The sequence below is a fragment of the Melospiza melodia genome, chromosome 2, assembly GCF_035770615.1.
Source record: "Melospiza melodia melodia isolate bMelMel2 chromosome 2, bMelMel2.pri, whole genome shotgun sequence".
In the NCBI taxonomy this organism is placed as follows: Eukaryota; Metazoa; Chordata; class Aves; order Passeriformes; family Passerellidae; genus Melospiza; species Melospiza melodia.
Genome location: NC_086195.1, coordinates 8,242,371 through 8,386,549, shown reverse-complemented (window position 1 = coordinate 8,386,549; position 144,179 = coordinate 8,242,371). Strand labels below are relative to the sequence as shown.

The window sequence follows — 144,179 nt, the reverse complement described above, 5'->3', positions numbered from 1 at the left end:
ACTAAAGGTGCACTGGTCAATAAGGGTAAAAGGTATTGGGGAAAATTGATAAATATTGTATACATAATTTTGATTATAAAGATAGGTGACCGTCCCCGGGGGCTCTCAGTGTGCTCATGGCTGGCTGCTGTGCAGACCTCTGTCGGGCTGAGAGAAAATCTTTTAGATAAATAACTAATAAACACTGAAGACTGAGAAAAACCTGAAGCCTCTTTTCGTCCTTTGGAGCGCGGGCTGCCCAAGGCCACCCCGGGCCTTTCCAGGTCATTAAAACAGCCGAGAAACCGACAACCATGTGCCAGCAGCCCTTCCCACTGCAGAGACATGGACCCAGAGAGCTTCCTGTCCTTCATCCAAATATTCATGGGGCTTTAAAAAATCCTTATTCTTTAAAATTCCACTTGGAGCTCTCTTATCACGGAGAGCACATTCTCTGGAGCCTTGATCACCACAAGGCCTGCAATTAATTCTGCAGGGCTGTGCTCCCGTCTCCACCATACCCTGAGTGCTTGCCTTGCTCTGCTCCAGTGCCACAACCCCAGCACAGGTGACCAGGTGGTGGGTCAGGTGAGCTGCACAGGTGAGCTGCACAGGTGAGCTGCAGCTTCATGGGAATTCTGCTCACGCAGAATACAAGACCTGTATTGTTGTACCTATACAGGAGCTGTAAAATGCGTGCCAATAATCCCTTTAATAAAATCAGATAGTGATTTGTAGCTGAAAGAACGGTTTCAAAACTCTTTAAGAGTACCTGTGTCAACAGTAATTCCTTTTTTTCTGAACATAAAAAATGAAATCAACTTTTGCCAAATAGAGAGCAATTTTTCCTGAGCCCTAATATCTGTGAAGTATTTCTCCTTGCACATTTTTCCCAACCTGTCAGAATCATAAGACTGAATATTATAAAGCCAGCAGCTTTGCTAGAAAATGTCAGGCAGCCACACATTTTTCAGAAGAACAGAGTCTACTTTATGCTGGGTAGCATTGTTTGAAATTGAGTTTTCAAAGTGCACAGTTTTTCATTTCCAACTCAAGGCTAATGGAAAAATTTCACTTCCAAAGGTGAGATATGGAGCAACTGAAACAAGATATTTAGAAAATAACTGCCGTCTCAGCAATCATTTTCAACATTAGGATCATTTGACATTTGAAAACTGGTGGCAGTGATTCACTTATCAGAGGGACTTAACTAGGATTTGTTTATATGTCTTTCAAAGGCTAAGTGTAAATCATCAGTCTTGTGTGTCTCTGTTTTCTCCTCTGCAGGGTTCCTCTAAGCTCCCAGAGTTTCTCTCATCCATTGAATCATCATGTGAAATGGACTTTAATATTTGCATTAAGCAAACCCCTTCCTTCCTTCCTTCCTTCCTTCCTTCCTTCCTTCCTTCCTTCCTTCCTTCCTTCCTTCCTTCCTTCCTTCCTTCCTTCCTTCCTTCCTTCCTTCCTTCCTTCCTTCCTTCCTTCCTTCCTTCCTTCCTTCCTTCCTTCCTTCCTTCCTTCCTTCCTTCCTTCCTTCCTTCCTTCCTTCCTTCCTTCCTTCCTTCCTTCCTTCCTTCCTTCCTTCCTTCCTTCCTTCCTTCCTTCCTTCCTTCCATCCATCATTGTCACACACTAATGCCCTCATTGCTGCTAAGCAAATATCATGGCCTTTATTTAAATACACATGCATAATAAATCTTTGCCAAACAACCCATGAAAATTACCAGCAGTTTCCTTGAAATTAAGAATACTCGAGTGTTTCTTCATTGCGAGAAATTTTTAGTGCAATGCCTCTGCTCTACCTGAAAAGCCTTTTCTGGTCCTGCCGCACAATTAATTCCCACCTTCCACTGGAATTCCTGCTAGAAAACACTGAATGTCAGCCTGCTGTCCTGGGCCAGGGTGCTGTCTGATTTAATTTCAAGGCAGGCAGAGGAAAAAAATGTGGGAGAGGAGCAGCATTTAAAGGGCACATGGGAATGAGCTACCATGGCAAAGCAGAAGAGTGGTGGAGTCAAGAAGCAAGGCCATTTCTCCACAGGACCATCATCTGCACCATTTAAATTCACATGTAGTCCTTGCAGAAATGTTTCCTGCTTGTTTTGACTAGAGGAAATAAGGTAGCAGGGAATATAAAAGTGTCAGGCAAAAGGATTTGTGTCAGATTACAGCTTGTACAGCTGTCCCTGGAGCAAGACTAGGCTGACCAAAGAAGACTACAGAAGAGGTCTAGCAGAAGAAATCCTTCTCTCTGCTCCTCACATCTCTTTTCCCTTCGCATACTTTTTGCCAGATTCTTCTGTCCTGCTTCTATTCCTTATAGTAACCTGAAAACAATTCTGGTAGCTTGACATTAATCTTGTCACCATTTCTTGTGCAATTGAGTAAAGAGTACAGCCTGAGCATCTTTATCTATGATCCAACAGGCTCAAAGATTTCATAAAACTTCCTTTAAAAAGCCTTTTACTTTGCATTAATAGCAGCCAAGATGTATTCTCTTGAAATGCATGCCTGAACTTGCACATCTATTGTATCTGCCACTTACAGAATCACAACAATCTTCTGGATTACTGGTCCCTAAACAAGGAGTTTATCACTCCAAACACTTGAAAATCCTTCTAGAGGGCAAAGGCTTTTATCCAGGGCAATTACTTACCTTATGCAAAATATTCTGAGGATCACTTTCATTTAGAGAAGAGGTCAAGGAAAGAAAACCTGCTGAAAAAAGTTCATTTTAAATTGCTTTGTGTGAAAGGAATGCAAGTGTTTGACGCAGTAGTCATATGAATGTGCTTGCTAACTCTGTCTGGAACAGGAAAGGAATATAAACAAATTATTTCATACAGTGTAGTTCTCTCTGTCTGAGAGGAAGTGAAACTGAAATGCCACCATTTAACCCTTGCAGGATCAAGTATTAGCAGCCTGGTTTAAATGACAGCATTGTTTTTTAAGTTTTCTCATCCCAAGCAGAAGCAGAGGCAAAGGGATATGCATTCTTCTTAAAGGGAAAGGATCTGTCAGTGTATGCCTGCCTCCTTTCAAAGATGTTACAGGAGGGCATGGTTTTTACAAAACCAAGTAAAAGTTGTTATTCAATGGCCAGTTGTGACCCCTCATTTAAATAAAGCAGCAAATGAAGCCAAAATTTAAGGAGGGAGAAGAACTTATTGTTAAACATCTATTTTAAACATCCATGAGCATCTCAGACATATTAAGAATAAATGTAATTTGAATAGATGCATATTATTTAGTAAGATAATGAAAGGGAAGTTTAGCAATCTGTGATGGAGTGTGACTGGCTGAGCAGTGTTTATTCCCATTAATATGCCAAAGAGCCCATCACCAGCAGCCCCAGCATGAGTGAGTCAAAATCAGCAGTGTGTGGTATATTCAGGGTCCCCTGTGGCAGGAAGGAAATGATGAACCTGACTCCATGTTCTTAGAAGGCTAATTTATTATTTTATGTTACTATATTATATAAAAAATGCTATACTAAAACTATACTAAAGAATAAAGAATACTTACAAAAGGCTTAACAAGATACTAATGAGAAACCCATGACTCTCTCCAGAGTCCTGACACAGCCTGACTGTGATTGGTCATTAAATAAAAACAATTCACGTGAAACCAATCAAACAACCACCTGTTGGATAAACAATCTCCAAGCACATTCCAAGGCAGCAAAACACAGGAGAAGCAAATGAGATAATATTGTTTTCCTTTTTCTCTGAGGCTTCTCTGCTTCCCAGGAGAAGAAATCCTGCTGAAGGGATTTTTCCAGAAAATATGACCGTGACATGCAGTGGAAACCTTTTGCTTAAAGAAATAAAATGCACAGACATCAAAGTCAAGCACACAGGTACCACTTCTGCTGCACAAAAGTCCAACCTGTGCACTCCAAGGACAAAATGTCCCTGCTGCAGGTGAAGGGACCAACCTTTGCTCCTCTCTGCCACAGAGCTGCAGCCCCTGGAGGGAAGGAGTGCTGCCAGCGTGACTGTGTCTGCACAAGGGGTTTCTTCTGGCAGCAGAGAGGCAGCTCTGCCTCTCTACACCCCCAGGAAATGGAGGTGGCAGTTCCTCACAGCCGGCAGAACTCTATACCTGGGTGTCCACACTGAACAGTACAGTTTATTTCTGAGGAATTATTGCTTTGAGGGTTCAAACACCCGTGAAGGTAGATGGATGTTCAGGGAAAAATTCTAGTAGCATCTACCTTTGGCTTTAGAGGGGGACAAATAACATTTTGTTGAACAAAACAATACATCTGAAGATGCTAATGGCAAGAGAAACCCAAAGAGAGTTCATTACAGGTGTCAAGGCTTAGCTGCAAAGGGGCAGCTGTGTGGTCAGCATCACACTGCATAGAAATATCTGCCCCAGTCCAGAATGAAGCTGAATTTGTGGCAATTTTCCTCTTCTTTTGAAAGCTTTTTTGGTTTTTGGAGAATGGAATGCTGCTCTTTCTTTCATCACTACCTTCCCCTTGGAGTCTGATGCAATTTTTAGTTATTGCTTTGTGAGGAGAATTGTTTATGATTCTGCAAACATGGAGAAATATGTTACTCACATTTCCTCATTCTTCAGCTCCTGGGAGAGAAATGATGGGATTCTTCTGGCCAAGTGTGCACTCCTGCAAGCCACCAAAGGATCTCTGCAGTGTCACATGGCAAAAAGCAGGGCACGACCTCATAGGGCACGACCCTCTCATTTAAAAATAGTTGCCTATGGAGAACTTAGCCTTTTTAAAATATCAGAGAAGTATTTATCACCTTTAACTGTGTGTATCTACACCAGGATGGGATGAACTGCATCCTAAAAGGGCTTGCTCCTCCTCAGTTGACTCCAAAGGGAGCCTTGCCAGCCATCCCATTACAGCTGTCTGTACTGCAGAGGTCTAAAGTTCATAGAGACCAGTTTTGTCCTAAAATGTCCCTCCACATCAGCCTTTTCAGTCACAGCACTGCACAGGCACTGTGCTCAGCATGTGCTTCATATTTCTGTAATTCTCATCTGACATCCCTGGCTGTGTTTGACAGGAGCCCAGGTGCTGTCTGTCCAGCACACAGAGGTCTCAGCTGTCCAGGGCCACCCCTGCAGCTGATGGGGCTCACCTGGGAATTGAACACTTCCTTTCAGGCTGCAGGGAATGCCAGCCTGGGCTGGGAAGGCCATTGCTCCCACAGTGTGATAGTAAAGTGGAGCAATGGCAGAAGGCCATGTCACCCGTCCCACGCGCTCACAGCTCCATGCTGCTGTAACTCCAGGTGTGGTTTGACACACAGCAAAAGCCTGTCTAACCACTCTGTGCAGCTGAAAACTCCCCCTCTGCTGTGCCCAGCGCCTGTTCCCACCCTCATCCTCCTCCTCCTCACTGGCACTGGGAGTTCTCTTGGGAGCCAGTTAAACTCACCCTTCAGAAAGGATTTTTTCTCTCTCCTTTTGTCTCCCTGGTCTGGCTCACATCAGTAGCCAAGGAGTGCTGGTGGGGAGGGCAGGAAGACAAAGATGAGGCCACAGGGTGGGAAAGGGCAGGGGCTGCCCTGGCTGAACCTTCAGGGAGAAGTTTTCTGTAAGGCTCAATACCTTCCAGTTGGAGGTTGCTCAGGACAAGTTACCTTACCTTGGGTGATGAGAAATAACACATTCAACTCCATAGCTTTATATTTACCTTGAACTTGTGCTTCCCAGCTCCTAAAACATGAGAGCATTTCATTTGAAATGCTGCTTGTTGATGTGCTAGGTGTGCTTCCATCAAGCATGGTGTGGTGGGTTCAGCGCTGGCCAAACACCAGTGCACTGACTAGAATGTACTCACTCATTTCCTGCTGTGAGATAGGATTGGGAGGAAGGTAAAGCAGGTTCCAAATTTTGAAAGGGTATAAAGAAAAGTTTATTATCAGTAATTAAAAGAAAGGGTAATAAGAAACAGAACAAAACCTTCAGAACGCTTCTCCTCCCCCTACAACCTTTTATTTCCCACTGACAATGTAAAGAGACAAAACCTAAAATTTTCAGTCAGTTTACCACCTCTATAATAGCCTTTCTTCAACTCACACAGGGAGAGAAGTCTCTCTTGTTAATGTTAGCTTATTTCTGGGCTAAACAGACAAATGGGGATGCAAGCATCATAAAGTCATCCCAGTAGCCTTCTTCTCTAAGGCGGAGACAACAGGCAGAGTTCAAAGCCCTGAGACTGTTACGTGCTCATCTCCTGCCTCTTCTGATTCAGACAGAAGACACTGCACTGACAGGATGCCTTCAAACCTTGCCTAGGCTGTCCCCTCAAAGTCCACCTGCCTCCAAAATGGCAACACAGTAGAGCCAGCCGGTGAGCAGTGAAGCAGCAGTGATCACCAGAGCTGTCTTCAACCAAAATGGATTTTGCTTTTCTTAGTGCCCTTAACAGTAATTTATGATGAATCCATAATATTTTCAAATAACTATCTCTTTTAGTTTAGTTTTTTGCATCTTTTGGTTCCTGGCATTATAAAAAGAGATTAGTTTGATTATTTTCTGTAATTTGAAGTGGTCACCAGTCTGTGGCATCTTTTCATCTCCTGTTTCTTGTTTCTCCAGCAATGAACCAGCACAGCAGCTCGTGAGAAAACAACCTTCAAGAGCCAGAGCTTAGTTAAGTCAAGCCTAAATCATACCCCAGGATTCTCAAATAAGGCTTCAACAAAAAGGCAAGTGTGGGAACAAAGACCATGCTGAGTTAGAGAAGCTTCTTCTGTCATGATCATTTTCATGACCACCACAACTTCTCTTCCCTGATCCAAAGAGTCCAACACAAGGCCAGGGCTGGGTCCTTTTTCTTGCTAAATGAGATGTCCCAATTTATCTCACAGCTATGTAAGTGATAAAAGCTTGAAAGAGCTTTAACCAAAGTCATTTGCCAGCGCTTGGCTGTCTGGGAGCCCTGAGGACCAGAGCACCTCTCCCTGCCCTGCTTCCCCGGGGCTGCTCTCTGCAGTGGTGGGAGGCCCTTGCAAGTCTCATCTCCCTGTGGAAGATGAGATGATCCAGATCCTGCCCTCATCCCAGGAGGTTCCTCTCAGGTCCCTCGTTGCCTGGCAGCAGCTTCTGATCACTCCTGAGCAGCACATCCACATCCTTCTCAGGAGCAGTTGCCATCCTCCAATCCTCCAGGCTGTCCTGATTTTCCTGTACCACTTATTAATGTTCATAATTGCAAAATAATTGGGCCTGCTGAGTTTGTAATGAAGGCACAATTTTAAATGCTGTAATCAAAGAACTTTCAATTGGATTAAGACTCGAGTGTCTTAGTGGTTTAATTACAGGCCCAGGTAAGCATAAACAAGCTTTGGGTTTACTCGTGTCTTTCAGATAGGCCACAGCAAAGTTTTTGTGCCCACTTGGCATATTTGAATATATTTGAACTGAATATTTGACACTACTTGAAGGTTGAGCCCCAGTAGCCAGGGTTTCTGTGTGGGACCCCAGGCAGTGAGGATCAGCCCCAGACAGGCACAGATCCCACGGTGAGGCACCCCCAGATTTACTGAGTCAAGGTGACAAATATCAGTGAAGATTCCATAGGAGGAGACATCACCCTGTGAAATAAAAGGCTGAACTGAAGGGTATGCAGCCTGACAAATGCACTGCCACTGAAAGGTGGTGTCCTCCTCTCCCCTTGCTCCCAGCCATCGTTCTCAGCCATCCTGCCTCCTCCTCTCTCTGGCAAAATTGCTTCAATACCCACATGGAAAAGTAAATATGGTTAAAGGCCACTTTTTATTTCTTTCCTTTTTTTTTTTTTAACCTGGAGAAACAGCACAAATATTTACAATAGCATGGTGAAGCAGGGAGCCCAGGGACAGGGACAAGGTGCTGGTGGTGAGAGGAACCCCTTAAGAGAGATGGAAATGTCAGAGCCCATATGCTGAAATGTTGGTCAAATTGAATCCTAAGGAGAAAGGTGGGAATGACTAAGCGTAAAGGGGGTTATTAAGCTTGAATCCTATAAGGACAAATAGTTATTTCTGCCCTGCACCTCTGGAAAGGGCAATGTATTTCAACAGCATTAGAAAATGGAGTCTATCAAACAGGCTTCAGACAATCCCTGGTGACAAACCTCCTAATCTGGGGCAGGGGAGACGTGGCACTGCAAAGGAGGTCTGAGCAATAGGCAAAACACTCTGGGACTGCAGTTTCACTTCTGCTTTGGCCATTTGCAGCCCAGTCCTTTTCGAGCTGCACTCTTTGAACTCCTCCCCAGCACACTCAGGGACTGGTTGGTAGGCAGGATTTGCTGCAACTGCCAGAGAGATTAATTGGAAGAGAAGTGTAGATCAACACCATCAGCTGCACACACACAAAAGTATCAATTTAACTACTTCAGTGTAGAAAAGATTGAGATAAATTGGTAAAATCTTCTTTCTGGACAAGGTCAGAATGTAGATGCTTTCAGCTTGCCAGGTGCAAAACCAGACAAGCTACAGCACCACCAGGAAAAGGAAAATATATCTGTGGGTCTATGCCAGTTATAGAAGTGTTATAACCAAATATATGAAAATAGGTAGGGGCTGCCCATGCTTTTGCAACAATTGCATCTACGTATGTCATACTAAGTTCAATTGTAGTTGATAGCATTTTTCTAGTAGCACAGTGGTAGTTTTATTTTACTGTGGGGTGGTTTTTCTTCATCTCACTGGGATTTGTCTGCTTTGATGCCCCATTGAAGCCCCTAAAAAGCTGAGAATTATTTTGAGATCACCAGGAATTCACATTAAATGATAAACCTCAATGCAAAAAGAAATTAACAAATGCAAATCTGTAGTCATAGAATTTTGACTGTTATGTAATCCCTGAGGTTTCATGGAGATCCATATTATATTTACTCAGTTTAGAGGTAAGAGGTACAAACAGAAATTTATTATTTCAAAGAGAAAAAACCAACAAATTGCCTTTACTAGGCTGAAGCATCCATGAAAGTATCTAAATGCAATTTATCTTCATTATAAAGACTCAGTATTGAGACATGGGTTCTCTGCTATCATACTAGAAATTATTCCAGCTCCATTTTCACATATTGATAATGATGATACTAAATTATATTTCATAATTATAACCAGTATTTTGATTTGTACAGATTTTATTTAACAAGTTAAAATTATAATCTAATCTTATTAGCAGATCATCATCTTTGGTCTATCTTTGAAGGGGGCAAATGGAGTAAAAGCTACAAGGTGGGAGATTCAGCTGTCCAAAGGTAAATGTGTTGCCTTTTCAGAGAGAGGCCCTTTAGGCAGCACAGAGGTGGATGCCATGGGAATGATTGCTCTTAGTCTAGAGCAGCCCAAACAAACCTATTTTGCCACTTTTTACACTCCTAAATGTACACAGGGACACCGCCTGATGTTTTATTTACTCAGTAAATTTGAGCAGACATCAGACATTAGTCTTTCAAGAACAGAGAAAAGCCACAGTTTTGTCAAATGTGACTGAAAATGGAAAATTATGAGGGAAAACAGCTGCTCTGCCTTAGCTCTGTGAGTGCTGCACAGGGTCCATGAGCACATTTAGGGGGAAAGGGGAAAGCAGTGTTTGCTAAATTGATTTATTTGTGATAGCTATGCAATATAAACATCCCAGCAGCTATTCTCAGATTATTTCTCTTAAGAGGGTGATGAGAACTGAACCTCCCCTGTGCTCCTGAACCAAACCCATCACCTTCATCCAGGAGCCCCTGAGGGGACATGGGGATGGTCCAAACCCCTCCACAGCTGCTGAAGGGGAAGTTTAAATAAACTGTGTGCTTCCTCAGCACTAAATCCTCCTGCTCCTGAAGTACTTGCTGACAAAGTGAAGTGGATTTTTCTTGAAGCTAAATGTCCCTTTAAGGATTCATGTAAATCCTTCATGGGTTTTGCTTTCATTTTCAGAATGACTGAATTTTATGGAAGAATCATATCAACTCTTCCATTTAAAATTCAGTCTTGCACCAAGGGATGGTTTCTATCATTATGTCTGTAGTTAGTAAAAGCAAGGCTTTACCATCTGAGCTGCACAAAAACCAGCTAAAACACTTTACAGACTCTGTTTTCCTTTTCACAGTAGTTAGTTCCTCAGACAATAAGCAAATATATCACTCTTCTAGAGCAGAGTTTCATTTTCTCCCTATGTACATTACCTCAGGAATGATTAAACTTTGGGCTTGGTTTGCAGCATCCAATTTCTGCTCCATCCAGCAGCTCTTGGCAGGATGTTTTTGGGATTATGTGGCACAGAGTCAGCGTTGGCAGCACTGTCCATCCACGAGGGTGCCCCTGACACATCCCAAGGGGTGTGAGGAAGAAATGCCCTCCTCTGGATTGCCCAGAAGGCTGGGGCAGGAAAGAGGGAGCTCAGAGCCACCCTCTTTGGGAGAGCAAACAAGACATCAGCTGCTTCCTGAGGTCTCCCTGGGAAGCACACAGCTCACAGGAGCTCTGGATCTGGTGGTTCCTCTCCATGAATGTTGCCTAAAAATAGAGCTGAAATGTGGCTGTGCAAGATACAGCCTTGTGGCAAACAAGGAAAGTGAGCACACAGCCATGAAAGTTTTGCTTATTTTTCTATTGTGGTCTGTAAACTGTTAAAATATATTGATTGTGCCATTTTATTTTAGGGTCAATTGCCAATAAGCTTAAGAAAATCTTCTGTTGTTCCACTAGTCCAGCTTGGTGCAGATCTCAGGGGCTTCTTGCCTGTTTCCAAGTTTTTTTCCAGCAGGCACTTGGATTCAGTTAGCTTACAATGTAAATGTTGTTTGTAGATACATGCCAAGTACTACAGACATTTACAGGATGATTGCCTGAAACTGTCCATTATAACTTAATTTTCAGTTGCCTATCACTTGGGTAGACATTTTCCAGAGTTTCCATCAGATTGAGAGTAGAAGCCATTTGCATGTGCGTGCTGGACTCGTTCAGAGCCACAGGGAACATCCCACACTGGCCCTGCCACAGAGAACTGAGCCCATCAGGGGAGGCATAGACAAAACTGATAAAGCTTTTCCAGGCTTGCTTTGTCAGGGACAGCCATTATTCTGAAATTGCCAAACTCATCCTGAAGAATCCTTGAGTGCAGATGGCATAACCTGGGGTGTTTCCATGCCCATAGCTTTGCTTCCATATCTCAATCCATCCCAAGACATTTTGGAGAAAGGCTGCTTGGGAGGGACTGCTGCTCAGGACAGATTGTGGAGGGTCTGACACTCAGGAATCCAGAAAGCCCAATGATGAACCTCCCTCCTTTCCCAGCTTCCTCTGGAGGAGCACAGCTCTGTCTTTCTCAGGGTGCAGGAGTGGGAGGAGGGGTGAGACAAGGATGTGTGAGACAGCTGAACTCAGCTACAAAAAAAGCTGCTGCCCTCCCTTGTTTAGAGATGTACACAAGCTGAACTTGCAAGCCTTGCTTTAATGATGACTCCATATCCACTGTGAGCTGCCTTCCCACTTAGCCATTATATGCTGTGGAAGCAGAATAGGCTCAAATGCAGCTGAAGCTTCTCCAGCACTCTTTAAATCTGCTGTACACTCCTCCATAGGCTCCACTTTTGGGAGCTGGGATGTTTTATTTTATTCTATGCGGTCTTTAAGCCCACAACTCACCTGGGCTCTGCCAAGCTCATGCAGGCAGGTCAGGAGGCCATGCAGAGATTCTTGAATGGAACAAAGGCTCCAGAAACCTCCTTTTTTTGTCACACCACTACAGTTGTTCACCATTATTGTGCCAGAAATGGCACCTCTGGCCATTGACAGGACAAGCTGCCAGCACTGGTGGAGGAGTAAAGATGTTGGGCAGCAATACTGCCAGGTGGAAGCCATAAACTGGGCTGCTTTCCTCCTCTGACACCAAAGCATCAAAGACAGCCCAGAAAAGACAGAAAGAGGACAAAACCAAGAGCACGGAGACTTGAGCAATGAGGACTCAGCAGTGTCTCTGTTAAAGGCTTCTCAAAGGTCATGTGAGCCTTTAGAGACCAGCTTACACAAGTCTTTTAGGGGGCCTACATCCCATGTCTTGCTGTCCTCCTCCCCTCAGCATGCCTGACATGTTTGGTATCTTTGGTTCCCTCACCCCCACTCCCCTTATGGATATCTATCACCAGCCTAGCTCCTTTCCTAAAGAAGGAATTAATTTCCTAAATCCTTCCATCATGCCCTTGGCTTCCTCTGGTTTCTCCCACATTCTTGCTGTATCTCCTTCCAGCCTGGGAAGATGATGCCTGCACATTTGTCATGCAGCAGGAATGTCACCCAGTCCATGCATGCAGCCAGGAGGACAAACTTTGTGGGTTTTTCAACCCCCTGCAACTGACTGACCCTTCCTGTCACCAATTCATCATGCTTTCATCTAGCTCTGAAAAATCCTGTTAGAGTGTTGCAGTAGGGCACCACACCAGTCTGAGATGCCTCTTCCTTTGAGAAGAGGAAGGAAATTTCAGAAATTTCATTTTTCTTTAGTGTCTCACCGGGAAAAGGATCAAGAAACATAACCTTGAAATAAAGCCCTGCTTTACTTCACCCAAAACTCAATACGGACAATCAGCTTTACTTTACATTTTATAAAAACCATGGTGCTGAGTGCTGTAATGTTTACAGATGTATTTTTATTAAATTTACACCTACAGTTTTTGTGCAGTCAATCTCACAAATGACAAACACAGGCCCACTAATAAGTCAGCTGAGAACTGCACGGAGGAACCAGGCTGGGATGGAAAGGATTTTGTTTTTGTTGTTGTTAAGGATGGCATGAACAAGGGGAAGCAGTGAATGCATCATCTTTCACTGGTGTGGCAGGATAAGAGCTCTGAAGGAGCCCAGGCATGCCCAGTCCATCAGAAGAGGAAAACAGAGAACTGCAGGTAGCATTCTCTCCAGAGAGCAAAAGAGGAACCGAGACCGTAAGAAGATGTCCCAGGGAAGGCAGAAGTGAACACAAAGGCAGCTGGAGAGCTCCTGGAGCAGGGGAGGAGTGGGAAGGCCTGTGAGGCTGGGGATTGACTGAATCCTCTGGACAGTCACTCTGGGCACAGCTTCTCCTCTCCTCAGGAAATTGGGTTGTGCTCCCTCAGTTTCTGGCTGCATGTGCACATGGCCAGGGAGAGGCTGCAGAGGACAAGCAGGGAACATGTGGGATGGCACAATGTGGATAAAGGGAAATTTTCCTCGGGTCAAACTGTCAGGACAGAAGACAAGGTAGGAGCATGCAATGGGGTTAGATGTACTCCTGGTTCTGCACAACACATGCTTTAAATGCCTCAGTCCTGAAAGCACAGCATTCTGAAAGGAATCTGCCCCTTGTCCTCTCCAGCAGGCACTGGTCCCTTGTCCACCTTTCCAGCACTGCCCCCCTCTTGGCATGGCTGGGACAGAAGAACATCAGAAACTAAAGGTCCAGGGCAGCTGGAGAGAAGAAAGGGAGCCCAGAGAGAGAAAAGGCATCTCCCAGTGAAACACACAGAGTAGAGGCAGAAGGGTGAAAGGCAAGGGGTGAGAGGTAGAATGGGAGATAAAATTATGATGAGTGGTATGGGAGAGGTAATTGTGTCACTGAAGGTCAGAGGAGAGGAGAGGAGAGGAGAGGAGAGGAGAGGAGAGGAGAGGAGAGGAGAGGAGAGGAGAGGAGAGGAGAGGAGAGGAGAGGAGAGGAGAGGAGAGGAGAGGAGAGGAGAGGAGAGGAGAGGAGAGGAGAGGAGAGGAGAGGAGAGGAGAGGAGAGGAGAGGAGAGGAGAGGAGAGGAGACCAAGTGCAAAGAGAAGCCAGCAGGACTGGAGGAAGAGGAGAATATGCAGAAAGATTTGGATGATGAGATCTCCTTGGAAAGATGAGTGTGATTTTTGGGTAATGGCTTTCACAGCACTCTGGGAGGGACTCCATGACCTGCACTCACATCCAGTGGCTGATGCTGCCTTGGAAGTACAAACTTACGTGTCCTGAGTGGTGACTCTTTCTTCTGGGCAGCAAAGAAGCTCAGAAGCTGCTGCTGCTCATGCTGAGGGCTTTGGCACCAACAGGAGCTGATGCCATGTGTGACACTGGAAGGAGCTGATGCCATGTGTGCCATTGGCAGGAGGTGATGCCATGTGTGGCAGTGGCAGAGCTGATGCCATGTGTGGCACTGTCAGGAGCTGATGCCATGTGTGCCATTGGCAGGAGCTGATGCCATGTGTGGCACTGTCAGAGCTGATGCCATGTGTGGCAGTGGCAGGAGGTGATGCCATGTGTGGCACTGTCAGAGCTGATGCCATGTGTGGCACCGACAGGAGCTGTTGCTATGTGCGGCACTGTCAGGAGCTGATGCCATGTGTGGCACTGTCAGGAGCTGATGCCATGTGTGGCACTGTCAGGAGCTGATGCCATGTGTGGCACTGGCACTGGAGGTGATGCCATGTGTGGCACTGTCAGAGCTGATGCCATGTGCATTTACCAAGGTGCCCATCTCCAGCAGCACCCAAGCACACCAGGAACTCTCCCAAGCCAAGGCAGCCAGGAGCCTACAGAGTGTGATGGTCGCTGCTAACAATTTTGTAGCTCATTGAGGCAGCCCCTGCCCCTTCTGCTGTGCACAGAGGGAAAAGCTCCCTGCACACCCTTGTAACTCGCATTCATAACAGATTATAATTTTCAAATATTTGTCAAGAATTATCAAGAGCTATGCCAGAAATTATCTATACATCAGAGCCACTTATAAAGTGCAGGAGAATGCCTGGAGAAGCTGAGGTTTAGATTGCAAATAACGTGGCATCATGACAGCTTTTCACTGGGAGTTGCAGCACGTGCGTTTGCACTTCTATTATAAAACCTTATTCAGCTGCTGAAGGGGCTAAAGCCTTTCTTAGGTTCTCTAAAAGATCTTTTTAATTTTCAGCTCTCCCTGTGGGAGGCTGGAGGCCAGCTATTCTTTCCACTTGAGGGGTAGGTACCTACAATTCTTGACAAGCAAAGTTCTTTGTAGGCAGACAAAAGTAGGCTAAAAGCAAAGATGCCTGTTAGGAGTTTTTCACCACATGAGAAACTGAGAATTGTTGGTTCTTATCCTAACTTGTCACCCCATTTCTAACATATGCTAAAGATGGTTATTTTTGAAGAAAAGACCTTCATTATAAGGAAAAAAAATCATATTTGTATTGCTCATAACAGAGAGTATAAAATGTCACTAACAAAACTATTCAGCAAAGGCCAATAAAGTGTTTAAGTGCTCGCCTATGACAATTTAAAATATTCACTCATTTATGTGTCAGTGGATGAAAAGTGAAAAGTAACCTCTCTAGAACAAGTTTATAACTCGTTTATAACAATCTTCTCCTGGGTTTGTGTCAGTGGTGCTCTCAGGTGTGTCCTGGACATGGCTGGTGGGTTTGAAATGCACATAGTCCTGATGCAGAACCCAAGCCTTTGTCCTCCAGGCTGTACCCAGGAAATCACATCTGACAGATCACAGCAGCTGGACTCCTCAAGAGCCAGGGACTGACCTCACCATCATTGCAGTGCTGAGCTTCCTACGAAAACCTCTGAAATGTCCAGCCTCCAAACAGAATAAAAATATTCAATAAAGCATCAGAAAACCATCTTTAACACAAACACAGTTATATTTTTAAATAAATCTGATTTTGTTTTTGTAGGCAGAGTTTGTTCCTCGGTGCCTAATTTTATCTCAGGAGACTTAGTTGCCTAAATCAATATTTACTGCAATGATTCAGTAAAACCACCAAACACAACATGTTATAGAATCACAGCATCTTAATATTGTATTTTAAAATACATCAATTTTATGAACTGAGATGTATGAAATGTAAGCCTCAAATTATCCATCCTAATTTTTGTGCACTAGGTAAAGTTTATTTCTATAAATGAGTACCTGTAAAGCAAGACACTATTTTTATCATCCCTTTAAATCCTGTTAGATTAATAGGTTAGGAATCATTCAGATAATAATATGGGGTTTAAGTTATAATAAAAAGAGGATTAATAGCACCAACATTATCCACATGTTATATTCCTTATGCCACCAGCTGTCCATGGCCTAAGACAGCCTGAGCCTGGCACCACAGACAGGAAAACCCAGTGGCAGAACTCTTGCAGACTCCAGAGTCACTCTGGCATCCCTGAAGCACATTCCAGATTTTGCAAATGCTCATGAGTGGAGCTGGCTCCTCACAGATAAGAAATGAAAACATTACACAGTCAGCTCATGGCTGAATAACCTTCCCATGGGCTTTGGGGGCTGAATGATCTTAGCGGTCAGATTCTCAGAAACCAAATTTTCTAGGCCTCAGACAATGTTCTTGATACCATATCCTCCTTGTCAACAGAGAAGAAAGCAATGAACCCTTTCTTTTCTAGTACTTTTTCTTTATTTAGCAGCTTTTCCCAATGTAACATCTTAAACTGGCCCTTAAGGATGAGAAACATCTTCATGTACACAACAGCCTTCCTACAGGCAATTAATGAATCCAGAGAATGATTTTTTTTAAATTATAACTAATATTTGAGTATGATTTCATGATCTGTTTGCTGCACATTTGATGAAGACCATTTGATTTTTTGTTTAAACTGGAATGCACTCCTAACACAGCATAAAATATTAAACATTTATATTTTTATAATACTATTCCCCTTTCCCAGCCAGATCCCATCTGTTAAGACTTCTTAGATGTTTCAAATGTTCATCCACTTTCAAACCAAGGTTCTCAGAGTCCTGCTCCAACATATAGAGGCATGCTGTGGTTGTTTTGTTTGTTTGTTCTTCAGTTCCTCCCTAATACCCAACATTTTGAGCTTTTACATTTTAAGAAAGGCAATTTTGTCATCTGCAAGTCCATCACATTATGTTTTTTAATGCTTTTCTTAATAAAAAGGCAAAACCTGGTGCATTTCCTTTTACAATCTTGGAATGAATTTTCCAGGATAAAGAAAAATTAAACAAAGTTTCTTGCTGGTTGCATTAGAGATATTTACCCTTGGCATTAGTTACTTTTTATGAACTTTTCTCCTGCATTACCTCATTTCTTATTGGGGAGGTGAACTTTTTCATGTTATATAATGTTCTCATAAGTTTTACCACTGACAAAAATACAGCAGGAGTGAAGCTGGTGGTTTGAAGCAAACTCCTGCGTTTTACTTTCACTCTCAAGCAGAAAGAGCTCTTTAAAGTAATAAGTTTTATTTTAAAGAGACACAGTGTGAGGATTTCTGACTGTTGCATACCTTGCCTTCCAATTTATGCAGAAAATAATGAAGTTCTAACATTCCTTAGAGGAGAAGCTTTTACTTGGTAAGATGGACACAGCTGTCCATCCTTGCCTTCAAACCATTCTTCATTCCCACCAAGGGTGTGAGCAGAAGAAAAGTCACAGTTGTTGAAGATTGCAGTGCAAGATGTTTTCCATTACCATGTGTATGGCAGATTATCTTTTGTCAAGTGGGCAGTTTGCTTTATCTCTCTCTTTGAGTGACCACCATCACACCTCCCTAGGGAGGGGACATTGCTGATAACAGCTATTGGATGTCACTGCAGGGCTGATAAGAACTCCAGCATCCCATTGGGAGATGCTCCGCCCAGAGGGAGGAGCCAAGCATTCCTACCCAGATATAATCCAGAGGTTTTGAGACACCAGCACGGCTTTCTCCTCGGGATTCCCCACGGGAACAGCAGCTGCCTCTTCTCCCACTGGATCTTCAGAGGAAGAATGCATCCTTCTCTACAGGATCCCTGCTCCAGCAGAACCACCCCTGACACTGCAGGAGGGCTGAGCCACAATTCCAATGGGACTGCCACCAACACCCTGACCCACAGGGTGTCAGGTTGGGTTCTGACTCTGTCAGTGTTGTTGTGGTGTACTGCATTATTTTATTTCATCCTTTAATATTTTTCCTTTTCCCTATTAAAGAACTGTTATTTCCAACTCCCATATTTTTGCCTGAGAGGCCCTTAATTTAAAATTTACAGCAAATCGGAGGGGTGAGGAGGGTTTTACATTCTCCATTTCAGGGGAGGCTCCTGCCTTCCTTAACAGACTCCTGTCTTTCCAAACCAAGACAACAGTCCAAAGTAAACCAGTCACATCCAGACTGCAGCCAGCCGAACAATGTGGAACTCAGCTACTCCTGCCCATCACCACTGCAGAGGAAATACCAGCTACAGCAGAACAATCTTGGATCCCATCCCTCAGTGTCCAAGAATGTGACATGTTTCCTCCAGTGCATGACTGAGAGAAAGTCAAGTAAATAATCATTGTGACTCAGGGAGAATTCACACAAAATGCCCATAGGGGAAGAAACACCTACTTGGCAGTCAGTGGTTGTTTCTCAAAAGGGTCATTTCATCCTAATTCTTCAGTCTGGACCCTCAGGGGAAACCTTCTGAGGATGAGTCTGGTAACTATGGGCTCATTTATAACTCTGCACAATCCCAGAAATAAGAGGATTTTCAGAGATACATTTTTGACATTTATAAACTCTCATGTCCACTGCTAACCTCTCCATGCTGTACAGGTTATAGACTACAAGTCTCTCTATTTTTTTGTCCCAGGATGGAGCAAGCCTGAAATTTCTCCATATTTCATGCATCTTTCTCCTTCAGTGAGGAGCCCCATTCTGCACAGGGACCCATCACCTGCACTATTAAGCACTATCTATAACTAACCCAAGCCATCAAATTGGTTCATATCCATCTAAGCCCTGAGCCATCATCCTCCATTCATCTTTATCTTACGGACTGAAAGAATCATGGAATAGTTTGTGTTGGAAGGGATCTTTAAAGAACATCCAGTCCAACCCCCAGATTTTTGAAATCTGTTGCTTTTATTTAAGAACAATGCCTTTGTGTGTCTGAGATATTTTCTGAATTCTTCAGCTATGACAGTTGGCATGTTAGAAAATTATTTCCTCTCCCTACAAGCCTCAGAGCTGCAGCAAAATAACCCACACTACCTTTATCTGATATTCCAATATATCTATGCCTTGCTAAGGTGCTAGAAAAGCCATACCATACTTTACAGTCATTTTTTGGTTTTTAATTAAACATGCACAATATGTCCATCATTTAACAATACACTGAATACACAAGCATGACAGGGAGGTACTAAAGGCTGTGTGGGTTTTTTTCACATCTATTCCTATGTGAACAGCTGTGTGGTTGTACCACTGCATTAAACACTTCTATATATTTATTTAATAATTCTAATAAAATTGACACTGATACCTCATATTTTGATTACCATAGAATAGATCTTTTTACTGTAATTTTCCTGTGTGGAATACATAAGGCAATACAAAAAGCAAAATTCAAAATAAACAAAAGCAATATTCAATTTCTCATCTCCCCTTTTGGTCTTTCGCTATGAGATTAAATAGTTAGGAAACAATATTCCTTCCAGAAAATAAAGAAACAGAGATTGAGAAAACTCTTTTCTAGAGGGTTTTGAATATATCTATGCCTTGTTAAGGTGCTAGAAAAGCCATACCATACTTCACAGTAATTTCTTGGTTTTTAACTAAGAATACACAATATGTCCATCATTTAACAATACACTGCATACACAAGCATGACAGGGAGGGACTAAAGGCTGTGTGGGTTTTTTTCACATCTATTCCTATGTGAAGAGCTGTGTGGTTGTACCTCTGTATTAAACACTTCTATATATGTATTTAATACTTCTAATAAAATGGACACTGATACCTCATATTTTGATTGCCATAGGATAGATCTTTTTACTGTAATTTTCCTGTGTGGAATGCATCACCCATTTCTGCTGTACAAAGGAACAGAATTTACAGATGAGTTCATCTTGCAGTGCTAGGGATCTCTGTGAAGTCGAAGCTCTCTGCATCCATGGAAGGAATAGCAAGGCAAAGCTAATTAGTGCAGTGAGAATCTGGGAGGAGAAGTTGCTTCCTGTCTTTGAAATTTTCCACATCTTGGGTGAGCTGATCAGGCAGCGAGTGCTTTGTGACAAGCTGCAAGGCTGATTGTACACCTTCATTTGCTATGAGGTTTAAATGATATTTCCACGCTAATATGCAGTTGTTTCCTAAGTGAATATGTGGTGTTTACTTAGGCAAGAAAAATACTCTTTTTTTTGTATGTACAAGACAGTTGGCTTTAAAATTTTGCATTCATAGAAGCTGAGTAATGCACTTAATGGCAAGTAATTTTTTTCCCTTTACTCCCCAGTAGGTTTTAGTGAGAGAAGCTTCCTAAAGAGATGTGTCAGAAGAGAGGGAAATATGCTGGTCTTTTACAGCTATGTGGGAAACAGTAATGTAGCAATTGTAATATTTATTAAGCTTCAGATTTTATACAAGCTACAACTTTTAGCTTGTTTTTTTGAAATTAGAGATATTCCAAACAATATTCATTGAAAACCAGCTACTTTTTCTTACTTCCCATTTTTGTATCCAGACAATGTGAGTGTAAATATTATTAATCAGAAATTTAGATGGTTTTTCATGAACACAAGAAAGGGAAATGAGAAAGACAAGAATGTTTTCCTTCTTGTTTCTCTGCTTCTGTTGCTGTCCCTGTATGATATGAAGACAACATGAAGTCTGTAAATGTGCTCCAAGTTAACTTCAGTAGTGTCACAAAAGCAATATTCAATTTCTCATCTACCTTTTTGGTCTTTCACTATGAGATTATTTTCTGGAAGGAATATTGTTTCCTAAGTATTTAAAGAAATAGAGATTGAGAAAACTCTTTTCCAGAGGGTTTTGAATTGATCAGGCACTTATCCCAGATAGTAAGATATAGTGGCATAAATTAAAATACTTGATACTAAATTTTGCCATTAAGGCCATCTGTGTAATTTTGAAGGATGACCTTTGCATCCTATTAAAGGTATGCAAAAACTGATCAGCCACATGTAGAAATTGAAAAAAAAATGCAGGTATGATCTTGATGAATTCTTCACATGCATGAGACAGAGCCAATCTAATTTCTTTGTTCTTGCAAGCACCATCAGCATCTAAATTTTGCATTCTTAGGGCAACTCCAAGATTCTACACCTGAAAAATGTGTGCAGTGTGATAGGCCCTGAATTTCCATAGTTCACACGAAAATTTTTAAGCAATTTTTTGAAGAATAAATTTATGTGTGGCTCCCAAGGAAAGTTGGGCAAAGAATTTTCAATTTACACGTGAAGCAATGGTTGTCTTGTAATTTCTACTCCCTGATAAAATGAATTAAGCCTTTCAAGGAGGGAATGAACAACAGTGAAGTCGAGCAGTGAGGATCTTCCTGTGCAAGACAGACAGAAGATGAGCCAAAAGAACAGCTGACCAAAGCTGGAATCACACAAGTGACCACAGACACTAAGCAGAGGGCATAAATGTGGTTCAAACAGCTGCTTGCTATTAGAATGAGGGTTTTCAAGTACTGTGTAGGTAATGCTTGGACAGTGTAGCCCATTGTTTAGGGTAAGTTAAAGAAACCATTCCTGGAAAGAATAGTTTGTGGTCAGACTCTCGTTATCAGAGCTCTTTTCTCACCCCATCCTTCTCTCTCACTGGCTGCCCTGGCACCTCATCTGTGTCTGGTGAACCAGATAAGTGGTTGTCTCGAAGCCAGGACAGGCAGCAGTCATTCCATCTGCCCCCTGAGCACCTCTGCTGCTGTGGGCAGCACTTTTCTGTTCTGTGGCCCAGGCAGTTTGTGCCCCCCGTGCTGTGTGCTATGGGGGAACTGTGGTGGGCTCACCCTGCCTGGTGCCCACCAAAGCCACTCTGTCACTCCCCTCCTCAGCTGGGCAGGGCAGGGAAAATCCACCAGAAGGTTCATGTGTGAGGTGAGGACAGGGAGAGGTCACTCACCAGTCACTGTCATGGGCAAAAAAGGCTCAACTTCAGGAAATTACTTTATCACCAATCAAATCAGAGTAGGGTATTGAGAAATAAACCCAAAGCTTAAAAAGCATTTTCCCTCCAGCCCTCCCTTCTTCCTGGGCTCAGCTTCACTCCTGATCCTCTCTACCTCCTCCCCATGGCAGTGCAGAGGGATGGGAAATGGGGACTGCAGTCAGTTCACTGCACATTTTCTCTACCACTTCTTCCTCCTCAGAGGGAGGACTTCTCAAACTCTCCCCTGCTCCAACTTGTGTTCTTCCCACGGGCTGCAGTTCTTCATGAATTGCTGCAGTGTGAGACCCTCCCTCGGGCTGCAGTCCTTTGGGAACAGCCTGGACTGCTCTCTCCATGGATCACAGCTCCTGCCAGGAGCCTCCTCCAGTGCAGGGGTCTCAGCCTCCTCTGGGTATCCACCTGTTCCAGCATGGGGTCCTCCCTGGGCTGAGGTGATCTCTGCATCCCTGAGCCCCATTCTGGGCTGAGGTGATCTCTGCATCCCTGTGCCCTCCTGGGCTGAGGTGATCTCTGCATCCCTGTGCCCCCCTGGGCTGAGGTGATCTCTGCATCCCTGAGCCCCATTCTGGGCTGAGGTGATCTCTGCATCCCTGAGCCCCATTCTGGGCTGAGGTGATCTCTGCATCCCTGTGCCCCATTCTGGGCTGAGGTGATCTCTGCATCCCTGAGCCCCATTCTGGGCTGAGGTGATCTCTGCATCCCTGAGCCCCATTGTGGGCTGAGGTGATCTCTGCATCCCTGAGCCCTCCTGGGCTGAGGTGATCTCTGCATCCCTGAGCCCATTCTGGGCTGAGGTGATCTCTGCATCCCTGTGCCCTCCATGGGCTGAGGTGATCTCTGCATCCCTGAGCCCCATTCTGGGCTGAGGTGATCTCTGCATCCCTGAGCCCCATTCTGGGCTGAGGTGATCTCTGCATCCCTGAGCCCTCCTGGGCTGAGGTGATCTCTGCATCCCTGTGCCCTCCTGGGCTGTGGGGGAATTTTGGCTCCAGCCCCTGGAGCAGCTCCTGCCCCTCTTTCTGCCCTGGCCTTGGTGTCTGCAGGGCTGTTGCTCTCACATCTCCTCACTCCTCTCTTTGGCTGCTGTTGAGCTACAGGGTTTTTTCTCCCTCTGTTAACTAAGTTGTGCCAGAGGTGCCCCCACCATTGCGGATGGGCTCAGCCCTGGCCAGCTGGGCTGTCAGAGCTGGTTTTGACTCACAGGACGCAGGGGAAGCTTCCAGCAGCTCCTCACAGAAGCCACCCTTGTACCCCTCAGCACCAAAACCTGGCCCCACAAACACAGGGCTCTTCCTGGCTTCCTGAGCCAGTCCTTACCTTGCTTACAGGTGCAAAAATCACTTCTGGGCAGACACCCCGCTTGCTGAGAACCCAAATTTCATTTCACCTAACATTGCCAGGCTGAGAGTTATGTAGCCATTCACTTTTTCTCTGCAGCTACTGGGGAAGGGAAAGCAGCTGTGGAGGGCAAAGGAGGAATATAAATTCCAGCTTTGGGGCAAGCTGTGCTCAGGGAGCGCTGCCTTTCCCCATGGTCTGCCCAGAGGTGCCAGGGAGCCACCTCTGACTGCTGCCCCATTTGTAGGTGGCTACAGCCCAGTGAGATGGATACAGCTGAAATGAGCATTATTTGCCATGCTGGGAGCCTCACTCTCCTTTGAAATAGAGACAGACTGATGATGGATTTAGCCCACTAAGCCGAGGCTGGAGCTGTGCAGTCTTTCAGCCATATGGTTTTGATACTCATAACATTCCTCGAATTAAGGTTCAAGGAAAACTTCAAAGTCTACTATTACTTGGTGAAATTAATACTATTAGAGGCATTAATCTGTGGACTTCAGTTGGATTCTCCGCCTGAGAAGAATAAGGAATTAGTCTTTTGTATTGATGTGTAGTCACAAAGTCCTTAAGAACTGTTGGCCATTTGGTCCATCTTATTCAGAGGAAAAAATAAAAGAGCACAAAATATGGGTGATTTTAGATTTTTTCCTGTCATTTCAGAAAGTAAAGAAATAATTACCTTGTCTCTGGGAAGTTAAAATAAATTATTTTGTCCATTTTTGTTTTGTTTTATATTTCTATTAAATAGGTTAAAATTTTCTGTTATAGATTTAAAAAACCAGAAGTATGTCTAACCATGTCTTCCTATATGTACATCTAAAAGTACAAACACAAGGAAAAAGCAGATAATTAAAGTGATGTTATGATATGAAATTTGATTCTCATTTTAACCTAGGAAATAACCAGCAATAAGCTTAAAAGCAGAAGAACTCCAGAACTATAGTAGTAGATTTAGTAGTTTAGATTTAGATTTAGATTTTTAGAAGATGTAGTAGTTTAGATTTCAAAAAGAAAATTAACTTGTAGATATCAGATTTGTCCATTTGGTCTCAATTTGTAACTGAGAGCAGTGCAAACTACAGAAGTAGCGACAAGTCAATTGTACTTCTAAAGAGCTTTTTGCTTGATATTCAAAAAAGTCAAATCACAGAAATAATCTTCTGTTTACTGCATAAACTTTAGCTTTTGTCCGTTGATGTTATTTCCACATACTTAGATTCTGAATTACACTTACCTTCCCAAAATAATGGTATAGAAAAAGAATAAAAGGAAAAGAACTAGTGTGCTGAAAAAAGCAGATTGCCTGTGGATGATAAAAGATCTACTTAAATATTGTTTCAGTAGACCAACTGATATGTCTAGTAAAAACAGCCAAGCTTTGATGCATACAAGCCTGTTTTCAGATCTAATAAAAGATATTACCCTCTCTACAAGTTCTGGCTTGCTTAATGCCTTATTCCATCCTGGCTACAAAGACACAGTCATTGCTCAAACATTATTGCTACTGTGAACCTCCCAGCCAAAATATCACTGCTGCTGCAGAAGTCCTGCTCTGAGTTACTTCACATTTATCCAACATATTTTAATGTAATCTCTCAGAAAGGCTGCAGGGCTACATAAAATACAGCGTGGCATGCAGTTAATCTGCATTGTGTTCTGAAGTGACCTGTCACAGGCACAGGATGGAACAGCAATAGCAGCTATCAAAATTCAGTCCTTGCAAATCATCCATGTAAACTGGCATTTGCTTACTGTACCATTTCATCAAAAGAGAAATAATGATTATTTTGGACAATGGGAATTATTTTTGTAGGTAACTGGCAATAAAATAGATAGTGGAGAAAAACTTCTGGACAAAGTTAAAAAAAGAAAGAGTGGAGTGAAAGCACATAACTAAAGGTTCCAAAATCCAACTAGTCTGCATGCTACTGTATGAAATCCCTCTTTAGACTGAAGAAAGAAAATCTTTAATCACATGAAAGGAAAAAATCCTAGCTTTACAAAATTGCAAACTTTCTTCCTGTAAATATTTTTAGATTTAAGCCTTTCTCAGAAGCTATTTTTATAAAGCTCAGACAAAACCATTGATACAAGATCTGAAATGGATCTGTGTTTCTGTTCAAATCATGTTTGTTTCAAAATCTGTGGTTTACTCTTAAATATTTTTTCCTATTTTTTCTGATCACAGCTTTTTTCCCCCCTTTTTTCCATTCCAAATGCGTAGTGGCAACCCTTCTCCTTTCAGACTACCCCCTTTTGAAGTTTTGAAACTTCTGATGAACTCAATGACACTGGTTTCACATGAGCCCATTGTCTGGCTCTGCCTCTGCCTGTTGGTTCCCCTTGATTCTTTCAGCCAATTTCAGTAAACCCTGAATGAGGAAAAAGGGCTTTTCAAAGAGATACTAATTCCTACAAAATTTTAGGAAGAGGAGGAAGAAATGCCAAAAAAATGCCCACTGTGGGAAAGGGAAAGGAAACTCAGTTATTATTCTTCCTGCTTGCTGTTAGCCAAAAAATCTCCTGCCTAGCCCAGCATATCCAACATAAACCAGGCACTCCAGCACATGAGGGATGTCATTTGGGGTTGAAGGGAGATCAGGGCTGGGAGGGTGGAGGATGCTCAGCCCTAGGAGAAGAAGCTGCTTCCCTTCTGCTGCACCCATGGCAACACTGGTGTTTACAAACCCTGCTGAGGAGGAGAAAATGGCCATGACTGTGGTGGATGGGGTTTGTGAGCCACAGCTCCCTCAGATCCCCACCAGTGCCATGACAAACACTCTGTGTGCGCAGGCATTCACAAAAGATGAGGAAATTCACAAATCTACAGAATTTCTTGCTGTTTTTTTTTTTTTTTTTTTTTTTTAACAATGTCCTCATCTAGCACATTTAGGAACAATACTGACAAGTTTTAAGAACAGTTTCCCTTCTTCCCTCACTCTGCTTTTAAGGCTGGAAGGAAGTCAAACTTCTCCAAGGTTCATGTGGAAGAAGGGGACCATATGGCTGTCAAATCCATTTTTTGAACTCTGTCCAAGTCCTATGAGATGGATGCTTTTCACATGGACACCACATGGATTATCTGAGGACAGTTCAGCTAGCAATGAACTAGACAGGGAAAATATTTTGGATTGCTCCCTCTCCAAAAGATAGGGAAGATACTCTTTTAGGCCTATAAACAGACTTTTTGACAAATGGTCTCTGCAACATCTGAGCATTTGGTAGGCACAGAGAATTTCTGTTCATGCTGTTCATTTAACCCATAAGTGCACAACTAGATGAATGTGAATGAATGAACATGAAAATGCCACACCATGTTTCTCTTATCACAAGAATTGTTCCTAATCAGTTAACATCCTTTCTTCAATGTGAGAGACCACAGAATCTTTTTCTTATAAAAATCTACTGAATCTTTTTCTTATAAATTTCTATGCTTTCTGCCTAAGCAACTATTCTTTTTACCTGTAAGTATTTAACTGCTTCTATGAGTCTTTTAAGAGTGACATAACGTCCATTCCAACATCACTGTTAATATCTCTCACAATCACAACACAGAAGTTGAAAGATGGAAAGTGAGTGACCACTATGGGAACAAGTCTTACACTGATGTGAGGAATGGTAATTAAAGCAGTCACCTCAGGAGAAACTAAAATGAAATGTCTGTATTTGACCTTTATTTGCAACAGAAAAGAGATAGAGCATCACTCCAGGAGAGTTTTTACAACTTCTAGATACAACATTAGCATGGGATTTTTCCCCCTAATTTTGAATGTTAATTTATATGTAAAGTACTGTCACCCAACCTGTTGTTTTCTGAGTGTTGGTGGATAGTGTGTGATGCCACATCCAAGGGGCCGAACCAGAAAAAAAAAGATCTTTTGTGTGTTTTGTGGAAAAATTCTGCTTTCTCCATCTGTTATTCCTCCTTTTGCTACCCCACTGCAAAACTCCACAGCTTTACTCTGCATCAGCAGCACTGTAAATTTCATTTTTGTCTACTCATGGAGCTGTGCAGCCTCAACCAGAGTTTAAGAACTGGGGATAAACACACCCATTAACACAGAGATTTTCTAAATTCTGAGTAATTTCCTCACCAGAATGTTTTGGTTTTCATTTTCAACTAGTTTACAACTGGTTTCACTTTTTGTTTGATGGGCTGGCTGCAGTGCTGGAGCAGGGAAATGCTTCCCTTCCCCCCACATTTTCACACTGAATTAAAGATGTCACAAAAGCATTTCTAATCATATCAACAATTTCTAACCAACAGTTGTGTACAGCAGGGAATTAACCAGAATTCTGTCACAAAGTTTGGAGCACTTAGTCAGATTTGTGAATTCCTACTGACTTCTGTCTTCATCTCACAGGTATTCTTTAATCAGCAATTTATCTTGCTTGTATTCTTGAGTTTCCACAGCTGCTGCACAAAGACAAACTGGTAACTTTTATTTGCAATGTTGGGATGCATGAACCTTTCCAAGCAGAAGAGTGTAGCACAAGGTGAGCCACAGCAAAGCCCTCAGAAGCCTGAGCAAAAAGGGGCAGGCATGGAATCCTGTCTGGGCAGGAAGAATTCCCCAGCCACAAGTCCATGTGCAGATTGCTGGTTCAGGAACCACACAGGGTGATTGCAGACGCAATACCTTTTTTATTTGGTGCCATAAATAGCTGTGTGCTTCAGCCTATTGTGACCTTTGATTAGCACAGCTTCAAGCTGCTGCTCTGTCAAGGCACTCCAGAATGCACCTTTAAACCAGGCAGGAGCGCAGCTATAAACAATAGTTTTGGTTTTTTCCCCATGCAAAATTCCTCTGGTATTGCTGTGCTTCTGCAGATTGTACACAAAGTAGAATCTAAAACCTGCAAAGTACCAGCAAAGGTCCTGGGGAGCTGAAGAGGAATCAGTTCTTCATCTCTTCCAAGTCTAAGGCTTCAATTAAAAGTTAATTGAATAATAACTTAATAATCCAAGTTCCCACTCCTTCTCTTGGCTGAACAAATGCTTTTTCACAAGAGGGAATTCTTGCCACAAGTTGTACCACCATTGTTTCCACAACTACTGTTCATATTTTTTGTTGTTGTTGTTGACTTTTATGTGACCTGACAGTCAATTTCTTGGTGGACAATTGCCCACATTATAAAAATCCACTGATGTGTCACTCTTTGGCTCTGCCAAAATAAAGCCATGGTACTCAGAAGGAACACAGAATTTGGCCTGTCTTTTAAACAAGGGACTATTAAACAATAAAAGAAATTACCAGCAACAAATATAGCAGTTTATTTTTAAAGTTAAATGTCAAAATACAGGCAGCTACAATTGTCTGAGGTGTCACCATGCTTCTGTAAGTTATCATAAACAGTGAAGGGCTTGAGGGAGAATACTGTGGTGGCAAGGGAAGGTACAAGCATTGTAGGTGCAGCTATTTTAAATGCTTTCCCTGGAAAACAAAGTGGATTAATGGGAAATAGGAGGAAAAGCTGAAAGTAGTTGATAAGGGACAAAAAAAGGAGGCTACAATAACATGCCCAGAAGCATGAAAATCCCACAGATAAAAGAGCTGTTTTGATATGATTACATGTATTTCTAACCCAAACACAAAACACAGACACTTGCAAACTTTCACCATGGTTATGGCTTGTTTTTATTGCTGAAGAAAATGCACATACAGCTATTCCTTCAGTAAACAAACTGTTGCATTTGTACAGTGATGAAGCAGCTGCATCCCTTGTTTTGTTTACCGAGTGGCTAACACCAACATACTTCAGATTTCCATCCCAAATCCATCTAATGATCAGCAAAAAACCCTAATAATTCTGCTAAATTAGGAAACATCAGAATCATCACCACTTGATTTTGAACTCCAGCTTTTTACTGAAAAACACCCACCCAATGTTGCTCCATCTCCTGCAATGAGCAATTAGTATTTCAGTTTTTTAGTCTTTTGTCACTGTGTGGTCCAAAAGATAAAACATTCTGCACTGGAGTTAAGGTTGTCGGCCTGAGCCTCTCAAGCAAACTCCAACATGGGGAGGCTAAATTCCTCCTGTGCTTTCAGCTCAATATCGTATCTTTCACCTCCTGCTCCGAAATTCTTGAATGATGTTGTTAAAATGAGACTGATCTTGGAACACAGACTAACAAAACTTCAAGCACTTCAGGTATTCCTGAAGTCCGAGTTCGCCACATCTGCCAAACTTCTGTCCTGCCCCAAGCATCCTTTCCCAGGTTTTAAATCCAGGCTTGAAGTCCTCCCGGTCGCTTTAAAAAGCACGCACGGACCGGGGTTCTACTGATCTCCTACTGTGGCCATGTAAAGGCAGACGTATCAAAGAAAGGAAAAAGAACCAAAGAATCTCAGAATATTCAGAGCTGGAAGGACCCATGGAGATCATGGACTCCAACCCCAGGCCCTGCGCAGGACACCCTGAGAGCCACCCATGAGCGCCTTGTCCCTGAGCTCTGCCAGGCTCGGAGCTGCGCCCGCTGCCCGGGGAGCCTGCAAGAGGAACAAAAGCTCCGTCTGGCTTTCGGGAAGCGCCGGTGTGCCCGAGCGGGGAGCGGGCTCTGCTCTGCGGGCCCTGAGGGCCGGAGCCGCCGCCGCCCCCGTCCCCGTCCCCGTCCCGCTCCCGGCCCGGCCCCAGCGCGGCGGGAGGCGGCCGCGCTGACGTCACCATCGTCACCGCCCTGACGTCACCATCCGGGCCCCGGCGCGCGCCCGGCGGCGCGGGCCACAATGGAGAGCGCGCGCGCGCCCAACCGACGCCAAGCAGGCCCCGCGCGCGCCCGCGCGCCGCTGGCCGTGCGTGCGTGTGTTTGTGTGTGTCCCACAGCCCTCGTCCTTCCCTCACCGCCGCCACCGCCCCGCACACCGACACACCGGGAGGGGGGGGGGCGGCCGGGACCGGCGGCCCCGGGCGGGCACACGGGCGGCGCGTCACTGCCGCGCTCGGGTGGCCGAACCGCCGCCGCGCTGGGCCGGGTGCGGAAGGCGCTGCCGGCGCCGCCATCTTGCCCACGGGGCCCCGCCAGACGCGGCTGCGCCGCCGCCGCCGGGAGCGCGAGGAGCCGCCGCCACTGCCGCCTCCCTCCGCGCTGCCTCCCCCGCACCGCCGAGCCCTGAGCGCGGAGCTCCCGCCGCCCGGCCCGGCCCCGCCACCCCCGCCCGGCCGAGCCCCGGGCGCGCGTCCGCCCACCCCCCCGCGTGCGCCCGGTGCCCGGACGGGGCGGAGCGGAGCGCGCAGGCCCCGGCCCAGCCCCAGCCCGAGCCCAGGCAGGGCCGCCGCCGCCGCCGCCGGGCAGCAGCTGGTGACGCAGGAAAAACGCCCCAGAGAGAGAGAAGCGCTCAGGGCCGGCACCCGGAGCGCGGGCAGCGGCGCCGGATTTGCCCTCCCGCTTCCCGCCGCAGCGCAGCCGAGTGGGAGCCGGGGGAACGGAGCCGCCCCCTCAGAGCCGCGGCCTGGCATGAGACCGTGCCCCGCCGGCCGCCGGGCATGAGGCAGCGCCCAGGAGGGCTCCGGGCCGCCGCAGCAGCCGCCGCGGGACGAGGGGAAGCGGTGCGGGGGTGAGTGCGGAGCGGTGCCCGGGCGGGGCCGGGCCGCTGTTTGTGCTCCCCGGGGATGGGGCTCCGCGGGCCGAGGCGCGGCTGGGGGCGAGCACGGAGCTCCCCGGGACCCGCGGGGCGTGAGGCAGCGGCAGCGCCTCCCTCGGAGCCCCGGCGTGTCGGCCCCGCACCGCCGTGTTTTGGAGGGCGAGGGAAAATGGCTGACGGCTCCTCATCCCCGGCTGCCGGCGGGGGGGAGCGCCCGGCGCCCTCGGGGGGCTCTGGCCGCCTCTCCGGGGCCCCCGCGGCCGGACCCCCCCGGTGAGCAGGGCCCGGTGCGTCCCCGCAGCGCTGCACCGGCATCGCCTCCCCTGGCTCTCGCTTCCCTTCGCCCCGAACGCCATTACTGAGGTGGAGTGATTGGGGCCGCGTAGGCCCGGGCGACGCCTGGAAATCAGGCCCTGCCGAGGCGCTTTCCCGACGGTCTCAATGAAATCCAGCAGCAGCAGCTCGTTCACGCCCGCTGTAAACACTGTTAACACGTAGGCCACTCCTCTGGCCTCGGCTTCCAGCGCCCCGGCTTCCATGTACGAAAAGCGTTCGTGGCTTTTTCGTCTAATTCCTGCAGTTCGCCGCGCCGCTTCTCCTCGGAGTTGTGTCTTAGGGCTTGTCTGTAGCGATTTATTTTAGGCAGGACAGCCCTCTTCCCTTGCCCGACGTGTACGGCAGAGGTAGTTGCGTGTAGTTTGGCCGCAGATACTCAGTGTTATTGTCCTCGAGAAAACGGGATTTCACCAGTTGGATGGGTTGTTGGGGTTTTTGTGTGTTAGTTACCACTGTCTTAACATGTGCCGTCCCACTTTGTGCAGCTTTGTTTGTATACAGTGGGAATAGCTTTTGAAAATTACTTATTTTGTTCTTGAGTGATTTTTTTTTTCTTGTAGAGGTATCCAAAAATGTTGTGATAGTTTTTAAGATGCCATATTTAATTTCCAGCTTGCTCCTTCAGAAGTCCAGTTAGGTATTTTGAAGATTTGCAGTAGCTCGCAGCTGTACAGGAAAAAAAGAACCTTTCAGAAAAGAATTGTTTTAATTAAATGTTCAAAGGACTCCCAGGCTGGCTGCAGACATATTGTGTCTGTCTCAGCTGTTTTCATGTTATCTGTACAACTGGGTTTATATTCGCAGTTTTGCAGCTGTGTTCATATCACTGGGCGTTTGTACCAGCCCAGAGACCCTCTGAAGTCGCAGGCTCAGAGCCAGCACCAGGCCTCCTTTTGCTGACCTACTTGCAGAACTGGGGCCTGTATTTTTTTAAAAAGTTGTTGAATTGAGATACTGTTATGCATTCTTCAGTATACAGTGGCAACACTTGCTGTGACAGATCACGGAACCTGGGGTTTTTGGCAGCTTCTCAGGGGCCTGACAAATGGCTGCTAAAATTGGTACATTTAGGAAGGGGCTATTGATGGGTGTTTGGGGGATTGACCTTTATTGATTATGGAATAGAAACTGTGTCCCTAGTAAGAAGGGGTTAGGGGTGGCTGAGAGCTGTAGGCAGCTAACTTTATTATTCATATTGTACTTGGGAATTTGCTTTTTTCATATTTTACTTGAGAAATTATCAGGCCTCCCCATCAACAGTGTTGCTGATCAAGTTGCATATTTATTTCAGCAAAACCCAAGTCATACATGAGGGAGTTGGTTTGTTTGTTTGGGCTTTTTTGTTTTGTTTTGTTTTCTCAAACAATGCTTTTGATTCTTGGAGTTGAAGTAATGTTTATTCTTTGAACCAACAGACTACAGTAGTGATACCAGGAATTTCAGGGAGGCATACAGAATACATGCATTGATTATTCTGTTGCAATCCACCAGACAACAGTGATGCTTAATGATAGCTGTGTACAAAACCCAAAAACATAATCATAAAGCTGCAGTGCAAGAAACTCAAATTATCAGCATGTTTATGGGGAGGGAGTTAACCAGAAATAAATGTAAGATTGTATCACAGTAACTTTTCCCTCTCCAGAGGGTCTTGTACTTTCCTTGTGTGTAGTTTTCTTCAGGGAGTTTCTTTTGGGAAGCTTCTGTCTGAATCTTGCCTGGCTGCTGCTTCATGTCTTGCAGAATTTGCCTTTGTGGCAATTTCTCTGCCCATGGAATTGACAGGAAGACACATCTGGAGGTGGTAATCAATAAAGATGGTGGTAGCAAAACTGTTTTCCATCTCTGTGGAACACTGTCACCCTTACATAAACATTTTGTTCCCCACATTGTGGTGCCTTTGTGCTCAGACCTGTGCAACTACTCTGTGTACTAAAGGCACACTTTTAGGTTTCTGCATTTTATTAATGTGCTGAAATTCATAGATGAGAGACTCAAAATAAACTAAAATAGTTATTACTGTCTATTTTGCAAAATTAAAGAGACTTCTGAGAAAATAAAGGTACCTTTGTTCCAAGACATCTTACATTTGAAATTAAAATTAATTTAGGACCTTCCAGTATGAATACAGCACTGGGTAAGAATGGATAGGAATTCATTTATTTATTAGTTTGAACAATTTATTTTTAAATGGCTTTGAAGTTCTGTTTCTGTCAGGTGTGTATTGAAAATATATTAAATTCCATGGAAAGTAATTCTGCCCTTCCTGCTATGGTTTAGCCAAGTTCAGAACTTAGTTCAGATATTTGAATGGAAAGTACTTTGGTGTTAGGCAGTACTCTGAGTGTAGAGATATATGTGTATATAAACATATATATGTGTGTGTGTGTGTATGTAAATATATATATATATATATAATTTATGTGCATATATATTTATATACTCATAAATTTATATGTGTATATAAATATATATGTGTGTGTGTATGTATTTACTCACTTTTTAAAAAAGAAATACAGTTTTATCTATTCTAAGAGATCAAAAATAGGTATATTTTGAAAACATCCAGATCAAGACAGGCTCACTTGTGAAGTAAATGGATGAATGAATCAAAGGTGTCCCTTACTGTTTTTAACTTAAAGCAGAATTTTATATTTTTAAGGACAATCCAAACTCTGCAAAACCTTTGAAACTATAGCACTAAGTTTAATTCTTTCTCTTGTAATCACAGGAGCCTTGCTTATCCGGCACTTGCAGAGAAAGAAACTTTGCAGGATTTTCTGTTCATTTGAAAAGTTGTAAATGTGAAGGCTTTTGTGTGCAGGTGTTTGCTGGGTGTGAGCATTAACAGCCGTCTGGATGTGGATTCTCTTGTGCAGGTATCTGAAGTTTTCTTTACTTGGATGTGTCTTCTCTTCACCCTCTGCACAGTGCACCCAGTTTTATTGTCCACATCACCCGTGTTTTAAATCAGAATTCCAAGGTTGAAGCTGGACTCCAGGGTGTGTTTTGGGAGCACAGCTTGGTAGTGTCTGTGTTTCATTGCAGTCCTTGTGTTTTGCACAGCTGGCAGCACTGTGATTGTCTCACATCTCCCTGGTTATCTGGGAATACACAGCATCACCTTTATTCTGTAACATAACTGAGCCTTGTTCTGATGCTGCAGAGCACAGCCCAAGGAGTCTCCTGTTAGCACATTCTTGCAGCGAGACTTGAAGTTTTCTGTCTGGGAAGTTGGAGCTACTTCTGATTCTGTGTTAGAAAAACACAATTACTTTTTCCATGTACTAAATCGAGTTTTTTGTTCTCTTAGTAATGTAGGAACATCTGAAAGTTGTCACACTCTAATTATGAAGGTTGTAATTCATTATGAGTTTCCTTTTTAGACAGTTATGTTGTATTGGCTGGTTCTCTTATGCTTAGGGCTAAAACATGACTTGAGAATGTGGTTAACAGAGGTGTCCTCTGCACTTGGGGATTTAGAATCTTCAGTAGACAGGGCAGAGAAATGTTCTGTCACTGCCTTGCACCCTCAGAATGTCACTGCTGCCTTTCTGATACGTGGCAGAGCCCCCTGAGCCCGTTGGTGCATTGAGTGTGTTCTCCAGATCTGGGTTGGTGATCTCAAATGGGGTGTTGTGACATTGCAGGAGAGCTGTTAATGCCTGTCCTCACTGCACAGGGTAGGAGGAAAGGAAGGAAGGTCTTCAAGTAGCCACTTGTGACTTGGTATTAAACTTTTTGCTTCTCTTTTGTTTTTTTTTTTTTTCCTTGAGGGAACTCAACAGCACAACTGGTTTCTTCTGCATTTTGTGTTGTGAATTTTCTAGTATTTGCTTTGTTTTATAAGAAGCCATTAGTTACTCATTTTATTGGAGAGTTGAATTCAGTCTGCTTGTTATTAAGGCTTTTGGGTTGACACTTTTTCAAATAGAAATTATAATGCTTGAAATGAAACCCACTGGGATATAGGTATGTTCCCAAGCTTGCTTTTTAAAAAAAAACATGGTTGAAATATGATTTTCTTAAAGAATTAATTACTCTTGACTGTGAGAATGATTACTTGCTTTTGGTTGACTTTGTGTCAGTACAGCTCTGAAAGGGATCCATGGGATGTAGATTTAAGGTCTAGGTAAATTTTGAATGCTGGTGTTATCAACCATTTTCATGAAGTCAGATTGAAGATGCTTTGGAAGTTCTGGGTAACTATCAGGAGTGTCACTGTGGGAAGCTTGTATTTGTAGCATCCTGGATCTGCTTACAAAACCACTATGTAACCCTGTTTGGTGACTTTGTTTTCATTACCCGTGTAACTGCTAAGAGAAAAATGTGATTTTCTTGCATTTGGATCTTTGCATGGACATTTCAGCAAATCCTCCAGTTTGGTTGTTAGCATTCAGCTGTGGATTTACTCAGAGGAGGGGAATTCCACATTGCATCATTCCTTAGAGATGTGCTTTTTTTCCAAATTCTGTTTTTAAGCTGGGATTCAGGACTGTGGGGAAGGCAAGACATCCTTGTTGCCTGAGTTTCCTCATATCCTCTCTGTTACAAATTGCAAAAGACTTCTTTAACACAAGTGTTCAAGTGACTGCTTCAAAGTAATGAAAAGTATGTAGAGGGAATTGCAGGGCTGTCTTTTCATTAAGCTTTCATGTAAAATACCCAAAACTCAAGTAATAGAAAATTGTCCCTGGAAGAGCCTTTAACACATATTGTGTTATTTTGTGTTTGTAGCAGTCGAATGGCACATGGAATGACAGAAAAATGCACATTCCAAATTCCATAGGGTTCAGTCCTTAAGTCATTTACTTGCTGCTTAACCTTTTCTCCAGCTTCAGTGGGACTGGGTGTGGGAAGAGGAAAAGGTTTGGTTTGTCTTAGCTGTAGCAACATGAAATGGTGAGAGAAGGAAAAAAAGATTGTTGAGAAATGTGTTCAGTAAGAAACGCCAGCAGTGATGTTGTCAGGTCTGATCTCTCTGCTGCCAGAGAGGCTCCTTTGCTTGGAGGGGGTGTCCTCACTGCCCCTGTGCTGTGGGACCGTGGGGACAGGCCTGTGATGGCTCTGGGTGCAACTTCAGTTCTCTTGTCCAGAGATACATTTGGCAGTGGGGTGAAAAAAGTCTCGTTTTAAATATAAGACAGGAATGAACATTGTTGTCAAAACATTCTTGGTAAATTAGCCTTGAGTTGTTTATGGTTTATGTTTTTCTGTTGTTTTAGCAATCAAGTACTTCAGTGTGTTTTTTAGTACATTTCAACAGGACAAGTTCATGATTTTTAAAGTTAAATAAGAAAGATGTATCTGTTTAACTTAATTTATAAGTAAGTATGTTGACGTAGTGCTGAAATTCTGATAAACCAAAGCATTAAGCTGTAGTTTAACCTGTATTTTAGACTTTGTGAATTTCAGATTTAGAAATAGATTATTAACTGTTTGATAATTTCTGATGTTTTCTTTTAATGTGTTTTCCTGAATCCTTTAGCTGTGAGGATTTCCTTTTTTTAAATCATAAATTGTGACATAAATCCTCTGGAGGTTGAAGATCTCACTCAGGTGGCAGGTTGTGCAGTTTCAGGTTCCAGTTTTGCCCAGCTCTCCATGTGTGTTGTCCTGTCTTTCAGGCAGTGTTTTATGAACCACAGTGGGGCCTTCAAATCCCAGGTGCTGTCCCTGGAACACTCCTGGTGCTGTCTGTGTATACACAGACACACATGTGCAGACACTCATGCCATGGGACTTCTTCTGGGATGATGTACTGATGTTTTTCTTATGTGAGGTGGTAATGTCACATTTCTGAAGTGCTTTTCAGTTCTCTTGCTGTGTCAGGATGTCTTTGTGATAGTTTTGGTAATTAGGCAGAAACACAGCCTGAAAATTCTTACAGTGTGTAGCAGTTCTTACAGTTCTTGTAGCAGTTCAGGCAGGTTCCTGTGGTTGACAGTTGTCAGGTGAAGATGCAGCTGAGAACATGAATTCCCTTTGTGCCATTTGGGAAGCTTTTTTTTTTCTTCCATGTATAGGATTGCAAAACCGAGGTTGTTTTTTGTTGTTGTTTGTTTGAATGGCTGCAGCAGCCATCAGCTGAGTGATGTTCAGTGAGCTCAGTGGGAGTGAAGCCTTGCTGTGAGCCCGTGTGTAATGAAAGACCCCCAGTCAGTCCCAGCTCTGGTTAGCAGGTGTATGGCTGGAATCTTCCACTTACCTGCACCATTCTGAGAGTTTTGACTAGATGAAGAAGGGTTTGGTAGTTTATCCTGTCACGAATGTTCCTGTTATTTTCTGTCACTTTCCTGAGAGTGCTGTGAATATTTGGGAGCAGTGGAACTCGGGATGTGTTGCCTGGAGGCAGCTGGAGGAGGACAGTGGTTGGTTTAGTTTCATTGTTGGCAGGTGAGAGCCAATATAAAGATTTAATTTGAAGGTTCCACTGCACTGTGTTGGTTGATCCTTAGATGGTACTTGAGGAGATCATCTTTGTCTGAGCATGAAATTGTAGCAGCACTCAGTGCTCTGTTTGTGTCACCTTTCCCCAGGTACGAGTGTCACCCTGGAGCTGAGATTTGTGCAGGTTCTGGGCTCGTGTAGGCCAGCAGTGAGTAACTCAGCAGCTGAGAGCAGGGGATCAGACTCTCTCTGTGCTCTCAAGGATGTGCTTCCACTGAGCCACACCTGAAACACACTTGGAGGGCTTGGCAGTGTTGATGAGTCACTGCAGTTCTTTGTGGCTGTGAAAATACAGTAAATAAGTCGTAGTTCACACTTCAAATGAAGACTAACCCTGTGGTTCTACTTTCAGTTTAACAGCAAATTTGCTTTAAATGTGAGTTTATCATTGATGTCACTTAAGTTCTAAATTGCAGTTGTCCACTAGAATTCTTTATTCCATATATTTGACATAATCAGTTTCTCTATTGTTTCATCAATTGAAGTTCTTGTCTAGAACTTCCTTCCAGAGATGAAGTGGGGGGAGAAGCCTGAACAACCAGGTTGACATTTAAACAGTTCACTTGCAATGATTTTTCCTTTGATAAGAATTGTGAAGAAGTTACTTTGGGGATACATTTCTGTAGGTATAACAAAACTTTGCTTCTCACATAGGCTGTCAAAGTGTTTGTTTTCTCTTAAGCTATTTTCATGGGTTTTGTGATGATTTTCTCTTAATTAAGAATTATTATTAAAATCTTTGTAGTTTGCTCCTACCTGCCTGGTTGGTCAGGTGTCAGTAATCTGCTTTCAAGGAGAGTTGTCTTGTCTCTACTGAACAGCTGATGTTCTGTTTCCCAGAATTGGTGATGCTAGGGGTGTACTTTGGAGACACTTTCCAGCTGGGAATGAGAAAGTGTCTGCATTACACACAGCTTGTCACAGGGTGCATATAATCAGTTGAGTTTTTCTTTGCCTTGCTGCATTTGTAAATATGAGGTTGATGTTTAAGGGGCCTTGTTCTTGTACAGATTCTTGATAAATGGAAGTGAAAAGTTTGTTTTCTTCATATTATTTCATCAGGACATGGGGTTTGTATTTCAGTGATTTTTCTCTACAGAACTAAAAGCTTATTTTTTAAAATGTGTCCATTATTCATTTTTTAGGTAATTGTCAGATGGCTTAGTGAAGTTACTTTAAAATTGTGTGTGGTGAAAAACAAATGATGCAATGAGCCTTGGGAAACAATTATGAATCATGGTCTATATAAGCATTTTATAATCATTTAAGAACCATTTAGGGGGATGGCAAATGGATCCTGGGATCCAGCCTGGCCTTGAACACTTGCAGCAATGTGACATCCACAACTCTGGGCAGCCTGCTGGAGTTCTTCACCACCTTCAGAGTAAAGGTTTTGTTCCTGGCCCTCATCTAAACCCACCCCTTCCAGCTTAAAGCCATCCCCCCTGTCCTGTCTCTACCTGCCCTTGTCAGAAGTCCCCTGTATGTACTGGGAAGTGCTTTAGTGCCTCCCCAGAGCCTTCTCCAGGCTGAGCAGCCCCAGCTCTCTCAGCCTGTCTTTATGGCAGAGCTGCTCTGGCCCTCTGGTCCTTCTCCTGATCTCCTCTGGACCCGCTCCAGCAGGGCCTTGTCTGTCTTGTGCTGGGGAGCCCAGGGCTGGACACAGCCTGGGTGTGGGATGTCCCCAGAGCAGAGCAGGGAACAGAATCCCCTCCTTCTCCCTGCTGCCCACACAGCTCTGAATGCAGCCCAGGGCACGTTTCCCTGTCTGGGCTCTGGGTGCACATTGCCTGGGCTGTGTTGAGCTTCCTGTCCCCCAGCACCCCCAAGTTCTTCTCCTCAAAGCTGCTCCCATTCCATCCTTTGCCTGGCCTGTACTTGTGTTTGGGATTGCTCTGACCCATATGTAGGAGCTTGTGCTTGGTCTTGAGCTTCAGGTTCCTCTAAGTTTATATAAAATGGAAAATGGGGAAATAGGGGAATGAGGCTTGTCATTAAACTGGTGTTTGCCTCACACCCCTAATTAGGAGCTCTTCCTCCTGTTGGATGGACTCATTCAGTCAGGTGGAATTGGATTTCATTCAGTATTTTATCTGTGGAATTCTCTCTGTAAATGCATGTGTGACATCAGTCTGAATACTGAGTAGAATTATTTCTCTGTTAATAAGGAAGCTTGATAAGGTTGATAGGTTCTTTGGGTTCTTTCCATTCTCCTCCTGTGTGTTACCCAATCATTAATCAGACACCTTGTGTTGTCTTTGTGTTACTGATGGAGAGCTGAGACTCAGAGGCTGTGAACCTCAAGCCTACCTCCTGCCATAGCTTTTCAGTGGATTTTTGTTAGCTATTCAGCAGTTACACAGTTTTTTGGGCTTAAGTTTCTGCTGTGCCTCCTCACTCTTTCTCAGTTTTCTCTTTCTCTCAATGCCAAGAAAAATGAGGGGAAGATGAAAAGGTGAATCTGAAAAAGACAGGTGTGTTCTCCAACAATGTTTTTGAACAAGACATAGATTTGACTTTGGGGATTTCTATATAGCTGCCTTATAAGCCAGAGATTTCCCTTTCATTTCTGAAATTCTGTTTCTTTCCTTATAAAACATCATTAAACTTCTGTGACAAATAAGGTACAGACAATTTTTCTTCCTGGTGCCTCAGTTGATTACTGTTTACCCAGGAGACTTAGTTCAATGGAAATGAAATTACAGTGGAAACCAGATTACTCTGAAAATTCCAATTAGGTAGGAGAAAAATGACAAATTCAGCCTTTGACAAATACAGAGAACATGTTGTGTCTGTCTCTCATGCAATTTTGTTAAATGAAAACTTGTGAAAAAGTCCTAAGATGTTGACTGTCACAGTGGATGTGGCTGTTGTGCTCAGCTACTCATGCTCTGTCATCTCTAGTTCCATTTTGTTTTTTACCTGACTTTCCAGGTAGTGTTTGAATTGTAGGGTTTTGCTTACAGTTTCATAGCTCTGGCTTTTTTTTTTTTTATTTTTTTTATTTTTTTTTTGTTGTTGTTGTTGTTGTCATCAGAAGTAAAATTTTTGCCACCTTCTGCGTTTTACAACTTCTGTGTTACCTGCTGTGGCTTTGTCATTAAGTTGTCTGCTTGTAGTGAGAATATTCAAAGTATTACTGCCAAATAATTTTCCTGACTCACTGTGATCTGCTGAGTGTTCCACTGGCTTTATCATAATTTCCAGGACAGTTTGTTGCCTTCACCTTCTCAGACTTCTTGCACTTGGCATTATTTGCTGTGGATGCTTAATATTTCTTTCATGACTGAACTTGTGCTGTTGGTGGACTGACATTCCTGGCATTTATCATCTGCTAAACAGCTTTCTCTGTGTGCATTTTCCTGTGAGATCCATTGTGTGAAGAATTTTGCTCTTTATGACTTTTCTGTGTTGTAAAGGTTCATTTGTGCTATAATGTACATGAACCTTGATTATATATTAGTTGCATATGTGCTAATTCTAATTGACTGTGTTCTGTTTCCTTCCCTTTCCCTTCTCTTCTGGGGTGTAATTTCATGAGAGCTTTGCAGTGATGCTGAAAGGGTTGGTTCAATTCATGGTTATGTGTTCTTCCTGCTTCTCCTGCCATTGTTAGTGTTCATATGGCTTATGATGCAGCTGAAAACTAAAATTATTTTATTCCTATCCTCCAGTTACCTTTCAGAGAGCTTGGCTTCTTGATCTGGCTGGTGATGTGGTGATGCAAGGGGTGAAAAAGTGGTTAGGATGGAAGCCAGCAGGATTTCCCTCCTTCCCTTCTTGTCACCCTGGAGACTTCCCTGATTTCAGGTGCACTGGGAGGCTTTACCCTGGCTGAAGGCTTGTCCACCTGCACAAATACAATGAGACTTACTTTCTAAAATCAGGATACAGTGCTTGTCCTGGGGGATGAGGTTGCTGTTGCACACTGAGATTCCAGTGGCAGAAGCAGAACACATCCATGCACACACTGTGGTAGCAAAGCCACCTTACTGGAGTTGTGTCACCCTCACGTGGTGCTGCTTTAAGCCCTGTCCCTGAGGAGAGCAGGCCCTGTGCTCCTCTTGTCTCTCGTGGCCTGTTGGTAGGCTCAGCTTTGTGGGCTGGTTTGTGATGGAATGAGGGCTGGTTAGCCAGGGCTTTATGGGATTGGCAGTTTATGGGATTATTTCAGTGCAGGGAGAACAGCAGCACTGTGTGTTGTGGATTCTTTTATTTTGTGTGTGGTGGGCTGTGGTTTTTATGAATGACTTTCTGGTTTTCAGATGGCTGCAAGAGAATTCTTAAACCCATCCTCAGCCCTTAGGATGATTGTTTTCTCCCTTAGTTGATTGTTTTCTCCTGCATTTCTCACTAAAGAGGGTTATGACATGCTTTTTGATAGGCTTTATGGATACAGGAATGCTGTGTTTCTGGGACAGGGGTGTCACTTCTTCGTTCTGTGGGGGGGAGTGAACATAGTGGAAATAATTCTCCTATTTCCAGCCCTGCTTTGTTCTTAGTGTACTTTCTAGGGGCTCCTTGTTCCTTTCCAACCTCCTCTGCTATGTATCTTTTTGCATTTATATCAAACTGCAGCCTTTTGTGTTGGCAGAAGGAACATGAAGACAGAAGACAAAACTGCTGTTCTGCTGCCACTTCTTACTTGCCTATAGAGGGGCCAAGATTTTAAAGGGGAGTTGTTACACAAGTTCTCTGGAGCAGGTCGATAGTTTTCAGGGGTTTCTGGAGCATTTTCAGGGATTTCTGGAGCATTTTCAGGGATTTCTGGAGCATTTTCAGGGATTTCTGGAGCATTTTCAGGGGTTTCTGGAGCATTCAGCCTGCCTGGGAAGATGGGCTTGTATGAGTTGGGTTGGAATGGAGCACGTTTAAGACAGGCAATATTAAAAGACATGAGCTATCATCTTGTAACACCTCTAGGGAGCTTGTGCAAGGTTGATTTTTCAGGCTAAGGATCTTCTGACTGAGATGGTTGTCAGGCAGCAGAAAATGTCAAAATGTTTACTTGCATTATCTGGCATGGAGCAGCACAAAAACCAGCAGGCTGAGCAGGCAGTTGGTACGTTGGAACTAGTTGGAAGTTTGGCTGAGTTTGTTAAATAGTTGTGAAGGAGCTTATTGAAACACAAATTTTAATGCTGGTGTCACTTTCTTCTGTATTAGAGGTATTTGAATTACACTTGACAATGATGGTAGAATTTGAGTTCCTGTGCTTACTTTGTGCTGATTAAACATTACATGAAAAGTAGAGTTTAAAAAAAAAGTGAAATTAATGCTAGTACAGTAACAGGAATGCTTAGATATTTGAATTTAAAGCATTTAAAAATACCCAGGTATTTCACAACGTTGTTATGATTCAAGAATATAATCTGCTTCCAGCTTAATACCTGTGTTAGGTGTTGTATCATGCTTTAATTATTTGCAATTAACCAAGCAGTAAGTTGTGTTGGTTTTATACATTGTGTGAAAATTTCCATGATGTGTTGATACTGTCACAGAATATTAGATGTAAAGACTGCTACAATTAATTGATTTTCTTTAGTACAGTGTTTAACATAGTTTAGAGAAGCCATTAAGTTTTCCATAGGGAACATGAAGTGAGGCAGAAGGGCTGAGCTTTAATTTTACAGACAGTTTTAAACTCCGCTTTTCTCCCAGAATCTCTGCAGTCCAGTTGCAGTGTTGGCATTGGGTGCTGCACAGCACAGTGACACATCAGGAGCTGGGCAGAAGCAGGGTTTGAGAAACAGTGCACAGGTAACCTGTAACAACAACATTGTAGTGATATCCCCAATTTACTGGCTGAGTGACTTCAGCCAAGATTTCAAATATTTATACCCTGAGTTTTGCAAAGCCTTGAGTGCAGTATATATACTATAAGTAAGGCCATGTTTTAAAGCTGCAAGTGGGGCAAATCTGCAATGCCATTATCCTTCCCTTCAGATACTTGAGAAAGAATGAAGGTAGCAAAAGCTGTTCAGCACTTACCAGTGGCCTCATAAAATGCACGAATCTCATCAGAAATTACAGAATCCACAATGTGTTTATGTATCTGAGGAGGAAATCAAGGCCAGGGATGGCACTGAACATGAGTGAGGATTTGGACCTCGGTGTGGTTTGGCACAGTCTTCCAAGCATGGAATGTTGAAGAGTTATTTTGTTTTTTACTCTGTTTCATAGGAAGAATTAGAGTTGTGAACAGTATTAAATGGCTCTAGTACCTCAAAGAGAGTGTTTGATTTAAGCTTTTCTAATTAGCTTTTTTAGGTTTTTGTCTGCAGTTAGTATTGTCTGTAATCCTGAGGCAGTTGGACTGGATGATCATTGGAGGTCCAAATGAACAAAAGAATTCTATTCTTAAATATTCCTGTGATAGAAGGAGGAAGTAAATAACTCATCATTTTAGCTTCATCAATCCTGCCTACGAAATTGTGTTTAAAAAAAAATCTGTGCTTTCTTTGTGAGCCCTGCAGCAAAAGAAGGAAACAACATCCAAGGAAGTTTCAGAGGTTTATCCTCTGTTTATCTTCTGCTAGAGCTAGGGTACAAAAGTTCTTAACAATTATGAAGGGTTTGTGCCCCACTCATAAAAAGAAGTGAGATATTCTGTGGATGTCTTTTGGAATTTACAGCACCCATGTTCTCTACTTAACAGTAGGACCTGGCTTAGAGAGACATTCTAGAATCTAATGCAACCTAAAATAACAGCAAAACCTTCCTGCATAAATTGCAAGTTGAATTACTATCAGTGAGTGGCCTCACCACTACTCTCACAATATTTGATACAAACCCCAATGTTTTTAGCAAGTTAAAGGTCCAGGCATTTGATGATGAAAGGAGAAAGGAGCCTTGAGCATTGCCAGGGTTGGGCATCCACAACCTCCATGGGCAGTGTGCTTCAGTGTCCCACATCCTCAAACTGAAACATTTCCTCCTAATATTTAACCTAAATTTCCCATTCAGTTTGTGCCCATTACTCCTTTTCCTGTCGCTGTCATTCCTGGTGAAGAGTTGCTCTCCAGTTTCCCTGTAGAACCCCATTCAGATACTGGGAAGTTGCTGTGAGGGCTCCACTCAACCTTCTCTTCTCCAGCCCGACTTTCTCAGCCTTTGTTAGGGAGATGCTCCTCTGCTTTTACCTTGTGGCCTCCTCTGGACTTGCTCCAGCAGTTCCATGTCCTTGTACTGGGGACACCAGGACTGTACACAGCACTCCCAAGTGAGGTCTCACCACAGCAGAGTAGAATCAAAAGACTTGAGAGACTACCTGAATTTCTGTGCTGAATTGTAGCACACTTGTCTGATTAAATTTACAGGAAAAAATAGTTTTAAAAAATCCAACCTTTACTGTGTGAAACCAGAATTATTAACATGATTTTAACAAACAGGAACACATTCCTAGTCAAACCCTTCACCTAGCAATTCACAATTTCATACTGTTAATATATTACCAATTACATAGATAAAACTATAAAATTACTAATGAATATTGCACATGGCACCCACAGGAATGGGGTGACAAGCAGTGAGAGCACATCACAGAGTAATGTGAGTTATCTGCTAAGCCTGGCACAATAAAATGTGCACTAACACAGCCAAGTGTCAGGTCATTTACCCCAACAAAGCACATACAGAAAACATTGTCTATATTGGTGAGCATGACAAAAAACACAGTTATTTTACAAAAGCAACTGCCTGTGAACACCACAATTGTATATTTGTAGCAAGAATGAACCTTAGCTCTGTTTTTTAAATATAAACATAATTTTGATCACAGAACTGATAGGAAACTTGTGAATTACAGCCTTTTACATCTAGGAAAAAAAAAAAAGAGTAGCCAAGAAGTTCTCCCTCCACACCAATTTGCTGCTCCAGTGAGATGAGAGTGCAGTGGGATGAATCAAATATCTGAGCCCATTACAGAACATGAGAGACCATGCACTGCCAAGGTAGCCTGGCTGTTCTGGGCTTTGCAACTATTTGTCTACTCCCTTGCAGTTAGGGAATAAAGATGTCCTTTTAAGATTGCTGTTTCTGTTCTCTTTGACTTTTGGGCTTATCAAAGAAGAAAAAGAACTGAGAAATCAGCAGACAAGAACTACACAAACTGTACTTTTAACTGGCACTGTCCTTTCAAAAAAATCAGAACTGCCAATCAGGCACACAGACAAAATCAGGAAGAGCAGAAGAACTTACCTTTTCCTCCAGCTTCTGAGAAGAGTTTACAGCATTTCCTCCACATGACATGGCATCTCCTCCTTGGTTCTGAAGCCCCAAATTATAAATACAATAAGGCATTATTTAGAGCTAGGAGCTTTTAAGCTGTGGAGTTCAAGAACAGAACCAATACAAAATGTGTGTTTTGCAGGTCTTTTAGCTTGTGCTGCAGGAAAACACCTGACTGCTTGAATTAGCACACAGAGCTAAGAAAAGCAGCTGATACCACTAGCACCTATTTATAGATACACTTTCAATTAAGAATAATGTACATACAGAGAAACCATCTCTAAACATAACTCCTAAAGCACAAATGATAAAGAGTAACACACTCAGTAGAAGTGTTCTTTGTGCAAGTGAGAAGGGAGGATGCCAGATGCATTCCCAGAACACTGGGACTGGTTTTGCTCAAGTGTGATTGACCTTTGATGATGAATTTTGCTCCATGGCTTGCAGAGGTGTAGCTGTCACATCCATTTTTGAATTGGATGAATCCAGGACCAAACTGTGAGTTTAACAGTCAGAAGTAAGGGACCAAGACCATTTAATCAGTCTTCAGTGCAAACTTTAGACATTCAATTTTCCTGAAGTAGTGACAGATGTAAGGATACAATAACAATTACTCCATAGATGATGGATTACCAACTGCTCATGTATTGCTTGTCCTTGCCTGAACTGTTCTGGGGCTGCCTGAGAAGGACTGGGTTTGATTTGGACCTGAAGCATCAGTTCAGTCCTGATTGGCTCTGTTGCCAAGAACACGTTTTTTGGGTTGCAGAAGGACAGTTTTGTGCATAAATAAACTGTAGCATAATTGGAAAAAATATAACAGTGTGAATTGGGTCTGACTGGAACAAATTATATTCTGAAGTTCTTTGATATTTTTGTTGTTTTAGTTTTGAAGGTATTTCCTATTGTAGCTCATTCTATTAATACTAAGGTGGAAGGAAGTCTTACCCACTTCTTTGCATGTTCATTGGGAATTCAAGAAAAGGGCTTTATAGTAAGTGAAAGTCATGGCTCAAACAATTTAGGCATTTTAAGGTAGATTTTTGCATTCACTAGATAGAAGTCACTTAGTAAGTTTGCTTTTCTGATGTGCCAGTGTGTGCATTTTCCAGTGCTTTTTATATTTACTGGATTCTGTTCTTGAAAAGTCTGGGTTATTTTACTGTCACAACTAAAATTTTCATCTCCTATCATAAAACCCCATATTATTTAGCTACTTATCAGAATGTAATTTCTTCATTGCTGGGAAATGCTTAGACCAGTAGTTTAAATAATAGAATTTTAGGGGCTGAACATTTATGTGCCTGTTCCTTCTGTCACTGAGATCCCCTGAATGTCCTTGAGGATGTGTTTTGGTACCAGTTGAACCAGTGTGACTGCCATGGAAAGCTCCTGAGTGAAGGGGGGCTGTACAGGATGAGGCCCAGTCTTGCTCAGCCCTTTGCCTGTGGCAGCAGCCAGGGACGTGCGCCTGTGGGATGGCAGCAGGGCCACAGCTCCCTGAGGGGAGTCAGTTCATTGGCTCAGCATTTGTCTAAGGTGGGGTTTTGTCTAAGGCATTGACTGAGTGCTGGATATTTGGGTTTGTCTCTGTTCACTGTCACATGAGCTAAACACTTCAGAACAGGAGCTGGAAGTGTTTTTTCCATCTGGTAGCCAGAATGAAGTGTGTGATCTGAAGGTCTGTCCTTCCAATACATTATTTGTGAAAAAGCATCCTGTGCTGTAAGTAACCAGGGGTGCCCTCTCTGACTGTTGCATGTCCCAGGAATTATTGGCAGATGAATGTGTCTTTCTCTTTTGGAGAAAGACACTTGCTGCTGCTCTCTAGTTCCCTTTAAACACCTGGCCTTCAGCAATTACTGCTTTGAAGCAAGACAGTCCTTTTGATGTAAAGGCTTTCCTTTTTTATTTAAGTCTTTTGGAAGTTACTCCATGTGGAAGGGCCTCTCCTCTGAAGTCACACTGACATGCTTGGGAGTGTTGAGCCTGGAGAAGGCTCTGGGGAGACCATGGACCCCTCCTGGTGTGGGGAGGGCACTCACAGGACAGGGAGAAGGGCTTTATACTGGGAGTAGGTTTAGAATAGATGTTAGGAAGAAATTATTTCCTGTAGTGAAACACTAGTGCAGGTTGCCCAGAGAAAGGCTTTATACTGGGAGTAGGTTTAGAATAGATGTTAGGAAGAGATTATTTCCTGTAGTGAAACACTAGTGCAGGTTGCCCAGAGGAGTTGTGGGTGCCCCATCCTTGAAAGCATTGAAGGCCAGGTTGGATCAAAGCCTGCTCTAGTGGAAGGTGTCCTGTCCATGGCAGGGGGTTGGAGCTGGGTGATCACTGCAGTCCCTTCCAACCCAAACCATTCTGTGATGCTGTGAAATGAGTTAATACATTTTGAGTATATTGGCTTTGTTGCCTTGGTGTGCAGAGCCTAATCCTGTTGTCAGCCTTGGTTTGAATAGAGTTTGTTTTGATTAGAATTTCTTGGACTTCAGGTTTGGAAGTTCACTTTCTGTGCTCTTACTGCTTGCTTAAACTCATGTGAGTGCTGCATGTAGGAGCACCTTGAACAAGGGGAAGTTGGATACTGTTAAGTAGCTGTATCTTAGCTGAGCTTAGCCCCAACACCAAGTTTTGAAATTAAAAAGAAAAGAATCCTGAAAGAACTGAAGATTTCAGGATAATTCCCCTTTATTTTGTTATCTGAATTTGAGGACAAATAGAATTGTATGTTTACATCAATGTTCTCAGTGTTTCAAAAACTTATGCTGCCAAATGATTTAATTTCAGGTGTATTATATGGAATGATCACCAAAAAAGGTTATTTGAAGTAACCTGGTTTTCAGTGAGAATAGTTTTGTTTGTAACCATCACAGTTACTCAAATTCTCTCTTGTACTGTACCATTAAGACATTTATTGCTTTGAGCTTTGTTGGAACCTGATGCAGTTGACTATGTCTCATATACACTCACTTCTTTAGGAGGAGAAGGAGCTTAAAGGGTTTTTTTCTGTAATATTTGCTATTTGAGATAACATTTTCTGACTGCTGCTTATCAGGTATTTTTAAATGTTGATAGTTAGACACTTCTTGCTCTTCTGAATAGTAGCTTAATGACAGGTTTTGTATTAATCATTGAATGCATTTCACTTTCACTGCATGTCAGTGTTAATGAGTGAAGTGCTGTGACCTCCAGTTCTCTATTCTGATTATGTAAATAATTTCCTCCTTCCTGAAAGATACAAGGCACAGGGAGGAAAGAAAATGGAAAATGTGTGGGGGTGTCTGTATGTTTTAACTACTGAATTAGGTCAGTGTTACAGATTTGGGGGAGGTGTTTCTGGTTGAAAAGTCGTTCTGGTTGAAATAAAGGCATGGGGTAGAAGTCTAGAATTTTTAAACTAGAATCACATCATAATCCTTGTGATGAGTCAGTACCTATTAAGGATTTAACAAGGCAGTTCCTAGAATCCTGTATGAAACAAATCAGTGATACCTTTCAACCCCAAATTTGTATTGCTGCTGTTAAGCCTTTTTGCTGTACACATGACACTTGTAATGAAGCACATCTGTGAGCTCCCATTTCATGGGAACATCATTCTGTAAATAAATTGCTGTATGGTTGTTAGAAAGCTCTGTTGTTACATGTTAAGCAAGTCTTACTCTGGCATTCATTGTTACCACATGGCAAAGTAGATTTTGTGACATATGTCCTCACCTGTGTATAACCAGAATACTTTAGTTAAAGGAAAAATAGTTCTGTCCCCCTAGATAGGGCTTAGGTAATGCTCATGGATAGTAAAATGTATTTTGAGGTCTGCCTCTGTCATCTGGTACCTTGCATTTGCTTTTTTCTGAGACTCTGTATTTTAATTCAGGGAAAAGGGATGGATGTAGTGGGGTATTTCAGTTACTTTTGATGGGGAGACTTTGAGAAACTCAAATGAAGGCCATTCTAGAAGTCAGCTGTATTAGAAAAATATATTTGTTCCTTTGTCATTGCATGCTGAGATGCCATCCTTTGTGTCATGCTGTAACAGAGTATTGTGTACATGTTTGCTTCTTACCTAGCACTTATCCAGGAACCCACATCTGATTTTTTTTCCCCCTGGCTTTTGAAAAGCTTGATTTCTCCCCAGAACACAATGAACCTATTCTGCCATGTAGGCATGAGGCTGCAGCCTGTGGAAGCTGAGGTTCAGGTGTGCAGCTGTACTGGGTGGTTGAGCCTGGAAGCAGGGGCCCCTCCTGGAGAGCAGGGCTGTGCCTGGTGTCCTCTCTGTGGCTCCTCTCGTGGGGCTCCTGGCTGGTGCCTTCTGAATGGGGACTACAGGGAATCAGAAAATCTATAGTTGCCTTTTTCTGGGGCTGCTGAAATTCCAGGGAGTCAGGTGGAGCAATAACTGGCTTTCACCTGTGATTTAGTGGTGGATCAGGGTGACAAAAGGAGATGGGAAAAACATGTCAAATAGGAATTTTCTCAGTTGACATCAAAAGCAAGAGTCAGTGGGATTGATTTGACTCAGTCTTCATAGCCTCATAAACTGCTTGATTAGCAGTAGAGGAGTGAGTTTGTCACTTAGCAGGGTTCTGTCTCTATCTTGACCCTGTGTTAAAACATCCATTCAGAGCTTTGGGTAAAGGTAATTTTTTTTAATGTGACTTGTAGCTGTGGTGTAGGGCAACCCTGGGTGTATGGGCAGACTGGGCAGTGAGGTACTGGGAGGCAGTGCTGCAGAAAGGGACCTGGGAGTCCTGGTCAATGGAGAGTGGAAGGTGGGTCAGCAGTGCCCTGGCAGCCAGGAGGGACATCTGTGTCCTGAGGGACATCAGGGACAGCATCACCAGCTGGGGGAGGGAGGGGATTGTCCTGCTCTGTGGTGGCCTTGCCCTAAGCTGGTGCTCAGTGATGTGAGAAAGACATGAAGTTCTTGGAGAATATCCAAAGGAGGGCCATGAGGGTGGTGAGGGGTCTGGAGGGGAAGCTGAGTGAGGAGGGGCTGAGGTCCCTTGGTCTGCTCAGCCTGGAGGAGACTGAGGGGAGACCTCAGTGCAGTCACAGCTTCTTGTGAGGGGAACAGGAGGGGCAGGCACTGATCTCTGCTCTGTGGGGACAGTGACAGGACCCAGGGGAATGGCCTGAAGCTGTGTCAGAGGAGGTTTAGGTGGATATCAGGAAAAGGTTCTTCCCCAGAGGGTGGCTGGGCACTGAACAGGCTCCCCAGGGCAGTGCTCACAGCACCAGCCTGGCAGAGCTCCAGAAACATTTGGTGAATGTTCTTGGGCACATGGTGTGACTGGGGATGGTTCTGTGCAGGGCCAGGAGTTGGACTGGATGATCTTTGTGGGGCCCTTCCAATTCAGTGTGTTCTGTTGATTCTAGGATAGTGTGCTGAATCCAAAATCAGAAATAGTAGAAATGAGATGTATGTAAAAACTAACAGGGTACTCATTAGAGTTCAGCTGGATTGTTGAATTCAGCTGAATTGTTCTATTGGGCTATCTGTACACTTACATATATGTCACTGCATCAGTTTACATTTGTTTATAAATTATCAAATTCATTATAAACAGGTATAAAGGCAATTCTTGAGCTGAGCCAAACTGTGCCTGATGCGTTGTAACTAAAAAATTGAATTGAATAGTCTGAATTAAAGAAGTGATGGGAATTCAAAGTTTCATGCTTTATTAGTTCTAGAGAGGTTAAAGCAGTGGTGTGTTCTCTGTGGGCCTGCAGTTTGATGTTTTCTCTGAAACAGAAATGGTGAATGAGTGGCTGAAAACAGGACTGGTGAACCACTGCCTTCTAATACTGTTTAAATTACATGAATTGGATTTTAACTGCATTTATGAAAGTATGTTTGTATATTCTGTAATTAAAAGGAAAATACCTGAACAAGGATCTCTCTGCAATTGAGAGCATTCCTCTGACTACAAGAACCACTCAGATGATTTATTTGAAATGGAATGTTTTTAGTTAGCTGCAGCATATCTTGAAGTTAATATTGTGTGTCTTGAGGACATCTCATAAACTTGGAGGGAGAAGTGATGGACTCACTTAAGAAGCTGGCCTTGTTTAATGCACATGACTAAGACAAGTGAAACTCTGTGTAAGCCCTGAAATACACTTTCCTGGGAATGTAATTTAAATAATATGCATGGAGAATCATCATTAGACTGTAAAGCAAACAATCCGTAAGTAAGGGGAAGAAAAAAAATAGATGAGTCCTTCATGTAAATATTTTGTATTTACTGGCATCTACTGGCATTTCTTAGATTTTATTTCATTCTATGAATTTGTAAGATTTCGAGTAAATTGGTTATTTCAGTGGTAGCATTCTTGAATCTTTTTAAGTTGCACTGCTTGCCTTGAGCAGAATGGAGTTTACAAGAATGCTTTGCCCACATCCTTCAGCTGAGCACAGAGGCAAATCTGAGGGTGAGTTCTCACTGATGTCAGTCAGTCTGGCAGGAGAGCTGCAGTTTGTCCTGGTTCCCTGGCTGGCATTAGGGTGAGTACTCTCTGGCCTTGCAGTGCACTACTTCACATAATTAAAGAAACTGAAAAATAATCAGTCTTTGTACATTTGGTGGGCTTTTGTTGTTGTTTCCTTTAGGAGTCTGAACCAGCTCACTTCATGAGAATTCAGCCCAAAGCATTAATATAGGGAAGAGGTTAAATCAAGCTGCTTGCCCTTGGCATCAGCTTTTTTGGAGCCACAGCTGCTGGTGGACACCTCTGGCTGCAGTTTAAGGCAGCCTGGAGCAGGACTGCTGCTGAAATGAGCTGTTTTACCATTTCCCTGCTTTGCTGCCTCGCTCCTTGTGCCAGCACAAGTGTTTTATGTGGCTGTTCTGTGACCCAGCCCTGTTAAGGAAGAGTGGTGGTGATTAAAGGAGGTTTATTGTGGTGGGGTTGGCTTAGGGCTGCAGAACAGTGCAGTGGGAGTTGGCAGCAGTTTGATTTCACTGGTTTGTGTGAGTAGCTCCAAACCTCCATCAGGTAGTGCAGAACTGACTGCATTGAACTGCAGTAGACTGCAGTGTGTGTGTTTGTGTATATCTATGTGGCAGAAAACTTACTCTTGCTGGTACTTTCTACTTAGTGATCTTTATAAACATCAGTAAAAAACAATTAAATACTCAGGAGGGCATTTTTTAAAAAGCACAAATTAAATACAGAATACATTCATTTCAAAAATTGCATTTCAAAAATCAGTTTCTTCCTAAAGAAAGCTTTGAGTTGGTAATGCATTTGTTCTGGACTTAGTAGGCTTACTAAGCCTTATGAATATGAATTATGAAAGCTAGAGATGGATAACAGTTGAGTGTTTTGAAACAGTACAATTTTACTGAAAAGTGAACATTATTCTAATGGCATTATTAGAGATGTCTAAGTTTGTTGGTGCTGTTAATACTAGAGACTAGGCAGAGGAGTTAGAGTGTATTCAGTCAATTTTTATTGTATATGTCATGCCTTGCAAATTCACACAATATAAGAAAAGATTTTAAAGTGTCTTGGAGAAAGATAACAGCATTGAAACTTAACTTGAGATGAGACATCATAATAAAACACTTAGGAATATGCATAGTGTTACAACAGAAATTTCACTCCAGTTGTTAACTTGAGGTTTTGGTGATTGGATCAGGAACTCAGCACTGCCAAATGCATCTTCCTGGAATCTCATACAACTCTTTGTATCACCTTACTTGGCTCTTTAACTTCCTGGGAACTGTTTTTGTTTTATGTGGTGCTTGGAAGTCTGAGTTGCTCTGGGAAATTACATTTCAGCTTCCGTGGTTATACAATGCCTGGTGCTATCGAGTGGGATTGCTGTTATAACTTGATGCAGCTCTTTTTGTCTCTATGTAACACAGTGAAGTTGAAACACAGTGAATATGGAACTGTTGGTGTAGCATTGCAACTTCAACAAATCTGATGCCACAATTTTCTTCATATAATCTGCTAAACCACGTGGTGGGGATGTGATGGGCTTCATAGTGGGGCTGAAAGGCCAGTGGACCCAGGCTTTCATAGGCACATGCTGGGTAAAGGGAATGCAAGTCCAATTCCCTGGGTGAATACTGATGTGCTAAGAGGAATTCAGCTGCAGGGTCTCTATTAGTCTCAGCTGATGTAGAATCAGTCTCTCAACTCCCTCTGACATCTGCAGTTAGACACTGTCAGGAGGAGAGTATTGCAAAGATTACAAATTTGGCTTTTTAGGCTCTTAACCAAGTCATTTCTACATAGACCTTGAGCAGCACCGTGAATTCAGATGAGAATCTACTCTAGGAATTCAGGCACAAAAGAGTCAGAGCAAAGAGCTGCACACATGTACTCTGAACACAGAGTAAACAGACACACATTTGGAAGGTGTGTCAGTGCCTCAATGGTATAAAGGTGATTGTAAGTGTAATTTTTACTTAGAACATGAAAATAATGTTAAATATTTCAAATGTGATTTGTCAGTTCTATTCAATAAGAAGAAATAATATGTCTAAAATAAAAGATTCTCTATAGCAATGTATTTGTTTCTGTAATGTTCTTTTCCAGGTGTGGATTGAGTTTCCTGTATATGTTAATACAGCATGTTGTCTTTTTTTTTCCTCTCCAGATTATGCAATGGTCTCTGCAAGATGGCATGTTCTTGAGTTGGAGATTTTTAAGGCAAGCATATGCTGGTACTTCAACTTTACTAAGTGGACTATAATTTCTTCTCTCACATCAACTACATAAGCAGACAAAATTGCAAAGATCTGCCCTGTGTCGAGTATGACAGCCACGACTCGTGGCTCTCCGGTAGGAGGGAATGACAGCCAGGGCCAGGCTCCTGATGGACAGTCCCAGCCTCCCCTCCAGCAGAATCAGGTATGGTATTAACAATCAGTTCATCTCAAAATAAAGGACTTTGTTCTTTAGAAATAGTGTTCCTGAATTATTTGAATCTGTACATTTCTGGAGATCTCTAGTTAAGTTAGACATTTCTGGAAGTACAACAATATTTTGAGGGGTGAAGGCAGTGGTATTGGCAAAGTAAATATGGTTAAAGAGCCTGGCGTTGTAAAAACGCTGCCTTTTCAGGCAGTGGCATGGTTCTTTCAAGAATACCTGTTTTGGATAAAAAGGCTTCTTGGATTAATACCAGAAGCTTCCTCAGAACCACATTGCAGAACCTGCCACAGATTGGTAAAACCACACTACATCTGTGAGTTCAGTTTCTGCTCAGTTTTGCAAAAGCACTTTCTGGCTAAAGCAGCTTACTCAGGTATCAGCCCTTCCAGAGCAGCTGCATCCGGGCCTCTGTTCATTGTACTGCACTTCCTGAACAGCTTTTCATGTTCCTTGCTTTCAAAAGAAAAGAGAAGCTTTCATATATTACATCACGGTGTAATGATTCTTTTTTGTTAGGCAAAAAAATACCAGAGAAGATGCAGTATCATGTCAAGCCAAAACCATTTAGGAGAAGAACTATGCTTTGTTATTTAATTCAGTGTGAAGATGGCATTTTTTTAATACCATAAGGTTTAGTGGTTGCTCCTTCCTGAGAGTGAATTGTACTTTGATATGTGGGGAGGCCTGGCCCTGAACTGCCAAGGAAGTCTCCACTGTCTGACTCCCTCTGCCTCAGTGGGATGGGGAATTGGAAGGAAAAAGTGAGAAGCTCTTTGGGCTGAGATAAATGCAGTTTAATAAATGAAAGGGGTAGGGGGAAACAAGTGATGCAAGTGCCATCACTCACTACCAGCTGATGATGCCCAACCAGTCCCCAAGCAACAGCTGCCTTGGGAAAAAAACTCTTTGTTTTATTGCCAAGTGTGATGCTCTGTGGCATGGAGTGTCTTTTGGGTCATTTCAGGTCAGCTCTCCCGGCTGTGTCCCCTCCCAGCCTCTTGCCCTGCTGACTGTGGGGGGCAAAGTGAGAATCACAGGATGGGTAAGGTTTGAAGGGACAACTGGTGGTCATCTAATCCAGGTTGCCTGCTCAAGCCAGGGTTCCCTAGACCACCCTGCTGGGGATTGTGACCAGACAGTGTATCTCCAGAGAAGGAGACCCCACAGCCTCTCAGGGCAATCCATTGCAGTGCTTAGTCAGCCTCCCTGTTAAGTTCTTCCTTATGTTCAGGGGGAACTTCTGTGTTTCAGTTTTTGCCTGTTACCTCTTGTCCTGTTGCTGGGCATCACTGGGCAGAGTCTGGCCCATGCTCTGACACCTTTCTGCAGATATTGATGAGATCCTCTCTAAGCCATCTCCAGGTTAAATAGGCCCAGCTCCCTCAGCCTTTCCTCAGTGAGATGCTCCAATTCCTTCATCATTTTGCCATTCTCTGCTGGAGCTGCTCCAGGAGCTCCACCTCTCTCCTGTCCTGATAAGCCCCAGATTGGACACAGCACTCCAGGTGATGCTCACCAGGGCTGAGCAGAGGGGCAGCACCACCTCCCTGACCTGCTGGCAGTTCTCTTCCTGATGCACCCCAGGATCCCATTGACCCTCTTGGCCACAGGGACACGGTGCTGGCTCGGGGGCAGCTCATTGTCCACCAGCACCCCCAGGTCCTTCTCCCCAGAGCAGCTTCCCAGCAGGTCAGTCCCAGCCTGTCCTGGTGCCTGGGGTTGTTCTTCCCCAGGGCAGGACCCTGCATTTGCCCTTGCTGGGTTCCAGGAGGTTCTCTGCCCATCTCTCCATGCTGTCGAGGTCCTTCCCAAGGGCTGCAGGGCTCTCTGGGGTACTGGCTCCTCCTGCCAGCCTTGTGTCACCAGAGAACTCACTGAGGAGGCATCTGCCCTCAGCCAGGCCATTGATGAATAAGCAAAACAGTCCTGGGCCAAGTATTGAACCCTGGGGGCCACCAGTGGTGCCAGGCCTCCAACTGGACCCTGTGCCACCAAGTAGCAACCTCTGGGATCTGCCATTCAGGCACTTCTCAGTCCACCTCAGTGCCCACTCACCCTGTCCTCACTTCTTGAGTTTGTGGATGCAGAGGCTGTGAGAGACAGCGCCAGAGCCTTGCTGAAGTTGAGGCAGAACAACATCCCCTGCTCTCCCCTCATCCATCCAGGTTGTTTCATCATAGAAAGCAATCAGGCTGCTCAGACATGATTTACCTCTGGTGAATCCATGCTGACCTCTCCTGATTTCCTTCTTGTCTTCCATGTGGGTAGAGGTGGCCTCCAGAGTCACCTCTCCAGGCGTTGAAGTGAGGCTGACTGGCCAATAGTTCCCTAGGTCCTCCATCTTGCCCTTATTGAAGACTGGGGTGACATTTGCTTTCTTCCAGCCCTCAGGCACCTCTCCTGCCTCCCTATGATTCCAGCAGTTCTCAGCACTTGTGGGTGCATCCCATCAGGGCCCATGGACCTGTGGATTTGAAGGTTAATTACATGGTCTCCATCCAGTCTTCTCAGCCAAAGGAAACTTCTTTCCTCTAGACCATCTCCCCAGTCTCCAGGCTGAGGCAGCCACAGGACCACATCTTCCCATGTATTTATTTTGGTTGTGATGTATTTGAAGAAGCCCTTGTTGGTACCTTTGACATCCTTAGCCAGGTTTAATTCCAAGTGGGCCTTTGCTTGCTTCATTGCTTGTATTCATACTCTGACAACATCCCAGGTGGCCTTTCCTGCTTCCACCTCATGGTATCTCCTGCCTGTGTCTGAGTTCTGACAGGAGCTATCAAAGAGAAAAACAGGCCTTGAATCTGTGATAGCACAGTTCACCAGCAGACAAAACACTGATGTGTTCCCAGTGCTGTTTTGGTCCCAAATCCAAAACCTAGCACCTTACAGGCTGCTGTGAAGAAAATAACACTCCCTGCCAAACAGATGTGGCACAGCAGGTGAAAAATGTTCTTGAGGTTTTGTCTTCTTAAGTCTTGCTCTTATTGTCAGTTCTTACTATTTCTGTGTATGAATAATGAGAGACATCTGCATAACGTGTTGTATTTTGCATGGCCCATCAGAGAGGATTTAACTTTGTTGTTCAAGGTTGATTAGTAGATGGTTATAGTAGTGAGTCACTCATGTTTAGCAAAGTCTTTAAGAAAGTGTTTTTCATTGTTGTTTTCTTCTGTGCTTTTGTTGAAGACTGTCTCTCTACTTAAAGTGATCAACTTTTCTGGACAAGATTTATAAAAACTGGAGCTTCAGTGTATTTATTTCACCTTCTGGAAAAATGATCTGCTGAAAGTAGAAGCTGTTACCAAAAAAACCCCACTTTCCTCGCTGGGAAAGTAGCTTGATTTTTAAACTGCCATGATAGAAAAATATAGCACATTTTATGTTCTATTTTTATTAGTAAATCTGAAATAAAACTATTTTATATTGATACGTACTTGAGCTGATTCTTTGGAATACATTATGACAGAAAACTGCCAAAACAAGTGGAACACAAGTGCAGGTAGTACTTGAAGTATTTTCCATCTTCATTTTAGACTTCTTCACCTGATTCTTCAAATGAGAACTCCCCAGCTACCCCGCCTGATGAGCAGGGCCAAGCTGATGCTCCACCCCAGCTTGAAGATGAGGAGCCTGCATTTCCACACACAGACCTGGCAAAGTTGGATGACATGATCAACAGGTATTTTCACACTTTTTTAAAAAGGTGTTGATGATTTGTGGAAACATCTTGATAGTGGAATCAGAATTTTTATATCTTTGTTTCACTGGACTTCATGAAATGCTTTTTTTGTTGGGTTAAAGTTGTAAAGAGAAAGAAGCTTGAAGCAGAATGTGGTTTTCTTTGGGTTGGTTAGTGTAATACTTGTCAGGGCATTTAAAAATCTGTGTACTGAGCCTATATTTAAAAGCATTACAATGGGGCAAGAACTCTTGATTTTTCAGAAGCAGAATTGAAATTGGGTTTGTTTGTTTTTGAATATAGGCCTCGATGGGTTGTTCCTGTATTGCCGAAGGGGGAATTAGAAGTTCTTCTAGAAGCTGCTATTGACCTAAGTAAAAAAGGTAACTGAAAGACCTTTGATTATTGGACTGGTGTGCAAAGTTCTTTTTTGTCTTTTGACTCCCTGGTGAAGGCTTAAAAATTGTTAATAATTTCTGTTACAACCCTGGTCTTGAAGATTGTATCAGAGTGCTATGCAAAATCTTATGAGAACTTTAAAAAAGCCATGAAGTAGGAGTAGGTGCCTTAGCACAAGTTGGGAAGTTGAATAAGCTCAGAGACATAAAAATCCTGTCATTCCTGTCACACCTGTTTTCTGTATTCACTTTGATATCAGACCTAGTGGGTTTGGTCTTTATAGCAGATGCTAAAATGCAAAGAATTCTAGTTGTTTTTATTTTTTAATAAGTTTCTAGTCTACCTTTCAAATATCTTGCCAGAAATTTTTGTTCAGTTTTGGCACTCACATGCTTCTAAGAATATCAGAGAAAAGTTAGAATTTTAAACAGCATAGCTTAGACTAATTGTCCTACCAGTGTTTGCTGGTGTCTGACTTGGGAGTGAGAGGGTTCCATATCAGGACAGTGTATGTGCCTGTTAAATTGTACTGGTGAGATTGACAGGTTTGCCATGTGTTCTGCAAAGTTCTGTTCTCCTGGGAGATTACTTATGTTTGAGTAATAGCAAGAGTCACAACAAAATAATTTTTTAGGATATCTGTGCTTACCAGCTCTTTGTGTTTTGAATACAGCATTACACAAAGTGCCTGCTCTTTCTTCTGCATAGGTGCTGGCCCAGGACAACTTCATTTCCATGTTAATAAATGTTATTTTTAGGCAGCTTTAAGACTAAAGCTGATTGTGGTCATGATATTCTGGATTGTCTTGATTGCTTAGTCTCTTTTGCTTTGGAGCACTCTGTGGAGAAAGAGAAGTTAGGGTGCATCCTTGTGATCCAGCAAGGATAATGACATATTGTTGCCAACACTGATTTATCAGCTCTAGTTGTGCTTGGAATTGGTGGCTTTGTGTGTAGCTGGGTCTGGCAGGAATCCTCAAGCAAGTGTAGGATGTTCAAGGGATCACATCTGTTCTGAAGGGAAAAGAATGCCAGCTTCTCAAGAGAAAGTGCAGCCACCTTTGTGTCTGTGTTGTTGGAACAGTGCAGTAAGAAGAAATTATCTGCTTGTGATTTGTGAGAGAGGAGAAGTATATTCTACCAGCTGTTAAGTCATCTTTAAAAAGAAAAACAACCCAAAACCTGAAAGCTGTCAATGCAATGAAGTAATAAGAGCAGAATAAGATTTCTAACTACTCCTGACATCAACATACTTCCCCAAAGCATCAGGCTTAGTTGAAAGTTCCCCAAAAGAAAAGCTTATTTTTCCTGTTGAAGTTGTGAAAAACAGTGGAAACATATTCATATGCTTTTGCACTTTGATTTAATTAAGTTTTTGGTGTGCAATTCTAAAAAGTACTTCTGTGTTGCTGCTTAATTATGTATCCTCTTGCCCTGTAGATGAATTGCTGTGTGTAAATGCTAGGATTATTGGATAAGGAGAAAACAAGTAAAGCTCTTAATATTAGTTGTTTACTGTGTTATCTTAACAGCTTCATCCTGGATTTTTGGAGGGTTTTTTGCTACTTGAAGTTACATGATGGCTAATGTGGTTCCTTTTAAATAACTTCCAGTTCCCAGGGAATATGATAGGGTGTAACTGACACTGTTTTGGTAGCTCAGAGCTTGGCAGACACTGTTTGAGAGTGGGGTATATATAGAGAAGCAATAGAAATGGTTTGGTTGTGTCTATTTCTTAATAGATTAAACTACTCCATTATCTCAGTAACATCTATAATTCAACCCTTTGCTACCTGTCTGTGGGAATTTTTCATATTCTGACAAGATCTGTTTCCAAAAGGAGGAACTGAAAGGATATACTGAGAAATAATCAGCTTTTGAATTTCATAAACTCTATATTTCTGACTGCATCCTATTTAAATTGTGAATCAACAGAAACTAGAAAGACCCTTCTACATGTTTTTGCAGGCACTATTTTCTTGTGGTTAGGGCTCTTAAAAACCTTTTATTCCTAACACAGCCCATGGCCATCAGCATTCTGGAGTGACTTCAGGGTAGCTACTTCTTTGTGACCCTGGCTATAAAATAAGAGTGGTATTTGCATTATCTTTAAATCTTTTCAGGAACTACAATTGGACATAACTAAACTAATTGAAAGTGCTTATATGAATGAAATGTCAGCATTATCACCTTCAAGTGAAAGGAGTGAATTTGACAGAGTAGTGTGAATCCTGTTAGACTGTGACTTGCATTATTCCTGGCAGATGCACCCATTTATGGAAAATGCTCTTTTTATGTGTAGGCATCAATGTATTATTCTTTGTTAAACAATGAGCCATGAAACTATCAACAGATAGTCTGGAGTTACTTGATAATAGAAGAAAACCTATTTGAAAAATTGCATTTAATAGCTAGACTGTTTATCTTCACTATAAGTCTGGAATACTTATGGAGTATTTTCAGTAATGAGATTTGCTCCAGAAGTAAGTGTCGTGGTGAATTGGATCCTATAAATTTAAAAAATAAAAAATTGTTTCTTTTAAGGTTTTAGTGTTTTATAGGCAAGAATATTCTCCACCCTTTCTTCAGAAGGATTTTATTGCTCCTGACATTTACACTCAGTTTTTAACATGCTGCCAGAACTTTATGTGTCACACGCAAGCAAGATGCAAGGCAACTTCTGGAACTTATAACTAACTTAAACTGAAATTAGATTTCACTGCACAGTGTAAACCTTCAGACTTGACTCCAAATCTGTGTTTTTGATTAATTGCATGGAATGAGAGAGAGAGGGAGGCCCTAGGGACAAAAAAATTTAAATCTGTTTATGCATGGGTGCGTGTGCATCCAAAAGCTAGGCCAGCCCAGCAATGGGAGTTGTTCCCAGCACCCTTTAAAGACCATCTCCATCTTTCTCAGGATGATTCATCTGCATTTCTGTGGGACCACTACTGAGTTCCTTACTGAAGCTCTATCTTCTGCATTTCCTTGAAATGGGTATTTTTACCTCTCTTCTCTCACTGGTTTTGCTGTTAGCAAGTAGATAAGAGAGAACATAAAGAAGAATTGTACTTACTCTTATTTTTGCTAGTATATCTATTGAAATATGTTGTAAACGTGGGGGAAAAAACCAACCCAAATCAAATGTTTTTAAAAACAATTTTAAAATTATGTGAAGGAGTAATTTTTGAGGTGGTTTTGCTAGAACATTAATTCAACGAGTTGTCCATTTAAGCTTGTGTAAGTTTGTTTTCATCCAAGACTTGTTTAGAATCAATTCTGAAACTTTAAACACCAAACCTTTGAAGTCCAAATGTTGTGATTTAACCCCAGCCAGCAGCTAAGCACCACACAGCCACTTGCTCACTGCCCCTTCGCTGGGATGGGGGAGAGAATCAGAAAGGGAAAAGTTAAAAAACTCATGGGTAGGGATAAATACAGTTTAAGAGGTAAAACAAAAGCCTTCTGTGCCAGCAAAGCAAACCAAGGAATTCATGCACCACTTCCCATGGCTGGGCAGGTGTTCAGCCATCCCCAGGGCAGCAGAGCTCCATCACATGTGACAGTGACTTGGGGAGACAAACAGCATCACTTCAAACATCTCCCCCTTCCTTCTTCCTCAGCTCTGCAGGCTGATCATGACCCCATATGGTCTGGAACATCCCTGTGTTCCTTTAGGCTCAGCTGGTCCGACTCTGTCCCCTCCCAAATCCTTGTGCACCCCCAGCTTACTGCCTGGCAGGGTGGTGTGAGGAGCACCTTGGATCTGAGAGCCCTGCTCAGCAGTAAGGAAAACATCCCTGTGTTACCAACACTGTTTCCAGCCCAAATCACACACAGCCCTGTATGAGCTACTGAGAAGAACTTATCAACACCATCACACCAAATCTCTGCTTTCAGCATGTAAAATGTTCATGTAACAGCTAATGAAATTCTATGTCTAATACTTTGTTGTTCTTTCTTGTTTTAAATAGGCCTTGATGTCAAAAGTGAAGCATGCCAGCGATTTTTTCGGGATGGGTTAACAATATCCTTCACAAAAATCCTTACAGACGAGGCAGTGAGCGGCTGGAAGTTTGAAATTCATGTGAGTTTTTCAAGTTGTGTTTCTGATGAGTCTGGTAATTGAAAAAGGAAGGAAACTGCCATTGTGATGAGGGGGAGACTGTAAAAGCTGGAGCTAATCTTTGAAACTCAGTAGTGAGTTGTGAGAAAACTCTTGTATGCGTGGATCTGAACAGGCAGTGGGGAGTCATCTTTCTGTCAGTGTTTCACTTTATTGCCTCCAGAGTTTTGGAAGGAAATAAAACATGAGAGATGATTTGGGGAAGAACTAGAACCGTGTATGTTACAAGTTTATAGTTCATATTCGTTGTACAGTCCCCTGCCACATTCTTACTTGTTCTTTTTTTTATTAACAGAGATGTATTATTAACAACACTCATAGACTAGTGGAACTCTGTGTGGCCAAGCTGTCCCAAGATTGGTTTCCCCTTCTTGAACTTCTTGCCATGGCCTTAAATCCTCACTGCAAATTCCACCTCTACAATGGTACTCGTCCCTCAGAAACAGTTCCTGCGGGAGTCCAGCTCGCTGAAGATGAACTTTATGCCCGTCCTCCTGACCCACGATCACCAAAGGTGTGAGGGCCTTTCCAGAGCCCTGTGTTTTACTCTGTGCAGTGTTACCTAATGGCACAGCAGCTGTAGAGAAGTGTTCTTAGAGTGGGGGCAAAAGCCTTCTTCATTCTTCTATCACTAAGATGTTCTGTTGCGTATGACTCCTGATTTAATGTGCATTTCCCCTTCTTACTCCTGTCTTTGGTCCACCATCAAACTGTGTCACCTGTTTCTGTGGTAAGCTGGCACAACTCTGCTGGAATGCCATTCCTGCTGTGTTCACTGGCTTGCTTGTATTTGCCAGTTGATGCATTTACCTTCTCCCTTAACATGAAATTTTGTAGGTGACACACTTTGAGGAGGAGATTATGTGATAAATTGGGAATTTTCTCTTTCGTGCAGTTTCCAGTGGTGGAAGAAATGTTTTTTAATTGGACATGAGATACCAATGTCAGTGTGTTTTTTTCAGTTGCTTTGGTTTGGTTTTGTTTTGGGAGGATGTTGAAGGTTTGGGTTTTTTGGTTGTTTGTGTTCTGTAGTTGTGGTTTCTCAGGGTTTTGTTTTTGTTGTTTTATTTTTTTAACTGGAAGTGGAGATTAGCAATCTGTCCTGGTTCTTGAGTCTGAAATTTTCAGAATTGATCTCCAAATGGCTTTGATAAGACTTCAGGAGTTAACTGAATTTTATTTATTTATTTATTTTTCATTCATTCATATATATATATATAGATAGATAGATAGATAGATAGATAGATATAGGTATATAGATATATAGATATATAGATATATGTATACACACACACAAAACTTTTTATTTTACAGTGTTTTTTTTGTTTTAGTTGTTTGAATTTTTTTTTCTTTAGTGGAACTGCTGACTATTTACTTGTAAGAACCAAGGATAAAACACTCCAGTGTCCTTCGACTTCCCTTGCATTACTAGTTGTGTTTAGAGGAACGTTACTTTGCATTCTTAACGTTTTTATATGCGACATTATCACATCCAGGACAAAGGAAAAATACCAGAACTGTCAGACTTTCTGTAATAATCTAACAGCTAAAGCTGGACCTAAATTATAGTAAACTTTATTCCTAAATAAATTTCTTGAGTAACTCATCTGCAGCATCTGCTCTTTGACATGATAACAGAAAAGATCCTGTTGCCTGTTTCTGAGCATTTCCTTAAAACTGAATATGTAAACTGTGTAAAGACTGTTTTAAAACAAATGTTGTCATTAAAAGATGCTTGAAAGTATTTCTAGATGGTACTTTGTGAATACCAGAAAATAACTGCTTGTTTTATTACAGGGTTGGCTAGTAGATCTTATCAACAAGTTTGGCACATTAAATGGATTTCAGGTCTTGCATGATCGATTCATGAGTGGATCAGCATTGAATGTTCAGATCATTGCAGCTCTCATCAAGTAAGTCTTTTTCTAAATAATGATTTATGCATTTGCAAAAGTTGGACTCAGTATAAGATACTGTGTTAGCAGAAAGCTTAAGACTTTTATTGAAGCACTTCCTTTCACTCCATCTCTTCATTCAGCTGGTTGTGTCTGCCTTCAGCATTTCATGTGCTTCTAAGTAGATATGAGTTTCTTTAATTAATTGCACCTTATTTTCATAATGTTGCATGACAATTGATTATGACACTTTCCTTTTTTTCTTTGTTTTTTAGGCCATTTGGACAATGTTTTGAATTTTTAACATTACATACAGTGAAGAAATACTTCCTTCCAATTATAGAAATGGTTCCACAGTTTTTAGAAAATTTAACAGATGATGAACTGAAAAAAGAAGCAAAGAATGAAGCCAAAAATGATGCTCTGTCAATGATAATCAAATCTCTAAAGAACTTAGCTTCAAGAGTTCCAGGACAAGAAGAAACTGTAAAAAATTTAGAAATATTTAGGTTAAAAATGATTCTTAGGTAAGATGCTAGTCCTAATATAATATGTCACTGGTGATATTTTTTTCCATGCTTCTTACATTAAATTTTTCTCACAGGTTGTTACAAATTTCCTCTTTCAATGGTAAAATGAATGCACTAAATGAAGTTAACAAAGTAATATCCAGTGTGTCATACTACACTCATCGACATGGTAATCCTGAAGAGGAAGAGTGGCTCACAGCTGAAAGAATGGCAGTAAGTGCTCCTTTTCAGTGAAGTTCATTGCATAAATTTGGTTTCTCCTTTGTACTTTAACTGTAGAGGTAGCTCTGTATTGTGGATCCAGCACACATTGTTTATTTTCATATATAGTGTTAGAAACATTAGGCATCATGTCATGGTAATAAAGCACTTTAGAGTAGCCTTTCTGTGAAAAAAAGCTGCATTTGTGTCAAAGCTGCTGTTGAGAATTACTTTTCAGTGCTGCTAAAATCATGGCTCAAAAATGGATCATTGGATAGTGTGTTTTTCATATAGAGTTGTAAAAAACCCATAGAAATCTAGATAAAACAAATGTGTTCATTTGCAACTGCAGTGTTGCAGTAACTAGAAATGTAATGGTCATTTAATTAAGGATATAGTCTGGGTTTGTGCTTCAACTTTTTCTCATCAGAGTTCTAAGTCCTCTGTTTCTCACATTTCAGAAGCTGGATGCTTCAGTACAGAAAGCTCTATAGATACCACATTTTTGTTTTAATCAATACTTTTGTATTATGAATACTGTTGCTTGAATGTATGTATAGGGAAGTATGAAAATAAGCAATTACAAAACTAAAATAAGAACTATTTTCTCTCATTTTTTGTGAAATCTAGCTGTGTTAAGTTATTTTTACACTGTTCTGCCCCATCTTTATGACTGGCCACCTGTTGTGAGGTTTGTTATCTACAAAAGGACATCTGACAAGAAAAAATAACTGCAGTTTTGACTTTTTAAAGCAGTAGGAGGAAATAGGTCTCTTTTTTACACATTTCCTACAGTTTGGCATCTCATACAAGACCTGTGTTTTTAACTGCAAATGCCTAGATTTTATTATTTCATGAGACCAGCTTGAATATTGTAAGTCTGATCAAGGACAGTGTTGGAGGTGATGATGCTGTGGGTGTTTGTTTTCTCTGTCAGTGCTCAGAGCACATCTTGCTTTGTTTCACTTGGAACAAAATGGTCTGACTGTGTCAGTGACACCACTGAGAAAATTGCATCTCCTTAAATATTACTTGAATATTTGCCTCTGGTTCAGTTAGAAACATTTAAAAACCCTAAAAGTGGCACTACTTAAATAATCTTTTTATATTTCAGTCCTTGCTTAAGTCCTTTTTATGGGATCTGCTGTAGGTGTACCAGTAGAGTTAGACATGTCATAAACAATTTGGTTTTGATACTTAGTGACTGTGAATTGGAAAATAAAAATTTTGTTGCTTGAATAGAAGAGTTAACTCTACTCTTCTTCACATTGGCTTCTTATGTCTGAAATTGTTTAAACATTATCCAGTAATATATTGGATTATTTTAAATGGTGATTTTTTTTTGAGAGAGAGGAAATTAAAGATAAAAGCCTTTCTGTTGTGCTGCATCTTTTTTAATCTGTATTGGATTTTTGTTTTGTAGTTTAAATATTAATGATGGCACCTGAATAATTTGAGATGGCACTACTTTCTTTTTATATCCAGGAATGGATCCAGCAGAACAACATTTTATCAATTGTACTAAGAGATAGTCTTCATCAACCTCAATATGTAGAAAAACTTGAGAAAATTCTCCGGTTTGTCATCAAAGAGAAAGCTCTCACTTTGCAGGATCTTGACAACATTTGGGCTGCACAGGTAAATAATTCAGCTGCTTGTCTGCTGCTGCACGGGAGGCATCTCCTTGTGTGTTGTGTGGGGAAGAGAACCTGGGCTGCTTCTGCTCTGTGTTAGACAAAGCCACAGAAAATTTGAGGTGAAATGGTGTTTGCTTTTGGGGTCTTGGAGCTTAAAATTGTCATCTGAATTGTCTCTAGTGGAAGGGATCAGCCACAGGTATATATAAAGCCTGAGGGAACAGTTCAGAACATGGTGCAGAGATGATCCTTTTTAAGTATTAACAAACCTTCAGCATTGAGCAGAGGCATGGTACAGAATAGCTTAATATTTTAAAATGCATGGAGAAATATGTGTTGCTAATCTCTGAGTTCCATGCAGTTGTGTAAGATTTTCCTGAGCAGAGTGTGATTAGTAAGGCTTATTAATGATGACTGTTCTAGTAGTTATTTAGCTGCAAGTTCTTTTCCTTGTGCTGCAATAATGCCGCAAAAAATTTTTGAAAAGTTACCAATTTTGCAATATTGATTTTTTTACGTACATGACTGGGGAGATGGATTTCCCTAGCTGTGGGCTGCATGATTCTAATACACAGACTAGGCAGCTGGAGAGACAAAATCATTGAGAATTATCAAGTATACAGAAAATTTAAAAAAAGAGGATTGAAACATAAATGAAGGGTAGTGAAACTCTGGTTGTACAAAAAAGTCTTCAGGCCAGTCCTTCAAGTGTGGGAAGGCCAACTCTGGTTTCCAAGGCAGGGAGGGAGGGCTGTGCTGGTTTGGGCAGGGACAGAGTTACATTTCTCCATAGCAGCTTCTGTACTAACTATGTTATCTGAACTCTTGAGTTTTCCCACTTTCCCCCTTGTCACTCTCTTCCCCCATGGCACTGTGGGGTGGAGAGCTGAGTGAGCAGCTCTGTGGGGCTCCTTTGCCAGCTGGGTTATACCCTGACAAAGGCCAATACAAGTTTGGTTATTTTGGTAACACAGTTTACATGTGTTCATGCTGTTCTGAGACCAGAACAGTTTGGCTTAAATGGACTTAATTTCAGGTTATATTTATATAAGGGAGATCTCTGGTGTTGCAAGTAATTTCATCATGCCTAGGCTTCAGTTCCAGCATGGCAGTAACTGCACAGGCTGAAGCTCAATACAGTCTTTTCTTATTATCCCAAAGTCCTGTTAAGAAAATTTCATCATGTAGCAGAGGAATACACAGATTACTTGAATTAAGGTCTGGGATCGTACTCTTAGTATTTAGCTTGCAGTCTGTAGATCTTTTCATACTACAAAATATCTGTGAGGGGAAAAAAAAACCCAAAAAACACAAAACTTTGAGAGGTTAGTTTGCTTTTAGTAGGCCTCTTTTACCTATTTTAGAGCCTCACTTTTAATAAGATGAGAAAAAGTCTGAAATTTGGGAGGAAAAGTCTTCCAAGCAATTACCTTGCTCCTAGTGCTATCCAGTAGGACATGTGGATAAGCTAGTGTCAGTCAAACTTTCTACCCTTCCAGAAAAATGTGAATACATTGTGCAACTCCTAAAAAATGGGGATAGTCCACCTTAGCAGTTGAAAAAAAAACTAGCAGTAATTTCAGAAGGAATGTTCCATGCCCTTAAATTCCCAGCTTGCTCTGCTCACTTCTTATGCTATCAAGTAGGTGGCTGTGCAGTGCTCTGGCTGTAATTTTGCCCTGTCCTTTTTTTATGTGAAAGTAACTCTTATTCAGGTGGATGGTTTCACTGTGGCTTCAGCCATGGGATTATAATGGACTAAAAAATTAGGAATACTAAAATTTGCTAATACAGAATGATTTTCACCTACTTCACTACTCCCTGTGTATAGTAGTTTTTAGAAGTTCTTATTAAATGACTGCTCCTGAGAGCAGCTGGGGCATGAAATTCAGTAGTGAGGAGTTGATTTACTGTGTAGCTTTATATAACAAGCTATTTTAGCTTGGCCTCAGTGCAGCAGTGGAGGGGTTTTGCTTTCAGGCTCAAGCACTTGTGTTGCTGCCTGACTTTGGAAGCTCAGCCTGCACCTGAGACACTTTAGTATTACTAAAAGTAATGCAATTATGCTGCTTTTGCCTTTCAAAGGCAACCTAAGTTTTAATTTTATTGAAGTGTTTTCATGTCTTACAAAGGCAGTGCTCACAATATAGGAGTGCATTTGATTAAAGGAATAATGTTTTAAGTTTCTAAATGCAGGCATTAAGTTGCAGGGGAAAGATCCAGCTGTACAAAATACAGAATGGCAGAGGCTGAGGTCTCATGACTTGTGTTCTGGAGTGTTTAACTGGAACTTCACAGGCATTTCCCTGTTCCTGTGCAGCAAGCTGGCAGGTCACACACCAGGTTCCTTACCTCCTCCCACTGCCTGGTTTTGCTTCCCCAGACCCTTCAGTGCTTCACACCTTCCCCAGATCTGTTAAAAACCTCCCAAATCAGGGTTTTTACCTGCTTAATTCTTGCTTCCCCCAGGAATTGGCCATATTTCTGTATTATAGATGCCCTTTCTGCCTTGCATGCATTCAGTTTTTCTTCCTATCCAGGAAATGGTCTGGTAGGAGGAAAAAAATTACATGATGTTTTCCAAAGTCAAGTGGAATTATGGTTTTAGTAATTTCCCCTCTTGTAATCTGACCCATAATGTGAAAACAAACATTGCTGCTTAAAATGACTTTTTTTAAAACAAAAACTTATGACACCTTATAAAGAATTTAAGGCACAGCATGTAACAAAGCTATTAGTCTGGGTTTGGTTTTTAGTTTTGGTTTTAAATTACTGATGGAAGCTTTTAGTAGGAATTGAATTTCAAAAGTGCTTATACATGTATTTTAAATAGTGTACAAGATTAATTACATCAGAATGTGTATTCTAGGTATTTGTTTTGCATTTTTTATTTCTCACAACAAAAATTTCTACAGTAAATCAGCTATTGGTTCTCATAGTCGATATTTGTTGGTTTTGACTGCAGATGTGAAGTACAGGATGTGTTTTCCAGCCTGGGCAGAAAATTTTCTTCATGCTTGGAGTTAAATGGAACTAGCTTTTTTTGCCCTCATTGTCTTCCTCCTTAAATGTCAAAATTGTGATGTACACCACACTCTTAGTTAAAACTGTGTCTAGTATAAAACTCAGCATCTTGTCCTTAGTTGTTTCATTGCTGGATTTGTAACTTTAAAAGATGCTGGACTTTAAAACATTGTCTGGTAACGAGTTGTTTGTAATAAAAGGCTTTAGTTGTCTGTGAAACCACTAACACAAAGGAGGTACTTCAGCCTGAGAAACTGGTGAAATACTAAAAATTGATTTACACCTTAAAATACCTCAGTGAAATTCAGAAGTGGATTTTGAGTAATTCGTTATAAAAAAACCCCAAACCATAAAAACCCACACAAAGTAACATAAAAATACCAGTTTGCAAGTTTAAATACCCTTTTAGATTTTACTGTCCTCTGTCCCAGTTTGATTTTGTAGCAGGAACAAAAAAAATAAATATTTTGATGCTGCAGTATTTATGGTCTAAATAAATACTTGTGTGCACACATACAAAGCACACTTAAATACTTACACTTAAAAGGGAAATCTAAATATTGTGAATTCCCAGTGAAGTATTCCGTTTGCTGTGATGCTCCCACAGCATCAGCTTTTCTTGCTGGTCACTTCTAATAGTCTTCCTTATAAAAATTATGTAGAATGTCTTGCTGCTTGACTTAATATGAATTTTTGGTGGATTCTTTTTCTTTTCTTCCTGACAGGCAGGAAAACATGAAGCCATTGTAAAAAATGTACATGATCTCCTTGCAAAATTAGCTTGGGATTTCTCTCCTGAACAGCTTGATCACCTGTTTGATTGTTTTAAGGTAATTTTGTGTTTTGACTGTATTCAGGAAATGGGTTGTGAGGGTGTGTGTAAATTTGTGGCTTTTTCACTGTTTTTCTCCTCTTTTAAGATGTGCTCAGTTTCTGTGTGTTAAAACACATCTTAATGTGTAGCAACAGTTTGAAATATTTAATTCTAGAAAGGCTGTTCTTTAATGAGCACTCTTTGTGAGATTTTCTGTTTACTTCCTGTCTAAAACAAAGGCCTCTTATTTTTGTTTAGGAGACAGTTTTGTTTTCTGGTTTGAACACTTCAGAGTAATGCAGGTCTGTGAAGCCTGTAGTATTAAAGTTACATTTAGCAATCCGAGGAATATAGAATTTTCCAAATAAAATACGTTACTTGTCTTAGATACCTTTCTGCATTTGTTCCAAATTAAGAAGTGTTGGTGATTTAGTAAATTATGTTTTTCTCCTGGCATTAGAGTAGGTTTTGTCAGGTTTACTGGGCAGTGCTACTTTTGATCTTTTAAGTAGAGGAGATCAAGGACTTCCGTTCCCTGCTCCCCCAACTTCCTCTTTATCATGTAATAACTTTTCTCTATTTAGCTTACATACAAAATGAAACAGTCTCAGGAAGATAAAGTTGAATGTTTATAAACACACAGTGATTTGTTTGAAATGACAAAACAACTTGTTTCTGAAAGTTTATGTTATTCACTGGCTTTTATTTGCAGCTTCCAGTAGTGGTGCTCTCTGGCTTGTTTTACTGTTTCACTTTCTGGACATGATCTGCTTGAAAATGCAAGCCAGCTTTGTGGACTCTATTTTCTCTTTTTAGATAAATGCATTATAGTCATATTTGGCTTACATGCAATTTGTGCTTTGTTTAGTGTGGTCCTGTAGTTTGGTGAATGTGGGTCTAATGTTCAGCTACTTAACCCAGTGCTCAGAAGTGCTGTGTGTAAGCTGTTGTGTCTGACCTTGAGATGGATATGAAGTGATGGCATATTGAAAACTTCTTCAGGAGGTTAATGGAATGCAGGGGCCATGCATTTCAGTCTGATTCACAGGCACGAATGATACTAAAGTTTTACTTATGTAGTGATTATAAGTTACTTAAGAAATCTTTTAAGTGTAAGCACTTTTGTGAAAGCATTTAAAAGAAACAGCTGAGCCCACTCTGATTGTTGGTGCAGTTGTCAATGGTAATGTTAACTTTTACAAACACATCTGTGATGTTTGAATAAAGAGCCCTCTCTTTTTAAGCTTCAAGGTGAATATGCTGTAGATGTAAATATAATACTGAAGAGAAGAGCTCTTCAGTTGTGTCTGGCTTATGTATTGCTCTAATTTGCTATTCATTATCAATGACAGGAATTAATGGGAAAGTTCTTTATGTAGTTGCATCACTTTATTGTTGCATTGTTTGTTAGCAGTGCTGGTTATGTGTGGAATTTTTAAAAAAAAGACTTTTATAATATTTTTTTAAAATCCTGCCTTAGGCAAGTTGGACGAATGCCAGCAAGAAGCAGCGTGAGAAGCTGCTGGAGTTAATTCGTCGCCTTGCAGAGGATGACAAGGATGGAGTGATGGCACACAAAGTGCTGAACCTTTTGTGGAATTTGGCTCACAGTGATGATGTGCCAGTTGATATCATGGACCAGGCTCTCAGTGCCCATATAAAAATCTTAGATTACAGCTGTTCACAGGTGAGTAAACCAGTATGAAATCAGTCTCTGAGTTTCCTTCTACTCCCCACAAAAATTTCAGGCTATTTGGTAATTTAACAAAAGTGTTACTTATATAAATGTGGATGCTTCTATCAACATCCTAGTACTTTTAAAATGTTGCAGGACATATTTTAATCAACACCATTGGTGCTTTAATGGGAGAGAGAGAGTGTAATACATCAGTTTGCCTGTCTTGTTGTAGTTGGTGATGTACTGTAATTAGCACACTGGAAGAATTGGAAAAGAACCCTACCTAGGGAGAAAGGAAAAGCAACCTCCCTCCCCACCCCCTTTGCTTTTTCCCAAACTTCATGCTAATTTGTTTCAGTGGGTTTTGTTGCCTTTTTTTTTTTTTTGTGCCAGTAAGTCCTTAATTGTTGTGTATGTTAGAAAGGACCTAGCAAGATCCTTTTTATACTATTATACACTCTCCTTCCCTCCCCAAACTTCTGTGAAAGTCTGTCAGAGTAGTAATTAATTGTGGTTTGAAATGAATCCATTATTCATCTTGCTAAGAAACAGTTTCTCATTGTTTTATGACAGTGAGTAGAAATAAATGGAAGAAGAAAGGAAATTATTTAAACACTTGTTAAATAAGTAGTGCTTGAGTGCAGGGAGTTTGTAACACACTGGTAGCTTCTGCCAGCGTGTAGTGCTGCTCAGACACCTCTGTTATGCTTTCATGCTTCAAAACTCAGGTGATCCAGTATTTGTTTGACTTTTGAGTGCTCCATGTTGGACACAAAGAAAGGGAATTGGGACAGTTGTGCAATATGCTTGATTTTGATGATAAACTGCTGTTCTTTAAGGATCGAGACACACAGAAGATCCAGTGGATAGATCGCTTTATAGAAGAGCTCCGCACAAACGACAAATGGGTCATTCCTGCACTGAAACAAATTAGAGAAATTTGCAGTTTGTTTGGTGAAGCACCACAGAACTTGAGGTAAGAATGGGATTCAGATAAAATTTTGTCTGTTGAAAGTTGAATGGGCTGAAATTAAAGTCTAGGTAAAACCATAACCTGTGTTGGAAGATGGTCTTGAGTTTGTTCTAGTGTGTATAAATAGTGTCTAAAAAATCAGACACCTAAGTTTGGTAAGAGAGCATTAACTGCATCTTCATACATGTTTTTAATAATTTTTATGGTAATCTAGTGGAAAATCTGGATTTCTTTTACTGTTATTAATGGAATTTCCTGCATAACAATGGAATTAGCTTACAAAGCATAAATGTGTTTTATGTGCCTATGTGGCTGCATGCACACACATACATACACAAACATAGCTACCCATGCTTGTTCTTTGATGATAAATTCTTGCAGGTCATCTAGTTCAAATGCTTAAAATCAAAGGTAGCTTTCTGATCTGGCTGAAATTCTCTACAGATTTTCTCTCCTAAATGGAATAGATTAGAAATAAATTAGAAAGTAGAAAATTTTTTTATTGGGGTGAGGGGGTTTGTTTGTTTATTTTGTCGGGGGTTGATTTGATGTTTGTTTCTGAAAGGAAGAAATAATGAGAAGCCATTATCAGTTTGAACTTGTTGAAGTATACATGATTATTTTAATTATTTTTAATGTCTTCTCAGTAAAAAGACTGAGCCCCTAGGAGTATTCGTATTCACATCAGAATTTTTACATACTCCTGAAAAACATTGTTGGCTTATCAGTGCTGCACAATTGCTTTGTTTTAATTCTTGTAAGCAGATAAAGTATTCAAGTCAATGTTCCTATTACAGTCAGCTCACAAAAAGGATCAAATCAGGGAAAGCTGAGGAAAATAAGCTGCAGTTTGCACAACACTCTCTTCTTACTGATAGCATTTTCAGGAGCTGTGATAATGTTGCATTCCTGGCTTCTGGAGTTTTATATATTCATTTGGTTTGCAGCATACTTTTCAAAATTTCAGTATATTTTAATTCCTTGCAGTTTTTCATTAATGATTGTTTGAAGTTTATCCAAAAAAGTCACAGTTACCTGTCAATTAGCAGAAAAGTCTGTTTTCTGTGTTGTGAATTCCTTAACCTTTTTCATGCTCTAAGATCTAGGCAGACCAAGTTACCTGCTTATTCAAGTTGAATACTTTTAGCACAGTGCCTTAACAAAGATATTTGCTTTAAGTAATTAATTACTGAGGCATTTCAGGCATTCAAGGCACTGATTTAGGTTTCTGCTCCAAAGTAATCTTGTGAGGAGCTAAACTTCTTTTGATTGTGGAAGTGTAGGTTTCCTGTATGGTCTGTGTACAATTAAATGGTTTGAATGTCTCTCCTCTTTTTTTTTTCTTTTTTTAATCTGACCATATCTTCCTCAGATTCACAGCAGTCTGCATTGCAGTACGTAATAGCACCTTATTTTTATGCTGAATTTGAAAACAAATATGTCAGGAAAGTGAACTTGTAATTAAAAGATTCAATCAAGGAACTTAAAATGCTTTGTTAGCAAGATACTGTTGAGGGAGTTGTTTTAGTCAGGTGGTGTTACTGCCCAGGTGACTGGGAAATTTGCAAACACAGCTTTGAAATAATCAGTGACTTTCCACTCCTCTGAGTTTTCTCATAACTCTTAATATTGATACAGTTTGGAAACTGTAATGCATGCATACAATACCTCTTCCTATCAGCTTCCCTTATTTGACTTAAAATTTTAACATCCTTCTAGAATTTGGAGTGAAAATAAGTCCAAACAGGTATTTGTGACAGCTGCTACAAAAACATGTCACAGAGCACATATTCTTTATGCTACTCTTTTGAGGTGGGTCAGCTGACTGCCACTGCCAATGGAAAGTTCAGTCCAGATCAGGAAGTGCTGCTGATTCTTGGCAAAAATCTGTATAAATTATCTTATGCCATTGGCACTGTAGAAATTCTTTTGAGGGGGAGGTTTTAATTGTTGCTAGTTATTCATGCAGTTGAACAAAGTGATGAATTGGTTATACAATTGCTGTGGCAAAATTTAGCTCCCTGATCACAAAGAAATGCTACATGTGTCAGGAAGTTCAGCTTAACCAGAATTGCAACAGAAAATAATATTTATGTAAGTACAAGGACTCTTATGGGTGCAATGATGCTTATTAATACTTAGGAATAGTCACCTTTATTACTCATAATATTGACATTTAGTTTACAGATAATCATCATAATTCTCTCTGTGTTGGGTGGTAGAGCCTCCTGTAGATCAATATCAAATGCTTAAGTTTGACCTGTATCTACCTGAGCAGTACAAGACCAATCTCTTAAATTACTTGCCCAGAGAATTAACTGAACACTGACAGTTCAGTGGTTTCAGAGTGCTTTAGGGCAACAAGGATGCTTCAAGTAACTTTTTACCCTAAGTAGTGGAATTTGTGGGAATTGGTTGCTGCAGTTTGGATTTTTCATCTGAATAATCTGCACTCTTTTAGTGGTACATAGCATTTGTTCAGTTGGCACAACTGTCATCTTCAAAAGCTGAGTTACATATGTAGTATTATATTGGGTGAGTTATATGTGCAGATAAATAATTATTTTTATTCCATTTAAATTGTTTGGAATTTTGCCTTTGCCAGTTTGCCAGTATTTTTCTAACAAATAAGCATTCTAGCTATGTCCTTTCTCATAATCCAAAATACTTTGTTATCTCTTTAAAAATGTTATTTTCTTTTTTACACATTGACTTTTGGTATGCATTGAGTATAACACAATGAAAATACGAGTTCTGCTCTTAACTTCAGTTTTTCAAGCTCCTCAATTATTGCTCATTAATGAATGTCTAGTAACTAATGTGTAATAATATTAAAGGTTAAATTATTGTGTCCCAGGGACAATGTCATATTAGTCTAATCTTAGATGCATAAGGAAAATTTTAATTGCATGTAGACTTTGTCTTAATGCTAGAAAACATTCTAGAAGCTCTTGTCAATCAGCTTTTTCCTGTGCATAAAGACAGTCATTTTGCCTTTGAGTCCATCCTAGCAATGGATCAAAATAATGTTGGAAGTGTTGCTCACAATCACTGTTAAAACTCAGAGCACATAATTCTAGTTATTTCAATCATTCAGCTTTTCAAAGTCATTGCTAACCAAGATGGATCCGTGTGCATGTACTCTTTGTGCATGTGGCTGAGAAAGGAGAGAAATAAAAAATACCTAACACAGAACATTGTAGTCTTGTGCTGATAAAGATTTGGTTTTGCTGTGCTGTGTGAGACTGATACAAATGCATAATATTATGAATATAAATACACACTCTAATATCTTTGATTCCACAAAACACCCCAATCTTGGTTCTGTTTGTTCCTTTAGTTGTTTGATCATATGTATTTCCCAAATAATCAGTGTTTCTCCTTTCTGTTACCCTTTGTGAATACAGTTCCCTGTCTAGAGGTAACATCTTGGGTAACCACTAAAATAAACTTCCAGCCTTTTGCTGGATTTGCTGCTGCTTTATTCTCATAAGGAGGTTGGTGGAGATGGAATGAAACACAATTAGAAAGTTTCTTAAAGTGAAAACAGAGAATGTTTTGAATCTATGAAGTCCTCTATGTTTTCTTTTTTCATGCTTCCATCCATTTTGTTTTCTGTCTGAGAAATGTCTGGGTATTTGAGTGTTTTTCAAACTATTTTAGAAAATTTTGCATGTTATGAAATTTAATCTTCTGAAAACCACAGTGCTTAGCAGCCCAAAGTCTGTTGGTTGCAGATAACAAAATTACTGGCAGGGTGTTGCTGGCTTCTGTCTTTTAAACCCAGATGGACATTGATCTTTGGCCAGTGAATCAGTTTATCTGTGCTGTTACATCTACAATGAAATGTGGTTATCAGCTGCAGAGATCACTGTCAGCTGATGCTGGAGCTGGCATTTCTTGCCTTCCCCACTGTTCTCTGAAGGTGTGGAAGTGCTGTGGGGTGCTGTAGGCCATGTGGTATGGACACCCTCTTTCCCAGGAAGGGTGGGAATTCCTACCTGTAATCCACTCTGCTCATTCTGAGGTCTGCTTGTTTAAGTGTTGAAAGAAAGGAGAACAGGTTGGAAATCAGATCTTTGTTTGTTTAGGGCAGGCTGTGGGATCAGCTGAATGGGAATGAGAAATGCTGCTCTTCCCCCTGACACCCACTTGTTTTCTTTTTTTCTCTCTTTGCTGTGGAAGAGCACTTCTGGTTTATGCAGCCAAGATCAGTGCTCTTATCTACAGATGCAGCAGTTGAGAAATTGGAGAGTGTTCTGCAGAGGTGATGAGTCCTCAGGCTCTAGAATCTGATAGTGTTCATGGCATGTGGGTCTTGGACACAAGCTCTGTACTTTGCTTCTGTCATCTGAATATTTCTAGTGTTGTTTAAGAGAAGCATTTTTGGTCAGGTCTTTATAATACACTTAAATATCAATCTAATTATTTATTTGGGATATTTCCTTTCTTGAATTTTTCTAGGGGCTTTTAGGTTATATGCTCTGTGTAACAGGTGTTTTTGCTTGTATCAACATTTTCCCACATAGTTATTGTTAGGAAAAAATCAATACTATTTTTAGGGGTTTTTACCAACATTTTCCCACATAGTTATTGTTAGGAAAAAATCAATACTATTTTTAGGAGTTTTTAAAGTATTGAAATAATTTGTTGGGTTATTGGCTAGTGTACTTTAACTATGGTAATGAGTTTTGCTTGGTGTTTTAATGTTAAATGTAGAAAATAATATCAGATGGCTGTGGGAGAAACCAGGGTTATGCATATTGTAGTTATACTGTAGTTGAAGGTCTACTGTGCATTTTGGGCAGGTGTTTATTTATCTTCTGTCTTGCTGCAGATATTCTCCTTCCAGCACACTGAGCTGCTCCCATTGCTCTGATGCTTTCCATACATTTTGTAGCCATAAAATCCTCATAAATGACCTGCTTTAGTAACTCCTAAGAACTGGTGATACATCAGAAGATACAAAAATATTGTCAGAAACTTAATCTGTGTTCTGTTTGAGATATTGTAGGAAAATTTGGATCTTGCATCAAAGATTTGTCTCTTAAATTGATTTCTGAGCTATTTGATGCAAAGCTTTCTCTTCCTCTAACACTTGTATTTTAATTCCAGTCAAACTCAGAGAAGTCCCCACGTGTTTTACCGACATGACTTAATCAATCAACTTCAGCACAATCACGCCCTCGTCACACTGGTTGCAGAAAACCTCTCTGCCTATATGGAAAGCATGAGGCAGTATGCTAAAGGTGAGTTTGAACATCTAATTGCTTTGTAGAGTATAGGAGAACTCCAGTTGAAAATGGAGTTAAAAGTAAATTCCCATAATAAAATAACTATTACGTTTATTTGTTTAATTTTCAAGCTTCTGTAGGGTTAATAGCCTTTGTGTTGACTGGGTAAGAAAAGCTTAAATACTAATTTTTTTCTTTTTTATAATTGAAAATGTGTGTTTTACAGCAGAATATGAGAACATGGCAGCCATTGTTTGTGTGTGGATTGATAAAAATCATCTTGCCCTACTTAGTTTTTTTTGTGGAAGGTTCTAGTAGTAAACTTGTAGTTTTGAATTTTGAAGGCTCCTTTGGCAAGTTTTTTATCACCTCATTTTGCAGCCAATATTTGGAATTTGGCAGGGAGAAGGACTTCAAACCACAGGGATACCATTTCATTTTCCTGTGTAACTCCCACGTCTGTTCAGGCTCTCTCACTGTGTTTGTTATTAGCACCACTTGGGCAGCACATTGTGTCAGTATTTTTGTATTTTAGGCTACATCCAGCTCTTTGCTGGTGAATTTACCCTCTTACTCTGGATTAACTTTTAGCTGCTGAGGTAGAAGCATGGAAATTAAGGAGAATAGTGGGCCAGGAAACTTGGTACACTGGACCACAGTTCTTGAAATATAAAATTACACCAACAGAAGTGAAAGGAGGAGATTTACACTGACTTTACTGACTGGAACCAAGGACTGTTCTACCCTGGCCTCATATCAGCCTGGCAGCCTTTCTGTTGCATCTCAGAAATAACACAGGATGTTCTGCAGGGATTCAATGTAGGTCATTCAGGGAGGACAGGATATTTGCACATGGGAGAGCTTGTAGTTACCAGTGCACAGGAAAGTGGCCTTTCTGGAATTCACGTGTTTTGGAGTAATTTTTATAAATATATATATATATATATATATATATATATATATATAATATATATATATATATATATATATATATATATATATATATATATATATATATATATATATATATAAATAATGTATTTTCTATAAGAGTTATCCAAAATACATGCATACATGGACTTGTGTAAATAATGGTGCTCTGTGAAGATGGTCACTTCAGCAAGGTGTAGGCCAGTGAGAATAACATTCAGTTAAATCTACATACTACTATATTTCTCCATTCAGGAATACATGGAGTGGTTTACCCTAATTTAAGTACCTTAACTAATTATAACATTGCACTAATAATGTTAAAATAATACTAAATTATTTGGTCTGTTTTCAGTATTAGTGTAGGAACTATTTTTAATTTATCTTATTTTTTAATTTTCAAGCCAAAAGGTTGTTGAAAATACTGTTTACATATCAAATTGTTGAGGGCAGAAGAATTAGGCTGATGACTTGCATGATTCTTTTCCTTTCCCAAAAACCCACATTGCCCTGCCCCTCCCCAGCTGTAGTGACTCAGTTAAGCAGTGATACAAACATCTTCAATGCAATAGGAATTACAAGTGTGTAAAGGGTTTAAATTTAATCTAATTACAAAGCAATTAAAATGCTCTTTCTTGAGATGAAGCTGCTGCAGAACTTCTCATTTGTATCAGAGTACAGAAGCAGAAGAATAATAGTGTGGGTTTTTTTATTAGGCACTTTATTACGTTATTAAGGGCAACCAGGAGATCTTCCTCATGTTCCAGATAACTGTGCTCAGACTGTAATCCACAGCTCCTGTGCAAAAACTCTTTAATTTTCAGTTTTATATACTAAATAGAGCAGAACATAGAATACTGTGATGTTTGTCTTCCATGCCTTCATGGAAGGGGAGAAAATATGCCAGGGGGCTACATAAATGAAAGGGAATAAATGAAAGGGGAAGAAAGAAGATTATGCATGTGAAATCAGAAGGAACTGGAAGCTGTAGAATTAAGCTTGGCTGGAGAAGGTGAATGAGACAGAGGGGGAAAATTCAAGGCAAAGATACAAACAGCACAGGTCAAACAAATGCCATAGAAATAAAAAATCCAGTTGTTGACAGATATTCTTGGCACTTAACACTGCAATTACTATGTAATTTGGATATTTTAAAATTCATTTTGAATTTGCCATATGTTTGTTTTCCTTGAAGTCTTCCCTAGTTGTGTTTGGTGATGGAAAGCAGTGTTTCTAGTCTGTTATTTACTAATGCATAGTGTTTTCTGGGATACTCCCCTTTAATATGTTTGCCCTTTTAGGGTTAAAGGGAAGCCTATTCTATATTTCTGAATTTTTTACATGCTCTGTGGTTTTCCCTTCTCTTGAACTCATCCTTTCCTTCAGCTCTGCAAAGTCCTCCATGAGATGAGAGAACTGCTCGTGGATTTTGTAGTCCTGAAGGAGGTCACAGTTTCATCTTTTCAAAGATGTATCAAAGATCTTTTGAAAATTTTAGTTCTCCTTTATCTCTCTTTTTCTGCAGTAATAAAAAGTCCAAAGTGTTAATGAAATGGTTTTGTAGAAACTGTACCATATGATCTTCTGTGTGTGTTTATCACTAATTATACTTAAATTTTCAACCAGCTGTTTTCTGCTCCAGTGTATAAGAGCAATTTTTAAGGAGATTACACTTTGACTTGCTGTGGGATGTACAGAGTGGAAAATAAATCTGGGAGATGTAGAAAGAATGTGATAGAGAAAATATTTAGGGAAGTAGAATTTTTTTATAGTTCAGAGTTTTTCAGCATTCTGAAGTACATCTGCACTCCCTGTCTGCAGCTGGCTGGATTTGAGTTCTCTTGTCATTGCCACTATTGATGTTGTGTCTGTGAATTAAACTTTAGTCAGGAAGAAAAAGCCCAGGTAGTTCCCACTGTGAAAATAAACCAACACCAGCACCTCCCCCTCAACAAATGAAAATCAAACAAAAAACCCACCCTCAGCACCCAACACTTCAAGTAGTCTATTTTAATTTCTCTGCAATATGCTTATTTACTCTGATTTTTTTTATGCTGGAGACACAGCATAATTTTTCTGGTGGAGGCGCAGCATATTCTAATTCTTAAATAATTTTTGTTTACATACTCTTATATTATTTCTTCAGATTCTTTTCCACATTTCTCCTTTTGCTAATTGCTCATTTAAGATCATTTCATGGGAATTATGATTTAATTTTTAAGGATTTCTGATGAACATAATATCTTCAGTTTTGCGGACATTAATTAACTACTGGTCTTCTGTTTCCCCTGCCACTCAATATTTAAGGTAGTGTAGCTTTCACACTTGGATATAGAGAGGAGTATTTATCACAATTATTTTTCTCTTTATTTTGAAGCACTGATGTATTTATTTTTGCCCCTGCCTGATGTAATAAGAGATACTAATTTTCAGCTCTGAAGATAAATTTTAGTGTTAGTCTTGATGTTGTCATGAGATGGTGTCTGCCATGGCTGGGTCACCTGAGTTAAAGGCAATCTGTACATCTTTGCAAATAAAAATAAAGCATTAATTTGTTTATAATGGAGCTGTCATAATGAATGTGTCATGATGAAATACTGCTGATACAGATGAAGGTAATGCAAGTGCAGATCTAGATTGTATCTCTTTAAATAAAAAAATCTAAACAACAGCCAACCACCAAACAAAACCACACCAAAATTTTGTTCTTGTGAACAAAATTGCTGTTTGTTAAGAAAATACTATTATGAACTTTGACAAAATGCAGGTAAAAATTTGACTTCATGCCTTACTTTCAAAATATGACTTCTGTTTCAGGCTTGTCAGTATTACAAGCATTTGGGGTTTATGTTTGGAAACTTGCAGTAAATAAAGTTGTCTTATACTTTATTCCTCTGAGTGATGTTGTGTGCATAGCTGTGTATAAAGGTGGTAAAGAAATGGAGTAATGATTTCCTCTAGAGTGGAAAAAGCCTGAAAACAGAGAAATGAAATTTTGGACAAGGTGCTGTTTAACAAAACTAAAGCATCCTCAGGAAAAAAGCACTGGATAATTGAGTTATATGCTTGGTATATTTCTATTTTCAACTGACTTCTGACTTCAAACTGACTACTTGAAAATAGGAAAAAATTATATGAATAAGTAGAGTGCAAGGTCATAATTGTTCTGTAGCACTTTCACTCTTCTGAACAATGAGCACATAATTGTTGATTTGATTATAGACCTCAGGAGTCTTTCCCTGTGTTTAGCATAGGAGAAGCATTAACTGGGGGGGGCTGACTGCTGAAAACTCTTTTCACACACCTCACTGAAAATGTTCTGGGCTTGGATTATATTCAGAGTACCAAGTCTTCAAACACCCCCTGTCTTCTGGAGCCAGCATCACTTTTCTGGGTGTGTTGCCTAATGAAGTGTTTTATTTGCAGAGCATGGTGAGTATGATCCTCAGACTGTGAGACCAGGAAGCCGCTACAGCCACGTGCAGGAGGTGCAGGAGCGGCTGAACTTCTTACGGTGAGCTTTACCTTGAATGTTGCTTTAACTTCTTTAGGAATATTTTGAATGCTTTTTGAAGAAATACACTTTGCATTTCTCTCTCTTCTATAGCTTTAATTTGTTTTGTTAACTTCTTTCAAAACTCAGATGCAAAAATACATAGAATGTTTTTGGTTTGGTTTGTTTCTTTTCCTGGAGGGCTTTTATGCTGCTGTTGGATATATGAAATAAAGTTTATTAGACTATTTGGAATCCAAGGCTCTTATTCTGCACTAAGATTTGTGTTTTTCCCTGTCTGTGTGCAGAACCTTACTGACTGAAATACAGTGTCTGATGGATACAGTTACATTCCTATTGGGGTAACTTAGTTTAAAATTTAAAGTATTCCAAGTAGGGATGTGGCCCTGTGTCCTTACTTGTATCACACCAGAATTAACTCCATGATCATAAACTGACACATACTTTCCTCAGTCAGTGATGATGTGTTGGCAGCAACTGAGCCCCAGAAAGAAAGCACAATAAAAAAATTATTTGGATGATTTTGGCCAGCTCCTGTTGGAGTAAAATGACAAAGCCTAAAAAGCATCAGGAAATCTGTGCTCATCATAGAGCTGCAGAATGCTGATACTTTTTAGGCTGAGTCTCTCTCAACTTTTTCCTACTTGGTTTTAACCTTGTATTAAATGAGTAAAAATACTTGAATTGTTATGTTTGAATTATTTCTTCCTTATTTTGTAAAGGAGATTTTCTTTTACTTTTTAAAATTTTACTGAGAATTTTCATTAACTAAACTGAAGTGTTAACTCTTTAATGAAATTATACAATAGCACATGGATAGCACACTTAATGTATCACTCCTGCATGTTCCAAACTGTAACTTCCTTAGATTTAAGTTCACTGTTTCTTAATGTAGAGAAATTTATGAAATTCCATGGCTGTCAAATGTAGAATATATATTTAGCAATTTCTGAAAAGCAGTGCCATAACTCAGTCCCTGATTTCTTATACATTAAAAAAAAAAATAAAAATTAATCTAAAGAACTTTGATTATCATTTGTTCCTCCTGAAGCCTCCTTAGTGTTAGCTCTCAGATTTTAAGTTCTTAATAATTGTTTCATAATAACTGAACACAAATTAAAAACTTGCTTAACTAAAAGGGAAAATTTCCAGTTCATTGATTTCTGCTTCTGGCTCTGCTCCATGCTATTGATACCTTTTTAGCAATTTTACTAAATCAAGTCTTAAAACATAGTGAATCATTGCAGAATTAATTTTTTCTCATATGTTGTTACCTGATTTTTAAACTAAATAGTGTGCATTAGGAAGTGTGCATTTCTTTGTATATAAAATTGAAACAATGCTTGGTTTTTTTGTGTATTTGGATTTGATTGGTCTTGATTCATTCAAACTCACTAAGATATCATGGAGCTGATTATGAGTGGACTGATGATGTAAATGAAGTTCTCATACTTGTGATATATACATGTATAATGTGCATATCCAACGTTGTACTTTTTACTGAATTGTAACTCTGGCTGTGTATTAGACAGTGCTGTTAATTGTCTCTTTGTTTTGCTCAAGATTTTTATTGAAGGATGGTCAGCTGTGGCTCTGTGCCCCTCAGGCGAAGCAGATATGGAAGTGTTTAGCAGAAAATGCGGTTTATCTTTGTGATCGCGAAGCCTGTTTTAAATGGTATTCCAAACTAATGGGGGATGAACCAGACTTAGACCCTGACATTAATAAGGACTTCTTTGAAAATAATGTGCTTCAGCTGGATCCTTCCCTATTAACAGAAAATGGAATGAAATGTTTTGAACGTTTCTTCAAAGCTGTGAACTGTCGAGAAGGAAAGCTTGTAGCAAAAAGACGAGCCTATATGATGGATGACCTGGAATTAATAGGATTAGACTACCTTTGGAGGGTGAGTTAATTGAAGGAAGCATCTGAAAGGTTAACTGCTAAGACTTTCTCAGTCTCTTTATGCTTTTAGTAATGTGCCATTTATTAGTAATGGACTGAAATTACAAAAATCTGCTTTTTCCAACTAAATTCATGGCTTTTGACTCCACTGCCTTCCCAGCAAGTATGCAAGTTGGTAACTTTGCAGACTGATGTTAAATGGAAAGTTATTTGAAACATAAGTACATTTATGTATGCACATGAAATTAAAAAATTGTCAGTACTGTTGAAGAAGAGAAGATCCTTCCAGGTGAATTATCTGTAGAGTTCTTTTTTTTTTCACATGCACTTTATAATGAAGCTTTGTTTCCTGCACTTCATTAAGCTATTCCATGGTATTCCTTCTAGCGTGGTAAACTGGAGTGATTCTAGATCAGACCAAGTGATTGCTGATTTGATTCTTCCTCCTATAACCACAACCTTTTGGCTAAGTATGGAGGTTTTCTAGGATCTATAGATTCCATATAACCATCTATTCTCTATGTATAGAACCTTCCTTTTCAATAGGAAGGTTGAAGCTTCCTGAAGCTTGCCAAATCTGTTGGTGAAAACCATCAGTATTTAAACTGTAACCTAATTTTTTCAGAGTATTTCTAGTTCTCAAGAGCTGCATTAGAGCCCACTATGGTGCCCTGTGACATGATTATCATGGCTGTGTTTGTAAAATGTGTACAGCAGCAGTCTTCAGTAATTTTGGTTGTGGCTTTTTGAAGGGTTGGGTATTTTAATCCTGGTGATAATAGTTAAAACCAAAGTAGATCTCAATTTTTATACAAGTAGGTTCACATCATGTTTGTGAACAGAGTCCCCACAGAATGTTAGCATGTTTTAGTTTGGGGAATCAGCTTACTCTGATCAGCAAAACTCATGAGGGTTGCCTATAAAACCTGCTGTCAGACCTGGTGACTAGTAATTAAAGTTTAGATTATCAGGTTAGAAGCAGAATTCATTTGCTTGTCTCCTTTCCACCCATTCAGAGCCATTTAAATACTTTAAAATTCTGTCTTGTGATGCAGATTGTTGAGGTGTCTGAAGAAGTTTTCTTATTCTCTGAAACAAGAGAAAATTTGGAATGTTATGTGAACATGAACATATAAACACTGCTTTTACTCTGTTTATAGAACATCAGCCTTTTTTGCCAGCTCTGAACTTCAAAGCTAATTAATTATTAATTTTTCCTCATATAATCATCTTGAGCCTAAGTTTTATTGGTTGTGTTTTCTAACTGTTTTAGTCCCTTTCACCTCATAAAATAATTAGACATGTTGTTGTGTTGAGATTCTTATGTAGCAGTTTTGGTTTGCATTTTTACACCAGCAAGTTTAAAGAGATGTAAATGCTTTTTTTTTCAATTGTGCCAGGTTGTGATTCAGGGAAATGATGACATTGCAAACCGAGCAATAGACCTTCTTAAAGAGATCTATACTAATCTTGGCCCAAGGTTACAAGTTAATCAGGTAAGAAAAAACAAGAAGAATGAATGGAATAAAAATAAAAATAGTCTTTAAAAATAGTTTTCAAATAATAGTCTTCAACATCAGTTTGATGATATTTTTGTAGTTGAAAGATTTGAAAGCAGGAAATAGTTTCTGTGTTTTGTCGGGTGAGTCCAACCATCAAATTATGGGCAGATGCAGAACTAAAGTTTTTTCTCATATTTACAGACTGAACTCTCATTAATTTTTCCTACTAAGTTCATCTGCTGTATTTGCTCTTATTACTCAGAAAACAGTTAATGTCATAAGAGGAAAGTCTTTTGTTGCACTGCAAATTGTGCACTTACTCATATGAGTGTGTTCGGGGGCTGGGTCTGTGGGGTGTTGTCACAAGCTAATGTAATCTTTTTTTTCTGGCATGCCCCTTACAAAGGGTCACTGAATTTCTGTGTAGTAGTCAAGCTGAGGTCTAGCAAATCAGATGTTATCTCCCTGCATTAATATTTGCCAGGAGATGATTCAGTGGACAGAGAAGAGATGCTGGGTTTCTGTAAGGGAAAGGGATTTCATCCACAGGGTCCTTGTCAGGCTTGGGTAGTGGACCCTTGAGAACCTTGTGAAGTTCAACAAAGCCAAGTGCAAGGTTCTGCAGCTGGGTTGGGGCAATCCCAGGCACAAATACAGGCTGGGAGATGAACAGATCAAGAGCAGCCCTGCAGAGAAAGACTTGGGAGTGTTGGTTGAGAAGAAGCCCAACATGCACTGGCAGCCCACAAAGCCACCGGTGCTCCATCAACAGCAGCATGGGCAGCAGCTCCAGGCAGGGGGTTCTGCCCTTCTTGTCTGCTCTGGTGAGACCCCACCTGCAGTGCTGCATCCAGCTCTGGGATTCCTAACATGGGAAGGACGTGGAGCTGCTGGTGAGAGTCCAGAAGAGGCCATAAAAATAGTCAAGGCCCCTTCCAACCCAAACCATTCTGTAATTATGTGACTGCACAAAATTAGTGGAGGAACATTGTCCTTTGGACAATCTCCAGTTGATAACTTGCCAGGTGTATTTCTAAAAACTGATATTCTACTTGTCTTCAAAAACACTTTCATAATCTTCAGAGCTGCCAGTCTGCCAGGTCCAGCACAGCTGCTCTAGGTGGTGAATTCACAGCCATTCAAGCTGTATTTTCCTGCAGTGGCAGATGGCTGAAGGCTTCTCTCTTGCTGTAGGTCTGGGCTTACTAAGCGTGCATTGATCTGTCCATCTGCACATGCTTAGCTCTGACACTTCTAGAAGTGCTGGATTTACATGCTCACAAGAATTCTTTAACATAGTCTGAGAAAAGGAGAAAGTGAAAGTTCAATTCAGTGTTTTGGGTCCAAATTTTCACTTTTTCTATATACATGCAGTACAGTTACAGCTGCTGATGACGTGAGATTATTGAAGTGCACACTAATTTAGAGCTATCTATTGGTGGGAGTTGCTGGAATAAAACAGGTTTCTTGAATAACTTACCTGGTTTGGTTTTGGGGATTTTTTTTTCCTTTATCATTTTGTCATTCTTCTGAAAAGATGGATTCTAATATGTCTTGTAATTACACCAATTTCTTAATGTAATTAGGTAGTGATTCATGAAGACTTCATTCAGTCCTGTTTCGACCGTCTAAAAGCCTCCTATGATACTTTATGTGTGTTGGATGGAGACAAAGACAGCATCAACTGTGCAAGACAAGAAGCAATAAGGATGGTGAGAGTGCTGACTGTTTTAAGGGAGTATATAAATGAGTGTGACAGTGATTACCACGAAGAAAGAACTATTCTACCTATGTCAAGGTATGTGTGAAAAAGCAATATCATGATTTTGATTTCTGTTAAACTAAACCAGTACTATTATCCTTGGCATTTTTACATTCTAAAGGGTTTCTCTTCAGGAGATGGTTTCACAGTGTTTCAGGATTCCCTTTTCTTTGCTAATGTATGAAACTGTATTTAATTTAAGTTTTTTTGCAAGATCAGGCAAATACAAGTATATATGAAAGGGGCAGCAGGCCTAAAAATAAACTTGGTGGTTTCTTGTATAACTAGCACAACGTACCTTGAGGCTCAGTTGTTTTGGATACAATTCTTTATTTCAGATAATTACTTAAAAGCAGTACTGTTCTTTACATTATCATTGGCAAAACTTTTTGTTTCTCATAGTCTTATTATACAAAAACATGTTGTAAATGTATACATTCACCTTCCAGAATTGTTTCTTACTTTGCAAGATTAAATTTTTAATTATTTTTAAGTTAAATATTCTATAAGCTCCTCACAAAGAGGGGAAGAACAGAACCAGTACTTTGAAGTATATTTATTTTCTGTACACCTTCACTGTTCTTATACTTGTCCTTGAGTGAAAACTTAGCTTAAATCCTTGGTGTCTCTGTGGATTTATGATGCAGCTAACGTATTTTTAAACATGGTGGAGGTTTTTCATCCACTTACTTTAAATGACCTTTTTGTCGAAAAAATTGAAGCAATTTCTGTTTCTTCATGGTGTATCAGTAATTTGCAGTGTTGCTGCAGCTTTTTTGCTGCATATATTGATTGGTTGATGAGTCCTAACAAAATTTTATTTTTGATTGTGGATACATCTTTTTTTTTTATGGGCTGCTTATTTGATTAGACTAATCTTTCATTGGCCTTGTTAGCAAGGAGCTTTATGAGGAGTTTTTGCCTTTTGTTACATGGGATTAGTTTCTTGGGCTTATCTGGGCACATCTTTCCTAATGAGCTCTCTGCCATTCTGTGGAGTGTGATCACTGCTAATGTGAAACCATTTCTTCCTTTTTTGACCCCTTCAAACTTTCTTGAAAAGGTTGTGATTTTAAAAACTGGAGTTCTAGCATAAAATTTATAACAGTTTTTGACAGAAGGCATTAAGGCTGATTTTGACAGAAGGCATTAAGGCATTGGCAACCTGATGGATTTTTCTGATCTTGGTGTATTTAAAGCTTGAGTTGCTCTGCAAAGAGCAAAACATCATTGCCAGTCTGATTAAGCTTTGTTTGTGCTTTATGATCAGGAAGTTACAAGACAGAGAAGAGATCTAGAACTTTATAAGAGACTTCTAAAATTTCTATCAGTGTTCATAATCTGATTGTAAATTTGACCACATGATTAATGCAATTGTACTAGTGTGGCTTCTTCAAAGATTCTGTGTATGTTGTTGCCATAGTTGCTGGGGCTTTCACTAAATCTTACACTGGAAAACACCACATAAAGATTTGATGTTGAAATGCCAGCTGCAAAAATGCAGGAAGGAAAAGAATTTATTTCATGAGGACAAAAATAACTTTTTCTTTTCTGTTTATTTTCAGGGCTTTCCGTGGTAAACATATCACACTTGTGGTTCGTTTTCCAAACCAAGGCCGGCAGGTGGAAGATTTGGATATTTGGTCTCACACGAACGACACCATTGGCCAAGTGCGGCGCTGCATCCTCAATCGCATTAAAGCCAACAGCGCACACACAAAAGTAGAGCTGTTCATTGGGGGTGAGCTGGTGGATCCTGCAGATGACAGAAAGTTAATTGGGCAGCTGAATCTCAAGGATAAAACGGTAAGTGTTGCAGGCTGGGTATTTACATCAAGTCAGATGTTCCTTCCCTTTTGTAAATGCTTGAAAAATATCGTGCATGGCGTCATTTATTTTTGTGAAATAATTCCATTCTTTCTTCTTATATTATGCCATTAACATTTTATCAGATGCTTATTTGGTAAAGAATCTTAATTTTTGGAGATATTAAAACTGTAATTGTGTTTTTCAGCTAATTACAGCTAAGCTTACACAGATAAATTCTAATATGCCCTCAAGTCCAGATAGTTCTTCTGACTCTTCAACTGGTTCTCCGGGCAATCATGGCAATCACTACAGTGATGGTCCAAATCCAGAAGTTGAAAGCTGTTTGCCTGGAGTGGTAAGCATGTTCTGAAATTACCAGTTCAAACATGGTTTTTCTTACACTTTGTCTTGGCTAACAATTTTTATTTATATATTTTTTTAATTTGCTTATTTTAAGATCATGTCACTGCATCCTCGATACATCTCTTTTCTTTGGCAAGTTGCAGACTTGGGCAGTAGTCTAAATATGCCACCTCTTAGAGATGGAGCTCGTGTTCTTATGAAGCTCATGCCACCAGGTAAAACTTAACTTGATCCTTTTTTTCATCTTGTAATATGCTGTAAAATAATATCTCATCTGATACATAAAAGTGAAGATAGGAGAGTATTTTCTACTTTCTGGTAATGTATTGGTACTGTAATTCATTACTGTTATCCTCAGGACTGTAAAAGATTTCCCAAGTAGTTATTATCTGCTATATGAAGCTGCATAGTTTGCAGTTGGTACTGGGGTTAATGCCACAGTGTAGTGAAAATGGGGAGCATTGTATTCTAAGGTGTTTTTGTAGCACTGCTTTAATAGGAGCACTTTTGACTGTAATAATCATTGGGGAACACTCTGTAGTCTGATTTTGTCTGTAAGTTTTTGCAACAGTTTTGAGACACTTAAAATTTTTCAGATTTATAATTATAAATACTGGCCTGTTGTGGAGTACTTTTGCTGCAGAATGCTTATAAGTTGTGTTTTTATTGCAGATAACACTACGGTCGAGAAACTAAGAGCAATTTGTTTAGATCATGCAAAGCTTGGGGAAAGCAGCCTTAGTCCATCCCTTGATTCTCTGTTCTTTGGTCCTTCTGCCTCACAAGTGCTGTACCTAACAGAGGTTAGTGATGCTTTGCCTGTTCTTAAAAAATTGTCAGTTCTCTCTGTGGCAGTCCTGTCTGTAACATTATGGAAGCCTAAGATCAAATTCTGGTTTGAAATTAACAATTGAAAATACTGAACATAAACGTGTATGACCAGTGCTGTCAAAGCATTGCTTGTGTAGTATTGCTACAAATTCTCATGGTCAGTCATCTGTGTCCAAGCTGGTGCATTTCCATTAGTTAACTCTGTATTTTCTTCTACAGGTAGTTTATGCCTTGTTAATGCCTGCCAGTGCACCTCTGGGAGAAGATGCCAGTGACTTCCAGTACAACTTCCTGAAAAGTGGTGGTTTGCCTCTTGTGCTGAGCATGCTGACCAGAAATAACTTCCTGCCAAATGCAGATATGGAAACTCGAAGGGGTGCCTACCTTAATGCTCTAAAAATAGCCAAATTATTGCTAACAGCAATTGGATATGGCCATGTTCGAGCTGTGGCAGAAGCTTGTCAGCCAGTTGTGGAAGGCACGAGTACAATTTCACCGGTAATATAAATCTTCCTTGCTGCAAATAGCAGTGTGCTCTGTGTTTTATCATGTGTGCAGCTGCATCTCCTTACTTCTCACTGACATTCTGTTCTTTGAGTGCATTGCACATCAAGGACTCAGGGTACTTTCAGATAATGTTTTGCAATTCTAAAAAAGAGATCAACTTACTAAACAAATCCTATTTCTTGGTGACTGTAAAAAGTTAGCACTTGCTCTGTGTATGATTTTCAGTGGTTTGCATGATTGTCAGTACAGGTAACTTCTCATTTTTAACTCTATTCGTCCTTCTGGACAAAGTGTCCAGCACACAGCAGGATAAACACATCATGTGGTGTGTGAGCAGCTGGCTCACAGGTTGGGCACAAAGGGCTGTAGGGAATAGTGACAGAGTGGTGACCTGTCACAGGTGGGGCTCTGCAGGGCTCCATCCTCAGCCCTGTGCTCTTCAACATCTTCATAAACGACCTGGATGCAGGACTGGAAGGGATGCTGAGCAAGTTTGCAGATAAAACAGAACTGAGAGGAGCTGTTGATGCCCTGGAGGGCAGGGAGGCCTTGCAGAGGTCTCAGCAAATGAGAGGAGTGGGCAATCACCAACCATACAGAGTTCAACAAGGGCTGGTGCCAGATTCTGCACCTGGGGTGGGGCAACCCTGGATATATGGACACACTGAGAATGAGATGCTGGAAAACAGTGACACAGAAAGGGACCTGGGTGTCCTGCTTGATGGCCAGTTCAATATGAGCCAGCAGTGCCCTGTCAGCCATGAGGGATATCTGTGTCCTGAGGGACATCAGGCACAGCATCACCAGCTGGGCAAGAGAGGGGATTATCCTGCTCTGCTCTGGGCTGCAGCAGCCTCACCTCGAGTGCTGGGGGCAGTTTTGGGCACCATGAGATACAAAACTCTTGGAGAGCATTCCAAGGAGGGCCCACAGGCATGCTCTGAAGGGCCTTGAGGGGAAGCTGTGTAATGAGGTGCTGAGGGCACTTGCTCTGTTCAGCCTGGAGGAAACTGAGGGGGGACCTCAGTGCAGTCACAGCTTCTTGTGAGGGGAACAGGAGGGGCAGGCACTGATCTCTGTGGTGACAGTGACAGGACCCAGGGGAATGGCCTGAAGCTGTGTCAGGGGAGGTTTAGGTTGGATATTAGGAAAGGTTCTTCCCCCAGAGGGTGGCTGGGCCCTGGAACAGACTCCCCAGGGCAGTGGTCACAGCACCAGCCTGGCAGAGCTCCAGAAGTGTTTGGACAATGCTCTCAGGCACATGGTGTGACTCTGGGGATGGTTCTGTGCAGGGCCAGGAGTTGGACTTGATCCTTGTGGGGCCCTTCCAACTCAGCATGTTCCATGATAAATGTGAATTCCCCATCTGTGAAGTTTCATCTTAAATAGTTTATTTATTTATAACCTGTCTTCAAGAATACACAGAGAGCCCCACTTCAGAGCACTTAATTCCAAAATACTGAGATCCATCTCTGAATTGGAGAAGTACATTCCCCTTAAATCTCAAACATAAGTACCTGTTCTGGTTAGCTGCATCCGTTAGAAGATACGTAATTAATTATTTTTCAAGTAAATCAAAACTCTTAATGATTACAAAGAAGTGAAGATCCCTTTTTATGTCTCATGTTAGAGTATAATAGGAATATATTAATGCACCCTGTTTGCCACCCTGTCTTTCATCTATTTAAAATGAGTACATTTTACTGCCCTGTTTTCTTACAACAGTTATTTACAGGGCAGTTTGGAACACACATTGCATCACTTGAGTCTTGAAGGATTGTTTGAAACAGACTTAGGCTGACTTCTTAAGAGGTAGTAACATTTGTCTGCAGTTGCTGACTTTCACTATTTGGAGTTGCAAACATCTGATTTAATAATAACAGATTTGTTGGAAAAAACACTGTTATTCTTGCTGTCACCATCATCCTCTTTGAGGGACTTTTGGTTTTTTTTATTCCCTTGGGATGCAGGTGGGATTTGTTAAAATTTTTAAATTCTCTTACCTTAAGCAAAAGTACCAAAGCATAATTTCTGTCTTGGCTTTCCATCAGTATTTAAGAGAAGTAGGCAACCAAGGTTATGTATCTATAGTTTTCAGTTATTAGTCTGTTGCTGTCACTAGTACCTTTGAAATTGTTACTTTCTTCCTTGTTTTCATAGAAGGTTGAATTAATAATGTTAAATACAGTGTTCTGGTGCACAGAACTGATTTACCCCATACATATATTGCTGTTGATCACTTCCAGTAGCATCCAATAGCTGAGGGACTGTGGAAGCTCTGTTAGTCTTCAGTGCAGGCTTTGTAACTTTGCTCTCTGAATCAAGTGTCTTAGAGAAGCTGACAGAGCAAGGGATGTGACCAACACCAGACCTTGCCCAGCAGCCTCACAGTGTGTCTTTTGAGATGGGCTTTTTGAATGAACTGGTACAGAAAAATGAAGAAACTCTTCTGTTTTAATTTGTAACCACAGTACACCATCTTTTGTTTGTCTGTGAGAAGGAAACACCCATTTCAGGTTTTGTCGAAACTATGGAGCTCTGGCAGACTAACGAGAGAGGGATCTATGCTCAAACCAATACAAAAAAAAAAAAAGATAAAAACTTGTCTTGCTGTATCTATTTTGAAAATATTATAAAAAACAGGAGGGATCATTTAGAACAGAATTCTTCAAGAGTAACTTAAATATTTAAAATGTACTTCTGTATAATAAAAACTGCAGCCATATTCTGTCTGAACACTCTTACCTAATCCAGAGGGAGCCCCTGTGTTTGACCCAACCTTTCTTTCCCACATCTACTGAAAGGGAAGGAGGCATTGTAACAGAAAAAAATTCTGTCAGCTTGAGGTAATCTGATCAATAAACAAGCCCCCAAACCTAATAAGCTTTGAGCAATGCCTTTCCTTTCAACTGCTTGTACTCTGTGATCGTCCACTGCAGCAGCATAGTGTCTGCAGGTGTGATGGTATCTGTTTGAAAATGAGGAGGTTTATTTATGTTGGCCTTTGCACTAAGTTTTCCTTCCAAGATCTTATCTACTTCTATCAAACCTTTCCAAGTAACTTTAGATCTTCATATCTTTTTGCTTTTTTTTCCCATGTAAAAGTAAGTATGAGAAATACTTTCTTCCAGATAAACCAGGCTACGCATGACCAGGCAGTGGTGCTACAAAATGCCCTACAAAACATTCCTAATCCAACTTCAGAATGCATGCTGAGAAATGTAGCAATACGTCTTGCACAGCAAATATCTGATGAGGTTGGTGAATTCCTTTCTGTATCACCTTTTTCCTTATAGCATCTTTTCTATTTTCTTAATCCTTAAATTTGTTGCTTTGTAAGACAAAGATTTTCCTTTTAAAATGTTTTAGGTAATGATCATATGAAAGAGAAAAATCTCAAATCATTGCCAGTGTGTCTTTATATATTGAAGATGCTTTAATGACACAAATGAAAACCTCAGTAAGGCTAAACAATGTGCTTTGCAAACATAGTGGTCTTATGTGTATGGTGTGGCCAAAGCCCATTTGGATCTGGAATGAGGAGTCTTGTTAGAGAACATGTCAGTGAAATCACTGAGTTCAGCAGGAGCTAAAATCACAACTGCTTTACCTTCCTCTTCCACCTGCATCTGGATCCCTTGGTTTCCAGGGTGGAAGCCATAAATACAGTGTTTCTGTACTGTATAGCATGTCCACAAAACCATCCCCAAAACATTTCTGAGCTATCTAGATAGAAGGCATTACTGTATCCTCATCTTGGTGTTGACAAGTTCACTATCCCTTGAGAACAAAGGGCAGTGTCTAAAGAAAGCACAACATGCTGCAATGCAAGACTGAGCCATCTGCCTTCCCCCAGTGGTGGTTTTGCATCCATAGGTGTAAAATCAGCCAATTCCACTCTGATTTAATCAAATTTCTTCTATAGAAGAAGTATCTTCTGAGGTGAGATGTGAGGAAAGGTTTTTTAATTCTGCCTTTGTCTTTCCTAGAGGCCTGCTAATAAATAAGTAATTTTTCATTCACCAAACACATCAAGCAAACAAAATCTGAATGTGTTTAACAGTAGTGCTGTGTAAGATTTGTCTGTAATTTTATGCAATTATGAATACTGCTGTAGATCTAAAATTCACGTGTACTGTAGTTGCCTTTGAAAGGTTTTTTGCCTTTTCATGTTTTGATGGTCAAATACTCTTTACAATGGATCTCAAAATTAAAAAAAAAAAAATCTGACATAGTTTCCATAGGCCAGAGAGAAGGCTTTAGCACAGAGAGGAATAATTCACCTTTTTTTAAAAAGTTGATCCTTAAAGACTTTGAAACTACAATGAGATAAAAAAACCCTGTTGTTTTTCTTGTGGCACTGTTGCTGTAAGGTTGCTTTGCTTGTGACAAATATAAAATACCTTTTATTTTTCTTGGAAATACTGTTAATGTCTATATCAGTTCAAGAAGGCACATTGTTCAGGTTTCCTGATGCAGATACCTACCTAGCTCAGCTTCTTAAGAGTCCCCTTTTTTATTGTCTGAGCATTAGAAAAATGAAACTTGAAATCCATCTGTCTGCCTTCTGCTTTTAGAGATTGCCTATTTTTTGGATTATTCTGTTTTGATCTACAGACTTTAGATAAGTTTGGTAGTTTTTTTGAAAGTTGATGTGGAACCCTAAATAATAGCAGTTGGAGTGTGTTTTGTAATGTGTGTATATCAGTAGAAACTACTGGATGTTAACTCAGACCATGCACAAAGTACTGAGGAGTGACTCTGCATTCCTTTAGTACATGAGCTGTGTTCTTATCCATGTTCAACCCTCTGTGTCTTGAACATGAAGCAACCCCTCTATATAATGATCACATACTTGATAACATCAGTGTGTTCAGGCTGGCTATCAGCTAGCACAGCATGGGGAGAAACCCTAAAATAAGTTCAACTTTTTATATTGCTTAAGAGGCTGGCTGCCTTCCAGATGAATGCTTGGTGGTTTCTTGGGGTTTTTTCCTAAATAAAGAAGGTTTTAGCATTGAAATTGGTAGTTACTGCTAAGTCTTAGAACCAGAGTTGCCTACATCCTACTTTAAAAAATTAAATTTTACATAAGTGAAGTATAAATACTCTTCAAGATACATCATCTGTTTTCTATTTAAGGAAAAAAAAATCTTTGTTTTAAGATTTTAAATCTTAAATTTTCTGTGAAATACATTTGTGGGAATTTAGAATCCATTGCAGTGTTATTTGCAGCTGTATTTTAATGTTGCTTTAGTTAATTTCTCTTTTTTTTTCAGGCTTCAAAATACATCCCTGACATCTGTGTTATCAGGGCAGTGCAAAAAATTGTTTGGGCATCAGGTTGTGGATCAGTTCAGCTGGTTTTCAGCTCGAATGAGGAAATTAGTAAAATCTATGAAAAGGTAAGAATTCCTGAACAGCTGCTTTTCTGTATTACTGTTTGTTTTTGTACAAAAGGGAGTGGGTACAAAGGGTTGACCTGGGCAGATTTAGAGTGTGATGAGCTTTTAGGTGGCTACAGTGATGTGTTTCAGAATCAAGTATATCATTGTCATAGCACAACTTAATTTTCTGTTCCAAATTCCTCTCCTCAGTAACCGGTGAATTGTAACTTGAATCTGGTGTCAGTTGAAGAATGCACCAGTTCTGTAACATGTTTTCAGCCCAGTTAGATTCTGCATGTAAATAAGGAATAAGCATTTCCTGCAAGGCTAATTTGTCTAGTCTTCAAACTTAAAAGGTCTGTTCTGCAGAAGTGATTCAAAGCATATGTGCAGTCTAGAATGAGAAAGAAGAGCAAAGTGATGTGAGAAGCATTGGGAAAAAAGATTTAATTGCTAATTCTGTATGGCTTTTCTTCTTTTATTAGTGGGCTCATGTGTGGTTTACACAGCTAGTTTGGAGTTGGCAGTTCTGTATCAGTAGATTATCACACATCTTGTGATAAGTAATGTTGCTTACAGTTACAGGAAATAACAATCTGGATTTGGACAATGACTTTAAAAAATCTTCCTATTTATATCTTGTAAAATCAGGTTTAGTACTTATCAGTACTTGCCTGAGAGTGAATGGAAAAGGAATATGTAGGGAAGCTTAATTCTTGATGTGTTTAAATGATCAATTGAAAGAAGAATATTTACCTCAGCAAAATGCAAGACCTCTCCATTAGCTTTCATAGGGTTATAATGGCATCTGCTTCTACTGCTGTGAGCATGACTTCTTCATGAAATAAACTGGGGCTTGGGGTTTTTTTAAGGTAATACTTCCATATAAACCATGGTTTAGTTTGTGTGACAGTCCAGGCATGAGAAAATAAACTATCTCCATACATGGGATGCTTTAAGAGTAGTGCACTACAGAAAGCATACCTAAAAGAAAAGAGACCTAAATTGGCTTTTTAAAAATTCTTCTGGGTAGAAATTGTAGAGTTAAGTTCTGTAAAAATATTTTGAGATAATGGAAGTTTTAAAAGTGGTGAAATTCAAGCTGTATGTTATTGATCATCTTTCACATGATTTTGTGTGTTTTTAATTTTTGGGCTTTTTATTTTTATTCTTATTGACACTTACGTGGACATCTGTAATAAATGGCAGCTGCATTTGGTTTCTGCTGTGCAAAAGGGAAATAAAAATTGAAGGAGAAAAATTGGAAATTCAAAAGAGGAAGAAATTGTAGAAGTAATAAGAAGGGGAAATAAAGTTCCCTTTGTTAACATAGCATTAAAACAGAGGAAAGTATCCTAGAAATAGAGGAATATCATGGAATGAAAGACAATTTAAGAGAACTGTATCTGGTTATAGATTAGAGGAAGCAATTTTGATGATGGCTTTATAAAGATGGAATATAGCAATGTACAGACCCCCAGCTCTGGGTGCCCAAGTGCAGGGAGGTATTTCACTGAGTGTAAAATGCACTTTGCCTTTCTCCTGGGTCCCTGCAGCTGTGCAGAAATGACTTTCCCTTCTAACCAGGGCTTCACTGCAGAGCAGGTGCAGTTCTGGATTTGCTGAAGGAATTCTGCCTTTGCTTTCTGATGTTGTGTCAGGACTGCCACATCCTCCTGCTGCAGTGCAGTGACTGCCTTTGATTTTGTAGTTATTGTGCATAGACAAAATAGTGTTTGCTGCCAGAATGAGGCATATTTTGGCCTGTTCACAATTAGTTCTCTCCTCTGCATTGTAATCCCTTCTTTCTGCCTAATTAATCTTGATACCTTTTCACATATAAAACAAATATCTAGTGCCTGTAGTTAATGTGACTAACCTGCACTCATGATTTATAAATGATAAATTGAGACCTTCTCACATTCAGTTTCTTTGGAATTTCTTGAATGTAATTGCTTCTAGATGGAGAAGAGGGTTTACCATTATTCTCAAAGTATTTATTTTGAAAGAATGTACCAAAATCAACTCAGTTAATTCAAGTGTTTAGTTTAAGAAGTAACCTGTGCACCAATTAGAGGTAATACTATTTTCTGTGTCAAAAATCATGACAGCAGCTATGTTTAAAACTTGAACTTAAACTCCTTCATCTTTCTGGAAAAGAACAAAGTGATTAATAAATTCTAGCAATATTAAAAAGCTTTTGGTCAAATAAGTTGTGAGTGTCAAAGCCTTGTAAAAGTGAATTGATGAATTAATTATACAGCACTATAGTGGTAGTTTAAGTAGTAGAGTTTAAGTAGTAGAGATTTCCAAATTTTAAATGCCATTTTTTGAGTGGTAAAGAAAAACAAAACAAAAAAATCCCAAACAAAACCCCAGATGCATACCAAGAAAAACTCACAGCAGTACTAACTGTAACTGTTGCCCACAGTTGTCCTATTTAACTTCTGTCTTCATAAGTTCATGCTTGGAATCCTCCAATGAGAAGCACAATTCTGGAAGTTCAAGTCATCCCACACAGTGCTTTGGCTCAGATCTGAGTGCATAAAATACTTGGCACTGATAATCACTTAGTATACAAACTGTGGTTTGTGTTTGTGTTTAGTGATATACCTTGGAGCCAGTTGGGTTTCTTGGGATTGTTTTCTGTACCCACTTTGTGCACTCTTGTTTGTTTTCACAGACAAATGCAGGAAATGAACCAGACATGGAAGATGAACAAGTTTGCTGTGAAGCCCTGGAGGTGATGACCCTGTGCTTTGCTTTGATTCCAACAGCACTGGATGCACTCAGCAAAGAGAAGGCGTGGCAGACATTTATTATTGATTTGCTATTGCACTGTCACAGCAAGTAAGTTTTGGTCACATCCATTATTTTACAATTCAAAATAAATATAAAGCCTAAATGCAGAGCAGTGGCTTCAGCCCATCTGAAATTGTGATGTGAAGTACTGGGTGTTTTCAGAAACCATCCAGGTGGAAAGTTGTTAATACGTTATTAAACTTGGTTGCCAGTGCTTTGATCTGTTACTAAAGGGTTAATTTTAAATTTTTAAGATACTGTTGTTTCATTCAAAATTTCTTTGAGAAATGACAGGGATCTGAAATTAGTGATGTCTTAAGTTTTTCAGTATGTTTTAAAGGGAGTCAGATTATGGTGCTCTCAGATGAATGGGGTCAGAATTTGAGCAGAAGTTGTGTTTTGGGGTTTTTGACTTCTGGATATACAGATTGAAAGATTTTATGTTTAGAATGTGTACTTTAACAAAAGGATCAAGTATCATCAGAGCATCTCTTTACAGTGAGCTCTTTGCACACATTGGTGAAACTGGAGGGTTACCAGAAATACCACAAGCTTTATTATTTTGTAGCCTGTGGTACAGGGTGTTGAATTTTCAGTTTCACTGAAGCTTGCTTGTGTCACTCATTGTATGGAGAAATAGTTCATACTGTCAGTACAAGAAGCTACCACTTCTCTCATATCCCTATAAAACTAGAGATAAACATGATAATCTCACTTAGAATGGTGCAACTGTTCGTTGTTACATGGTAAAATAGCATGAGCATGAGTGGAAACAGAAGATTGCTTTGTAAATTAAGATGGTGAAGTTGAACTGAGCTGCTGAAAAGTTCTCTTCTGAATTAATGTGGAAACAAATCGGTGTTTGTGGTGCAGAGAAAGTTTAGCAAATACCAGACAGAACTCTGAATATCCTTCCACAACTATTGTTCTCTAATCTCCTGTGCTCAATCAGAGAACAATGTGAGCAAAAATATGAATGTGAGAAAATGTTTTTGGTGCACCATAAAAGACAAAGACAGAAGGATGACCAAGTTCAGATCTCACAAATAGAATCTTTCCAGAAAAGATCACATGGATTGTTTGTTCTACAGAGTTTGACTGGGACTTCTGTTTCCTCAGAGCAATAATCATGCTATACCTCTAAACTGAGAAATGGAATGCAAAATGTTTAATACTAAATGCTAGAGTAGCTTTTCTCCTACAAAGTAATTGATTTTGTAGTGGTGTTCTCTGAATGCAAGACCACCTTAGTTAAGAGGAGATAGCCAAACAGTCCTAATAGCCAAATAATCCTGGAACCCAGAAGTCTTCTGCTGATCTCTGCAAAGTGTTTGGTGGCCACATGTATGAGGCCTAAATACATTAAAATTCTTTGTGCTGTAAAGCCATGGCACTTACACCCACTGAAGGGACTGTCTATTATGAACTGAACAGAAACCTGTGTCCTGGAGATCTCAGAAGGGCACGATTCAGATTGCCAGCCTTAAGGGAGGTGCTTGACCTCCAGCTATTCCTCCTGCTGAGCGTGAGTTCATTGTGCCAGCTCTGTGCTGTCATCATGTGTCTAAAACAGCATGAGATGCCTGTGCTCAGGCAGCTGCATCCCTCTCATGATTCCTTAAGAGCTCTTAGATGGTTACAGCCTCACAGAAATGTAATACTTGTGTTCAAACACTGCATACTCAGAAACATAACAGTGTGAGGCATGTCACATTGGTCACATTTGTTACTGTAGGAAAATATCACCTTTGTCTATTTCATTCTGCCTTCAAGTGCACAGAGCTGAGGAGTGTCTATGTGATGTGTCCCAAGCAGTTGAAGGATTGTATCTTAACTTTCTGTGAGATGTTCTACAAAAACATGGGCTCAGCAATCAGACCCCATCAAATGTCAATTATTGTTAAGAACAAAACAGAGCAGCCCCACCCTACAGTCTGCTGCAACTCAGAGCAGAGCAGGAGAACTTGCAAAGATCAGGGAAGGGTGACAAGGGAGATCAAAGCTCTGCAATGACTTCCATCTGAGGAGCAGCTGAATAGCTGGGGGCACTTCATACTGGAGGAGAGATGAATGGTGGGAGGACAATACTACAGAGACCCTTAAAATCAGAAGTAGCAAAGGGAGAACAAATGGAGAGCTGTGTTTCTTTGTGTAAGACCTTCTTGAGCATAACATTTAAGCAGTGCAAACCTTCAGTTTGGAAATGGTTTGAGGGTTCTTTCATGAACTTGTCCAGTGAGGACTATGATATACTGCTCTTGGTAGTTTTCTTGAACCACAGATTGTTAGAAGCTGAGAGAACATTCTGGAGAAGTGTCTGTGCATGATTCCTTCTTCTTGTGCACTTTGCTTTGTGCATGGTGACAGAGATGGTGCTCAGCCAGGGGCATCTTTGCTCTGACCTCAAGGTCATCCTTATGTGGCTTTGAAATCACAGTTAGACACACATGAAAAAGGTCTGAAGGTCGGAGGATTCTTTGGTGTGCTTTAGACCCTGACTCCACGGGCACAAAACAGAGATAGCCACACTGAACAGACACTGCAAAACTCAGTTTTTCATATGTTGAGATACTTCCATAAAATCATTCATTCAGCATTCATTTGTAGTCTCTTCCCACACAAAAATAGTTGCTCCTAACAGTTTTTACAAGGCATACTGCTCAGACAGTTAATCCTACAACTTGAAAGAAACAACTTGAAAGAAAAGGGTTTGCCCTAATTTTTTTAATTTTTTTTTTTTTACTGAAGCTTATCCATTTCTGCATTACTCTAGTGATTAGATTAGATTAGGTTCTGAGGTGAAAAATTTCCTTTAATTATAGCCACTTGAATTTTCAGGGGGGTCATCATCTCTCACATCCTACTAATGATAAATTTTGATCAATTTAGAGATCCTCAGCAAACTGCTGCAGTGACACATAAAAGCAGTTTTACTGGAGTAGTTCTGGTTTGTACCTGGTTTTACCAGGTACAACTGGTGCTTGATTAGGAAAAAAAAAATATTTAGAATTGCAAGTTTTTGCGTTATGCAATATTTACTGTCAGTTGCAAAGGTGTAGTGGCTAGGTGTTTCTAGGTTTCTTTTTCTTTTACCTTTAAATATTTGATTTGTGGAACAGTTTTGTAATACAATTTATGCTTCTGAAATTTCACTGCAAGGAGAAATAATATGATGGATAGGGAATAATTAAACTTTTCATGTATCCTACATTATGTTCAGTTTTAGAAAATGGCATTAAGCAGATAAACACAAATTTAATTGATGTCCTGTTTGAATAGGGAGGTTGAATTTAATGTTTCTATTCAATTATTTCCAGAACTGTTCGTCAGATGGCACAGGAGCAATTCTTTTTAATGGCAACCAGGTGTTGCATGGGACAGAGACCTCTCCTTTTCTTCATTACCCTGCTGTTTACTGTTCTAGGGGTAAGTTTTCAGAGATAAAGTCTTCAGTATGGGAATGTATGTAAAAAGTAATAGGACAAAATACCTGCAAGAAAAGACAAATTGTTATTAATAACAATCACTATAATATAAATTGTTTGTGACCTACAGACAAGCAGCACAGATAATTTCTATTTGAGCTAGAGCAGGGGAAAAGGGACTCTTTTGCATTTTCTGTAAGAACATGAACAGGTCATGGCTTTAATGTCTGCATTTGGTCTTTGGTGATTGCTAACCTCTAAGTAAAAATCATTACCAGGTTAGAGAATACCTGCAGTTAGTGCCTTCTCATACTGGTCCTGCCAGGACTTTTCAGCTCATGGCTCTCTTGAACATTTGATCCTAAGTTTTGATTTGGTTTTCTTTTTCCCATTCAGGTATAGAAATTGTTACTAAAATAGTTGAGAATTCATTCATTAGCAGCTAAATACAATTTTAAACTTGCAAAAGTTTAAACTTACACTTCTTTTCTTTTACATTTACTGTGAGATTTAGGGGAAATACGTTGGTGTTGCACTGTAAGTAGAAGCACTTATGAATTCTTTGCTTTTGGTTTGCACAGAGCACTGCAAGAGAGAGAGCTAAGCATTCTGGAGACTACTTCACCCTCTTAAGACATCTTCTTAACTATGCTTACAACAGTAATATTAATGTACCCAATGCTGAAGTGCTTCTCAATAATGAAATTGACTGGCTTAAGAGAATCAGGGTAAGTTTCAGGATCAGTTTATTCCTGATAATTAGGTTTTTGCTGCAGAACTGTAAACGTTCTTGTGAACTGCAGTTCTGAGCTTAATGTTTGATGTTTGGAGTATCCTAACTTTCTCTTAAATGACAGGATGAAGTAAAAAGAACAGGGGAAACAGGTGTTGAAGAAACGATCTTAGAGGGTCACCTTGGAGTAACAAAAGAGTTGTTAGCATTCCAGACACCTGAGAAGAAATACCATATTGGTTGTGAAAAAGGAGGTGCTAATCTCATTAAGGTAAATTCAAGTTTTTTGACTTCTGGAAAGGGTCTTTGTGAGGTTTGGGGGGGGGGGGTTGATTTTTGGGGTTTTTTATTGTTTGTTTTTACCTATAAATAAGAAAAAAGAAGCGTCACATCTTGTGGGTTGTATCCATAGAAACGCTTTTGATTGGAGTTAAATGTTTTCTTTTAAAAAAATTAAATTGCATGTTTCATTCATAAAGTGTATTTAACATTTTCATTCTTCCTTAAGTACTGTATTTAACATTTTAATTCTTATTCCAGTACTTGACCAACATCACACAAAGGTAGTGAGATACAGTCTCACTGTACAGGACTGCTTTCCTTCATTAGCTCTGTAATGGCTTTCCTGCACATGTTCTTAATTAGTGCCATTAATGCTTAGGGCAGGTTTGAACAAATGCATCACATCTCAGCATCTCTTTAATCAGACGTGTTTTCTTTGTACCTCTGATATTATAGAGCAGGAGTGTTGTTTTTTCATCACTAATTGATAAAGGGCTTTGTAGATAATATTGGTTTTGCAAAAGAAATTTTTTACCAATCAAGAACAGTACAGTTTTATTTTTAACGTGGAGTGGGAAGTGGGTTTGCAGGGAACCACTTTAGAATGGAGTTCTTCTGTTCTAAGTTTAAAAGCTCATTATGCTATTGGTCTCAATTTTTACTCTTGTTTTTTTTCTTAAGTACCTCTCTGATTTTCAGACACTCATTTATGTAATAACCCTTATAAAATAATTTCCATGGTAACCGGTGATTTGTCTTTTTTTTCAGGAGTTGATAGATGATTTCATCTTTCCAGCATCCAATGTTTATCTACAATACATGAGAAATGGAGAATTGCCTGCTGAGCAGGCCATACCAGTGTGTAGCTCACCAGCCACTATTAATGCTGGCTTTGAGCTCCTTGTTGCACTAGCAGTTGGATGTGTGCGAAATCTCAAGCAGATTGTAGACACGTTGACTGAAATGTATTACATAGGTACAGCAATCACTAGTATGTAATACTTTTTAATTATCTATTTTCTACTCTTTAATGTATATATCATGTACAGGTTTTGTTTAGATTATCCACTGAACCAAATGCTGAGTTTTTTAGTTCGTGGTTTGTTTGTGGTTGTTTTTAATGTTGCAAAATCAGTTTGCCAGTGTAGGCTTTATTTGTTTTTCTTTATGCAGTAAATGTACTGATCTGCATTCCATGGTCACATCCAAATTCCAGCCCCTGTCACAGCCTGACCCTTCCTGTCCCACTCTCTCCCCTTTGTCCATACCAGCTCCAGGAACTTCATTCTGTCTGTATCTTATACTTTTGTCTCATCATTTCAGGCTCTTGCTAACCAATCCCAGAGGTGCTAGCCTCACCAGGTATCTTCAGCTTTGTTTTAGAGCCAGTTTCTTGGTTGCTCACCTGATTTCTCATCATTGCCCACACACAGACCCAGGTCCTCTGTCCTGCTTCTCTTTTTAGTTCTGAACTAATTCTGTGCTTGTCAGAGGGAATAGTCCTTTTCAGGCTCCTTTTTGGCCTTATCTCAGCACAGCTCTGCACTGAAAGAATTTTCCCTCACTGGAGAAAGTGGTTGCTTTCTGTTCAAAAACTTGCAAATGTTAGTGCTTCAAAAGCTAATAGTCACATGAAACTTGGGCTGATTTTCACAAGGATGACAAAAGGCTTGGTTTTAGCACAGATTATTGTTGTCATAAAAAAAGCATTTCTTAAAAATTATCAAGCAGGAGGATATTTACTCCAGCCCTAAAAGGGACACTAAAACCATTCTGCTGTAATATTAAAAGGGAAAGGGAATCAACAACCACCAAACAAAATCCAAACACCATCAAACCAAGGAAACCCAAGCTCATATGGTGGGAAAGGCTGGGAGAGTTGGGGTTGCTCAGCCTAGAGAAGGGAAGCCTCCAGGGGTACCTCATTGTGACATTTATTACTTAAATGTAGTTTATAAGAAAGATAGAGAAAAAGATTTGTACCAGGGCCTGTAGTTACAGGACAAGAGGCAATGATTTTAAACTGAGAATTGGACACAAGGAAAAATTTCTTCACTATGAGAATGTTAAGACACTGGAACAGGTTGCCCAGTTGTGGATGCCTCATCCCAGAAGTGTTCCAGGCCAGGTTGGATGGGGCCCTGAGCAATCTGGTCTAGTGGAAAATATCCTGGCCCATGGCAGGGGGCTGGACAAGATGATCTTTAAAGGTCCTTCCAACCCAAACCATTTTGTGATTTAACAGATGTTTCAACTCATAGAGTTGGGCAAAACCATAAGCAACTAAAAATAGTACCCCAAAGTGGAAATTGTCCACTGCCTCTCAGAGTGCCAGAGCTACTTGCTTGAATGGTGCCGTCAGTGAGTCACTTGAGGTTTTTCAGTCTCTTCTGTTCAGTTCCATCTCAGATGGATAAATTAAAAGGGCAGCTTTATGGTTTTCCCCTCTGCCTCATCCTTCTTTCTTCACCCTTTTCTGTTGGGAAGTAGTGTATTTCTTATCACCTCACAGTTAGGGGGATTTCATGGCATTCCCTTCCATTCAAGTGTTTGATAAGCACAACAGAACACCAGATCTGTGTGGTGTGTCAGACAGAAGAGAGAACAAATGTATGAACTGTGCATGCTCTGGGATTCATATACCAAATCTGCTTGTAAATAAATATGCATGCTCTCTTATATCAGAATTATTAATACCAAGTTTTTTGTGTTAAAACTACAGACAGAACAAGAGGTTAGCTTAGGTGATCATGAATGTTCTCAAAGAGATGTGAGGGACCTGAAAGAGCAGATCAGGAGGAAAAACATATATATCAAGTTATATAGAAAACATTTGCTAAAACTGTTTCCCATCTTGGCAAAAAAAGTGAGGCTTAAGTGAAATTCTATAATTTTTTGAAGGATTGTAAATCTTGTGAGAGTACTATAATTTTTAGAAGGTTTATAAATTGGTTATATATTCTGTACTCATTCAGCTGAATTCTTCAGCTAAGAAACTTGCTGGTATTGAGGAAAGGCTTCTGTTTCATATAGAAATAGACTAAATTTTTACCTGGCCACCTCTTTAGTTATGCAGTAAAAGAAAAATGTTGTAATAAGATTACAGATAGAACAGTGCTTCACAGAAGTTGTGTTAATTTTAGCAATTAAGTTGTATGATGGTACATTGTTTTTATTAAATATGATACAGACTAACAATAATCTTATGCAACTGCCCTTTGTACTGCATTGATGTTGTCTTTGTTTTACAACAAACCAGTTCCCTGAGCACTCTCTGCTGTTTCCTCTTAGCTTGTGAAGCACTCACAGAATGGGAATATCTGCCTCCTGTTGGGCCTCGGCCTCCAAAGGGATTTGTGGGACTGAAAAATGCTGGTGCCACTTGTTACATGAATTCTGTCATTCAGCAGCTGTACATGATTCCAGCCATCAGGAATGGCATTCTTGCAATAGAAGGCACAGGCAGTGATGTAGATGATGACATGTCTGGGGATGAAAAGCAGGACAATGAGGTAAATTTAATTATATAAAATTGCCTAATATTTAAATTGGAATTACTTTTTTTTATTAAAAGGTTGTAATAAATTTCAGTTGCTGATCAAACACTTTGATTTCCACTGATACCTGTGGGGAAAATAGGATAATATTTCATCCTTGAATAAGTTCACTGCCAGAGGGGCACTTTAGAAGATCCAGGTTGGCAGGGTTTGCAGAATTCCTCCTCAGGCATTTCTGCTGGAAGGCACTGCACCTTATTTCAGCCACCACAACTTTGTTAATGCAAACCAAGACAGTATTTGGGTTTTCAGCTGAGTATGAAACACCTTAGATTGTCACATTAAACAAAGGATAAAACTAACTAGGAGACAGCTACACATGGAAGTGAATTCCACAAATTTTCTGCTTTTCAGAGCAATGTTGACCCACGAGATGATGTGTTTGGTTATCCACATCAGTATGAAGATAAACCAGCACTGAGCAAAACTGAAGATAGAAAAGAGTACAATATTGGAGTTTTGAGGCATCTCCAAGTAATTTTTGGCCATTTAGCAGCTTCCAGGCTACAGTACTATGTACCAAGAGGGTTTTGGAAACAGTTCAGGTAAGTAGAAAATTGAGTATTGATGTTGGTTCACTGGATCACTGAAGTGCAAAAAAACTAATCATAGTAGAATGGCAATGATGTAAAGTGTAAATTAGCTGAAGTTGTGCAGCTTTATCTACCCTTTCACCACTCTGTAGAAGTTCGTTAAAAAACTATGTTTACAGCAGAGTGGTTCTTTGGAATTTTAGCAGTTTTTGATAGTGAGACTTTGAATTAAGTATAAAGTTATCCACAAGAGCTTGTTTTCACTTGTCAGAAAGTGTCAGGGACAGAACAACAGGTCATGTGGTACATCAAAAACCAGTAGTCTGGCTATTCAAGGGGAAGGGGTTAGGAGCTTGAATCATATATTTTTTCAAAAAGAAATTGTTGGCAAACAAAACAAAAAAAAATTGACAAAATATGCTTTCATTTTCAGACTCTGGGGTGAACCTGTAAATCTACGTGAACAACACGACGCTTTAGAATTTTTTAATTCGTTGGTGGACAGTTTAGATGAAGCTTTAAAAGCTTTGGGCCATCCAGCAATGTTAAGTAAAGTTTTAGGAGGGTCCTTTGCTGATCAGAAGATTTGTCAAGGATGCCCACATCGGTAAGTGTTGAGGATTTTCAACCCATGTTTGTGTCCTTATAAAAGTGATTAGAGTCAAGAGTGGGCTTTTTGTGGGGGTTTTTTTAAGCTAATAGATTTTGCTGCCTTATTTTTTCTACAGCTGAACATTGATTTGTCTACAAGTACTTAATCATTATTGCTTCTACTTCACAAATTGATTGTGAAGCATTGTGTATTGATCAAGGCAGGAAAAGATTATGCTTTTTCACATGGAAAGTGAAAACAATTGTAGGGACCAAATGCAATGTAGAAAATTTTAATACCTGGCCAGCAATTGTTGCTGTCTTTGGTTTTCCATAGTGTGTGTTTAGAGTTGAGCCAAGTAGGAATCTTCAGTTCCAATGAGTAAAACTGTTCATACTCACCATGTAACCTGTAATTAAGGTCAGTGGGGTAGAAAGTTCATCTTTTTCTGAAGACTTCTGTATTTGTAGGTACCTTTAAATGTGAGTGCTGAAATTCATTTTTGCAGAAGGCATGTAAGAAACCACCAATGCCAAATCAGACTGCAAGTCTGTAGCTCACTGTTTTGATGATAGTTATTAATGAAGGAATGGAACTCAGTATTGTAAAGTTGTAATTCTCCAGACTTTTAAATTTATCTCTCTTTTTGTGATGGATGGTTAAAATTGCCTGCAAAATTCAGGATGGCTTAATGATTAACTTTTTCTTTTTAGTTTGTCTTTTTTTTAATATTGTGTTTATTTCTGTCGCTATCAGTTGGCCTTCTTACTGTTCAGATCATCTATGACTCTTTAACACTACATACCTTATACCTCTGTACCTTGCCATTGCAAATTCTCTTTATTTTGAAAGCTGATCATTTCCTTTAGCCTTCAGTTAGCAATTAAAATACTGGAATAAAATGACACAAATGGATTTTATTGTGGTAATCTTTCAACTCCAATTGATCTAATGCATGAATAAGAATGATTTGTAAAGTGAAGATCTTAGGTTTCATGGATTACAATGAGTGACTAGAAGTGAGTTGAAATACTGCAAGGTAAAATGGTAGCACTGATTTCACCTTATATGCAATGAGTAATTAAATGGCAGATCCAGACCAGAAGCAATGTGAGTTACCATTCATTCCTGATATTATGTATTATCTTGAAGTATTTCTGTATTTTTTGAACTCTACTGGATTTGCATAATGTTAACAAAAATGTTGTTTAGGGAGGAGGGAACTGATAGTAACTAAACTGTGGATTTGTGTATGGCAAATAAAAGCTTGTCTATATTTTTTTGTAAGCTATTTATTGGATGAATGAATATTGCTGTTGGTTGAAGTGTTTCTAAATATTTATTTATTCAGCCTTTGAATGCTTGATTGCATATCAGGGAAACAAGCCCTTCAGGGTTACACTGGAATAGATGTGGCTTTTTAAATTTATTCATCACTTCTTTATTTTAAAAAAAAAGTTGCTTCCAGGATGTATCAGCTGGTTGTCTCTCAAGCATTGCTGGCTTATTGCTAGAGATTTGTTCACAGATTATATTTAGAACATGATGTCAAAGCCAGTCATAAACATTCAAATAGGTTTTATGAAGATGATGATTCATGGTTTTTTAGATAGAAAATAAAAAAGCTTTTGTTGTTTTTTTTTTTAACTGAATTGGCATCTGTTTTGAACTATTGTCTTTAGGTGTGATACAACATTTGTGTTTATCATTTAATTCCTGACCATAGAAATACAGTGTGCAGATACTGTAATGTAACTGTAGGAAAACTGCTGCAGTAAAAAAGAGTTCAGTTCTTTTACTGCTTACACACTGTAGCACATGTAAAACATCAAAAGTTGAACACATTCCTGCCTTTCTCATACATTTACCTGTTCATTGCTAGGTACGAGTGTGAGGAATCCTTCACAACTCTGAATGTAGATATAAGGAATCACCAAAACCTTCTTGATTCTTTGGAGCAGTACGTCAAAGGAGATTTATTGGAAGGTGCAAATGCATATCATTGTGAAAAATGCAACAAAAAGGTAATGAGTCCTTATATTTTTAATCTGTGTACAGCTGTGATGTTTCAGCTGTACTAAGTTCAGTCTTAGTTCATGTTTGGGGAGAAAAATCATCCTTTCATTACTCAGTTTGGTATTTGGTGAGAGTGTATGAATGGAAATTTGAGGACTGGTAACTGTTCATGTCCTTTTGTAGGTGGACACAGTGAAACGCTTGTTGATTAAGAAGTTGCCTCCAGTTCTTGCCATCCAGTTGAAACGATTTGATTATGACTGGGAAAGGGAATGTGCAATCAAATTCAATGATTATTTTGAATTTCCACGAGAACTGGACATGGAGCCTTACACAGTGGCAGGTGTAGCAAAATTGGAAGGGGATGATGTGAATCCTGAAAATCAGATAATACAAAATGAGCAGTCAGAAAATGAACACTCTGGGAGCACAAAATACAGACTTGTGGGTGTACTTGTGCACAGCGGCCAGGCCAGCGGCGGACATTACTACTCCTACATCATCCAGAGGAACGGTGGAGATGGCGAGAAGAACCGGTGGTACAAATTTGATGATGGAGATGTGACAGAGTGTAAAATGGATGATGATGAAGAGATGAAAAACCAATGTTTTGGGGGAGAGTACATGGGCGAGGTGTTTGATCACATGATGAAGCGAATGTCCTACAGGCGCCAGAAGAGGTGGTGGAATGCTTACATTCTTTTTTATGAACGCATGGACACGATAGACAAAGACAATGAACTCATAAAATATATTTCAGAAATTGCTATCACCACTAAGCCCCACCAGATTAAAATGCCCTCGGCCATCGAGCGGAGCGTGCGCAAGCAGAACGTGCAGTTCATGCACAACCGGATGCAGTACAGCCTGGAATATTTCCAGTTCATAAAGAAGTTGCTGACTTGTAATAGTGTCTACCTGAACCCTCCTCCAGGTTAGTATGGTAGTGTGATAATTATGGATTCATTTTTTACAAGAAGAGTTTTGCTTTGTGTGGCCAAGGATTTATCTAGCCAGTGAAAATTTGGTGTGTCCTGCTTTGAATACTCCTGTCCTTCTGCAGTTAAACACCTCTTGTGGAGGTGTTCATCAGTGGTAACTTGCCAGAGTGTTTAGCAAAAAATACTTTGATAAACTATCAGCTATTACTCAGGTGCTGTACTAAATCAAGTTAAAGTACTCAAATTAGAGGGCTCTTTTGTTGAAAACAGTTCTCAAAGGTGAGATGCTGAATTTGTGAAAGATATATGTTAGCCTCCAGATACCTGTATTAAAGCTTAAGTTTTTGAATGATACATTATAGAAACTAGAGGCTATTTTGATCAAGTTTCTCCTAAAATTGGAACACTATATCAGACAAAACAGTAATCTGAAATCAATTAAATTATTAAAAATTGCTTTTACTTTGTCTACATGTGAGTATTCTGGTTTTTCTTTAGGACAAGATCATCTGTTGCCTGAAGCAGAAGAAATAACTATGATTAGTATTCAGCTTGCTGCTAGATTTCTCTTCACCACAGGATTTCATACAAAGAAAATAGTCCGTGGCCCTGCTAGTGATTGGTATTTTGTCTTTTAACAACAATTACAATTTTGGAAGTTTGATGTCTGTTAAAAGATCCCATTTAGATACATGGTGAAGGTGCACGTGGAGAGGGGGAAAGGTTTGAATAGAAAATACTGGGAAGAATTTGAGCCTTGAAATACCCTGCTGATCTGAATAGCTTCAAATTTAATTTTCAAACAGAGCTTAACTCTTGTCTTTTAAAAAGAGTAAAAGAAAAGAATCTGTCACTAGCACAGAACAGATTATGTTTTCTGACAAATTCAGAATGGTTTTTACATTGTTTTAGTAGTTTTAAACAAAGCTCTTTACAAACCATTGTTGCAGCTTATATTTGAATTCTGTTTGTGAAACATGTATAATAGTCTTTCAGACACTGTTGGCAGAGTACTTTATGTACATTGCTATAGGGCCTGTAATTCAAATCCACACTGTGACACACAGTCCCATCTTATTCATTTTAGTCCTTCAGCTGGGTTATTCTCTGCTGGGGAGAGGAGTGGGGGTTACTGCTGGTCAGATTGGAGAGAAAATCTGGTATTCATGGCCAGTAGTTTACCAGCTACTAGTAAGTAGCTGTGTAATAATGGCAAATTCATACCCCCAGCAGCAACTTCCACAGTAGCTTAAGTTACTCCTTTTAATTTAAGAGATCAAGAAGAGTTCAAATATTCCTGCTGAAAGGACAGAGTAATGCAAGGCCCTCTCTGAAACAGATATTTTAGTCTTTGGGTATTGGTTTTTCATTTTATGGGGTTTTTAAAAATCTCTAAATGAGACTATAAATTCTTGTTAGGTTACATATTTAGTTGTGTGTTGTATATGAAATCCACCTGTGTTCTCTGCTGCTCACCCTCTCCCTCAGTTCCAGTACAGAGACAGTGGTGGCTGCCAACATAAGACCTGCTTTGAGGAGTAGTTAGGGGGTGTAATGCTGTCTTAATTCTTATAGGTGATAGAAATAAAATTGGTTAGGTTTTTATTTGAAGTTCGGTTTTTAATTGAAGGGTATCTTCCATTTCTGATTGTTCATAAAAGAGTATCACTATAAGAACTACAATCTAATTAAAATACTTCTGTGAACAAAAATGAGTGGGTATCACCTTTAACACATATTTTCTTCAAACTGTGCAAAAGAACATGTCTGCCAAATTCAGAAATGTCTGCATTTGGTGCTGACTGTGCCCTCTCCTGTTGCAGGTATGATGCCCTGTGCATCCTGCTCCGGCACAGCAAGAATGTACGTTTCTGGTTTGCACACAACGTCCTGTTTAATGTTTCAAACCGCTTCTCTGAGTATCTCCTGGAATGCCCCAGTGCAGAAGTGAGGGGTGCATTTGCAAAACTTATAGTATTTATTGCACATTTTTCATTGCAAGACGGACCATGTCAATCACCTTTTGCCTCTCCTGGACCTTCCAGTCAGGTATTTAATTTTCTAATGAAAAGCTTTTGGAATTTATTCTTACTTCTTTGTTATAAGCATTTAATGTAAAGTAAACTCTGGAGCAAATGCATCAGTGTTGGCTGGAAAACTGTGCAGCCCATTTGCATTACGAAACAGGATGTAACTCAACCAGTTAGAGAGTTGCTGTCAGAGGGTTCAGTTTTCCCTCATTTGTAAATCTCTGTGAAGGCTCAGTGAGACCTTTGAGCTGGGAGTGTGAAATCTGCAAAAAAAAAAAAAAAAGCAGTGGTTATTTTAGTGAAGTAATGTCTAGGGAAGTGAACCCTTGCTTTTATTTAGAACTGTAAAACAAACAAACCCCCACAAACAAACACGCTAACCTGAAAACTTGCAGGAGTTCCCTAACTTTTAATCCCATGTATCTTGCAACAGTGAAATTGTCAAAAATTGTAACTTAGTGTAAGAGTAGACAGTGAATTGCCCGATTTTACATTCAAACAACAACAAAAAAAAAAAGCCTACATCTTATTGTGATACTTGTGATAATAATGTTAAAAAGATCAACTTTTTTGAGCGTTTGCTTTGTCATGTTTTAATGTCTCTTTGCTTACATGATCCCATTTACCTTCCCAGAATGTTTTCACTGCTGTGTCCAGCAAAAGAATTTGTTAAGAGTTAAGTTGAAGCTCCATAGGCTTAGGAAGTGTTCTGTGTTGTGAGTTGACATATACCTGAAGAGGTGATTGGGTTGTCTTAGTCTACAAAGTTAATAGTGGAATTGCATGTGTGTTTCTTGAGTATTCAGGCCTATCTGCTATTGGAAAAAAGCCCAGTTAAAAGTTTCTGTAGCTATAATTTCTTGGACTTACATAGTATTGATGGGAGTCTTACTCCCTGTCTGTGTCTTTTTGTCTGTGTGAGACACTCAAGACCAGCTGCTGCCACTTTGGAGCTTGTATAAATCCCATACCTTGCAACCAATTCTGTTCTCTGTCACAGTAAAAAGCAGAAACTAAATCAAGATATGATAGATTCAGCCACTAACAGCAGAACTTGTTTCTCTCTGTAGGCTTATGATAACTTAAGTTTAAGTGATCACTTACTGAGGGCGGTACTGAATCTTCTGCGAAGGGAGGTATCCGAGCACGGGCGCCACTTGCAGCAGTATTTCAATCTGTTTGTGATGTATGCCAATCTAGGTAAGCAAACTGCTTTTACTGACAACACTGTAATAAAATGGGGCTTTATTGATGATCCAGTTACAGAGATAACAGCAGGAGGATCCAGTTTTCCATCCTTAGGCAGATTGTTATAGTTATGTGTCATATAAATGCTCCCTGGCATCCGTGTTCCTCCTCCTTGGAGTTTGGGGCTTCAGTCTCCCTGTCATCCATGGAACATAAACATGAGAAGCTTGGGGCTGTAAAACAGTATCCTGCTGAGAGAGGATGGGGGTGAAACTTTATAAAATACTTGACTGTTGCTGTTTATCAGCTCATGCAGGAAGTAGACAATTTGAAAGGAATTTAATTTCCCATCTCCAAAATTAATCTAGACAATTGTGTTAATTTAATTACAACTGTAATGCCTGTTGCTTTCATATACTTTGCCTACCAAAGCATTCTCTGTCTAGCAGGTTTCTGTCATGACACCAGAGTAGAATTAGTGTCATGGCAGAGAGGAGAGATGCAATTCTTCTGCTCCATCTTCTCTTTTCTTCTTCACTAGCTTTTCATAGTCAGTGCAGTTCAGGCCTGTGAGTGCTCTCCTACTCCAAGGCCAGATAGGAAAATAGAATTTTATTTGTGAGTCTGATCATTATCACAATCTACCCTGTAGAGATAAACCTGGAGATACCAACACAGTAAACAGTTGTCCTTGTCTCACTACTGTTACCTGAAGGCTTCTGTATGAGTGTAGAGTCCATTCAGCAAAAACCACAATAACATAATTTCTGCATTTTGTGGAAAAGATTAAACTGTCTGACATTTTGAGAAATCAAATAGTAGATTGTTCACATCAGAGCAAGTGAGAGGTCAGTTCTACAGAGGATGCAACTACAAAACTGTCTAGCATAATCAGAAAAAATGCCATTATAAAACCACTTACACTCCTCCTTATCAGAAAAATGGAAGGTAAAGCCCAGTTGTATTTTAGAATAAGACAGACTTTGAAATGTATGAAAAATCATTACTTTTAAGCAAAATAAGCAACAGAATGCAAGAAGGGATGTAGTGAATTTCCTGGTGAGTACTTGTGTGGTACATGCACGGTATTCTTGCAGTACAATCAGATGTAAGTTTGGATTTTTTGGTTTGGGGTTTTGGAGGTTTTCTTATTTATTTTGTCGCTTAATTTACATTTATTACATCGTGTGGCACAGTTAAAAATGTCTTAAGTTTGTGATTGATGTATCTAGGACATGATAGAAAAATAAGAAAACACACTGTGGGGGTTGTTTTTCCTATCCTGGGCCTCACAATAAAAGGATTAATTTATTGTCCAAAAGACTTCTCTGAGGCTTTGCTATTAACACAGATGCTACTTGTGCTTAGCTTAAGTGCTAATGAGCACTGTGAAGAAATGGTAGTAATTTACAACTCTCCTTCAATGTGATTTTTCACCTGTATATAATTTTCTTCTGCATCTTGATTGATTTGATTTTTTCCCCAGAAGGTATAAATGAGGGTTTAATAGAACCCAAGAACTAAAAAGTTACAAGTCATGTAAACTCCTACTATTTTTCTTTTAAAAAATTCTAAAAATATTTTCAGTGCCAGAAACAAATTTTTTTTTCCATTCCCTGCCCCATAAAGGTGTAGCAGAGAAGACACAACTTCTGAAACTAAATGTTCCTGCAACCTTCATGCTTGTGGCTCTGGATGAAGGTCCAGGCCCTCCAATTAAGTACCAGTATGCTGAGCTGGGGAAGCTGTACACCGTGGTGTCCCAGCTGATCCGCTGCTGCAACGTCTCCTCGAGGATGCAGTCTTCTATCAATGGTACAGTGAATCCCCAGTTTGCTTTAGATCCAGTAAATGCCTTTTTGTGCATGTTTAGCTATTATTTATAAAGTGGATCAGCTGGAAAAATGTTTTCCTTTTTTGTTTAGCATCTCCTTTCGTTGAAAGAAACAAATCTGTTTGTTGTAAGCAAAACTGATTTGTTACACTAAAAAGACCAAAACAGAAATCTGTTCTGTATAAAATACAGATATTTTATACTGCTTGGCTTATTCCTTAAAAATATAGGGAAATAATTTGTAAAGTAGGAGGCTGTTCATTAAAAATAGTAATGCTTTTAGAATTGTTTAAGCCCATTGTTGACTTAAACTGTTCTAAAAGAATTACTATTTTGTTTCTATTACTAAAGAGTTGTCCAGAAGATGTTTTTATCCTGAAAAACAGATGACAGAAATAATCTGTACAGGAAAAGCACCACAGCAGATTTTGAGATAACTGATAGTGCTTAGCACTGAAGAGATGTTGCATTGTTTTGGCTCTTGAATATGATTTGATGTTCACACTCAAACAGCAAACAGCAGCCAGCGCTTCAATTTATGAAGGATAAAGAATCACTTAGAAATTGATTAACCACAGTGTAAATCATTAACATTTCCAATAGCTGAATAGAGTGCAGTTATTTTTGAGGAATGGTGACAGGATATTGGGCCATGTGGACTTTATAGCCTGTATCTGTACACGTTCTGCTAAGCATATTTTAGAAAACCTAATTAGAAATCTGTAGAGAAGCTATTTAATGGGAAACTCATTACAGCTTGATGTGTCAGGCTATAAAGTCAATAGGCTAGACTGTGCTGTAGTGAGATTAATGAACTGAAAATTTTATTGTGCTGTAATAAGCTTCAGAATCATGTGGCAATTTTGGTTGGAATTTTTTCCAGTGCATTACTTGAAGCTTAAACTGAAAAGGTAATCTACCTTTGAAAAACAGTTGTATATTCAATATATTAATATTATTGTACTAAAAAAGATTATTTTTATAAACTTTACTTTGACTATTAATTATTATTACTATTTGTGTAATAAAGTTATTTTTTCTTCAGCTTATGAAGCTAGAAAAGTTCTCCCTAGTCTTCTGGGCATCTTCAAGCAATAACTCAAAACACTGCTAAATTTAGAAACATCAGGAGCAAATCAACAGTCTTTCACTACACAAAATGAAGCTGACTAAATAAGATACATTAATTACAAAAGCATATTTATTCTCTACACTCCAGAGATTCAAATGGGACTGTTCTAACATAGATACTCCCCTGAACACTTTTGCATTGTCTTGTGAAGTAGACAGATATTATGTCCTTAAAATATGGCTTGGGCTGTGTTACACAAGCAGTGAAGTAGATAAATGCAGGAGATAAGAGGATTTCTCTGAGAAATCTCAGCGAATTCTCCTCTGGCATGTGAATATGTCTCTAGCTGTTCTGCTTTGATTGTCACTGCATATTCTTATCAGAGAGGGAGAAGTAGCTCTCTCAGGCAGCAAGTGTCAAGCTTCACAAACATAAAAATTAGTTATTTCTTACTATATTTTTTCAAAGAAAGTCAGCTGTTAAAGGGGGGGCTTGTGGGTTTTTTTTTCCATCTGTGTTTTTTGATGAGTTACACCAGTTTGTATTTTGGAGTGTCTGCACTGAAGGTACTTCAGCACCTTTTAATCTGTAATAACTGTTTATTCCAGGTAATCCCCCACTTGCCAACCCTTATGGTGATCCTAATTTATCTCAACCTATAATGGCACTTCAGCAGAACGTAGCAGACATTCTGTTTGTGAGAACTAGTTATGTAAAGAAAATTATTGAAGACTGCAGCAACTCTGAAGAGACCATCAAATTGCTTCGTTTCTGCTGTTGGGAGAATCCTCAGTTCTCTTCCACAGTCCTCAGTGAACTACTTTGGCAGGTAAAAATAAAAAGCTAGGAGAAAGATGGGAATAAAAAGATGAATGATTCTGCATTTATATGTGAGCATGTTGTACTAAATATTGAAGGGGTGCTTGATAAATAAATTTCCTCAAGATGGCATCCTCTGTCAGTATTTACAGTCTTAGGTCTGTACATCACATTGGAGCACTGTGGGAAGTGCTCTGTGAATTTAGGAAGCCGTCAACCTTTAACAAGTCAGGAAGATGTGTTAAGGGTGGAAAGTAGACTGAGGTGGTCTTTGTGTATTTCAAGAGCATCTGCTAAAACTTTCTGTCATTATTCATGAAAGAGACTCATAGATGACATGAAAAGTTGGAATAACTTCCTTAGATCTCCCTTGTATTTATTTCAAGTATGTTTGTTAAGTCAGGATTTTTACAAGTCTGCAGAACTTTTTTGGCTTCAGACTCAGCAAAGAATCTTTGATACTGTCTTACAATTCCATTGTAATTTCTGTAAGGTCAGTTACACTTTTCCACTCCAAATAAAATTCTTTACTTCTGTTAGCCCCTCTTTATATTTGCCCTTTTTCTTTCATTTCTTTCATTTTCAGGGACATTTTTCTATGTCCTTTTGTTTGACACTTGAAAGATTCATAATACAAATCACTTTATTGATATTTTGCTGGCCATATATTTTACATTTTAGGATAACCTGTGAAACCAGGCTTTGTACATACTGCCTAAAAGTAGCAATATCAGTGAAAAGTGCCATTTTAAAATTTTTCTTTTCTAAAGGTATTTTTAAGGTACTTTCTTCAGCATGTCATGCTTGGGACTTCGGATCAACTGTGTCAGAAAATCATAAAGACACATTTTTTCCTTTACAGAACCTACTGTATTTAAAAACAAATAAAATTAAATTGCAAACCACAAAATTCCTGACACAACCAACACTTTCTAGAAAAGAAGTGTTGTATCTAGAAATGCCCTTTGAATTACAGTAAATTTCAAATGAATTGTGTTCTTGTATTTCACTGTGTAAGCTGTCTGCCTCAAGAAATGCTTTCTTGTGTTCTCTGAATTTTGACATTTTAGGTTGCATATTCATACACATACGAGCTTCGACCTTATTTGGATCTGCTTCTGCAAATCCTGTTAATTGAGGACTCTTGGCAAACTCACAGGTCAGTATTTACCTGTACTTTTATAATTCAATATTGTTCTGTACAGGTTGTTTTTCCAGTGGCTCTGTTGCTAATCTTTTCAATATATTTGTTTTAAATAGGTATTAAATCAAAATTCACAGATAAAGCATTTTTTTGTGGTTTTATCTGAAATTTTGAGATAAGTACAATTTTTCATATTCCTTCCTATAGAGAAGTTTGCTATAAAGCCAAGATTTCTCACATACAAGAGAATATGCTGTTTAGATTAAACTCCCTGGTTAAACTTCTCTGTGAACTGCTCTGCTTTCATAGAAATGTCCCTTTGAGGTGGGTCAGCAACAGCCTGGGCTTGCTCAGGAGCACATCAGATGTAGGAGTGGTACCAGGACACACACGAAGTGTGAATGTGGGAGAAAATAATATTTCACATTTGGGTATTCTCCATATGATCACGTTTCAAGAGAATTGTAACTCAGCATATTACATATTAATCCAGTTGAAAACCTAATTTTTGTATGTCTACAGAATAAAGATTTTGAAAGTTATTAAAAATTGTAATTTCTGCAAATGCTATTTCTGAGAACAGTCAGTTTTTCAGAAGTTTAATACAGAAGTAGGTGATACAACACAAATGTCATCAGTGTGCTACCTGTCAGTGTTTTACAATGTCACTGTTTCATAATAAGCAGTTTTAGGTAGTGTGGGATTTACTGAATCATTTCCAGCTCTGTCTCATAGGACATTTGAAATACTTCCAGTGAGAGCACACTTGCTGGGTATGGGAGTGGACTCCTGTCCTTAGCTGTGGAAGCAGACTGCTCATTTAGAATGTTTCCAATTGCCTGGGCTTATTTTAGGAGGGACTTAAAGGAGATGCTGGTCTGGCTTAGCCACACTCCAAAATATAATGACTGAGTTGTGGGGATTTTGTTTATGGGATTTGCTATGCATATATAATGCAGTTAGCTTATATTATCTTCTTGATAAACAAATTATTCATGAACTAAGTCCACAGAATGCTGGAGGATGGGCATGCTTTAATAGATATGAAGTAAAACAATGGATTTTTAGGTTTGAACAGCAGGTGAGAAATCATGGAAATGGTTGTTTGGGATAATGCTGTATTTGGAATAGTGGTGTATGAAGGACGTGGATTGTTGTGGTGTGGCTTTCCTAGAGAAGTACATCACTCCATGTCCCATTGTCAGGAGTAGCACTGCTCCATGGAATTGTGTTAGGCTTCCACAGAGGGTATTAAATGGCCAGCTCCAGTCATCCACTACTCACTGCCACTTCTAGCCATGGCTTGCAGTACTTGTCTCTGCCCTGTACTTGGTTTTGCTGTGATAATCAGAGAGTTTAATGATCTCATCCAGTAAAAAAACTCCAAAACCCAACAAACAACCACAAAACAGTGAAATTGTCCATTGTAAATGGTGTCTTGTAACTGCTGGAAAATGAGTCTGATCTGACCCTGGGCAGTGTGCATCCCTTGGGGCAGCTTGTCCTCTGGTACTGCAAGATCACTGCTGCTGGCCCTTGGCATCAGACCCGCTCTCTTAAATTTCTCTTGATTTGACAGGTTCAAGTGCCAAGTTTGGAATGGTGCAAGTGCCATTAAATTAAATTAACTGAAGTAAAGCTCATCATTGCCTTACAGATGGAGCCTGGGCTGACAGCTGCCAGGGATGTGAGGAAAGAGGGCAGTTGCTTTCCCTGCCATGAGTGTAGCTCTGTGAGACACCAGTGGGTTCTGTGCCCCCTCTGACTCTTTGTCAAAGCCAAAAGTGTGTCAGTTCTCAGTTTTTGCCCAGTTTCAGAGTAGCAATTAATTCCTCTGCCCTGTTGTAGAGCAGAAGGCACAGAACCTGAGCTTAGTTCCAGGGGATGCCCAAGTCCCTTATCCCATGCACAGATATATGTACCACTCATTCCCCTTCAGAGGAGCTGCATGTAAAGGGTGTCTTTGAGAAGCATAGCTGAGTGTAAGTAACCTTTCTGTGAGGATTTAACTGTTCCAATTCTCTGAGGACCTACTGGGTTAACAGGGCTGATTTGTAAATGCAGTAGATACTTTAGTAATAAAATTGAACTGTTAAAGTTTATTACTGTGACTAGAATTAATCATAATTACATTTTTTATATATCTTGTTCAGTTATATTTTTAGCATGTTTGGTAATTTTTAAACTAAGTTATATATATGACATGCCAGGTTAATTTTCTGATTTTTAAAAAACCCTTTTGACTAACACCAGAAGTCAGAACATCAGCTGTCCCTTTTGTAATTATATTGTATATAGAGCCTTAATTCAAATGCTAAAACTCTGTAATACTGAAAGTTTAGTCATTGTTTTGGTTTTTTTTTTTCTAGGATTCACAATGCACTTAAGGGAATCCCAGATGACAGGGATGGACTCTTTGACACCATTCAGCGCTCGAAGAATCATTATCAGAAAAGAGCTTACCAGTGTATAAAGTGCATGGTAGCTCTCTTCAGCAACTGCCCTGTAGCTTACCAGATCCTTCAGGTGATACCTTTTATTCTGTTTCTTGCTGCTTTTTTTCCCATTTCTGTGATTAAAAAAACCCAAAACAAACCCCACCATTATTCCGTTTTTAGCCCCTCAATTAAATTAAAACTTCCAGGGACAATTCTTTTGAACCTTCTGTATGAGAAGGTCATTATAAGGGATTGAAAATAATCTGGTTAAATTCACACTCATTTGCAGCTGTGATGCAGCTGCAAATCTGCAGACTTCATTTCAAATTTGAAGTTTTCTTTGGAGAAAAAAAGATATTTGTGACTCCTTTAAACAGCAGCAGATCGGTTGGTGGTCTCTGACAGCTGATGTATAGGAAAGGAAAAACACTTCTGTTTTGCAAGAACACAGGAAATAATTGTGATTTGTTCATTTTCTGTCTGCAGAGCAATGGAGATTTGAAAAGGAAATGGACCTGGGCAGTGGAATGGCTTGGAGACGAGCTGGAGCGTAGACCATACACTGGCAATCCCCAATACACCTACAATAACTGGTCTCCACCAATCCAGAGCAATGAAACATCAAATGGCTACTTCCTAGAGAGGTCACACAGTGCTAGAATGACTCTTGCAAAGGCCTGTGAACTCTGCCCAGAGGAGGTAAGGAATTAATTTGACTTTCAGTTCAGAAATTGAGTAAAATGCTTCTGTAAATAATTAACCTTAGCAACAGTCTCCACTCATTTAAGAGGCAACACATTTCATGTGTACTTTATAAGTATGGATTTATATTTTTATTTTTCAGTTGTTATTACTGTTTCTGTAGACATTTGTCTCTTAGAGTATTAGCAGTATAAAATTGAAAGTGACCATTTGAAGTAGATTATGAATGGGTCTGTATTTCCAGTAATGTATTGATAGAGGGAATTTTTATTACAATACAAGCTATAGGTGACAGGGTGGCATGGAATTTTTCTCTGAAGGTCTAAAACATGACTCTAGCATTTCTCTGAATGTCTAAAGCATGACTCTAGATTGTCTGAAACAATCATTTGCATAGGATTGGTTGGAGCTAGAATAATTGTAATATGTTTTTAAGGAGTAAATTAAATGGGCTGTTTCAAACTTTAGGAACCAGATGATCCTGATGCCCCAGATGAACATGAGTCTTCTCCCCCTGAAGATGCCCCACTGTATCCTCATTCACCTGGTTCCCAGTATCAACAGGTAAAAGCTCTGAGTTGAACTATTTATTCAGAGTTTCAGGTTTGCTTTTTTAGTTTTAGTATTTATGGTGACTTAAATGATAGGTATTTAGCCAGAAGCATGTTATTGTCAAATACCGTGTTTAGAGGAATAAAGGTACAGCTCCATTTCACCAGGAGCAGTTTCACCATCAGAGCTTCAAGTAGGAATTTTATCAGATCAAGGATTAATCATGCACAGAAAGGGCAGAGAGATTGATGTAATCACAGCCTAGAGCATACTGAATTTAGATTCTGTTGTTTTTCTTGACATTGATAATATTTTGTGAGCTGCTTTCTTGTTTTCAAATATAAGATCAAGTCTCAAGGCCTGAATTTGGATAAGTGGAAGGCTTTTGGAAAAAAAGTGGATCGCTTTGTGGCCATGTAACTCGTGCTATGAACAGAGATCTCAAAATTTTAAGTACATATAAAATCCAAATCTGTTTTTATGTTAAATGGCTGCTTTGTTAATACTTTCCAGTGGAAAGCCAGATCTGGAAGAAATCATAACCAGGGTCTTCTCATAGAATTGACTAAATTATGGGATCCCTCACTAAGTAGCCATATTTTGTTCCAATTCATTTTGTATATTCCAAATCTGCTAATTTAATTTCCTTTCCTGCCCAAATCCATTTTCCCCTCCATCTTGCTTTCCTTACTTGATGTTCTCAGCAGAGCAGTTGGTAAGTCATGCAGATTTCCCCACTCCTTCCTGAGCTCCCGAGTTCAGACACATTCCGTAACCTCACCATTGCCCTTGTCATGTGTTCACTTTCTTGCAAGAGACAGCATTTCTCACTAACACACACCCAATCCTCAAACTCTTGGTTTCTCCACAAACTCTGCAAAACAGTAGATAAATGAGGTGGTTTTGTTTGCCAGATCTGTGTGTGACTTCTTAAATTGGGGCGGAGCATTTGTAAAAAACTGCTGGTCTAGGTTTCATTCAGTTCTGTAACATTGAGGTTTCCCCCTTGAAAATTAAAGTATGCAGCATAAACACAGGGTTGCTTTTTCCATTGTTTTAGGGGAAAAAGTCAAGCTGGTTGAATCTGTTAATAAAATATGTGCACAGTGTAATGTGGCAGCACATAGGCAACCTCTCTTGGTCTCCTTTTTTCCTTTCTTGCTGCTTTTGCTTTGCATGTAATTGTTTGTGATTCAAAAGCTGGGATTACTGTTTCAAGTGATCCTTTTATCTTTACAAGCTGAAAGTTTGTTTCCCTGGTGTGTAAATTGGCCAGGTAAGTGAAAGGTGTGACTCAGAGGAATGAAGCAGCTGGGATGTGTGTTCATACCATGTGGCTACACAAGAAGTTGGTGTGCTTGAGGACACTTCCCAGTGGTCTGAGTGGAGAGGGGGAAAGCAGGGAGTCAGGAGACAGTCCACAGAGTTAAACCCTTTGAAATGTGTGTGCTTTGTTGCAGAATAACCACGTGCATGGACAGCCATATACGGGCCCGGCAGCACACCACATGAACAACCCTCAGCGAACCGGCCAACGAGCACAAGAAAACTTCGAAGGCAGTGAAGAAGTGTCCCCGCCTCAGACAAAAGATTAGTGAAATGCACATAATCAATTAACTTGCTCCATCAAGACTGTGCACCCAGGCCTTACAGTCCAACTTTTCTCTGTGTCTGGCTAATATTTAAAACTAGAAAAACTATTCCTAATCAACATGGAGTGGAGAGTCTATTCACTGTCTTATCTGCAGAAAATTGCTGTCAATATATAACCCGCCTGCAGTGGAAAGTGTATAGTGTTTTGTAATAAATGGCCTGATGCTAATGTGTAAATGGCAAAGGTGTATATAGTATATTAATGTTTGACTGTTAATTCTTGAGCAAGAAACATTTTTTTTTTGTCTTGATGAGACTCACAGATCTACAAAAACAAAAAAATAATTTCTTGATATATCTGCTGCGCTCTGCAACCAGTGTTGCCTGCCTCATGGCAGTTGGATCAACTCCTTTACGAAAAAGCCTATCCATGTCAACCACAAAAATAGTTTCATGTTAATTCTTTGCCACTGGAGTCGATTTTACTATGAGCAACGTAATGGCTGGTAACCTTTTAATTATTTGGTTGATGTGGAAAATTGGTGATGTAACATTGTTTCTAGATCTTTTTTCATTGCCTTTTTCATTCTGGTATTAGGTTAATCACTTTGAAGCTATAGTTATGCTGTAACATTTAGCATGGCTTCACACCAAGTTAGTGTAGCCAATGAGGGGAAAAAAAAACAAAAAACAAGCGTGACAGCAGTTGTCCCAATGTGACAACTGTATTGCTCAGAACTTTTTCTTCTTACACCTAGACTATAAAATGGGGAGGGAAAATGTGACAAACAAGTGGTTTTCAGTTTCACATATGTTCCTCACATCTGATGTTTGACAGTTCTCTCTCTGGGTGGGATAAAGAACACTTAGTTTTCAGTAATAGGAATTTAAAAGATTTAAAACAAATATGCAAAAATTTGCTATGCCAGGATGCCTGGAGCATAATAGACTGTATTTGGTGTGCTTGTTTTGTTTCTTTGGTAGAGCTTATTAGATAAACTTCTAACACTTTCCTTCTACTGCATCCCAGTGAAGTGGAAGTCAACAAAATCACAGAGTACTTGTGAGTGCCACTGCACCAAGTTAACTTGCTGGTTTTCTGCTCGTTCACAGTTCTACTTGAAAGCGAGAATTGTCTTAGCTCTTTATCCATTATACAGAAAATCTTAACATTAGAAGCAGGGTTTAAATATAAAAGAAACTACTGGTTAGTCAAATACAATTCTGAGGTATCTCTATTCCAGAATAAACATTTGTTTAAAGACTTAAAGAAACGCATCAGTAAATACTGTATTTAAATGAAAATTGGTAACTTGAATGTGTGTAATTTTTTTGGAACCTGTCTAAAAACCAAATACCCCTGCAAAACAGATACAGCCCACCCTATACTATTTAAATATTTTGCTGTTTTATTTTATAGAAATTATTTTGCTGAATTCACAAATAGAATTTGATTTAAGAAGAATGTTTTGTCCTGTGGTGTGTGTTGTTTTTTGGGGTTTTGTTTTTTAATGGACTGCACAGAAAGGTGAATTCTGTGCAGTGGCACTATGCTGAATTCTGGAACAACAGTCACATTGAGATTCTGTGCACAAAAAAAAATTGGCCCTCAAGAATAAAATAATCAGGACAATTACACTGTAAAAGTTTCTTAATGTGATTTATCTTGTACTTTTTGTATGTTTTTATATATACATATATATATTTAAGAGCACAAGCTTGATGGTGTTTTTTACAAATGAGTTGATAGAAACAAAGCTGCTTATCAAATTAAAGGTCTGTAGTTTTGAAATGAACAATGGAAAATTCAGTCCAAGTGCATTCTTAGGCATTTAGTGTAACAAGGGAGAGACACAGAAGATTTTTGAATATGCTGTGTAGCGATGATCACTTTTATGCTTCCATGTTTTTCCTAGTGCTCAAGTTAATTCAGATTTTCTTCATAGTTTTTTAGTAATACCATTTTACCTGGATTTAGTACATTTGGATAATGTGTTCCCATTTATGTTTGGGGATGCTTGTTGGAGGTTTTAACTACAAAAATTCTACCCTGAGTTCTCAAGTTGAAATATTTATTTGGACCAGTAATTGTTAAACAGGCTATCTCAGAGGCGATTATTACGTATTTTGTACTATATAGGTAAAATATATAATGTGCTAGTTCAGCCTTGCCAAATGTGTTTGCTTTTAATAGTGCAATGATTGTAGAGACATGTCAAACCTGTGACACTTTAAGGCTGTGGCTTTCTCCAGCCATACCCAGCCCTGCCCCAGAATTGGGAATGGCTGCAGTGGCAGTTGTTTTCCAGGCAGCAAACTGAGGATTTTGTGCATCTCTGTGACATGAAGAAGGGTAAACCCATATTGTTTGCTGAACTGTTGCTTTTTTAACAGGCAGCTCCAGTGTAAGGTGCAATGTTTTCTTCACTCTGGGCAAAACCAGTTTGAATTGTACTTCTTAACAAATACTGTACAAGCAAAACGTTTGATATGCACGTTTCTGTCGCAGCATTTTGGCAGGGGACTCCAGGCACTGCACCTGGCGATCCCTCCTTGGTGATGGCACTCTCTAAAGCAGTACCCCTCAAAGTGCCTAAGATTCCATTCCCCCATCACTGATTTCAGTCCTGTTTTCTGTTTAGAACAGTTTCTAGGGAATCTCTGGTCTTCCATAAAATGAGCCAATAAATAGTAAAGCAATTCCTCGTGTTCCTGGCGGTGTAACGTGGAATACATAGAAACTGAAAATCCATGGGTGATGTTGAGTCAGGGTTAGTGTGTAGTTTGACCTTGGGGGAAATCCATAACCTTACTGAGCAGAATTTCTCCATCTTGTACATTTGGCTTGTGGTTGTTTAGTGACTAAATTCAGTTTTTAACACTTGCTACTGCCAGTGTTAAAAATAGTACAGCCATATATAAAAAGAATTCAGTCACTGTTTGTGTATCAGTAAATGTACTATGTTTTGGTCACAGAGTTGGTCACCTGCACCTGTGTTACCCCTTTGACAAGAAGGAGATGGCTCAGGGTTCTGTCAAAGCTTGTTTGTCCTGCAGGACCCAAACTTGTGGGAATGGACAAGCAGAACAGGACTCTGCTTGACTTGGAATTTTTCACATTATTTTCCCAGCTGACTACAAGCTCTGAAAATTTGAGTTCTCTGTTTTTCAAGATTGTGCATCTTGCCGAAATCGAGCCAGAAAGAAATTAAATTCCCCCATTGGTTTTTTTTTATTTTTCTGACTGAAACTTTAGACAACATGAGAGATTTGTGTTAATCATATTTGCTATTATGCCTTCTCAGCCACTCTGTTGTGCCTAGCTTGTGTGTTTTAGCATATGTGTCATGAAAAAGCACTTACAGTTCCAAAACTTCCTGTATATTTCCTGAGATCCAGGAGAGAATGAGATTAGCCATTCTGCCAAAGCTAAAATGGGCAAAAATTGGCTGCTGTAGCAATTTACTTCATTTTTGATTTCAATAAATTTTGTCTACCTCTTAAGTCTTTTGCCAGAAATGAATAGGCTGATGAGCTGTGTCAGGGCAAAGTGGCTCCATGTTTTTGTTGGTGTGAGTTCCAGTTACTGGGCATTGCAGGGAAGCTTTCAGTGCAATGAATTTAACTAAAAATGAAGATTGACTGTATAAATTAGAGGAAGAAGTGGCCTGTTGGGGAATTTGCAGAGTAACCAATTAAGTATTTAAATATCTTAGTTAAACCTTGGTAGCCCACACTCTCAAATCCCCATTGAAAGCAAATTCTCTCCCCCATGACAAAAGACACACCATTATTTTGGGGAGGGTGAGATGCTGATGCCAACCTCACATTTCTTAGGACAGGTGTGGGATTTTCCCATTTGTGGCTCTGCTCCAGCACAGCATAATCAGACCACAGTGATTTTGGCTCTTGTTCCTTTCACTTTTCATGCCCTCCATCATGTTCATGACACCACTTTCCCCCAGCCATAAGGTTTGGGAGTGAAGTTGCAGCTGCCCTGCCTAGAGCCAGCCAGGAGAGGCTTTCTGGGAGCAGTGGGAAGTGTCTGGCACAAACCAGGAGCTGCTCCGTGGTGCTGCAGTGGCAAAGGCAGAGTGGAGGATCCCAGCTGCTTCCTCCTGCAGGATTCCTGCTCTCCTTGCAGGTGTGTGGTGGGGAAGGTGACTCCAAACCTCTCTTTAGAGCTCTGAATTCTCTCCTGGCTGGCAGCTGGGCTCACAGTGAGCTGTGGGTGCCCCCTGTGCCATTCCAGGCTGTCCCTGTCCCTGCCCAGTGGGTGCCATGTCAGCACAGCCCTCCTTGTTCCAGACTGCAGGAAGGGCTTTTCCCCAGCCTGAGCACTGTCCCTTTTCACACTGGAACTTCCTAAGGTTCTTACCACGAATTTCCTTTTATTCCTAAGGGATAAAAGTCTCCCCTGGGCTTTCAGTGTCCAGTAACCATTCCTGTTCATTATTCACAAGAGCAATGCACAGCCCCACCCTGCAGTGTCTGTCAGGGTAGGCTGTGTCTGGAAGGGTGCTGACAAGAGATTCCAGCATTAAATTCAGACCTCTCCATCCTGCACTCTGATTTTCTATCACAAGTTGTGGTGGATCCCTGGATTTCAGCAGCATTTGTGCCAGTTGAGTTGATCTCAGCACTGTAAGAGTGGAAGTTGGTGATGTGTTGGGGTCAGGCCAGCTCAGTCAGTGGGTGGCACACAAGACAAGAGCTCTTGTTTGCAGACAAATCAAAACAAGCACGGGGGGAATCAGTTTCTGAAGGAGAAAAACACTCCTGAATAAGGGCTAACTTTTAATCAGATTTTTAAATACCCAACTCTGTATTTTTTAGCTTTAGAACTCCTTGAAGCCACTTTTTGATAATAAAACTGACCTACAGGCTGTTTCCTTGGAAGAATTTAATATAGCCTTAAATCACAGCAGCACAATTCTGAAATGACAGGGTCATTGTTCAGTGGTCAAAATAATGTGCAAAAAAATGTCTTCTAGTTTTTAACCATCAGATAACCTTGAGTAAAGAAACAAGAGGAAAAAGGTTCCATGACTTCATCCACAATCTGACCATAGCAAAACATCCAGTGCAGGGAAATAAGATCATTCCCTTCTCTGTTTCTATAGTATTCAAAGTGTCTGATAATGTTAAATTTTGTTCTTAATTTGCAACTGCTGTTCCAGTAAATTGGTGTATTTTACCCAAAGTGGTGTGAGCTGCACAGTCTGATTTGCAGTGATGTCCCCTTTTAATCCACACCAGAGCAAAATGTTTCAATGTTTGGTTTTCCCCTCCAAGCTGTTCCCTGATCCACATTTCTGCTGTGGTGTTGTGCTGTCCCTGTTTCCATACAATGCCCAGGGCTGGATGAATGCTTTCCAAGTGTGGTTTCACCTGAGCCATTAAGTGAGCAGTTCTGTTCCTTTGCTGTAGTGATACCTCTGTAGGTGCAGCTTTTAAAGGTATTATTGGCCTTTTTTTAGCTTTATTTATTGAAAAATGCTGCTCAGTTCTTGTCCCTCACTCTTAAATTCCTGTCCATCATTTATTGTGGTTCTTTCGTACAGAGTTTTTCACTCTGGATTGCAAGGATCATTTTTATATTCAGTATTTTTGTATTTTCTTGGAATCGAATCCCTTCACTTGCCATGATGGTTGTTTACCTTCTGTTTTTACCCACACCTGCAGTCCTGCTGTTTGCTGCTGCAAGAAAAAACCCCCAAAAACCCCCAAATTTGCCAGGCAGCCTGGAGCCTTTCACAGTGCAGTAGCAGCAGCCACAGCCTTGACCAGGTGGGCTTTGTCATCTCTTAAAACTTCTCATTTATGTGGGGTAGGAAAACTTTGTGCTACTGATGGCAGTCTGGAATTCTAATAGCTTGTGGCTTACTGGTTTTCTTTGGTTGGTTGTTGTTTGGGGTATTTTTCCCTTCATTTTCTATATTGAACCATTCTACAGGTGAATAAAAGCAGTAGGTTTTGCTGGAATCTACTCTGGAAAAGAAGGTTGGACACTTAATATACTTGATTGTATTTAAATATCTGGTAGGTGCTTTAAAGTCCTCAGAAGGTCTTCTGGAAGCAAATTCCAAAGCTTAGAAAAGTGAAGATTAGTTCTTCAGGACTTACTGATACTCACCAATTCTGTCTGCCTGCTGTGCATGACTGAGGACAGGTGAAGCAGCAGAAATGGGAATATTTTGCTGCAGGGAGAGGTCGTGCTGTGTGAAATCCCTGGGGAGCTGGAGCTGTGCTTTGCCTGGCCCCACACACCCTGCTGAGCCTTTGTGTGAGACCTGTCCTGAGCCACAGAGCAGCAACTTCAGACTAAGTAGCATGTAAAGCATTTTCTACTCTTCTTCTTCTCTAAGATCTGTACCAAGTGTAATCCTCTGAGCAGATAAAGGCAGGGAGGGGCTGAGCGAGGGCCTTCACAAGCTGCTCTGTGAATCCTTTCTACCTCTTGTTCACTGCTGGGAGCGGCTCTGGGCCAGGTGAGGTGCACAAATACCTGGTGGGGCTGTTTGCTGGGCAGGCACTGCAGTGCTGCCTCCCTGGGGATAAATGGAATTGTTTGGGGTACCTGTGTTTGCATCCAGGTGAAGGAACTGGCATTTTTCAGGGGGCACCGTGAGGACTCTCAAACATTTCTCCTCCCGTGTGAAGTAGCATCAAATCCTCTCACAATTAATGTTCAAATCACGCAGCAGTCGCAGGGAGGGACTTGGTTTTCCAGCTGTGTTGGTGAGGGTTTAGAAAGGGAGATGTGGGGATGTGAAAAGCCAGGATTCTGCAGATCAACCCAGGTGTTAATCTAGAACAAAAAAATGTTACTGATTGCTACTGTGGTTGTGTGTAAGACTGAAATGCTGAACGAGAACTGTAACCCTCCCACTCCGAGTCTGAGAGAGACCTGGCATTGGCATTCTGAACACTTCTGCAACCTGAACCAAAAACTGCTGTGGGAATGTAGACTTACCATAGAGCTGTGGAAGAAAACTTCAATCGTGTCACTTCTCTCGGTCTTCAGAGCAGTCAACATGGTTTTGATGTAGGTTTTAGATTATGTATATATAAATCTGATTGAAGTACCAACAGCAAACCATAAATAAAATGTGGACTTAATTGAAGAATGGGCTAGTGGAGGCCTCTTGTGTTGAATTTATTAAAATACAATATAACCAAGTTGTTGGTGGAGGAGACTGGCTGTGATGAAGACAGGGAATAAATAAAACTGGAGCTGAGCCAGGTTTGCTGCTGCCTCTGCCCCTCCTGTGCACCCACAGAGTGGTTTGATGGTGCTGTGGTGGCTGGGGATGAGCTGGGAACGCTCCTGGCATCGCCTTGGTGCCTGTGAGGGCCAGAGGCTCTGGGAGTGGCAGCTGCTGCAGGGACAGTGCCACATTCCTGTCACATTCCAGGCCCAGGGGAGCTGGTGCAGTGCTGGGGAGCTGCTGTGACCCTGGGCCTGCCCCCTGCCCCTTGCTTTGCTCTGCCAGAGCCAAGGGCCAGCTCCCAAAGGAATGTGAGGTAGGTCCAATGCAGAGCTACTGGAAACATCTGGTTCCCAAAGTTTGCTCTTGAAGATGTGCAAATGGAAGTGGAGAACAGTGGCAAATTTCTGGGAATTTGTGGTACTAACGTGAAATAAAAAAAACAATTTAAAAAGGACATTATGGAAGCAGGTGACACAAAAGGTTCCAGCTTGGCATGAGGAAGAACTTCTTTACAGTGAAGGTGGCAGAGCTCTGGAACAGCTGTGGAGTCTCCCTCTGGAAACATTCCAGACCCACCTGGATGCACTCCTGTGTCACCTGCTCCAGGTGACCCTGCCCTGGCAGGGACATGGACTGGGCAGACCCCAGGGGTCCCTCCAACCCTGACACTCCTGTGATTCTGTAACACCTGAGTTTGTCCTTGGCTGTTCAGTCAATGTCGCCCATCTGAGTGGATGTCAGTGTGAATTCTCTGGACAGCAACATGGTGGCAAAACTGAGAATTCTGGGTACACTCTGGATGTATCCCAACAGATCAGTGGGGGTAGGGGGTTGCTGTAAACTGGGAGAAGAAAGCTTTTGATAAAAACAGCAAAAATGTTAAACAACTCCCACAAATGTTTCTGTTCTCACATTTCTCTCTGAGAATTTTTTAATGTCACAGGACAAAAAAAGCCATTTTTTAATTTAACCTCTGTGGAGGCTGTAAAGATTTATTGATCATCTGACTCCCTGCAACCTTTTAGAATTTGGGCTCCTGTGGTTTTTACATTAGCTGAAAACACAGCCCAAAGCATTTCCCTTGTATTTGATAGATAACTTACCTGGTAACTTCAGCACAACAGTCAGGATCATGATCTTGCTGCTGGAGCTTGCTTCCCTCTCTTCTTTTTGCAGAAACTCCCTGCATGGGTTTGCTCTGGCCTTTTTTCACCTCACACTGTTTCCTTGCATCTCCCTCTGCAGCTGCTCCCTGCCTGCCCCAGTGTGTAGCAGGCTGTGGGTCCTGCAGAGCTGCTCCCCTTTGATTTCTCAGGGCTGGGCAGTGGGGCTGGAGTGGAGCTGTGGAAAGCCCCGGGGCAGGGACCTCTATCGCCGGCTGGGGTCCACGTACAAATCACAAATGGGATGGGAATGCTGTGGAACTGCCTTGAGCTGTTTTATTTTCCAGCATCATGACAATGGGAAAATGCCATCAGCTCACATCCCAGGCAGCAGACCAAGAATTTAATGTTACAACTCACTTTATAAGTTTTTTGACCAATCACACAAAGCAAAAGCACATTGACAGTAGTTCTATCCAAGCACTATAAGCACATGTACCTTTGGTTAAAGCAATGCTGCTTATTTTGAATACAATACCTGCTTGTGAGCCTTAAAACACAATGCACGGAGTTCCATTATTAAGCTTCAAACTTCCTAATATCTTGCAGATAAACTTTTCTGTAGCTTAGGGAGTTATTCTAGACAAGTGTTAATACACAGACCATTGTTCTATTTGTCCTTGCTTTCTACTTTTTAAATAATTTTTATGCTGACCTATCTCATGGTTACTGCTTATCTCTAATCACAGTTTTACTGTCTCTGAGGCCTTTTGCAGCTTTCCCAAAACCCTCTGATTTTGTGGATTCCCACAGCCTCGGGGTGAAGTGACCCTCCCTCCTGCTTCCCTGGCCTTCCTGCTGCTTCCACGGGGGTGTTGGCAGGGGACAGTGATGTCAGCGAGGGTTCTCTTACCAGGAAGGAAGGAAGTTGTGATACCTGTCCATGTTTAGGTAGCACTTGGTGCTTCTCAACACACCCTTAAAAAAGTGTAAAGAAAATGCTGTTTGCTCTTTCAGTAGATGGGAATCTGAAGCCCTTCTAAAGGAAGGCTTTAGTGCTTCACTGGTACCTATCTTTTTATTTTTTAAATTTTTTTTCTTTCAGCAGACAAAGCCATATACTGGAAATAACCTCTGAGAATTCTGCAGGAACACAACATCTTTCTTTAAAACAGTTTGCTTCATTTCAAGATTTCTGTAACTGTGCTAATCTTTATGTGAGGAGGTTTAATAATACAATTATTATTATTATCGTTTTACTAATGAGCATGGCTTTGGTTTTTAAATTTGACTGTATCTATAGTAGCTCATGTCTTCTGTGCAGTATTGGGGCTGAGAATTGAGATGCTCCTCCATGAAGTGAAGTACCCTGGATATAAACCATACAAGCAGATCTACTGGGTATTCTGTCATGATGCTACAACAGTTGCTTTGAGCAGGAGGTTGCTGATTATGATACACAATTAAAGCATAATTACAACACATTACATAATTACTCCCACAGCAGGGGGGTTGGAACTAGATGATCTTCCAGGTCCTTTCAGCCCCAAACCAGCCCATGATTCCATACAATGGCAGTGGGGGTAGAAGGGCAGGACCACAGAAGGAGCTGTGTGCTTTCTAGGTTTTATTTTCCTTTACATTTGAAAGTGTTTTTGTGTTGGAGCTGCCTCGGTCGAGCCCCTCCCACCTCAGGGCCAGGTTTGTGCTTTCCTGTGCTCAGCAGCTCCTGGGGCTCTGCCCTGTCCCTGCCTGGTTCATTTCTCATTTCTGCAGTGCAGATTTGGAGGGAGCTCAGCCCTGCTCAGCCCACAGAGCACAGGGACTGGCCCAACTTCAGCCCCATTCTCATTTTCTGCTCAGGGCTTTCACAGATCCTCCTAGCCTGAGGTTAAGCTTGGTAAACTCACCTGCATATTTTTATTGGTATTTTTAAAATTCTTATTGCATTGTTAATTGTCTTAACTTCCTCTGTTGTGTAAACCGCTGAAGTTCACCTCAATTCTACAACTTAAATTAGACCTTTGGTTTAGAAAATATATTTCAATTTACTTAAATTTTTCATTGAAGGTTGGTTTCTTTAGAGCCTTTCATTGTTTTATCTTACTCCCTATTCTCTCATGTTTCTTTTCACAGACTTTTAGCACTGGAGGTGTTGGGGCTGCAGGAGCATTTTGAGTCATCTGGTCACTTGCCAGGATCACAGTGGCTTTTCTGAGTTCCACGTTCATGTTGGCAACAGGAGACTGCACTGGAATAGTGGCTGCAACTGGAGTTTGGTGAAGGGAGAACAATCTTTGCAGTCTTCATACTACTGTGTGAATTTAGACTTCTGGCATTGCATCCTATGTGTTTACATTAAATGTGTTTGGAGCTGCATTAAACCCTGTAATATGGCACTTATTTATTTTTAATAATTTGTATTAATTACTCCCTACTGATGGGCTTGGTGCACTGACCCTGTGGCTGTGAACGCTGGTGGGCAGTGCCAGAACCTGCAACAGCAGCAGAGGCAGCCAAGGGTCAGTATCCATCTCCCTCTTCCCAAAAAAATATACAGCATCAAGAGGCCCAAAAGTGGTTGGGAACCTTGATTTTCTGTGAGTCCTCTAGGTGCATTTAATGTTGTGGAACATTCAATACTTCAGCTGCTGTTCTGATGGTGTTTGGGAGGAGTGTTACACTGACTGTGGGCCCTGTCAGGAGAGCACAGGAACCCAAGAGCTTCTGAGCTCATGGCAAGAACAGATGTGAACTTCAGACCTTGATGGAACTGGAGCAATATAGACAAACAAAACTCCCCCTTGCTTTGCTTCTTCTCCTCAGTGGGCTCTGATGCCTTTCTCCAGGGTGTGGTTTGGGATTTTTAAATCACCTTTCTCTCCTCAGACACACATGGGCAGCCCCAGCACTGGATTTGTGCGTGGGTGTAGAAATGACTTTTCCCACTTTGCATTCCACTGGGTTCCCATCAATGCAAGTCATTCCCATACAGGGAAATCTGGTCCTTGGCTCAGAGCCCTCCAGCACAGCCAGAGCTGCTGAGATCAACAGGAGCCCTGGCTCTGGGTGTGCTCAGACATGAAGCTGAGCCCCAGCTGCCTTCAGTGATTTCTCCCTCCTAGGGCCAGCTCAGCAAAGCTGTAAAAGCAATCTTGCACTAAACCCCATTACTTTTCTCATTCCCTTACAGAAGCTGGCTTTTCACAGGACAGCTGTTCTTAGGAGAACACAGCTTCCCAGGGGACATTAGTGTTACTGCCCACATTACTGCAGCACCTTGGAACATCCCAGCATGACCAACATGCAAAGAGATGTTTGAAGCAGTCTGCCCTTCCCAAAAACTGATGAGGGGGCAGTCTGTGTGACACCTCGAATTTTTGGCACCTTTTATTTGGCTTGAGCCTCACAGATCCAAAAGGAAGCTCAAACCTTGCAGTGAGTGCAGCCGAAATACTTCCCAAATTTGTAACTCAAGCTTCCCCTGCCCCAAAAGATGAAAATGGAAAACCATTATTGTCGCTTTGATTTTTTAAGATTTTCTAAGCCTTCTGATGTTGACATTTCTGTAGCAAACTTTCTCTCACACTTGATGTAAATAACTCATTGTTTTGCATTCCTTTATAGAAGAGAAATTTGATGGACTGTTAGTTTGTCCAGTGTCATTAGAGAAGTAGCCCTGTCACTCTCCAATCCACTGTCACTTTCAGAAAACTATAAATGTTAAGAGTCAGAAAATAAACTTCCCTTTTTTCTTCACCTTAAGAACAGCAGTGTGTGCTTGTGTTCTTTTGTGTCCTATAACAACACGTTCTGTTTGAGGTTATGAATTTAGGAAATTGAGCATCCTTTCAACCAGATTCCAAAGTTTAACCACAGATTACCTGATTGCTTTGTCAGGCCTCAGCTTCCACAGAACCAGGCCAACATGAACACCACACCAGGGCACAAGAGCATCCTCAGCAGTGTTACTCCAGCCTGCAGGAGCAGCTTACAGACTGCAAGTGCTGGCTGAGAGAATCCCTGCTCTGCAAGGCAAGGGGAAACACCCCGAATCCGCACTCACAGCTTCCCGTGCCGAACACGATCCCAGCTTTGCTTTACCCCCTCTGCAGCAGCAGCAGAGACACAGGGACTGCACACGGGCTGTGTTGTACAGGTTTATTGAGTGGCCCCCAGCGGGGGAGCTCAGTTCTCCTTCTCCTGCACGGTCTTGGTGCCGCGCAGGCGGCCGGTGCGGCGCGCGGCGATCAGCCCCACCTTGCGTCCCGCCGGAGCGTCCCTGCGGATGGTCGAGGGCTTCCCGATGTGCTGGTGGTTGCCTCCTCCGAAGGGATGCTCCACAGGCTGCCCGGGGGGGAAGCAAGACAGCAATGTAACCACAGAAACTGGTGCTCGACAGAAATCAACAGGGTCAAGGGGACAAAGAAGTAACTACTTCACGCCTCACGTGGTGCAGTCACCATCGAGTGCTGCTAACTCACCCCGTGGCTGCACATCTGTGTGGGAAGTTTCCCTCCCAGATGCATGCCAGGCTCCTCCCAATATCCCCCAAAGCTTCCCTGAACTGTCAGAGGGGACAGGGGTGGCTGCAGCCAGACTCACGTTCATGGCCACACCACGGACTCGTGGCCAGCAGTTCCTCTTGGCCTTGTACTTGTGGTAGGCACGGCCGGCCTTCAGGATGGGCTTGTCAATGCGGCCTCCCCCAGCCACGATTCCTGCAGGGAGGGACAGCAATGGTCACACCAGCACCAACACTGACATCAGCCGAGCTACAGCCTTCTTTCTGATCCAGCACACACGGACTGAGCTCTCTTCCTAAAGCACTGCCACTTTTACTGCAATGATTTCCTGAGCAACATTAAGCTTTTCAATTGAATTATGAATTGAAAGAGCTCAGGGGACTGTGAAGAACTTTGAGGTCAAATACCTACTTGTTTCACGATTTACTGAGTCAATTTTACTGGATTAACACACCAGATTACTCATTTTGGTGTCTTCCATGCAGAGGCAGGCAAGTGTCACCAGCAGCCATCCCAGCTGTCAGTCAGGTGCACAACAAACCTGGTGCAGCCTCTGCTTCTTGGCAGTGGCTTTGTCATTCCCTGTCAGACCTCCCAGAACACTCCACCCACCTTACACCACCAGCAGGCTCCTTCAGTGCACCAGAAGCAGGAAATCAAAATGCCATTTCCCATGTTAAGTCCTTCCCCAAGAACTGCAGCTTTTACAGGCTGAACAATGAACATTGTCCTGAGGACAATGAGCATCTACTTTTCTGTCCTCTCACTAAGTCAAACCTCCAAATTTAGGTTAGCAACATGCTGAAGTAATGCAGGTGTAAAATACAAGCCAGGCACCTGAGCACACTGTCCAGCCTGCACATGACACTATTTTCAAGGTGGTTACTAAAAGTGGGACCTTGCTGGGAAGATTCAGTGACAAGCACCCAGTGACAAGTTCACAGTGATGGCTTCTTACCCACAACAGCTCTGTTTGCAGAAGAAATTACTTTCTTGGAGCCTGAGGGCAGCTTCACTCTGGTTTTCTTGGTCTCGGGGTTGTGGGAGATGACGGTGGCGTAGTTGCCGGAGGCGCGCGCCAGCTTCCCGCGGTCCCCTGGCTTCTCCTCCAGGCAGCACACGATGGTGCCCTCGGGCATGGTGCCCACGGGCAGGACATTCCCGATGTTCAGCTGGGCTGCAGAGAGCAGGAGAGCAGCCACAGCTTCACTGGGGGCTCTGGGGTGGGGTTACAGCCCTGCTGAACACGGGAGGGCTGCGGCAGCAGGGTCCTGCACGCTGTCATCTTAAACTCCAGGAGCTGGGACAGCCTGCCCGGCTCAGCCCAGCCCAAACCCCAGCCCAGCCCAGCCCTGCCCAAAACCCAGCCCCAGCCCAGCCCTGCCCCAGCCCAGCCCAAACCCCAGCCCCAGCCCAAACCCCAGCCCAGCCCCAGCCCAAACCCCAGCCCCAACGCCAGCCCTGCCCCAGCCCCAGCCCCAGCCCAAACCCCAGCCCAGCCCAAACCCCAGCCCCAGCCCAGCCCCAGCCCCAGCCCCAGCCCAAACCCCAGCCCAGCCCCAGCCCAAAGCCCAGCCCCAGCCCAGCCCAAACCCCAGCCCCAGCCCAGCCCCAGCCCAAACCCCAGCCCAGCCCCAGCCCCAGCCCCAGCCCCAGCCCCAGCCCCAGCCCAGCCCAGCCCCAGCCCAAACCCCAGCCCCAAACCCCAGCCCAGCCCCAGCCCTGCCCCAGCCCAAAGCCCAGCCCAAAGCCCAGCCCAGCCCCAGCCCAGCCCCAGCCCCAGCCCAGCCCCAGCCCCAGCCCAGCCCCAGCCCCAGCCCAGCCCCAGCCCAAACCCCAGCCCAGCCCAAACCCCAGCCCCAGCCCCAGCCCAGCCCAAACCCCAGCCCCAGCCCCAGCCCCAGCCCAGCCCAGCCCTGCCCACCTTTCTTGCCGCAGTAGACGAACTGGCCGGTGTGGATGCCCTCGGCGGCGATGAAGAGCTCCGTGCGCTTCTTGAAGCGGTACGGGTCGCGGAAGGCGATCTTGGCCAGCGGCGCGCCCCGCCCCGGGTCGTGGATGATGTCCTGTGGCAATGCAGAGCTGCTCTAGGGCAGGACACGGCCCCTGCCTCCCTGTGAGAGTGGGAGGCCCTGGCACAGCTGCCCTGAGGAGCTGCGGGTGCCCCTGGATCCCTGGAAGTGTTCCCAGCCAGGCTGGACGGGCCTTGGAGCAAGCTGGGACAGTGGAGGGTGTCCCTGTCCATGGCAGGGGGCTGGAACTGGATGGGCTTTAAGGTCCCTCCCAGCCCAAACCATTCACTGATCACAGGATAATGCCTGGGTAGTGTGCTGCTTGGAGCTAATCCTGTCTGAACAGCTTTATTCCTGACATTCTGCAGGAATCCAGTCTCTCCATGTAAGAAATCCACTTTCACTTTGCCCCACCACCTCTGGGCAGGACAGAGCTGGCACAGGCAGAGACTTCTCCCTGTGTTTCCTTGGGATTGAAGCATTTCTAAAAATCAGCTAAAACAAAGGTTTTGAACGTCCTAAGTAAGGAAGCACAACTTATTGTTTCTTTCACACTTGAAAAAACATGTGCACTCTGCTCCTGATGCACACCAGGATTAAAATACCCAACCATGCATTTACAGACTACAGACAAATGACTCTGACACATCTCTAAGATGTGTTTGGTTTTTAGGACAGCGCACAAACTGTTGGTGTCCATTCCCAACGTTTTTTCAGCCCTGTTGGCCAAATCTCCTGTGTAGGACCAAGCTCAAGTCAAGCCCTGTTACCCACCTTCTACCATCACCTCAGCTGGGTGAGAGTGAAGAAAATTCTCTCTACAACAGAACGTGACCATGCTGTGAAACACTGGAGGGCTGCTCAGAGCATCCACGCAGCCAGTAGCACTGCTGGCACTCCACAGTCCCTGACACCCAAGAAAAAGTTCCTACAGCACCCCTGAACCACTATCACACACACAAATACAGGCACTGCCCTGCTCCTTCTGCTCAAGACCAAAATGATGGCTATCACTTGGCATTTACAAATATTTGATTTTTTTTTTTAAATATGCAATTAACTACATGGGAAACTCCCTAGCCACGTTACCTGAAGTACAGGGAATTCTCAGGCAACATAAAACCACTCTGCTGGAACTGCTACTCTTAGCAAAGCTCCAGCAGAAACCCTACTGCTGACCAAGGATGCCCCCTCTGTTGAGATGTTCTCATAAACCTGGAAGAGTTTAACTTTACAGGGAATATGATCTGTTTAAAGCAGAGAACGCTGGATCGGGACCAGACGGGATAAGGCCCGGCCAGAAGGCCGCGGCAGTGCTGGCAGCGCAGGGGGAGCGGGGCTCGGCTCCCGGTGCCCGAAGCCCCCGAGCAGCGGCGCGGGGCCCGCCCGTACCTTGACGATGCCCTTGATGTACCCGTGCCGCTCGGCGAAGTCCACGGCGCGGAGCTTGGCCGGGCCCTTCCTGTGCTTCACGTGGGCACGGAACACGGAGCCCGCGCCTTTCCTCTGCCCGCGGATGACGCGGCCCATGGCGCCCTGCGGGGACACGGCGACAGCTCAGCGACACCCGCGGCCCGCTCAGCGGCGCCCCGGCCGTGCCCCATCCCCGCCCTGCCCCTTCCCGCGGCCGCCCGGGCGCGGATGGCGGCGGATCCGGATCGGGACCGCGGCCGCCCCGCTCCTACCTCACTCCGGCCTCCCGGGGAAAGAAGGAAGGGCTGACGTCACGGGCGCGCCGAGACCCTTCCGGCGCCGTGACGTCACGCGGGAAGGGGCGGAGCTCCGGCGTTCCCTCAGATCCTCCGGGCCCGGGACAGCGGGAGAGCCCCGGGATGGGGCGGGCGCAGGGAACGGCGGGCACGGGGAGCTCTCGGGAGCGGGCACGGACAAACGGGAGCGCTCCGGGATCCCGACAGGAAGGGTCAGCCGCTGCAAGGGGCTGGAGTTCGGGTGCAGCCGTCGGTTTATTTACGGCACAAAGGAACACTAACAAAAACGGTGCGCGCGGAGTTGTCGCAGTTCCCACACCGTGATTTTACAGCGTTAAAAGCAGCGGCGAACAAAGCCCTGCCTGAGACACTCCAGGATGCGTTTCAGTGGAGAATATAAACAAAACCTGTACATTGTATGAATATAAGTAGAAAATAGACGGTTAAAAATACTCCCTAGCAGGGATTGCAGTCTCCGAGCAGCGTGGTTCCACGGCAGGCCCCGCGGGGACCGGGGCTGCTCCCCCTCGCTCCAGACCCGCGGGTCCCGATCCAGGCTGGAGCCAGGGCAGTTCCCAGCAGTTTTTCCTGAGTGTGAAAAATTCCAATCACTTGTTTTTAAAATGTTAAGAGTTTAATAGTAATAAAATGGTCATAAAAATAGCAATATAGTTAGAGTAATAAAAATTTGGACAATTAGGATTTAGGACAATACGAGACAATAAAAACAAAGTTATGAACAGTCCGGGTATCTCTGGGCAGCATAAGCCCGAAAAAGGACAAATGTTAACAGAGGATTAACCCTTAAAAACAATAGCCTGTTGCACATTCATACATCTCACACATGATGCATAAATTCTATTCAAATACAGGATTCTGTCCGGTCAGTGTCAATTTCTTCCTCTTTATTCTGACGGTGTCTTCAGAGCTGAGCAAGGCAAGAAGAACTCATTAAGAGAGCAATGAATTCTCTTTCTCTGAAAGATTTAGGTGTCCTATGGCTGCTACCTTGGTGCGAGTCCTCTCTTTAAAAAAGTATCCTACATAGCATAGTTTCTATTTTAACATTATGCTATAACCTAAAACTATGTTTAACACACTACTTAAGAGAATGAATACAGCATTACTTTCTCACACAACACATATAATATTCATTTTAATATTTGCAAAAAGCCAATCATAAAATACGCATTTTTCACACTGGGGCAGTGCCCATCCTGGTGTTCCAGGACCCGTTTCTCTGTGTCTTAAAATGCTCCTCCACGCACTGCGAGGGGCCAGGGAGGAAGCGGGGCAGAGGGGGCTCCACTCCTCCAGGGCTTTCCTCACACAGTCACAGATTGGATTATGCTGGAAAAGATCTCTGAGTCCAACCTGTGACTGAACACCACTGTGTCACCCAGCCCGTGGCCCTGAGTGCCACATCCAGGATCAGCACTGTGTCACCCAGCCCGTGGCCCTGAGTGCCACATCCAGGATCAGCACTGTGTCACCCAGACCGTGGCCCTGAGTGCCACAGCCAGGATCAGCACTGTGTCAGCCAGCTCATGGCCCTGAGTGCCACATCCAGCCTTTCCTTAAACACCTCCAGGGACAGTGACTGCACCACCTCCCTGGGCAGCCCAGTCTAATCATTTTTGCTGTGAAGAAATCCTTCCTGCTGTCCATCCTAAACCTCCCCTGATGGATCCTCTCCTCCATCCCTGGTTACCTGGGAGAAGAGACCAGTCCCCACCTGGCTACACCCTCCTGTCAGGGAGCTGCAGAGAGCAATAAGGGTCACCCCTGAGCCTCCTTTTCTCCAGCCTAAACATTCCCAGCTCCCTCAGCCTCTCCTCACAGGACTTGTGCTCCAGGCCCTTCCCCAGCTCTGTTCCCTTCTCTGGGCTCTCTCCTGCCCCTCAATGCCCCTCTTAACTGAGGGGCCCAGAACTGGACACAGCACTCGAGGTGTGGCCTCACCAGCACCCACCG

At 41.0% G+C, this 144,179-nt stretch overlaps 2 protein-coding genes across 4 annotated transcripts; one reads left to right on the top strand and one right to left on the bottom strand.

The window, feature by feature from the left end:
* Positions 1–30,608: 30,608 nt before the first annotated feature.
* Positions 30,609–127,106, top strand: USP9X (ubiquitin specific peptidase 9 X-linked). Of its 3 annotated transcripts, none has more exons than XM_063181881.1 (45): positions 30,609–30,748; positions 54,408–54,661; positions 58,222–58,367; positions 58,671–58,750; positions 62,741–62,853; positions 63,188–63,406; positions 64,690–64,805; positions 65,063–65,314; positions 65,392–65,530; positions 67,004–67,156; positions 70,905–71,009; positions 72,474–72,680; positions 73,511–73,647; positions 78,760–78,893; positions 83,235–83,322; positions 84,886–85,228; positions 86,628–86,723; positions 88,316–88,527; positions 90,057–90,297; positions 90,506–90,655; positions 90,758–90,878; positions 91,336–91,466; positions 91,714–91,992; positions 95,133–95,258; positions 97,281–97,406; positions 100,072–100,238; positions 103,508–103,616; positions 104,197–104,343; positions 104,473–104,619; positions 105,399–105,606; positions 107,922–108,142; positions 108,542–108,732; positions 109,154–109,327; positions 111,195–111,336; positions 111,512–112,262; positions 112,768–112,891; positions 114,093–114,318; positions 115,370–115,499; positions 117,117–117,302; positions 119,002–119,222; positions 120,283–120,371; positions 122,726–122,882; positions 123,281–123,493; positions 123,965–124,060; positions 125,509–127,106. In XM_063181881.1, exons 2-45 carry the CDS (start codon positions 54,566–54,568, stop codon positions 125,641–125,643), a joined length of 7,644 nt encoding a protein of 2,547 aa, XP_063037951.1. In that variant the 5' UTR covers positions 30,609–30,748; positions 54,408–54,565; the 3' UTR covers positions 125,644–127,106. The 3 variants fall into 3 exon arrangements, with proteins under 3 accessions (XP_063037951.1, XP_063037959.1, XP_063037944.1); XM_063181874.1 differs by having other exon boundaries at positions 30,626–30,748; positions 105,399–105,621; XM_063181889.1 differs by lacking the exon at positions 95,133–95,258 and having other exon boundaries at positions 30,617–30,748; positions 105,399–105,621.
* Positions 127,107–138,105: 10,999 nt separating this feature from the next.
* RPL8 (ribosomal protein L8) lies at positions 138,106–142,262 on the bottom strand. The gene is made up of 6 exons (XM_063181863.1): positions 142,182–142,262; positions 141,889–142,032; positions 140,409–140,550; positions 139,443–139,661; positions 138,564–138,679; positions 138,106–138,305 (listed from the first exon to the last, which is right to left on the bottom strand). Exons 2-6 carry the CDS (start codon positions 142,024–142,026, stop codon positions 138,147–138,149), a joined length of 774 nt encoding a protein of 257 aa, XP_063037933.1. The 5' UTR covers positions 142,027–142,032; positions 142,182–142,262; the 3' UTR covers positions 138,106–138,146.
* Between the last annotated feature and the right edge of the window lie 1,917 nt (positions 142,263–144,179).

Coding starts and splice junctions, on each gene's coding strand:
- USP9X (XM_063181874.1), top strand. CDS start 54,566: ATGACAGCCACGACTCGTGGCTCTCCGGTAGGAGGGAATGACAGCCAG. Junction 58,751..62,740: donor TATTGACCTAAGTAAAAAAG/GTAACTGAAAGA, acceptor TGTTTTAAATAG/GCCTTGATGTCAAAAGTGAA. Junction 85,229..86,627: donor GATTAGACTACCTTTGGAGG/GTGAGTTAATTG, acceptor CAATTGTGCCAG/GTTGTGATTCAGGGAAATGA.
- RPL8 (XM_063181863.1), bottom strand. CDS start 142,026: ATGGGCCGCGTCATCCGCGGGCAGAGGAAAGGCGCGGGCTCCGTGTTC. Junction 140,551..141,888: donor ACATCAAGGGCATCGTCAAG/GTACGGGCGGGC, acceptor GCATTGCCACAG/GACATCATCCACGACCCGGG. Junction 138,306..138,563: donor TCCGTGGTGTGGCCATGAAC/GTGAGTCTGGCT, acceptor CCCCCCGGGCAG/CCTGTGGAGCATCCCTTCGG.